Source organism: Carassius auratus, chromosome 42 (genome assembly GCF_003368295.1).
Source record: "Carassius auratus strain Wakin chromosome 42, ASM336829v1, whole genome shotgun sequence".
Taxonomy (NCBI): Eukaryota; Metazoa; Chordata; class Actinopteri; order Cypriniformes; family Cyprinidae; genus Carassius; species Carassius auratus.
This window is the reverse complement of record NC_039284.1, coordinates 7,388,811-7,532,989: the sequence shown is the minus strand read 5'-3', so window position 1 is coordinate 7,532,989 and position 144,179 is coordinate 7,388,811. Positions and strand designations below refer to the sequence as shown.

The 144,179-nt window shown below is 36.2% G+C and overlaps 1 protein-coding gene across 1 annotated transcript; it reads right to left on the bottom strand.

The window, feature by feature from the left end:
- Positions 1 to 36,873: 36,873 nt before the first annotated feature.
- LOC113060533 (leucine-rich repeat and fibronectin type-III domain-containing protein 2-like) lies at positions 36,874 to 139,468 on the bottom strand. Its single transcript, XM_026229519.1, has 4 exons — positions 138,733 to 139,468; positions 102,287 to 102,424; positions 41,632 to 43,027; positions 36,874 to 38,346 (listed from the first exon to the last, which is right to left on the bottom strand). The coding sequence occupies exons 3-4, from the start codon at positions 43,005 to 43,007 to the stop codon at positions 37,380 to 37,382; spliced, it is 2,343 nt and encodes a 780-aa protein (XP_026085304.1). The 5' UTR covers positions 43,008 to 43,027; positions 102,287 to 102,424; positions 138,733 to 139,468; the 3' UTR covers positions 36,874 to 37,379.
- Between the last annotated feature and the right edge of the window lie 4,711 nt (positions 139,469 to 144,179).

Here is a 144,179-nt window from a genome sequence, read left to right as displayed (position 1 = left end):
TAGCATTTGTTTCAAAGACAAGAATGTTTTCAGAATGTTTTTTTCTAGAATTGCATTTCTAGTTGCCCAACTAGTTAAAATATTGAGTCACAACAAGAATTAATGAAATCCAAAGATTTTCATATTAATTAAATGAAGCTTCAAGGGACGTAAGGCAAACATGCATCTGTAATGATGAATTTGATGTGGCTATGTAATTACTACAAAACATTAATTTTCATTTATAAAGGGCATGTGATTTCTTACTACAAACTACAACTTACAAGCTATTACTTCTATATCAAGAAACCCTTTCAGTCGGTCACTGATGTCATGTCTGTAATGACGGACAACATAGATCTCGTTTAGACCGACCAATCCACTTTGAGTGTAACTAAACAAACCAATGCACAATGGCATGCAATGATTACATCCAGCTGCCGCTGATAACAGTATAAGCATAACAATGCATGCAGGTGCAATGCTTCTTACTAATCTATAATCTAAGAAGACTGAACAAACTCAGCGTGCTCTTTGGAGCTCTTGGTGGTGGTTTTCCATGTCGAGCGTGCTGCACACTAGAGGTCTTCACCGGTACAAAAATTTGTGCCCGAACCGGAAAGAGACCCGTAATATACTACACCGAACCAACCTGGACCCGTCTATTATTTCAAAACCTGACCCAGACCCGTGTAGATCTGAGAAATGCCTACCCGGACCCGACCCGGACCGGACCCGGACACGTCTATTATTTGAAAGCTGGACACAGACCCAAAAAGACCCAATTGTCACATATTCCACCTTAAATTGCTATGCTAAGCCAATAAACCTGTTGCAAAAAATACTAATTTTTGTCTTACCTAATTTAATGAGCCGTAGTCACTCTTCCTTTTACATGACTGCCAGTGATGCATTACAATCCTCCGTCAAGAAAGTTATCCATGTTATTCCTCTCGTAATTCCAAGTCCAAGCTTAATCCACTCATTATTTCAGCTTCAAAAGTCCACTTGATGTCACAGTGACGGATGACAAATTAAACTGTGCACATGTACATTAACTTGCATTATAACTTTGACTGTTTGCCCTTTTGAACTATAATAATGATTGCTCGTTCAGTGCCATGACCGCTGACCTTATTTATTTGCTATCATCTCTGTGCTCTCTGCTCTGTGCCGAGTCTGAATCTGACCACTAAAACTTTAAGATTAAATAATTAATTTATATTATTATAAAAATGGGACAAAGTGTAAAATGCGGTTTGGCGGTTGAAGTCATTGTGTCCCTTAGTGGTTGCCACAGAAACATGACACGCGCTTGAGAGTGCACATGTGTGTTAGCTGGATCAACCTTAAATATGCTTTTTAACGCAATAAGAGTGTCATAGGAAACATTTATGTGACAGTACACCTTAGATTTTGTTGCTGATTTAAAATATGTTAAATATTATGTGTGAATACAGAGAATTATTGCTCCCACTCCTCAGCCGGTTGGGCCTTCGGGTCAACTGGAAAAGACAAAACTCTCCTTGATGCAAAGGATCTTTTTTCTCATTATGGAGTTCGATTCGGTAGAATAGACAGCACACCTCGTGCAGGGAAGTGCCCTGTTGGTGTTGAACTGCCTGAATAAGTTCAGGAGCAGGATGGCTGTCCCATTGAAACAGTTTCAGAGACTCCTGGGGCACATGACATCTGCAGTGGCAGTCACAATGCTGGGGCTGCTTCATATGAAACTGCTTCAACACTGACTCAGTCCTGAATGGGATGTGGCAATGCGGTACTCGCTGTGTCCAAGTCACACCAGCCTGAGCCAAACCTTCAATCAATGGTCAGACCTTCCACCCTGGCAGTAGTGCCCATAGAACAGGTCTCCAGGCCTGCTGTGGTTTACAAAAATGCCTCGACCACTTGCTGCAACAGTACAATGGGCATGCAGTGTCAGGGGTTTGGATGGGCCACCACCTGCACTGGCAACAATGCCGCCATTGCATACTTTAACCGACAAGGTGGTCTACTGTCCCATTATATGTCGCAACTCGCCAGCAACATCGTCCTCTAGAGTCAGAAACATCTGGGGTCGCTTTGTGCTATTCACATGCTGGGCATGCACACCAGTGCTGCTGATGAGTTGTCCCAAGATGCACTCCCTGGAGAGTGGAGACTCCATCCCCAGACAGTACAGCTGATTTGAAGACTCTTCGAAGCCACACAGGTAGACCTGTTTTCTTCTCCAGGGACCACCAACTGCCAGTTTTTTTTTGTTTTTTTTTTACTCTTTGACAGAAAGAACAATCAGCACATACAGACTGGCACACAACTGGCTGTGGAGCCTCTGCAAGTATGCATTTCCCAAAGTGAGCCTTCTTACACAGACGCTGTCTAAGGTCATGGAGGACGAGGAGCAGATCCTGTTTGTAGCGCCTTACTAGCCCACTCAGACCTGGTTCCCAGAACTAATGCTCCTCGTGACAGCCCCTCCTGGCAGATTCCTTTGAGGAAGGTTCTACTGACTCAGAGACAGAGCACCCTGTGGCACTTGCATCCAGACCTCCGGAAACTTCATGTCTGGTCACTGGATGGGACGCGGAGGTTCTAGGTGTACTACCCCAAGAGGCAGTTGACACCATCACTTCAGCGTGAGCACCATCTATGAGACACGCTTACGTCTTGAAGTGGAACCTGTTTGTTGAGTGGTGTTCTTCTAACTGAGAAGACTCCTGAAGATGCCTGATCAGAGTTGCTGCAATCGCTGCTTACCACAACCCTGTGGAGGGAAGTCGGTAGGGAAGCATGACCTGGTCATCAGGTTCCTTAGCAGAGTGAGAAGGTTTAATCCTCCCCAGCCCCCATCTATATCCTCTTGGGACCTGTCTCTATTTCTCAAAGCCTTACAGCAGGGCCCGTTTGATCCTGTGTAATCAGTTTAGTTGAAGATTTTATAAATTACAATTCTGTCTCTGCTTGCACTGGCTTCCATCAAGAGGGTAGGAGACATGCACAAATTTTCAGTCAACATTTTGTGCCTAGAGTTTGGCCTTGCTGACTCAACTCATTTTAATTCAATTAAATTCAAGTTTATTTGTATAGCACTTTTTACAATACAAATCACTGCAAATCAACTTTACAGAAAATTACGTTTCTGCAGTATTTAGTAGTAGTTTATCTGTGGTGACTGTCAGTTTATGTGCATATGACATACATTTTCAGAAAGATTAGTTCAAGACGTAGTCAGCCATACAATGAACACTATTAACAGCAATTATTATATAATGCAATCACACTTGTATCAATATTTGGTAGTTCTGTATGTTGTTTCAGGGTTAGCATCATCTGAGGTCCTCTGAGGCGGTGTCATGATTTCTTTTCAGGTGTTCTGGATCCAGACTGGAGCTTGTCTAAATCTTAGTTACCACAGGATGTAAATCCTATGACAAAACAGAGAATCAAACAGAGACAACTAGCATAGCTGCTGTTCCGACCAAGTAAAATTAATAAGTTTAACCCAAGATAAAGAATAATAATGTGCATTTGATCAGATACAACGAGTAACCCCAGAGTGCAGTCTGGACGATGGGGCGGGGCGACACTTCGAGGCGGAGCGACACGTGTCGCCCCGCCCATATTTGTTTTCCCCGCCTTTGACATTTTCCTCCGAGCCAGCAGGGGGCAGTTTGCGTTGAAACAAACAGAACGGTGGCAACTACAGCAACAGAGTAATAACGCTATTCCGTTGATTGCTTGAGGTGAGTAAAAGTGGTTGTGTAAATATCTTATAATATGAAATGCGATGTTCGATCATTTATTTATCCATGGTACGTTCAATTTGAATAATTATTGTTAATAATTGTTATAAATTGCTCATTTTATTGTTCTTTGTGGATTGTAACAGTACACTCTGTACATGGCTTTAGTTCATAGGTTCGATTTTACAGAGGTATGGCATCACATTTGTCAAGTTATTTGAACAGACATGCATGATTTTTGTGTGTATATTATTATTATTATTATTTTTCAGGATGACATGATCAGGAGGTGGTGGTGTTCTGTTCTCCTGGACAGCTTTACTCCGCAAATGTATGTAGCTGTTTGAATGTTGCTACATGAAACATTACTCTGTACTATATCTAGCAATATACCTACCTCTTGACATTTGTTCTTTTAGAGCTCAACCACTGAGGGGAGGAACTTCACCATTCACCATGTCTTCAGGCAGAGTCCAGCAAAGCAGGTTATTACATTCATTAAGAACTAATAATTACATATGTGTGTACATGCAGAGGTATTTTAGTTATTACAGCTACATAGTTGTTCAGATGTGAAATTGGTATTATGTACAAGTACTATATTGGTCAATACTGTGGATTATTTAATATATAACTATCAGTTAACATCAGCATTAAAGACATTTAAAAACATTTCAGCTTAATTCATTTTCAGACAGCAGCAAGTTTTTGAAATAACTTCTGTTTGCGATCTAATGTGGATTTTGTTCACCATATAAGATAGAAATATTTATATTCAATGTAAAAGATCTTCATGTGGATCATGCATACAAATATATACAAATATCTCACTGGATTATTACAATTAATGGCAAAATGAATGTGTGGAAATGTAAACTAATATATCCTACTGACACACAACAGCAAACAATATAAATAATTGGCTTAAAACAGTTTTTTTTTCAATGTGAAAATACTAACACTAATACTTCTGCACAGTACTGTATATATTAACATTTTATTAGTGTTATTATAAAAGAATGAGTATGCAGTTGTGACAACAATCTATAGAGATTTTAATGAGAGTTTGTTTAAAGCAAGGTTGTCTGTATTCAGTGTTTATATAATGTTTAATAACTTTTATATACATATATAAATAAACCTATGTATGTTTTTGATTCAACAGCTTCCCCTGGAAATCCTCAGGGAAGTTATTTTGTCGGCGGGTGACTCTGCATATTTGACACTTTCTCTGGTTTGCAGATGGTTTAGGGTTGTGCTCCGAAGTTTTTCGGAAAGCGGCACAGTTTGCCTGGCTAGAGAGTAAGATTTCCCCGTTTAATGCTCATTCTCCAATTGAATTTTGTAGTAGAAGGCTGTTAAACTTTTTTTGTATTATTATTATTATCTTTCATGTATTTTGTCTTTACACTATAAGTTGTGGCCAACTGGAAGAATTGTCCTCCTGTCTACCGGAACGAGTTCAGACGGATGTACAGCATCAGGGAATGCTTGCAGTGCAGAGCCCTTTTCAAGTTTAACCCACCAGGGTACAGGGAAGAGACCGGCGTGGTGATCTTCTGGGCTTTTGTTTACACAGGATTTTGTTCCAAGGACTGTTTTTTTTTTTTTTTTTTTTTTTTTTTGCAGCATGAAACACATTTGTGTCTTAAGTTCATTGAAGGGAAATAACTGGTTTTGATTATTAATTGATGTAATTTAAAGTTAAACTTTGCACTGTATAATGTTTTAATAAAAAAGCTATGGAAAACACGTGCATGACAACAGGTTTCAGTCATTTACATCAGTCTATCATTCTTTAAGGTTTCTCATATTTGATGATAACATGATTTGCTATGCATTGCTCATAATGGATTCTTAGTTTAGTTGTGACAGGATTGTGAGGATTAATGAGGTTTTCAGTAGTGCAGTTCAGAAAACAAATAACAGAAAGTAACAAGTGTTTTTGGGCAAGTTCTTTAGAACCTGTATAGTTCCTTCCTTGCAAAAAGTAACCATGGATTTATTGTAGTAAAAATATTTGTTGGCACATTAATTACTGTGAGCTGTAATTATAAAAACACCATAGTTTTACTATAGTTACTGTAGCAGAACCATAGTTTGTAGTTTTACCAACCATACTGTAGCAGTAAATTTTCGTAGGGGCCAAGGGAATGTTCAGAATATTATTGGTGACGTTCAGAGACTGGTGACAATTTGTTACACACACGACACACACACACACATATATATATGTATGTATATATTATTTGAATATATAAATCAAGGTACTCCATGACTATCTACATAACCGTACTTCGCATAATATTGCCGTGTCATTTTCAAACCAGTGAGTAATGCCGAGGTAGCGTCTACACTACAGCCATTGAGGGAGTAGAACATTTATTTTTATTCTGTTCGTCGTAATCTAAACTCTTTGTATTTATACGGTATGTTATGGAAATGCAACAATAAATGCAAAAACACAACATGTATATTCACTTTTTAATTTATATTAAAAGTTTATTCATCTTAGTGTCTACTTCCGCATTCCAATCCTGCTAATAGCGTCATAATTCTCTATACCAATAAGCTGTAAAATCGTCACTCATCTGTACACCAATAAGCTCATCTTAATCATAAACCAATAACCGCTGAGGTGGGCGGGGCGACACGTGTCGCTCCGCCCCAACGTGTCGCCCCGCCCTATCGTCCAGACTGCACTCTGGGATACTTGGATACAACTGCAGTCACAAATTATGAGATGCATTATTTGAATGCTTGCCGAAAAGAGATGTGTTTTTAATCTAGATTTAAACAGAGAAAGTGTGTCTGAACCCCTGATTTTTGCGAGCCCCAGCCTACGCCAAAAAGGGAGAACAAGACACCTGGTGTGTGTTGCACCTGCTGCGTTTTTATGTTCAAACTGTGATCAGTGGCAGCTGGATTCAATCATCACATATCAATGTCCAGTCACTCGTTTAGTTACACTCAAAGAGGAATGGTCTCTCTAAGCGAGATCCAAATTTGTCTGTAATTACCGATGTGACATCTCCATTCCCTTCTTCAAGAAGCGAGGGTTACATACATAACCAAGATGTTTTGCAAATAACAAAAGTAATAGCTGATGATATTCATAGCTTCTTGACAATATCCATTATTTCTATTGAAATGAAGAGTTGGCACATAATACATCAAAATGTTTTTCTTTGATTGATAGGATTTTAAAAAGGTGTTTAATTTATGTCACAACAAAAGGATTCAATAATAATTGATGACATGAAGATTTTACTGCATGTCATATTTCTCAAACACAATACAATTTTATTTCATATAAATAAATAAATAAATACATAAAACAATAAACAAATGAATGATGAACCAAAGGAACCAAATGTAAATAAGGGTGGCTCAGAAACAAACTGCCAAAAGAAAAGTTTTCAAATGTATTCTTGTGACTACAAGAATACTATCTTATTTACTTGATTATTTAATTTTAATTCAGATAACAATTGTGTGTACATGTGAGTTGTTATGTTGTTTTTTCATCAGTCAAATCAATAACCTAAACCAGCTAAGAAGGCAATATAGCAATGTTCTGACACACCTCTGAAACTGACCGTGTTATACACGCAGCATAGAGCAAAGAAGAGAAAATAATAATGATAAAATAAAATCAGCTATTCAGCTGTGTTTAGGTCACTGTACAAAGAAGGAAAAATAAAATTCAGCTCATTTGAGTGACAGTATTAAGCCCCTTTCTCTCACATTGACATACAGACAAAGGCAGGAGAAAATACTTTCAGCTGAATAACACCATTCTCACACACACACAATCTACGTGTGACAACGCCTTTGCGTTTTCATTTGGATGGCGAATATATTTTGGAGTATTTTTCCTGAAACAATGACGTCATTAGCCCATGTCTCGCCCCTAGTCAGACACCGCTAAGTCACGTAACAGCAAAAAAAAAAAAAAAACATTAACAATCACTGAACGATTGTCTTTTTATTAACTAACATTAACACAGATAATAAATGTATTGTTCCAGGTTTGTTTGTGTACCACGCACAAGGTTTATGAGCAAGTCCATGTCTTCTTCTCCATTTTAAATGTATCTCTGTGGCAGAATACAGCGCCACATGATGGTCTGGCATGTTACTACATCATTTTGTGGTTTCATGTGGACGCGGATATTCCTTGAGACGAGGAAAAAAAGATCAGATTGATACTCGAGTAAAGTACAGATCCCTCAAAATTTTACTTAGGTACTTTACTGTCCGGCTCTGGGTCCAAAGTTATATTCTCTGATGAAAGTGAATTTTGCATTTACTTTGGAAATCAGGGTCCCAGAGTCTGGAAGAAGAGAGGAGAGGCACACAATCCACGTTGGTTCAGTGTAAAGTTTCCACAGTCAGTGATGGTTTGGGGTGCCATGTCATCTGCTGGTGTTGTTGATCCACTGTGTTTTGTGAGGTCCAAGAAAATATATGGGGTAGTGTGAAGAGCAAAATGCGATATGCCAGACCCAACAATGCAGAAGAGCTGAAGGCCACTATCCGAGATACCTGGGCTCTCATAACACCTGAGCAGTGCCACAGACTGATGGACTCCATGCCACGCCGCATTGCTGCAGTAATTCACGCAAAAGGAGTCCCAACTAAGTATTGAGAGCTGTACATGCACATACTTTACATGTTCATACTTTTCAGTTGGCCAAGATTTCTTAAATCCTTTCGTTGTATTGGTCTTAAGTAATATTATAATTTTCTGAGATAATGAATTTGGGATTTTCCTTAATTTATTCATTTATTTATTTATTTATTTTTGCTGTGTGTCCCAATAATAGATATAATAAAATGATTGTCATTCCAGGTGGAATTTTGCACCAGAAATTAATCACACCAATATGCACACAAAATCTCCAATCCTGGTGTGTAACTCCTGGGATAAGTGATGGAATGCAGTGGGTGAGGGCTCATTTGAACATATATGGCTGTGATACCTCAGGAGGGAACTCAAAGTGACAGGAATTCCCAGGTGGCTCTTTATGTAGTCTTCCTGAAAACGAAGTCAATATGAACTGGGTTTCTGAGCCATAGTATTGACTTGCTGTCTTAGACCATGAGTTTCAGAATGCGAAGTGGGGGGGCAGATAGAAAAAATGCCTACCAGGCAGGTAGGGAAACAAACATTGCACTAGAATTATGCGGTGAACCTCTTAATCTCAGTCGATTCACTAGAAAGTGAAAGTAAAAACTGACAGCGCTTTCGGCATCTGACACTGCATTAAAAGCACACAGAGATGACGAAAGACAAATCTACGTTATAAGCTGACAATGGTTAATATAGTTGCTAAATTTACTTCCCTAATATTTCTCTTGTGGCCCAAACATATAGGCTAGTTGCAAAATAAATAAATGTACTTTGTAGATGCCACCCAAGAAGAAGAAAGGGGACATAATAAGCTTTTTCATAAAGCAGTCAGAGTGTAAGTAGGCAAAATAACTAGCTAGCCACAAAACAACTTGTTATGGGGGTGTCCCCACCAAAGCTGAGACCAAACCTACGCCCATGATCTAAAGTGATGCCTTGTTGCCCTCTTGTTACATGTAGTTACGTTGTAAGTGTAGGCTGTAATCTAAAGTGATTCCTTTTTACCCTCTTATTACATGTAGTTACTTTTTGAGTGTAACTTCCGCAGGCTGTAATCTAATGTGATGCCTTGTTACCCTCTTTTTATGTGTAGTTACTGTGTAAGTGTAACACCTGTGGGCTGTAATTTAAAGTGATGCCTTGTTGCCCTCTTGTTACATGTAGTTACTCTGTAAGTGTTACATCTTATATCGTGACGAGTCAGCTGCCGCCCTCCCTGATTGTCACCGGCACCCCGTCCTAAATCGCCGCACTTCACCAGGCTCCCGACTAGAGTGGGTGTGTGACAGGAGGAGCGCTGGACAAGTCAGGGCAGGCGGCGTGGGATGGGGCACACTGGAAGGAAATGGAGCCTAATCACTGCCGCTGTTTAAAAGCCAAATGCGCCTCTCCTCGAGAGACCGGTCTCTTCCCTGTGCATGCATGCTGGTGTCCTCATGGGTCCAGGAAGGGTGCGTTGAGGGACTGGAGACGTGAGCTGCCGGACCCGCGATCCGGATGGGAACCGCACCCGTTTACACGGCCGACGGGCCAGGATGCTGGGCCGTCCATCCCCTGCCAGCGCCGCGGCCAACGAGAGTGATGCGGCCACTAGAGGAAGCCGCCGCCCCTTGGGCCACCAGACTCCGCCCCTTACTTGGACCCTTCCTCCATGAACACTGCCCGACCCACACGAACCCAGCAGCATGACGAGGACACCAGATTCCCTGTTATTTTGGACACTCTTTCCCTTTGGCCACCTTTTATACCCTGTTTTATTTGATTTCTGTTAATAAAAGCCTCTTTTTTTTTACAAATGTTAACAGATCTTATCCAAGACCAGAATGAAGAAAAATAAACAAATAAATAAATACATAAATAAATAAATAAACAACAATAAACCTAATTTGCAACAACATAAAAAGAACTGTAAAACACACACACACACACACAAAATCATGTTCTAAATTTATTTTTAATAGGCATATTGTTAGTTTTTCCTTTCAGCTGGACAGGAATCTACACATTTCTGGAGATATTTTGCCTATCCTTGCAAAGTTGTCCCTGTGGTATATGAGGGAGCAGAAAAATCCCCCTCTGATGCAGTTTTTACCTGTGATCAAAATACATTGCAAAAAAAAAAAAAAAAAAAAAAACCTGTTGCCAACACTGTGATACGGTAAAGAAATAAATAATAAAATAACACATGACTACAAAAGTACACCAGTAACTGGAAAATAACAAACAAGAACTTAATATTGAACCAAAATAGAGAATATGCTACAGTAAGTAGGTGACAGTCAAGTTCACTATGATGGGAATTTAATTGATTATTTTTTTTTTTTTTAAATAACAGATCATTTCGCAAGATAAGACCCTTCTTCCTCAGCTGGGATCCTGTAGAGCCCTTTGAAGCTTCATTAAAACTGCATTTTTATTCTTCAATCCACTGGCCACCATAAAAGTCCACTGTAATTTCTTTGCGGCTGAAGAAAGACATGAACCTCACCTGTATCCCACCTCAGTACTAGAAAAATTAATTTTCAATACAATATTGCAAGCCTCTGACCTCTGGGGAAGTTGTGGCTTAGTGGTTAGAGAGTTTAATTTAGAACCCTAAGGTTGTGGGTTCAAGCCTGCAATACCTCAACTGAGGTGCCCTTGAGCAAAGCACAGAACCCCCTACTGCTCTCCGGGTGCCGCAGCATAAATGGCTGCCCACTGCTCTGGGTTTGTGTTCATGGTGTGTGTATGTGTGTGTGTGGGCACTTTGGATGGGTTAAATGCAGAGCACGAATTCTGAGTATGGCTCACCATACTTGGCTGTATGTCACTTTCATATAAACACAATAAGTACATGTACTTATTTTTTGATGCAAGTACATAGTAGTTATGGCCAGAATCTTTTTTTTTTTTTTTAAAGAATGTACTCTAATGTTTGTGGGTAGGGCACTTTTTTATTATTATTCAGGTATGCCTGTATAAATACTGTAAAAATGTAATTCTTTAAATCTTTACCCATGTGTCTCTAAAGAAGACAATGTCACACTGGTATAAAACACAAACTAAACAGGAACTCATCCTTCTTGTCCAAATCATGTGCAACTGATTGTTCATTCTTGCCTTAAGCAAATATAAAATAACTAGAATGTCAATATTCACCTTTTGCCAACTTTTTTGTCTTGTATATTTCTTGTCATATCTAGAGCAACAAAAATAATAACTCCCATATATTGGATATGTGAATATTTGAATTGCATTCAGATTGCATCTGAATTCAGTAGTGACTCATCTTGCATCACCCTCAATTCCAAGTCATTATCTTTTTCAGAATGCTAAAACAGAGCTGGAGTAGACTCAAAATTAATCCTGGATCAACAGCAGACACTTGCGCCCCAGCCAAAAGAGCTAACCTAACGAGTTGATGGTACAGTAGGAGCAAGTTCAAATGTAGAGGTGTCAGAGGATGGGAGCAAAGAGACACAATTACTCCGAGTCTTTTTATTCTCTCACACACATATACATATAGAGTGGCAGATATGTGACATTAGAGAAGTGAACGGAATTTTGGCAGATAGATCAATGTAGTAAAGATGACAGTAATGAGGGCGGGAAAGCCAATGATTTGATGAATCAATCTCTGGGAGACTTAACTAACTCAGTCATTATCTCACCCACTGCTCTGGGTGTGTATTCATGGTGTAACCCTCCTCCTCAATTTCACTTTTTAGGGATTTATCATGTGCATGGGGAAATGAATTGGTGAGGGATTACTAGAATTTAAAATCAGGATGTATACACAGAAACTAAAACCTTTGGGCATTTGACTCTGGCTAGAGTGTAGAGAGGCCTGGTTATCTTAAATATAGCTATAATGCATTTGCTTTTGTTTGTTTTTTTCCTTGTGAGCATAAAACTCCCATGCACATGTACTTAAACTCTATAACCCTTATTTGCCAAATAAATAAATAAAAATAAAAGAATCACACCAATCGAACACAATTAAATATCAGACCACAAAGATTGAATGTTCAACTCAAAATGTATTTATATAAATTTTCAGAAACATGTGAATTTCCCTTTCAACAGCTCCTTATTATCAAATAAAATAACTGAACATTACCCCGGGGTTTTTTTTTTTTTTTTTTCTACTTATAAGGCTCAGTTTTGTGGTACCACAACGATGGCGCACTTATTGGAGCTCGGGTTAAATATTTCCAAAGGATATCGTCTTTACTCACAGTTCCTTGGTAAAACAGGAAGATTATTGTGCCCATCTGTCCAAACCGTTCTGTTTGTGGTAAGATACGCAATGAAGCTGTCCTGAACCTCCGTCCCGTCCGTGTGCAAACACAAGACACCTCCGGAATCAGCGCAAATCATGAACACATCTCTTACAGCAACATGTATGGCCGCATCCGACGCACATGGCTATGCAGTAACAGTTCGCACATGGCTATGGCGTTAGCTCTTCAGTAGAGTCTCTGTGGCCGATTTGACCAGCTCCAAAACAAAGCTCACTCTCCCGTTTTTACAGGGTAACACAATGACAAAAAATAAATAAATAAATCCCCTGGCTCTTAACTTTGATTAACAGTAATCAATCGTGCAGAACTTGCAATTAGCTCATAGCTCTCCCAATTTTTTTTTGTCATCCCCTCTTTCCGTCTCTCCCGGTTTCTTTAGTCCCCCCCTCTCAAAAATCCGGTAGGTTGCCAAACTGCTCTCTGGATGGCACTGATTGGATAATAAACAAAACTGACACCTAGCCACTCAATGCAAAATAAAACGACAGAGGCTTCAAAGGTTAATCACAACAGAGGATATTTCAACCCCTTACAATTGTATAACTCAATAACAAATATGAATTAATATCAAATACTTGTAACAAACAAACAAATATAAAAGAACAATTGAACTGGCCCAGTTCTGTTAACAGAACACAATAAACAATATGTAAATTTTGCAGGGTGCTACATTGGTGTGTGTGTGTGTGTGTGTGTGTGTTAAATGTTAAATGCAGAGCACGGATTCCGAGTATGGGTCACCATACTTGGCTGTATGTCATGCTACTTTCACTTTCTCATTCCCCCTTACTTTAAACTGCTCTTTACAATTTGTATTTCCTTTCTTTACCTTCTGTGGTTAAAAACATCCTAATTTAACTTTACAAGTGGCAGTTAGTTCACCTTGTACACACTTTTCAGGCTTTTATTTGCATCTTTGCAAATTCAGGTTAGTACGGAGGAAAAGCTTACAGAAAAAGCCTCAGCCACATCCGCACCATGGCGTCCAGTCCAAGTGGAGCTGGATGCATGAGGGAGAACCAGAGAGGACAGTGTGTCGTTTCCTGCAACACAAATAGATCCACTTCCTCCTGGCTGAACTCCTTCCATAGGAACTCCACCACCTCTGGGGGGAACCTCTATTCCCTGGGTCTTACCCCTGTCTAGACAGGATGTCTGCTCCCTGATTGAGGTGCAGATATGAACACAGTGGGGTGTTCTTAATAGTAGAAATGAAGTTGTAATTCTAATTAAAAACAACACTGACATTGTTTATTCATGTTTAATAATTTAAAGCTGTTTGCATTTAAAATAATCTATTTTATAAAGAGCTTGACTGGAGAACTGAATTTCAGAGTTGTCCAACTTGCTATGATCAAATGCTTTATTGACTGCTGTTTTCTCACCACTCTAATTGTGGTTGTGTTACATTTTCCCCTGGCTTGTGTTTTATAGACTCATATTTTGAAATTTCAGGTGGGTCCAGTTGTTTTAAAAAATAATCCAGTTTGCTGTATTTAGCTTTAACTGGATCTTTCAACATTCTGAAAACACATCTTACACTTTAATATCCACCGAAAGCTCCATCATCACTTTCCGTAGTATGTAGTCTCCTTCCGTTTTCATCACTTCAAAGGTTCTGCATCCTCATTGCAGCATAATAGGAAACAAATACATTTTCACCGCACAGGGAAAGGTGAGTAAGCTCAAGGTCAGATTCAATTTACCCAGCATGGAAAAACAGCACATAAATATTACACAGCACATCAAAGTAGGTCCACGCCAACAGTTGCTTTAGCTCACTCTCATTCTGTCCAGTGAAGATCTATTCTTGAGTGTAGATGTATCCTCTGCCCTTGGAGAGATGGAGAACAGTGCATAACACTGTTCTCTCTAAGAAGGCAAATGATATGGGTGACTATGGATTCGGCAGAGTGTTGGTGGAGCATTCTGTCCATTATGGCACTGAGCCAGCAGACCCCCGACCAAAAGCTCATGTTTTAGTTATTAGTGCATGCAGCACAAGGTCATAGAAACAGTCACACTAGCTGGCAGCCAGTCAAAGCGGGATGTATATTCCACGTTCAGCATCTTAAGGCATGGACGCATGTAAGCATGTATAATGCTGCAGTGCATACAGAATTATTTCAGTAATATAATTAGGGATGCAACGAATCCAGGTTAGGCCGAATACCGAATCCACCATTTAAGATTTGGCCGAATCCGAAACCGAATACCGAATCCTACTCGCATCCTTATTCCATTAACACAGTAAAACACATTAATGAAGTAAACAACGTCCACAACAATGTATTTTTCATTTTATTTTATTTTAAATGTAAAAATAAAAATAAAAAAAATAATAGGCAACATTTATACAAGGGTGACAGATGAGAAAAACTTTTTTGACAATTACCAAGCTTATGCTTACCCAAGTAAACAACCAAAACCTTTCAATAAAAGTGCAGCAACGCAAAGAAAAGTGTTTTTTCTTTTATTTTTAAAAATCAGAATATGTTTGGTGACTTAACAGAAATTAATGTAACTGAACATTAACTCAGTAAACATGGATAGTAGGCTGTTTAGTTTTCATTTATAACAGTAGGATAGGCTACACTTAGAATAGTAGCCAAATATTACGAAAAATATTACGGAAGAACACACACATCTCCTGCATCATAATAAAATTAACGTAAAACCTCTAATCTTTCACATGAAATGAGAGTTTAATTAGAAAAAAACAAGACACTCTGCATTAACGGGTGACAGCCGGTTGCGAGTGTGGGAACGAATGTCCCCAGCAGTACTGAAAATTCTTTCACTGGGCACAGAGGTAGATTTTTGCCGTTTTTGCCAGCAGTGGAAATCGCTGCTGGTTTGTCTTCCACCACTGAAGAGGATCCTCTCTAAGAGGAATCAAAGGCTCACCGAAAAAAAAACGGTCATCTCCACGTCAGCACCCGATGTGACTGGCTGGCTCTGTATTGCTACGGTATAAATCGTCCCAGCCGCTCAAGATTCCTGAACAGTTTAGTTTAGAGCGAACTGTCGGGCCGTGTTCCTCCTCATATAAACACCTTCACACAATCAACGGCCGCGTGACGTCGACCAGCGTAACGCAAGCCTAGGGTTCTGTTCGGTGAAAAAAAAAAAAAACAAGGCTCGGCCGAAACCGAACCCTGTCAAAAAGCTCAGTATTCGGCCGAATCCGAATCTGTATCCTGGATTCGGTGCATCCCTAAATATAATGCAGAATTTATTTCTTTTTTGAGAAATATATGATATGATATGATATGATGACATTGCGGTATGGTGGAAAGCTCCCAGGGTAGGGAATGCTAGCTTTGGTATCTTCTCTGTTGTCAGACACTGGTACTGTAAATTGGTGCATTTCTTAAATTAGCCCAACATATTTGTACATTCATATTAAATGCAATATGAGACAGATCTGATTCATACAAAAACTAATATTGTATTGGCCCGAATATAAGATGACCCTGAATATAAGACAACCCCCCTTTTTCCAGATGTACCTTTTGAAAAAAAAACAAATTTTGTGTTTTATATATATACAGTACAGACCAAAAGTTTGGTCACACCTTCTCATTCACCTTCATTTTCTTTATTTTCATGACTATGAAAATATTAGAGGCACACTGAAGGCATCAAGGGCTATTTGAACAAGAAGGAGAGTGATGGGTTGCTGCGCCAGATGACCTGGCCTCCACAGTCACCGGTGGATCCAGATGGTTTAGGGGTGAGCTGGACCGCAGACAGAAGACAAAAGGGCCAACAAGTGCTAAGCATCTCTTGTGGGAACTCCTTCAAGACTGTTGGAAGACCATTTCAGGTGACTACCTCTTGAAGATCATCAAGAGAAAGCCAAGAGTGTGCAAAGCAGTAATCAAAGCAAAAGGTGGCTACTTTGAAGAACCTACAATATGACATATTTTCAGTTGTTTCACACTTTTTGTTATGTATATAATTCCATATATAATTCCAAATGTGTTAATTCATAGTTTTGATGCTGTGAATCTACAATTTTCATAGTCATGAAAATAAAGAAAACTCTTTGAACGAGGTGTGTCCAAACTTTTGGTCTGTACTGCATATATATATATATATATATATATATATATATATATATATATATATATATATATATATATATATATATATATATATATATATATATATATATATATATATATATATATATTTTTTTTTTTTTTTTTTTTTTTTTCTTAAAGTATTTTCATATTGAATATTTTTACTATTTACATTTTTGTTTTAAAAGTATGGTAAATAATGGTAAAATGTACCAACGATCACATTTAAAAATTAACACTTTTAGATATTCCATAAATATAAACAGCTAGCCCATCTAAATTATAGGCCTATATCCATATCATATTATTGAATATAATAATACTGAATGTAAGACGACCACCTTTTTCAGATGCATTTTCAAAAAACATAATATAAAACTTATATTCGGGTCAATACATTACATTAATTTTACAGTACTGTCCTGTAATGTATATCTATTAAGTATTTATTTATTCATTATTTATTTATTATTTTATCTGTTGTTGTGAACCTTATTTAATGGCATTTATCTTTCCAAAATAACATAATACATAATATTGTCCATTTAGTTGACTTACTGTGGACACAGTGAACTTTTGTAAAGTGCAAATAGCTGGTGTTAGCGTTATAAACTTCACATTGTGCTTAGGCTATATAAGATGTTGTGGCTGGGGAAATACCCATAAGCTCTTGCAAATGAATAATTTAGCTGTGCTTTTGAAGCATGGCAACATACAGTGGTGAGGAAATAATAGCTTTTTGGATTTAATAGATGGTTTAGGTCTAATCATTTTTTATTTTTATTTTTTTTATTACATTTTGTTGTAAATGGTTTTGTTTTGTGCAAAGTCACAGTAATTAACATTACCTGTTTGATGAAGTTGGACCTGGATTTCATTTATTTATTATTATTTATTTATTTATTTTTTATTTTTTTTTTATTTTTTTTTTTCTGGGGCCCCAGAAATAGAAACAAACACATCTTGAAATAATATGAGTGTACTTCAGACTTGACAGGTCTCGCACTTTACTAGGAATCCAGCATGGAAGCAATCACTCTTTCAGTTTGATTGCTCTGGTTGCGAGACGTGAGTTGTGTTGCACTTCAAAAGACCCTCCAAAGCTGCATACTATTCCCGTTCATCAAACTGATATGGATATGGAAATAAAGCTAAATTAATATTTAATATTTTGAATCTTACAATGGAACACAACTCTATGTTTTCCTGTAGTTGTTCTAGAAATATTTTCTCATAAATTGAAGAAAACCAATAGTCTAAATTCATTTCTATCAAAGGAAAATAGCAATATTTTTCCAAAATACACCACAGATCGCTCGCAATTTCAAAGGATTCTGTAAGGCCTCAGCGACCCCCCATTTGCTCCACAGGTAAGTGCATTTCTCAAAACAAGTTGTACAAACTGCACCACACAATGGATTACCTGCTAAATCTTTAGTTCATCTCCCAAAAGCAGTTGTTTCTGTCAATAAACAAATCAGTGCCATCAGAATGAAAATCATTGTGTCATTGTACACTATAGTCGTGTTGTCAATATAATAGTGCACTTTTTTAGTATTACCTTAAGTAAGCTATGGTAACACTGAATGACAGTTACTGTATTGGACATAATGTATGTTTATGTATGCCATGTATCCATTTCAAAAGTACAAATTCACACATTACTGTATGTGGAATATTGATTGAACAAGACTGGATATAATTCACAGTTACACTTTTGCACGAATGTAACACTAATTACATGAACACTTAAATTACACTAATGTAACAAAGACAGCAGTGTTTGTTTTAGCAATGGTGTCATGGTTCATCATTTATGATTTAAACACACAAATGTTAAGCATAGTATTATATCATGTTGATCTCTGATATTGAAGACAAAAGCTGTTTATAAAATAGTCAATATTCAACTTAGACAGACAGACAGACAGACGCATAGATAGATAGATAGATAGATAGATAGATAGATAGATAGATAGATAGATAGATAGATAGATGGATAGATAGATAGATAGATAGATAGATAGATCCTCTTCTTTTCCTCATATATGTGTATAATTGCTCTCTGGATTCTACTGATTGTGGGAGCAAGATACTTATTTTCACAAGGTACACAGTATAAAACTGTGGTTTATCTTTCTACATCACATGGAATCATGGGATTTTTCTGCAACAGCAGAGGAAAGGACATTGACCATCATTCTTAGGAATCAACAGAAAATGTTATATGTAAAATGTTTTATAAATATTTTTGCTCATATTACCCCTAAATATCTCAATGACAGTTTACAATCATTGGGCAGACCAAAGATCATCAGAGAGAATCAAAGTAGCAGAATACAGGTCGAACTAGCTTATCAATGTTCTCAATAATAATAATAATAATAATAATAATAATAATAATAATAATAATAATAATAATACAGTACTGTATATAGGTTGAGCTACAGCTGATCAGCCCTTTAGCTAGTTTAAAATGTTTTTGTTTTTAATTGCCCGGCCGGACAAATCAATGGATTAAAACATAAACACAAGTGAATAAATAAATAAATAAATAAATAAATAATAACAAGCAAGGCATAGAAAAGCGAGAATGATTCTTATAATTTTATTATTATTGTATTTTCTCCCTTTTATGTCCAAGATACTAGAAAAGGTGGTATTCTCACAATTATATTCCTCCTTAGAGAAAAATGGTATCTGTGAGGATTTCCAGTCAGGATTTAGACTTATCATAGTACTGAGACTGCTCTCCTTAGAGTTATAAATGATCTGCTCTTATCATCTGAACGTGGGTGTATCTCTCTATTAGTTTTATTGGATCTTAGTGCTGCGTTTGACACAATTGACTACAACATTCTTTTGCATAGACTTGAACACTTTGTTGGCATCAGTGGAAGTGCATTAGCATGGTTTAAATCGTACTTATATGACCGCCATCAGTTCATAGCAGTGAATGAAGATGTATCATATCGATCACAAGTGCAGTATGGAGTACCTTAAGGCTCAGTAGTAGGACCGCTACTCTTCACACTTTATATGTTACCCTTGGGAGATATCATCAGGAAACATGGTGTTAGCTTTCACTGTTATGCTGATGATACTCAGCCCTATATTTCTTAGCGGCCCAGTGAAACACACCAATTTCAAAAACTAATGGAATTCATAGTCGATATAAAAAACTGGATGACGAGTAATTTCTTACTGCTAAATTCTGAAAAAACAGAGGTGTTAATTATAGGACCTAAAAACTCTGCATGTAATAACCTAGAACACTGTCTAAGACTTGATGGTTGCTCTGTCAATTCTTCGTCATCAGTTAGGAACCTAGGTGTGCTATTTGATAGTAATCTTTTCTTAGAAAGCCACATTTCTAGAATTTGTAAAACTGCATTTTTCCATCTCAAAAATATATCTAAATTACTGCCTATGCTCTCAATGTCAAATGCAGAAATGTTAATCCATGCATTTATGACCTCAATGTTAGATTAGTGTAATGCTTTATTGGGTGGTTGTTCTGAACGCTTAGTAAACAAACTACAGCTAGTCCAAAATGCAGCAGCAAGAGTTCTTACTAGAACCAGGAAGTATGACCATATTAGCCCGGTCCTATCATCGCTGCACTGGCTCCCTATCAAACATTGTATAGATTTTAAAATATTGCTTATTACTTATAAAGCTCTGAATGATTTAGCACCTCGGTATTTGAATGAGCTCATTTTACATTATAATCCTCTACTTCCGCTACGTTCTCAAAACTCAGGCAATTTGATAATACCTAGAATATCAAAATCAACTGCGGGCGGCAGATCCTTTTCCTATTTGGCGCCTAAACTCTGGAATAACCTACCTAACATTGTTCGGGAGGCAGACACACTCTTGCAGTTTAAATCTAGATTAAAGACCCATCTCTGTAACCTGGCTTACACATAATATACTAATATACTTTTAATATCCAAATCCGTTAAATTATTTTTAGGCTGCATTAATTAGGTAAACCTGAACCGGGAACACTTCCCATAACACCTGATGTACTTGCTACATCATTAGAAGAATGGCATCTATGCTAATATTTGTCTGTTTCTCTCTTATTCCGAGGTCACGGTAGCCACCAGATCCAGTCTGTATCAAGATCAGAGGGTCTCTGCAGTCACCCGGATCCAGTACGTATCCAGACCAGATGGTGGATCAGCACCTAGAAAGCAGCTCTTCAGCCCTGAAAGACAGCGGAGACCAGGACAACTAAAGCCCCAGATACAGATCCCCTGTAAAGACCTTGTCTCAGAGGAGCACCAGGACAAGACCACAGGAAACAGATGATTCTTCTGCACAATCTGACTTTGCTGCAGCCTGGAATTGAACTACTGGTTTCGTCTGGTCAGAGGAGAACTGGCCCCCCAACTGAGCCTGGTTTCTCCCAAGGTTTTTTTCTCCATTCTGTCACCGATGGAGTTTTGGTTCCTTGCCGCTGTCGCCTCTGGCTTGCTTAGTTGGGGTCACTTCATCTACAGTAATATCGTTGACTTGATTGCAAATAAATGCACAGACACTATTTAACTGAACAGAGATGACATCACTGAATTCAATGATGAACTGCCTTTAATTATTATATTGCATTATTGACACTGTTTTCCTAATGAATGTTGTTCAGTTGCTTTGACGCAATGTATTTTGTTTAAAGCACTACATAAATAAAGGTGACTTGACTTGATGAGCCTACATTCAGTGTAAATAGCGACTGATAATGGATTGTGTATTTCTTGTGTCAAGGTTGCGCTGTTTAGGCTCACACTGTGTCTTTGTGTGAGACTTAAAAACAAATGAGCATAACAGCACATATAAAGAAACTTAGAAGAAGCACACACTACATGTTTAGTTTATTCCTAACATTATAAAGTTGCGCAATATGCCATGACAAATTAGCTATTTTGCTTAATATTCTTCTAATTAAGACACCCATATTGTTTTTGCCCAATTTCAACAACATTGATAATTCTAAACAAAGCCACAGTCACTGATCTATAAGAGATCAGTGGCCACAGGGCTTTTTTGCATCTCTGAGCAACATGACAGTGTTTGGTTCCTGAATGAATCAAACATTTAAATGATTCATTTCAAGCGCAATGACTCACTTATTAACAGTGACTTGCTGCCACCTACTGACGGTTTTAATTTCACATTTACAGTACCTTTTTATTATTTAAAGAAGTTACAGCAGTATTCAGTATTCAACATTTTATGTGTAATATATAAACATATTATTTATGCATTTGTAAAAAAAAAAAATTGTAAAAGCTGACAGAACACTGATGAAAATATTGCTTAATGTAAAAATGAAGTTTGTACTGTATCTTCAAGATTGTATTGAACAGTGTTGTATCATCTGCCAAAAAGATGAAGATTTATATTTTGTTAAAGGATAAAGCACTTTGCAATAAAAAAATATACAATTTATGTTCTACTATATGTTGTAACTTCTTTCGTATGTTTTATATATATATATATATATATATATATATATATATATATATATATATATATATATATATATATATATATATATATATATATATATATATATATATATATATATATGTATATATATATATATATGTATATATATATATAAATATATATATATGTATATATATATATATATGTATACCCTGCGGTTTGACATGATAACACTGCTGTGTAACATGATAATTTAATGTTAGATAAAAATCTAATATAAAGTTTAACACTTTCTTTACGAAAAAGTGTTGTTACACCCGTTACACATTAGTAATCAAAAAATGTTGTTACCAGTGCCCTGTTACACATTTGTACTTACACATAACATTCACTTTGTTGTTATTTATGAGTAGTTACACAAACATAAGATGTGTAGACGCTATGCACAAATATGTACTTATGCTGCGGTTACTATACTATGTACATAACTACTTACTATGTTAATTAACAGGTATTAGGGACACAATATAATGAGGGAACAAAATGGGTCGAAGTTTGATGTTGATTTGAATTTAAACAGTGCAGTCTGTTACTGCATTGTTGTATTTATTTTATTTATTTTTTTTTACTTTTTTTTTCTTAATACAAAATAATACATTAACAAATAGATTATACCAATAAAGAATATATGTGTATATATATATATATATATATATATATATATATATATATATATATATATATATATATATATATATATATATATATATATATATATATATATATATATATATACATACACACACACACACACACACACATACATATACACCACAAACCAGTCTTAAGTTGCTGGGGTATATTTGTAGCAATAGCCATCTAATAATAATAATAATAATAATAATAATAATAATAACAAAACATTATATGTGTCACAATTATTGATTTTTATTTTATGAAAAAAAAAATATTAGGATTATTAGATCATGTTCAGTGTAGATATTTTGTACATTTTTTACCATATCAAGATTCACACCCTCAGATTTAAGTATTTAAAATAGTTTTATCTCAGCCAAATATTGTCCTATCATAACAAACTGTACATCAATGGAAAGCTTATTTATTCAACTTTCAGATTTTGCTAAATTGACCTTATGGTTTTGTGGTTTGTGTCACATACATCATTTGCACAAAAATTCCAATATAATTCTATTAAGAACTGAATGTCACCCACATATTCCATGGTTAGGATTACATCAGTCAAGGGTAAAATTATCATACATTTCTTCTGCAGATGGACTGCTGTGAGTTTCTAGCTCCTGATCCAATCCAATCAAAGCCAATCAAAACTGCAATTTATCATTGAATAGTGTAGGGGGAAGTTGGTGCTTGATTTTCCTTTTCCACAAGCACACTGAAAAATGTATGCAATAAACTAGGAGAGACTGTATATATACATATACAGTATATATAAATCATGTTTGCATAAGTATTCAGTGTGTGTTTAGCCTTGCCAGTTTTCGTATCAGTGACAACTTTGAGAGAAGACATTTATTCCATATACATATACAAAAGAAAGTCACAAACAGACACAGCTGTGTTTCATTAATTTGTTTGGCTCACTAAAGCTGCTTATCCACAGCTGATATAGATGCATTTGGTGGCAGTCTTTTACTCTGCCTAGGGTTTTCTCTCCCTCATGAAGGCACTGGAAATAAATGATTCCAAAAGACAACCTCTCACCTGGCAGACAGAGCCGGGGAAATGTGATCCACCTCAACACAACTGTGAAATGAAACCAATTTCCTCACTCATTTGTGCATGGAAAATGTGCCATAAAATATTCTTGATTGCTATCAGTGGGGCAACATCACTCACCTTAGTTACAGAAGCAGCCTTTATTGCTTCGGATTTCACACTTAAGTTTGCCAGGGAATGCCACAATGGCTGATAGAATAATCCACAGCCAATTTGTCAGAAGAAACAACAAAGGTGATAGAAAATGCTACCAAGTGAGCCAAGAAAGAGCTACAATTATTCAAAACCAAACAAAAATGTTTCACTAATGCATGTTTGGCACCTCACAAGTAGTTCACTCTTCCAGTCTACTAAAGGATAGCTGCAGTGACATGCACTTTCCTACCTATTATTTGTCTTTGTGAGTGAGAATCCCTTTTGGGAATAACTCAAGAAATTGCAGGTTTATTAGAAGAGAATAAATTACAGCTGCCGGATTCGAGACTCTGAACACCATTACATGAAAGGATGAGGCAAATCAATAAAAATCGATATGATTGCACCATTAGGAATACAAAACATCCATCTAGTTACATTTGCAAAAGGGATACCGATATAAATTCCATGTCTAAGTTAGGATTTTCAGTCGAAATACAAATATATTAATATAAGTGGTGTCATATTCATTCAAAAATGAGATGGAATTTCAGCTAATGTTAATTAAGTTGCACAATTATTGTAGTTCTAAACTCTAAAACTCTAAATGTCATTATGGAAAAATTACTGCATTATTAATTATTAATTTCTTCAGGATTCGGATCCTCAATCGCCCCAGTACGAGGAGCTTTTGGAGGTGGTAACTCGTAGTGTAGGGGCCAAGTTTAACATCGATTTGCCCACTGAGAAACAATCTGAACAGCATGCAAGCTTGATGAACGCTTTCTGCAGGCGAGACCACCACCTCCACGCTGGAGCCTGCCTTTTTTTCCCCGATCTGCATAGTGAGATCACGAGATCGTGTAATCGGCCATTCTCTGCCAGCCTCTTCATCCCCTCATTTGATTACTACAGCAATGTGGCGGGGATGTTCAATGCAGCATTTCATTCCCTTGAGGAACGATGGTTATATGCGTAATCAAAGACTCCACTCACTTGATAATGTAATAAAATGTCATATCATTGTATAAGGAATATCATTTTTCTTAGGTCCTGGAGATCCACTGTCCTGAAAAAAAAAAAAAAATACAAATAATAATAATCACAGGTGTGTTGAAGCATGTTGGAATTAAGTTTTAATAAAACAAAATGCAGGACTGTAAGTCTCCAGAAACAGGGTTAAAAAATCTAGGCAATACATATTTCAGTATTTACATTTTCTAAACATGAACCCTTATACAGATGTACTGTACTTTAAAGCTTTGTAGATGCACAAATCTTTTTGGATTGTCTGTCATCATTCTGAAGATGGCACTGAAATTGCAGAAACCTTTGCACAAGTATAGCCACAGGTGACTGTGTTCAATTCCCTAATTTAGTTCCATAGATGTTTATCAGATTTTTCCCACATTGCCTTTTCGTATAATACATTTCTCATGACCCAAAATCTTGACATTGATAAACTGTCCTCATTGCGTAACTGTTCCATTCTGAGCCGATCCGACCCAGCCAGTACGGATATGGTTTGGGTTTTGTTTTCCACTGAGGGGCTGATGACAGTGCTTGTAATACAAATTCATTGGCTGTTGCCTAAGTAGCACAATTGTTTACAAAGTGTATGATATGTAAATATTGATTGTGATATGGAGGAAGATCAGTTATTTCTGTTTACTTTGCTCAAGTAATGCATTTGGCCATCTACAGACAGAAATAGCGGCCAACCAACAAGTGTCCAATTCTGAGTGGTGACATCACTATACGCATTAATTCTGCCAAAGAACAGGCCGAGAAACAAAACGGTTCAAGATGTATTATTTATTTATTTATTTTTCAGTAGAAAATAAATAAATAAATATATATATATATATATATATATATATATATATATATATATATATATATATATATATATATATATATATATATATATATATATATATTAGCAGCAACTATGGTTCTTGAAAGTAAAAAAAAAAAATCTTAAAGAGCAGGTCATATGTTTTTTTTTTTTGTTTTTTTTTTTTAAATATCTAATTTGCAGTTTATAACATAACTATCCTTAAAAAACAAATAATCTGCAAAGTTGTTAATCAAAACAGTGCGTGATAAATAAAGATATTGTCTCTCAAAAGATTTTTCCATAATGACATTTAGAGTTTTAGAGTTTAGAACTACAATAATTGTGCAACTTAATTAACATTAGCTGAAATTCCATCTCATTTTTGAATGAATCTGACACCACTTATATTAATATATTTGTATTTCGACTGAAAATCCTAACTTAGACATGGAATTTATATCGGTATCCCTTTTGCAAATGTAACTAGATGGATGCTCAGTGCTCCTAGGGTCTACATTGAAGACATAGAGCGCCCCCTGGCGGCTGTAGATGGTAATGTTTTCTCTTGGTTCTTGGTTCTAAATAAATGCGACTTATAGTCCAATGCGACTTATAAATGTTTTTTTCCTCGTCATGATGTATTTTTGGACTGATGCGACTTATACTCAGGTGCGACTTATAGTCCGAAAAATACGGTAGAACCTTTTGTTATGTACATGTCATTTTATCAAGGACTGCTTCTCTAATCTTGTCTTTTATCTTCCTTGACCTCAATTTTTTTTTTTTTTTTTTTTTTTTTTTTGGACTAGCAAGCTCTCCGAACCATAACGTGTAAGTACAAACCCGATTCCAAAAAAAACGGGGACACTGTACAAATTGTGAGTAAAAAAGGAATGGAATAATTTACAAATCTCATAAACTTATATTTTATTCACAATAGAATATAGATAACATATCATATGTTGAAAGTGAGGCATTTTGAAATGTCATGCCAAATATTGGCTTATTTTGGATTTCATGAGAGCTACTTATTCCAAAAAAGTTGGGACTGGTAGCAATAATAGGCCGGAAGAGTTAAATGTACATGTAAGGAACAGTTGGAGGAAAAATTTGCAACTTACTATGTCAACTGGCAACGTGATTGGGTATAAAAAGAGCCTCTCAGAGTGGCAGTGTCTCTCAGAAGTCAAGATGAGCAGAGGATCACCAATTCCCCCAATGCTGCAGCGAAAATAGTGGAGCAATATCAGAAAGGAGTTTCTCAGAGAAGAACTACAAATAGTTTGAAGTTACCATCATCTACAGTGCATAATATCATCCAAAGATTCAGAGAATCTGGAACAATCTCTGTGCATAAGGGTCAAGGCCGGAAAACCATACTGGATGCCGTGATCTTCGGGCCCTAAGACAGCACTGCATCACATACAGGAATGCTACTGTAATGAAAATCACAACATGGGCTCAGGAATATTGTCGGTGAAGACAATCCACCGTGCCATTCGCCGTTGCCGGCTAAAAGTCTATATGTCAAAAAAGAAGCCATATCTAAACATGATCCAGAAGCACAGGCGTTTTCTCTGGACCAAGGCTCATTTAACATGGACTGTGGCAAAATGGAAAACTGTTCTGTGGTCAGGCGAATCAAAATTTGAAGTTCTTTTTGAAAAACTGGGACGCCATGTCATCCGGACTAAAGAGGACAAGGACAACCCAAGGTGTTATCAGCGCTCAGTTCAGAAGCCTGCATCTCTGATGGTATGGGGCTGCATGAGTGCATGTGGCATGGGCAGCTTACACATCTGGAAAGCCACCATCAATGCTGAAATGTATATCCAAGTTCTAGAACAACATATGCTCCCATCCAAACCTTGTCTCTTTCAGGGAAGACCTTGCATTTTCAGCATGACTATGCTCTGAATCATGTATGTAATCAGACTAATGGATGGGTGAAACTTCACGGCGCGTCTGCCAAGGGAGGCTCGTAAACAAGTGACAACGTTTCTGTAGTTCTTGCCTCACCTCTTTCTGGCTCATGGGGTTGCTCCAGCTGTCATGACCCTGTCGCGGTCTGTGGAGCGGCTCCCATCTCACATGGAATATCAACTGCCTGGAATGCTGGCCATATTTAGAGCATTGAAACACTTTCTCCCAGACCTAAGAAATTGCAATGTGTTGGTGGCACCTACAACACATCGGTGGTCTCATACATCAACCACCAGGTAGTTCTGTGTTCACACTCCTTGTACAAGCTATGGTGTGTCAGATTTGGAAAATGTTTGGCCAGACTCAGGTGGACTTGTTTGAGATTCAAGAGACATTGCAATGTCCCTTCTGGTACACTCTGACTCATCCAGCTCCACTGGGCCTGGATGCCATGGTATAGATGTGGCCGAAGCTTCGTCTGTATGCCTTTCCCACAATTGTTCAGCTCCCGGGAATTCTGGAGAGAGTGCACTGTGACGGGGTCCATCTGCTGATAGTATCCCTGTTGTAGACAGGCCAAGTATGGTTCTCTGATCTGATTTCTCTTCTCTACGGCTATCCATGGGAGATTACCCTAAGGAGGGATCTCCTCTCACAGGAGGAGGGCACGATATTCCACACCTGCCCAGAGCTGTGGAAGTTATGAGTGTGGCCTCTGTGCGGGCACAACTCATAGCTTCCGGTCTCTCAACCGAGGTTGTTGAGACCATCCTCCAATCCAGAGTTCCCTGAAGGGGAACTTTTCAAGGTAATGTATGTAACCCTAGTCCCATGAGTTAACAAGATGCTGTATCTCCTGCCATACTTCCAGCATCACTGCGAGAGCTTCCCTCATTCTCCAGAAGCTAGAGTTGGGGTACTCGAACTTGGACTCGGACTCGAGTCCGGACTCGAGTCCAATTTTGAATGAACTCGGACTTGTCACGCACTCGGGTGAATTTGTACTCGGACTTGACACGGACTTGAACATTTTGGACTCGGAAAATATTCCGAGTACAGTCGAGTCCGCGTCATGTGTAACAATAAAACCAGCATAAAATTGAAATGATAAATTAATGAATGTCTCCCCTTCTGTCATTTTACTGCACCACACCGGCAGGCAGAAGTCTCATGCTTGCAGACGAAACACACGCACCACTCACTGGATATCAGTGTGGATTAGTGATGGGAAGTTCGATTCTTTTCCGCGAACCGGTTCTTTCGGACGGTTTGATTCAATAAACCGGTTGAAAAAAAAAAAACAGTTCACCGGATACATAATCCATTGCGATGTATTTGTTATTAAATGAACTTACGTCAGATTGCCCTTCATTCAAGCCCTCGGTTTATCCGCACTCATTACATTAGCACAGGATCAGTTCAGAATCAATCACCAAAAGAATCAGTTCGGTTCAGACGCGCTGTGAGTCAGTTGGCTTCATGCTGAATCACGAATGCGCAGTATCATCAGCTCCTCGGTTCTCGAATCGGACGCGTCCGAAAGAAACGGTTTTCGGTTCAGTGTACTGATGATCTGAAAACTGATACAACCGGTTCTTGACTCGAGAACGAGAATCGCTCAAAACCCGGGTAGGAAAATCTGACAGGGTAGGATAAAATGTCAGGACACCGGCACATGCTGCGCAGTATCATCAGCTGCTCTACTCGTGTTCATGTACTGTTTATTACAAACTCAGTTTGTGAATCTGTCATCATTAACTATAAATACAGTACAGATATTTCATAAATCATCCCTTATTCATATTAAACATGGAGCCTTTAGAGTCTTAATTATTGTCCAACTTCCCTGAAAACCCCTTTGGCCCATACATAATCTACAATATACAGATTAGAAACAAGTAGCCCCTATCTTAAAAAAAAAAGTATATATATATATATATATATATATATATATATATATATATATATATATATATATATACTGTATATATATTATAGTTTTATCACACTTTCCGATGTTTAACAAAATACTTGAAAAATTACACGCATGTGCAGTATCATCAGTTCATCGGTTCTCAAATCGGACGCCTCCGAAAGACACGGTTTTCGGTTCAGTGTACTGGTGATCCGAAAACCGATGCAACCGAGTACCAAAGACAGCAGCAGCAACCAACAGATGCTGCACAGCTCAGCATTGCAGGATTTGCAAGACCAGAACTGACCAAACAAGCAATGCAACTTTATGATGCAAGTTCTCCAAGACAACAAGAAATTCATAATGTCATCATTAAGGATCTCCTCATTGGCTGCACTTTACCTCTGTCAAATGTGGGGGAGAGGCATTAAATAACTGAAATGTCATTTTTAACTGGAGGACAATATAGTGTGATACAATAATAAAATAGGTTCATTTGTATTTTCATGCACTTGTAATACAATAAAACCTTTGAAAACTTTTTTGATAGGAAACTAGTTCTGTTGACATAAAATAAAAATGTTCAATGGCAATGACTAGATGTAACAGTGGTATTTTTTTTATTACATTTTTATATTGCCATTGGTTTAATGGGTTGAAAGGTTAAAATATAAATAGAATGTAAAAATGTACAATACCAATTTATAATCTTTTTAAATTTAATTACTTTCTGGACTCGGGCGGACTCGACTCGGACTCGGCCTTTAAGGACTCGGACTTGAGTCCAACTCGCCCCCTTTTGGACTCGGACTCGGACTTGGACTCGATGTTTGTGGACTTGGTCTTGACTCGTACTCGACAAAGGTGGACTCGGACCCAACTCTACCAGAAGCTGCCACTGTCTCCACCTCATGTGCCTTTATACCTTCCTGGTCACACATCACCCCATCCGTGACGTCGCACCCATCCATTGGTCTGATTACACACACAATTCAGAGCATAGTCACAATGAAAGGCATTTCAAAATCGGCCAATGCAGTGTCTCATTCCCTCAGGGAACTAGGGTTACATACGTAACCTTCAGAAATTTCTGTTCACTGAATACCTTTAGCATTTTTGTGTGTTTTAGTGGATTAAATGTAATGTTTGTGTTTAGTGGTCTACTGTAAAATAAGATAACCCAAACAGACAAATATATTACCCCATATGCATACCTGTTGTTGACCATAAGAGACCTACATAAGACGTATCTAAGTTCCATCACTAACCCATGTAGGCAGACTCCTGTAGGCACTAAATGACCTAGGTCCTATATAGAGCTCATCAAGGGCCAATCATCAACTCATCTGGGCAAAATTAGTCCCAGTTGGGTATCAAAAACCTTTAAAATCACAATGAAATCATCTAGGAACTTGTTAAACATAGCTTGTACCTACTCTTTTTCCTAATGATGAAATCATTTGAAATGATGCATAGCAGACACAGCATCAAAATCATATTTATCACCTACTGTACATTTTGCCCATATTTTTTTTTTTTTTGTTTAGTGTTTATGAATAATTGGATCTATTCTAAATTTCCCTTTTAATCTTACAGGTTATCATATGTTCATATTTTTATCTCATTGTAGGAACAAAACATTTTAGCTGCTTGGTAAAAAAAAAAAAAAAAAAAAAAACCTTAGTATGAAAGTTACAGTATGTTTCCTAATGAATTAAGCTATTTTATAAAATAAATAAATAAATAAAGGAAAAGTGATTCCCTTTTGATAATACACTCATACTGTGTCGCTAGACGCTATGGGGAAAAAACTCATTTTTCCTAGAGGACTGAAGACTTTGGTTCATGCAGTGATAAAAAATAAAAATAAAACAAAATGAACCAATGGCTCGGCAGTGGTGCAGCATGAGTCTATGGAGGTGAAGCCTGCCAGTGCCTGGCAGAATGGACTGGGTCGCCTGGCTATATAAACAGGTATTTCGCCATAGGATCTCAGATTAATTCTCTTTCAGTGACGTCAATCTTCTCTTCGATGACCCACGAAACCTGAAGTTGATACAGCGAGCTGCGCACCTCTGCTGTTCTTGCTTAGTGCTTTCAGCCCGATCCGCTTCAGCACCCAGCTCATCCCATCTGGTGAGTTCTAAAAGCAAATTTCCAGCCATGTTTTGCAATGTCGCAATGTGAGTGCAGATGGGCAGTGAGCACGTCTCCTGTCTGTGTAACGCCCACACAGATTACACGCTCACCGAGATGAAATGCTCTTGTTCAGAGTATGAATCTCACTATTTTCTGCTCACTGAGTGGATGATCCACCCACAGACAATTAAGAAAATCTGGAGGATCTTTGGCAAGGCAGAGGTCGACCTTTTTGCCTCAAAGGACAACTCTCACTGCCAAACCTATTTTTAAAAAATGAGGATGCATTGTCCCCCGAATTGTCGAAACTCTTCCTGTATGCTTTTTCCCCAATTGCTCTGATCCCCTAGATCAGGTGATTCAGGGAGCACAGGTCCAGGAGGCTCCATCTGCACCAGCCCCTCACATTCACATTATGAGATCTGTCCATGGTCCTGAGAGTTCTCAAAGGCTTCCCACCATCAGTTAAGCAAGTAGGTGACTTGCAGGCTCTCTTGATAAGCCTTGTCTGCCTAACAATGCCAAAGTTGTCCTAATTCGAAGTCATGGGCATGTCCCTAAGGTGCTCTACACTCCGTTTAGAGCCCAGGTTATTACTCTCTCTGTGCTTCTTCCTTCTGAGGAGGACCAGGATTTTAATCCTCTCTCCCCAGTCAGGGCATTGAGAATTGACATTGAGCATTCCGCCCCCTTAAGGCAGTCAAAACAACTATTCGTATGCTTTGGTGGCCGCACAAAGGGGTCCCCGGTCACAAAGCAGAGGATTTCTCGATGGTTAGTTGATGCTATTGTAACGGAGGCCAGCGAGTAGTGCTGTGCAGGTAAACCTCACTCCCCGATCTCAAGAGACACACTGGCGACTGATGCTAGTGGCTGTTAGTGCCTCTGCCTATCATGCCGGAGTCCCGGGTTTGAGCCCCGCTTGGAGGGAGTGTGAGGAGTGTCAGAGAGGACCCGGGATGGGAGTGAGGTTTAGGGGGGTGAGTGTAACGGAGGCCAGTGAGTAGTGCTGTGCAGGTAAACCTCACTCCCTGATCTCAAGAGATGCACTGGTGACTGAGGCTAGTGGCTGTGGCCATTTAGCCTCCTTGTTAGTGTGTCTGCCTCCCATGCCAGAGACCCGGGTTTGAGCCCTGCTCAGTGCGAGGAGCGTCGGAAAGGACCTCTGGCTACACTATCACACTAGCATAAACATCCCTGTGCCTTCAGAGCCCCATAGGAGTGAGAACCCATTCCACTTGAGGAGTGGTCTCTTCCTGGGTGTGGTCTAGTGGTGTGACCATAGCAGACATCTGTGCGGCTGGGCCTGGCCGTCAACCTTTGGCAGGTTCTATAACATGGATGTTCCAGTCTTGCAGGCCTGGATTTTATCTGCTTAATACGGCCTGTCTAAGGCAGTCTAAATCTCAGACACTGCCTGATTCTTTCAAGGAATGCTGTTACTACTGCTGAGGCTGTACATACAACCGTTGGAATGATTAACTGGGCTGAATCTCAGTGAGTTCAGCATTCTTGTCTACTGCAGGGCTCTCCCTACACATAATTGGTTCCTCTGAGCATTTATTGCTCAAGGTCAGTTCATATCAGTCATTCCTTTTTCATGGAACAGCTGGATTGCATTTGTTCCCATAGTGTCTAGCGACGCAGTTCGAATGAAGTATCGAAAGGGAACATACTAAGTTACTTACATAACCTTGGTTCCCTAACATATGGGAATGAGTACTGTGTTATTTGCTGTGCCATGATGCTGCACAACTCAGTGTCATCACTTTAAACAAATTTACTTAAGATTCTATGGTGAAATGCCTGCTTTTATAGCAAGATGGCCCCGCCCATTCTGGCGGATCTGGCGGGCTTCACCGCCATAGACTAATGAAACAATGCTGCCAAGCCAATGTTTTTTTTTTTTTTTTTTTTTTTTTTTATTTATCACTACACGAACCAATGGCCATGCAGTTACACTGTGTGATTGAAAAAATATATAAATTATTCAGTCCTCTGTGAAAAAGGAGTAGAACTTATTCCCATATCTCAGGGAACCAAGGTTATATAAGTAACCGAGTATGTTTGCTTCTCGCTAAATCCCTTTAAATAATCATGGATCATGGTAAATTAAATGTGCAAAGCATAAATAAAACTCTATGGGAGGTATCTAAGGCAGCAGGCATAATGGATGACAAGTATGTTTGATATGAGATTACACATCATGGAAAGTGTGTGCATCTCAGTAGGCTGCATGCCAGTTCAATGTTTTATGACTACTACAGACTACATTTGTGCACTGTATGAGTTCTATCATCTGATCTTTGAGGATATCTCCCTTATAGTAAATTCATTAAAAGTGGATATTTTTTTTTAATTGTCAGCACTTTTTGGTATGAATGAAATGCAATGACTTATATCAGAGAAGAATAAGACAAAGTATTAAGTTTGAGAACACCTTGAGGCAGAAAAGAGTCTGGATCCAGAACACCTGAGAAGAGATGATGCTGACCCTCAGAGGACCTCAGATTATGCTAACCCTAAATCAACAAACAGAACTAACAATTATTGCTACATGTGTGACTGCATCATTTAATAACTTAATTAATAATATTGATAGTTCATCGTCTAGCTGACTTCGTCTTGTATTATTATTATTATTTTTATTTTTTCTAAAATCCTGTCAAATGTGCACAAACTACTAGCTACTACTAAATATTGTAGAAACATAATTTTCTGTAAAGTTGCTTTGTAACGATTTGTATTGTAAAAAGCGCAATACAAATAAACTTTAATTGAATTGAAAAGAAGGGACAAAAGCCCACACTCTGAAAATAAATAAACAATTCACGGAGGCTGAGAAGCAAGCAGACAAAAAAACATACAGTTTTAAATATTATGAATTCTGTGTGTTTATCTTGTTGTAGCATTTTTTTTTTTTTTTTTTTTTTTTGGAACACAGAAATGGTTTAGAATGATTTAGTCTTTTTTCAACAACTCCAAGTGAAATATAATAAAATAAATAAAAAATAATTGACACTATGCAGCTTCACATCTACACATATGTCAGAACAGTGTTAATGCACCTTCTCATTTTTTGTTCTGACCAGGAAATTAAGAGGATCACAGTACAGAATACCACCATACATTCTTATATAATTGTATACAAAAAAGTCATAGAAAGAATTATATACCAAGAGCAGTAGCAAAATATAAATGATGGATGTTACAAATCTAGAATGTGGCCTAAATGTTTAGTTAAAATCATTATAATAATAATGCAAAAATAAATAAATAAATACAAATAAAATAACACATAAAAAGCTGTTTGTCATGTTTGTTTATCCAAGTATTTCTGTATATAATATAACTGTATCAGTAAAACATACTTCAAACCATATACAGTGACATTCTATCAGACAAACAAAAAGGCAATGGAACTTTAAGCTTTTCACAAAATAGAAAAATAAAGATTTATTCAAAATAATAAAAATAAACGTTGTATGTTATGATCCTTTGGGTAAAACGTCCTAGGGACACTACATCTATAGTACACACTTAACAAAATTTAATAGCCATTTTAATGACTTCAATGTGTTTATACACTGGATTGGCTGGAGATTTGTACAAATAATAAGTCTATATATATATATATATATATATATATTCATCATTACAACAAAATAATACCTTATATTCAGGGACAATATAAAGGTAAGGTCATAGAAACCTGAACCTACAAAATCCAATTAGCATCCTCACCCAAACTCAGCACCTGCCTCTTGTCCACCACTTTATATATGACGGCTATCACTATATACTACTTTAAAATTCCAGTAAATTGTATTAAATTGTACTATAGATGTGTCCAAAGGAAGTATCACCACATTTTTGAAATGGTAAAATCTGAGATCGTGAGTATACATGATTTATCATGTATGAGTATACATGATTTTCATCATTTACTAATCATGTAACCCACACTTTTCACCTGTATCACCTTGAACTGCACTAATAGCAAGAGAGTCCCCTTGGAGCAACCTGAGGTTAAGGGCCATCACTCAAGGACACAATGATGATAGAGGAGCTCAGTTTCTCCTCAGTTCATGATTCACCTCTGTGTGAAATCAAGCTTGACACAACCATTTGGCACGAATAAATGTGTCTGCACAAAACTGTGATCCAGATCATGTCCTAAATGTCTTTCACAACATACTGTCTAGCTTAACACTCTGACCTACATTTCAGGCTTAAGTCTTGAGGGGATTGTTGTGAATAGTACAAACGTAAATCACCAACACTAACAAAACTAATCTTACAGAGGGAATAGATCTATAATTATAAAGTTATCAATGCTTGGTCAAATCCTATTATGAAATATCAGAAAATCATAATAGTTTATTATACTAATGGGGAATGCTTGCAAAATATTGGGTACCACAGTACAGTGATTGGGTTAGATAGTAAATGTTAATACCATCTAATCAATGATTCCCATATTCATATGCCATGGTACTTTTCAGAATAACATGCTATTACTATGGTACCATAGTCAAACCATGTAGGTATATACCATTTTTAAACTTTTTTTATAGTAGACCAAGGGGACCTCGAACAGAGTCTCTTCATGGTTGGATATGCAGTGTATTGGTTGAGTATGTAATATGTAATAAATATACCTTTGCATAAATAATATGGACCTCAAACAGACTGACTGGTACTGTCCTGTACCAGTACTAAATAGCTAGCTTTAAAACTCAGAAACTAATAACAAATGTGATAGATGCACTGATAAACTGAAAAGAGGCACATAATGTATTCTTCCATAACTTGAGATTTGTATGTCTCTTCAGTGTAAAGTATTTGTGACAGACTGTACTGTATTCTCCAGTTGTTCAGGAAAAATGCTGTGGGGGGGGGGGGGGGGGGGCAACACTAGAATTAACTATAAAAAGTCAAAATGACAACAAAAGAAAATAACCTACAAAACATCATTACATTTGCATTTTCTTCTACTACTTTTTTGTAGTACCTGGTAGATTTTGTAGTCCTGTCTCAAACATTTGGTCCATTGTGATGCACATACACTTAGCTGAGGAAAATCCTCTTGGCATTCTGCAGTGCACAGTGATATATTTTTTTTTTTTTCTTTTATTCCCCCTGCCTCTCTGTGATACCCCCACTCCCCTTGTTCTAGGGTATTTATTCATATCTGCTTTAAAGTTTGAAGGCAACTGGAGATATCCTTTGTCCAGCTCTCAATAAACAGGACTAGCCCTGGCCTCGTCTGCTTGCCTAACTCATACACAAACCTTTGAACGTCTTTGTGATCAAATGAACAGAAGGACAATATTGACATGGAAAATCATGCACTGCAAAGTCACGGCCACTGCTGAGGTGTCTTTTCATTACGGCCATTTGAGTCCTTCTTGACATCACATGTTACAGTAAGTTCATATACTTTTTTGTTATTTTTTGGCAGACTTAATCTGATATCTCTGTCAGACTGTACTCTCCATGACCCACTCAGAGCTATCAAATGTTGCCTTATCACCATCCCCCTCGCTCTCATCGCACTGCAGGAGCATGCCATTGACTGAGAGACTCCTCTTAGTCCAAATGTTGCTGATGCATCGTGGGTAGCTAAGGCAATGTGAAGCACCAAAGTCACCCATGTCGAACGAGTGGCTGCGCTTGGGTTTGTTCGCTGTTGGCAGCATTACAAGCTTCCCCAGCTTGGAATCTACCCGGCCTAGCAGAGGCTCCTTATCAGTGGCCGGTCTCATGGCCATCACCATAGCCCCTGAGGAAGATGGTCCTCCCGGATCTCTTGTGGGAACCCTCAGGTCCATAGAGGCAAATACCCCAAGTAGATTATCCAGATTTGGTCGTGCCTTAGTTGATGACTGCTTCCACCTGTTGGGCAAGGTGTGAGAATCCACATGTCGGTTGTAAGATTCAACTTTCTCACTTCCAAGGTAGTCAGCCGAGGAAGATGAAGAGGATGACATGCTACTCTGCAAAGAGCCACACTTAAACTCCACCACTTCATCTCGCATCACCACTACAGTCTTTGGAGCCTGCAGTGTAGGAGCACCGTTGTTAAGTCTCTGCGCGGCCTGTGGCCTTCCGTTGGTCTGGGAGTGGGTGTTGCTCACTGTCACCAACTTTGCAACCTGCAACCCACTGTTCACTTTATAACGTACCATGAGGATGACGATAAATACCACCAAAGTGGCTACGATCACTCCCCCAATCACCAAGATCATGGTTCCTCCTAAAAACTGACTGTGCATCGATTGGCATCGGGGGTAGTCATCATGTGTCTCGAACTCCACACAACCCACTATGTTTGTTGCAGTGAGTGTGGTGGCGGTGTCTTCCCAGATGGCCAACACACATAGGTCATACTGCATCCCTGGCATCAGGTTGTTGACCAAGAATGAATTGCTGATCGCCGGAATCATCCTGTGAATAAGATACTGAGATTAAAACTGACTCTCAAAGTTCAACAGAAGACTAATCGTTAAATAGATGCAGTAGACAGAAACCACAAGTATATAACACGTTGTCATTAAAATATACATACTGACTGGTCACTGCCTTAATTTGTGGATGCACATGATGCTCTGTACGTTGGCGGAAAACAATCATTATTCATTTTATTGCGGTGAAAACTTAGGGGGGTACAAGGGTGTTTCATGTATTCAGATTTGTTCACAGTGTTAAAGAGATGGATTCTCATTCTCGTTTTACAAAATAATTTAGAAAAGTTTCGGCTGTTTTTTTTTTTTTTTTTTTTTTGATCGTGGATTTAATTACGTAGCAGGAGTGGAACCCCTTATATGAGCATTTTTTTGGAAAAGTGTGCCTGCGCACATGTCGACCAGAGGAGAGCGAAACCGCGCACATCAACACGCTTCATCGGGAAACCGTCGGCACTCGGCAGCGCTGCATCGGATTTGTTCAAGAATGTCTCCAAATAAGTGTGTTTTTGGGTGTGAGGGAAAGGTTACCATGTTCAGCTTCCCAAAGAACCCAGAGTTACACGAACAGTGTATGCAGTTAGTTTTACCGTGGCAGCAACGGAGTGTTATCAAGTGCCTTTGTGTGTTCTCGTCATTTAAGTGACTAATGTTTTATAAACAAGGTCCAGGTCGACACTGGATTTGCACATTGTTTACTATTAAAACATGGAGCGATCCCTGTGATAAAAGACCCCATTCATGTAAGTACAATTGCATCAGATTTCTGTCTTTTGTTGGAAATCAGCACATAAGTGAATATACAGTATGTTAATGGAAAACAACACAAAACGTCAGTATTATAGCTCCGCCCATGGCATGCCTCTAGGATCTCTGCTTTTTCTGTAGGGAATCGGAAAACTGTATTTTTCTTTTATAAATATGATAAAACAAATGACATTTTGCCTATATGAAGGATTCAGTACTACTCTATAGGTACTCAAGATTAACATGAGATTAGGTGAAACTGTGTATGTTGTGTACCCTTTAATTACTTGCAAAGCAATGATCATATCAACCTTGGAAGTTCATTTAGATTAAATGATTTTGAAATTAGGTCTATTGTTCAGTCAGTGGAGCCAGAGATAAAAAGCAGTTGTTTTGACTAACATGAAGCAAAGTGAGGATTACACAAATGGAACTATTTGAAAAAAATACTAGACAAACACGCAAAATTCTTGTCGACACTGAATCACACATTATTACAAACATACTGTACATTATTTTAGGTTCCTGAATTGGTAAGAATATAGATCTGGCTTTTGTTAATGTAAAAAATAAATTTCCTTAGGTATATTTTATGTAGCACTTAAAACGCACCTTGAGTACAGATGGCATGCAATCACAAATGTTCTTTTTTTTATAACTGTATTAGCTCATAATTACCTAGAACATTCTTTACAGATACCTTTCTGCGGATTTAGACTTAGAATACTAATTAGAGTCAAACATTGATCTAACTACCCTGTTCTGAGAAGGTTATGTATTTTAATAGAACCAATAGAAGTATTTTAGGCTATTTACAGAATCTGGGCAAATAGAAGACAAACTGTACAATTGTGTGCAATGGAGATATTGTATATATATATATAATTATTATTATTATTATTATTATTATTATTATTAATAATAATCATATTTATTGGTCTCTAGGGTTCTATGCAAAATTAGACAAAAAATAGGAGCTCAAAACTGGGCAGTGGGTAGAGAAAATAAACACCTCCCTTATAAAAAAATAAATACATAAAACTAAATGTATTTATGCAGCACTTGCCCACTGGAAAGGTAATTTCAACATGGATTGTGTTATGGACAAATTTCATGGTTCTTTTGCATTCCCAGTCATTGTAAGTTTATGGAGAAGAATGACCAACATAGTCTTAAGATTTATGATTACAGTCTTAACAGATTTAAGTCTTAAGATACACTTTTTCATTTTTGGAAAGTAAATGATGACGAAATGTTAAATTTTGGGGTGAAAAAAAAAAAATCATAGGATCTTGTGCTTTGTAAGAGACATCATTTAACACAGTGCAGCCTAACACACTGTCTACAGTAAGCCTCCATGCCAGCTAGTCCATTACTCATTAATAATTGCTTTCCCATCACGGGAGAAGACGCTACATTTAATGTTGACAGATTCACAAGAGAGCCCAACCTTTTTCCACTCAAGCCTTAGTGATTGATTTTTTTTTTTCTTTGTTGTTGCCAGTATCCAAGTTAACACGCTCTTCCAAGACACGGGGAAGAAAACAGATCTATAATGTCACATCCAGTTCACTAGCATTAAGTCATTAACTAATAGAGAGGCACCAGTAAATGAACAGTCATACTCATTCTTTGTAGATCATATGCTTTACATAAGTTGGGGAAACTAGATAGCCTAATGCTTATGTATAACCTTTCACATTTAGGAAGTTTGATGTGGGCTCCTATCACTTTGATTATAAATTGTAGTAGATCATGTAGATATAAAGAAACGATGTAGTGATTTGAAATGAATATCAAAAGGATAAAGCATATTCTAAAAGCTCCTGTTGCCTCAGGCTTGTAATGGTGATGATCATAATGGTTGTATTATGCAAAAAAAAAAAAAAAAAAAAAAAAAGTCTAGATGGAATATGATTTTCTACACATTATTTCACACAGAGAAAATGTTGCATTGGATTAAAAGTTGGTGAGATCAGTCTTTTAACAGCTAATATAAGCCCATTTAAATAAAAATGACTGTGGCACATTCGTGCTTGTGATTTTACCATAAACTTTTATAGTCATTTGATCAATATAAATGTATTTGCTAACATTGCTAAATTTTATATTTATTTCATTGTTTGCAATGTAAATGTTTTTGGTGGATGGATAAAGTGCTGTTGGTGGGTTTAGACATAAGTTTACACATTAAAGGATAAGTGAGTCATTATTGTCATAGCTATAACAACCACAGAACACCATTAACATATTTAAGATAGGTCCGTATATACATATATGCATACATATACAAAAGCTATGTCTAAGATGAATCTTTACATATGTGAGTCAACCTTTAAGTGTAATTATATTAACCATATTCCCTTGGAAGACTGAATTGAGTTACAAAATACATAATTTATCTCGAATTCTAATCTAATGATAATTTACAAAAATATTTAGAAAGAATCTAAAGTGCAGGAGGAAGTACATTCCTGATTAGTGTGTAGTTTGGTGGTTTAAATGAAATTGTTATATTTACCTATAAATCAGGACATCATCCTCTGAACAGTTATATTGGAGCTGGTACATTTTGACTTTAGGTGCCACTTTGCTTACTGTCCACTTGATCAGAGCAGAGACTGCAGTGACCTCTGTCACTGACACTACCTGTTCTGGTTGGGCTTTTGTCTCCCCTTTATTCGTTTTAGTGGAGCTGGTGATGTCAGATAGCCTGGACTTGGGCTGAGCTGTGCGGTTAGTTCCATTGCTTAGATGGGGGAGCTGGATGATGGAGAGCTCAATTGAGGCTGTAGATTCTCCAGCAGCATTTGCAGCAATGCAAGTAAATGTTCCATAATCCTTAGAGGTGGTGACCATAATGTCTAAAGTACCATTTTCATACACAGTAGCCCTGGATGAGTTACCAATTAGTCTGTCATCTGGAGCAACCCAGTGTATGAGAGGCATAGGGTCACCCACGGCCTTGCAGCGTAAACTGGCCGTCTGTCCCTCCAGGACCAAAAGCTTATGGGTATGTTGGGTAATTAATGGTGGTTCACACACAAACTCTTCCTCTCGCACATACCAGAAGTAGCGACCTTTCAGACTAGGAGGGGAGGCACATGTTTCCATATCGTCCTCCCGTTCTAAACGGCGCAACCAAAGAATCTCACAGTTACAGTGAAGAGGATTCCCGCCAAAGCTGAGAGACAAGACCGGGGCAAATGGTGTACTAAAAATGCTGCTGCTTTGTGACCGAGCAAAGATAGGATCTGGCGGAAGCTTCTGGAGGCGGTTTGATGTAAGATCCAGCCTTGCCAGCTTTTCAAGATCAGTAAAAGTGCCTTCAGCGATGTGGCTGATGAGATTGTGGTCCAGACTCAGCTGATGTAGGTTGAGCATTTTGCGAATGGCCTCCCAGGGTATGCCTCGTAGGTTGTTGTAGGAGAGGTCTAGGTCCTCCAAGGTAAGCAGCAGGTCATCGAAAGCTTCTTTGGAGATATGAGTCAGTTGGTTGTTGTTTAGGATGAGGTGCTGCAAGTTCACTAAGCCTCGCAAGGCATCTGGGCCCAACTCTGTCAACCGGTTACTGTCCAGATGCAGCGATCGCAGCGTTTCAAGATCCACGAAGGAGAAGGGCTGAATGAAACTGATGGTGTTTCGTGACAGTGTGAGGTCCACCAGGCCTGTCATGTTGGTGAAGTCTTGCTGGGTAATTTTGATAATGTAGTTTCCCCCCAGGCGTAACTCCACAGTTCTTCTGTCAATGTTAGGGGGAACGAACAGCAGACCTTTGGATGGGCACAGTGTGCCCAAGGATTCTGACAGGTTCTGACAGACACAATATTTAGGGCAGGCGGTGGTGATCATCACTGTGCTTCCCAGCAGAAGGAGGCTGCAGAGCACTTTGGCCATGGTAAATCACAAGCAGGGACCTGGAAAGACAACAGGAAAAACAGAGATCAGTCCAATCCGGCCATACAAGCAACAATTGATGTATTGCCTCTGCAAGGGCTATCTGATAAAAATAAAAAAGTCCTCCTATTGAGCAAATTTTAGCCTTAGTTATGAATGGAAGGAAAGGACATGGCATGTGACCAAGTATGGAGTCCCACACTTGGAATTGGTGCTCCGCATTTAACCCATCCAAGTGCACAAACACAGCAGTGAGTTGTGAAATGCACACACACACAATGAACACACACCTGGAGCAGTGTGCAGCCAATGCTGACACACCTGGCGAGTAGCTAGGGGTTTGGTGCCTTGCTCAAGGGTCTCACACCAGTCATGGTATTGAGGGTGGAGAGAGCACTGGATATCTACTCCCCCGACCTACAATCCCTGCCAGACCTGAGACTCGAACCCACAACCTTCAGGTTACAAGTTCATCTCTCTATCCATTAGGTTACGACTGCCCGTGAGTTCACTTTGCAATCCTCATACCCCTGTCAAAGCATTGAGAAGACACTGAGGAATAAAATATGTTTAAAGCAAGAGTTTTTAATGCTATGTTCGTCTGTGAATTCTGAAGTACACAGAGAGAATGGATGACTGTGCTTGCCCTCAGATGACAGCCAATAATTCCTGTAGACATTTGTACCATCATTTCCAAATATACTCAAAACTTAAATCAATTTTAATCAGCGCTCTGCCAGACTGATTCTCTAATGGTAGGGCAGGGATGGTGGAACTGTTTCAGGTGCCTATGAGAAGGAAAAGGGGTGATTTTAATTTCCAGGTGAGAATTGAAGGATAATAATTCTCCCAGCTAGCAGCACTCATACAATGAATCATCGTTATCTCATCAATATTTTCAAATTATATATTCTAAGATTCCTATAAACTCCAGTACACAGGGATTAGGGTAGCAACATCTTATGATATTTCAAACATATCTTGTTTGCTAACCTTAAGTTTATTGCATATATCAATATAAGCGGAAGCATACAGATATGAGTATTTGTAGAAAACAGGGAGTTTTCTGACTGACACTGAAAACTAGACTGCAACTCATCTTAGAAAATCAGCTAGATTTTATGGAGCATAACATTGTGATTAATCTAACCATGTAATCAAAACTGTCTGCTACAAAATAAATAAATTGTTGCACACAGGGGATGGATATTTCATTGGCATTTTGACTGACATGCAATCAGCTTTTGGTAATGCCAGATATTTCTGCCAGGGCTGCATTTTGCTAAAAAGCAAACAGCAGAATTACCATAACATGTCAAGCAATTTCCCCTCTAGGCTACTACAAAAACCCAGAAGACTACTAGCACATTAACAAATTATGACTTGTCTTAAAGTCTGGAGAAATGCAATATTTAAAACTAAAACGATTGATATGTGGAAAGAACTTAGGAGTACATTTTCACGTAAACTGAACATTTTCTAGTCTAAAATAATTTCACGCTGAAGCAAACAATGAACATTGTGATGTTTTCTGAGCAATAACATATTTTCTTTACTTCCCTTCTGAGCATACTTCATGATTATAACTAATTCTCATTATTTTATTCTCAGGAAATCAGATTATTTACAATTTTATGAAAGAGCAACAATGTGACAGAGCTGTGTGTTGATAGCAACACATACGACCTGCCATTCTCAAGTCCTGAACCCATTTACACCTTTTGCTCTATCTCCATTTCCCTGTACAATAAATTCAAAAGGCCACAAACAAACAAGAGAATAAATATGCATAAGAATGCAAAGTACAAAAATCAAAACATGCATATTGGTCTAAACATCACAGAACAAAAAACACTTAATCTTAATAAAGAGAAAAGGAAGAATGTTGAACCATAGGCATTTTAAACATTTCATTAGTGCTACAGTACACTGGTTGGAATCTATGACCATCACATATTTGATCAACTGAAATATACACTTTGCAGAATAAAACTCAATTTTCATTCCGGACTCACACTGCATCGCATTGTGTAAAGTTATAAGAAGTGTGCTTGGGACAAGGGGATATTTGTCATTTTTGACAGCTAAAACCTGTTTAGGCTGAATAAAGCAGAAGCTTGCCCTTTAACGGGCTTGTATTTCTGAGGTAAGTTTTCTGCATTGCCAATTCTCTCATAACTCCTCATAACTTTATTAATTCCTTTTATAATCTGCAAATGGTGCAGGCCATCAAACACATATAGAAAAATTGCTGAGGAACTCAACCCTCATCATCATTGCACACATCTGTATTTCATCCAAATCAGATGGAAAAAGATGGACTGGCAAAGTGGGAAGGAATTTACTTTATTTATTTTTTTTTCAAATGAGCCAAACATCTCAGCTCATTTGTCGGAGGGAATGTTTAAATGAGCTTATCCTGGTCTTTGCTAAATTAAATAAAATCAACAAAAAAGATTTCTAAGCGTTTTGCAAAATCATATAAATTATTTCCTGTCAGATCAGCAGACATTAAGACCAAAGAATCATAGCTTTAGTACATGAAAGAGTGTAAGAGCACATCAAAAAGTATTTTATCAAGGGAAGGAGAAGGTGCCCATGAAACAGCAGGATGTGAAAGACTACAGAGACGGCTAACATCCAAAAGCGAGGTAAAAGCTTAGGCTTCGCAATCATAAAGTGCTGAAGTGCAAGATGAAGGTAGAGCTGCCATGGTATGGAGGGCCATTTACTTGAGATCCAGGGGAGAACTCCCCAGTGCAGATGCCTGATTGGACATGGGCTAACCATTATGACAGTTGGAAGTCAGTTTGACAGCGCTGCTCTGAAATCCTCATGACGTCTAACTGCATGATGGATTCTGTACCTGGCATAATATTTGTGCAATGGACTAAGATTTTCTCTTTTTTCTTAACAGCACACAGCTGTCTTCTACTTTATCATACCTTTTAAATATAAAAACAATGTTCAAATGAAGATTATTATTCTTGTTATTATTATCATTATTATTGTTTAATTATTATTTTTTTTAAATTGACAGTAATTCTAAAGTTTTTTTGTATTTTTTATTATCAAAAAAAAAAAAAAAAAAAAAGCTTTACAGCTAAAATCATAGAGTTCCACCATCTTAAAATTTGGTTTGCTCTGATTGCCTGTTTTATTTGTTTCTTTGACACTTTAAGCTTTCAAATTACACAGATGCGATAACACTAGAAAATTGTGCAGAATGAAATCCCAAGTGAAGATCAACATCAACATCTATAAGCACACCAAGGTTATGATGTAATCATTCTTTTCACATGCTGTCTTTGACTACTTAAAGTTCAGAAAATGCTCTTCATGTACTTCTGCACAGGTTTATGGAATTAATTTAATTATACAATATGATATCATGCTACCTTTACATTCTGCAATCATATTCTTAAATCAACACTTCTGTGCTCTTTTTAAAAGTACTACTTTTTTATTAACACATTTCCAAAGATGACAAATGGTACAATAAATGAATATATGGTATTGGAAAGAGGGTTATTATAAAATGGCGTCCTTTAGTAGATTAAAGAAGAAAACTTTCTTTTGAGTCAGTGAATGGATTGTGAGTTGTGCTATGTTGGTAATATCACAGTTTCTTGATGGCATACTTTTCCAGGAAAAATTATTTATTTATATTATATATTACACATTTTATTATAACACAAAAACCAGTAAGTTACAATCTCTACATTTTGCAAAGACTAAAGTCTCAAACCCAAAGATATATACTTTATAAAAGCTAAGTCCAAGCCATCCTAAAACGCCTCGTTTAAACAATCCCCCACATGTCATGTGTTGGGAAGATTTGTATAACACCACCCAAATGTGTACGGGAAGAAAGAAAGCATACTTTTTTATTCTTGCTGTAGCATTTTTGCTGCCACCGGCGCCATGTCATGGAGATGCTGTGTGTTTCGTTGTGAAAGCGAAACTACTTTGTCTGGCCTTCCAAAAGAGTACACAACTAGAAATCAGCGGTTTAGTTGTATTTACAACACTGTTCCATAACAGTTTAATGCAAATATTCAAATGTGTGAAACGCATTTTATGGAGGATGAGAACTGTTTCCTGGGAGAGTAGCCTACAATGACATTGTTCTGAAAAAAAAATGCTCACTCACAGCCTGTATTTTTTTTTTTTTTTTTTTTTTTTTTGTAAGTATGAATTTGCCACTGATGATTCAAACGCGAGTTTTGAGCAGTGTAGAGTAGCGCTTGTTTTTTTGTCGTTCCTCCAATCACAAATGAAGACATGGATTTATGTTAGGGTATTAAGACAGTATAAGTCATTATAATCAGTAATTATGTCCCCACTTGATTCTACAAATGACTAGTTTGTAATGGGTTTTATTGGTTTTGTCTCGTCGCACTCTCGTAACATTAACTGGCCAATCAGTGCACACTTCCCTTTTCAGAAAGATATGTACAGTAAGGGGGAATGTTTTTTTTTTCTTTTCTTTTTTTTTTTTGTTACCTAAACTGCATAAACACACTGCATTACAACAAATACACAAATTAATGTTATTTTTTTTGTTTATTTTTTTTAGCAACGTCATACAGTATGAACCCTTTAATTTTTTTTTTTTTTGTGAAAACATAAATAATCATTTATTTTAATGCGGTGCTGTCGACCTTTGTACATGAAATCAGTCAAATCATGTAATGTGAATGTCGTACAGTCTTCCCTGAAACAAAAAAAAAAAAAAAAAAAAAAAAAAAAAAATTGAAAGTTTACCAAGCTGTGGAAGAGACACTGATTCTCAAGCGCTTTCTGCAAGCGCGATTCGAGACAAATGTGTTTCAATAATTCGTTCATAATCACTCACTGTATACCTCACTCCACCGCCCCTAGATTCGGCACTGGCTTTTATGTTAGACTTAAAAAAAATACATATTAACAAATCCCACCAATATTAAAGTTTGGATGTGTTATGATCAGAAAAGCTCTAGGATTGGCAAAAGGGCTAATGGACTGCTTTTGCTATACATGTCCTAGCCTCCATTTCACCTGAGATTATTGTCAGAAAAATTAAATGCAATGATTCCACCAGAGACATGAGAGCTGGATGAAGTGTTGTGTTACCTGAGGTAATCTATTCTCAGAAGCTCTGATGATAATGGGTAATTTTTGTGAAGTATGAGCAAACTACTGTAAGTAGCTTTGGGGTAAAAGTCTTAGTGCAGTGAATTCCTTTTCATTCTCTGCAGCTCAAAAGTCTTTGGCAGAATTTCACAGTTAGAAATAAGTTTCACATAATTGCATGAATCCATGCGCTCTGTGAAGACAGCTTTGAAGTACTTGGATTTGCTTGTAAGCTTTTCTGCAGTACTTTTATATCTCATTTATTAAAAACCCAGAAAAATAACCTATAAATGTTACAGCAATATTTCATGCAGAAATGAAAATGTGTAGAGAAGATATTTTGAAGAATGTTTATTCTATTTTTGTCCATGATACATGAGGGTAAGTAGTAAACGATGTAACCATATATGCTGTAATATATTGCAATTAAGATGGCTCAGGTGTTTTTTTTTTTTTTTTTTTTTTTTTTTCTTAAGTGGAAATTTTACTTTCATACTATAGCTATTACAGCTTATGTTTATGGTGAAATTGTATAAATAAATAAATAAATAGTCAATGGCATTAAGCAACATTTTGGCTTATATAAAGAGATGTTTTGATTAAGTATGATATTGTCTTTACAATTTTACATTGTACATTTGAGACATAATTTGAGTGTAATGAATTACATTTTATAAATCAGCCAAAATCAAGACAGAGAGAAAGGTAAAGAAAAAATGCTCTCTCTCTCTTCAACACCATTCAGTTCTCTCCAGTAATTTAATTAAGCCACAATTCACTCACATCCCTTTATATAAATAAATAAGTTGAGCCATCATGTTTAATTCTCAACCAGCATTCACTCAAATAGCAAACTGTCATCCCCTCAGACATCTCTTCTTGAGCACACTGGCATTCTATCTCGGCGTTGCCATTTAAATGGTCTCCTTGCCCCTTGCTTTCATTTATTTCCTGTGCCAGCATCTTTCATAACAAGTGCACAACAGAAAGGTCATATTTATTAAAACCTCCCTCTCTCTCTCTCTCTCTCTCTCTCTCTCTCTCTCTCTCTCTCTCTCTCTCTCTCTCTCTCTATATATATATATATATATATATATATTCACCCTCCCTTTCTTCCTTTATCAACGTAGTCACATCCTTGGCTGCTTACCATTTTCGCCGTTACACACAAATATCCTGTATCTAGCATTCCTCTGATTAATGTGTAGATGACACAGCGCCGTTTTTGTGAAAAGTGATGAAAACCCTCAAAGGGAAAGCATAGTCAGCCAAAAGGGAGGTTGACAATGGGTTTATTTCATACTGTAGCCAAATTAGTTTTCACACCAAGATGAGGAGGTTAAATAATCAGATTGCTTCTCTGACACACGACTGGCTAATTAACCTAAGCAGCTTATGCTGTGTCTGCGCTACACTAATCTTCTTTTTTTTTTCTAAAATGTGCGACTCATTCAAAAAGAATAAAAAAAGCACACACCGCAAGTGTGCCTTCGCTCTATAATTTGTTTGTTGATAATGAGATAATGTAACATGGTAGACATTCAGAGTTGATAAAGACTGTGTTTTTCTATTAGCATTAACATTGTGTGAATTAATTTTACACTGCCAGCACCAAAATGTTACTGTGTAATAATCATTAAACATGGCATGTTTGGCATCTCTTACTAAATATAGATCTATTAATGGGTGAATTTTGCCTCAACGCAAGAAAATTTTTTTTTACCTACAATAATCATGAATCTGAATTAGTAAAATTACATATAATATTTCATCAAATATCTTGGGGAAAATGTAGTGCAAAAAACAAAAACACATCATAGGGCTATGCGCCGAAACTGTCAAGTCCCTGAAAAAGAAGAGCTAAACACCATACTTTGTAATTTCCCAGGGTATGTTTATTTTTGCAAGTCAATTTCTCTACGCGCATGCCTTAAAGACATGCCACCATACCCCTGGTCGAGTGTGCTCTGACTCCCATGGGCGACAATGACGCCAGTGTGATGGCCTCGACCACCTACCGACAGTGCATGCACTGGACACAGCAGATTGAGTATCTCCTGGCCTGCTTCCTGGAAGGGAGGAGGACAAAAGGCCTGTAGTACAATGGGACCTGGCAATGAGGCAGGCACTTTAGGGACATACCCTGGTCTTGGGTAAAGGAATGCCCTAACCATGCCCAGGGCAAACTCCAGGCCTGACACAGCAAGAGCCTGGAGGTCCCCTATCCACTTCAGGAAGGATATACTGTATCGACCAAGAAGCATTAGGAGCTTATCTTCAATGGGTATAAAAGGAACTTTGCACAGAGCCTCCAGATCGAACCACTGGCAGATCCCATGAAGGGCACCTTAAGTGCACTGTACTGGCCTAAGCTTCTGTGTGGGTGCCACAGAGGAAACGTGTAACTAACGGGTGTCTTCCCACTGACTGACTACCCTGAAGGGTGTCGTAAGTAGCTCCAGAACTGAATCAACTGGGCAGTTCACTGGGCCTTGTAATCGCTGTCCGTATCAAGAGGTGAAAATTTTCCACTTCAAGGCGTACAGTTTCCTCATGATAGGAGCTCTGGATTGGAGTATGGTCTCAACAACTTCAGTTGAGAGACCATATACTATGAGCTGTGCCACCCCAGGAGCTAAGCCCACATCTTCCATAACTCTGGGAAGGGGTAAATAATAGTGCCCCCTGCCTGAGAGAGGAGGTCTCTCCTGTGGAGAGCTGTCGAGGAGGGACATCGGGTCCGAGAACCATACTCGGGTTGGCCAGAACAGGGCTACTAGTAAAAGATGGACCCTGTCAAGCAACCCCCAGCTAAGGGCCTTGAGACAGGAAACACGTTTCTTACACATGTCTATCGCTAGTGGCCAGTGAAGCTGGTTGCCCCTTGGGAAATATCCTTTGGTCCAGTTTAGGTTCAGTTTAGCTACAGCACCATTATAAAAATTCCACAAGCTGTGGTGACGAGTCCACAATCTCCTCGGTGTCAACGGAGGAGAAAGATAGATGAAGCTTGCTGGATGCAGATTTATGCTTACTGGTTGCTTACGTCACACCGCTCGTGATGTCTCGCTTCACTATTGGATGTATTTCACATATGCTTCAGTACGGTCTCGCCGGGAGCCTTCCCAATGCGTTTGACGCAGCTCGAGTTCCTGAAGGGGAACTGTTTTCAGCATTGATAATAAAAAAAGTTCCTCACTTATAGCACATGTGACAAGTTCCCTGTGAGATATCTAGACCCGAGTCTCCCCCTATTAAGATTCATATTTATTACAAATTCTCCATGCATTCCACAGCACCATATCCACCACATCATTGAGTTTTCCTCTATGAACTTCAGATCCCCTGAAGCATAACAGAGTGACGATCAAAGGGCAACAGGCCTCTTAAGCACAGCAGACACATGTGCATGCATCTATGAATACTTTTGACAGCATTCTAACTGTGCATATATGGTACAGAATAAAAACTGAAACGAACACAGCATGCCTACTTTTACTGCATGGCTCTCTTTCCATTGCTTTTCAAGCAGACAGTCAAGCAAAGAGGGCTGTTAGCTGCATTATCAATGGATCCATGCTCTCGTGTGCTGACAGCTGAAAAAAATGGATTCCAAATTTAAATTGGAGGAGCTGACAACTGTCTTCATTTTCTCCTGTCCTCTTACCATCCAATCCGTAGGCTGATCTGCAAGTAAGACATCTGCCATGACAGACATAACTCTTTGGGCACAAATAATCCGTCTCCTTATTGCATTTTGGACAATGACTCAATTTGGTTGCTAATGTGAAGTATAAAAAAGCCACTAAACATGAATGAAGAAGTTCTACTATGGGAGGTGAACGACAGGTCGCATAAATTTACAGAGCTACCCAACTGACAGCAGGCATTACCACCGAACAATCAGTGCCCTTCCCCTGTTTCTGTCCTTAAAACCAATAATCATATAACAATTTGTCAGCTCAGATGTAACTCAGAACAATTTGTTTCTCAGATGTAAGGCTGGACCATGACGAGGGGCTATGTAGCTATGTTTCCATCCATCTAGTTTTATGGGCTACTGCATAAAAAAAAAAAAAAAAAAAAAAAAAAAAAGAAAACATCTGGCTGGAAGTACCAACATGCAAATAAATTCTAAAATATGATTAAAAATATGTGTTTCCTCAACTGAGACACATGCATATATATATATATATATATATATATATATATATATATATATATATATATATATATATATATATATATATATATATATATATATATATATATATATATATATATGGTGAGAAAACATGCGCATAACTAAAAAATAAAAATAAAAAAAAATCCTTAATGCACATCAAAAAGTAAAGCATAAGTTTGATGGCATAACTGGACTGATCTCATTGCATATCTTCTCAAATGTTAATATAACATGACTGTGTATACTACATTTTGTTTGCACACACTGAAGCGCAAGCAATTTATTATATATGAAAAAAAAACCAACAGTGGCTTCTTATACTACATCAGATTACCTTTATTTGGCACCGGTTTATCAGGAAGTTATGCTTTTGTTTTCTACATCTCGCTAGATGGGAATGGGGCTTTAGTGGCAAATATTTAATGTGAAATTCAAAATTTTCAGCTTTAGATGGAAATATATTTTAGTAGCCAATATTTTGAATGGCAGTGTTAAAAATAATTAAGACAAAGGTAGTTTACTGATCTTAGCAGGTTTTAATTTGACCAAAGCGGTGAACCGCTGACTACATATAAATAAATACATAACTGCTCTAAAACCAGCAAACAGACCAGCCTGAAAGATCAGAAAATTCAGACCTTGAATAGGGGTTATGTTTTGAATTCTTATTTTAATCTATTGCTTCAACACTGTTAGGCAATTACAGAGGAATTTCTTCACCTATATAGTTAAGACTAATTACTCGTATCAATAACTTTATATTTAGTTTAGACTAGATCTATTAGGTCAGCAGTTAATTTGTAACTTTTATTTATGTATGGAAAACACATACATACAAATAATAATATAAACAGTGGATAATAACTAAAATAAACCATTTGGTGATTTGTTTGGACAGATGTCAACGGCTAATGTCATCCTCCTGTACTAAGAAAGATTAACATCAGCATGAACTGAAAACTTGGTAAGTACTGACCTGCAGAGCTATCTATTTGACCCTGCTTTAGCTAACCTGCATCAAATGTAATAATATCAGAGACTTCTATGCATCATAAATATGGAACTGAAGGCAAGAGTTCAATGAAGGACCACTTCTACAAACAGAAGAGAAATGGACAGGTTCATCTGAGGGAATTATTAGTGAAATGGATGCTACTGCTGTAAGCTATTTTTGAAACAACCCTTTACTTCAGGACACAACTGGAAGTAAATAAAAAAAAATGAAGATTTATATTCAATCATCAATGACTTGTCACTTACAGTAGCACTTATATATATATATATATACGCTTAGTTGCAATTTACACTTTGTTGCAATCCACACAAATGTGTAAAACTGCTCTTTGGATTGTGAGATCAGGCTGTCTTTTCCTTTAAATACAACTCTGCATAGGGCACCACCTTGACCAGTGACAGACTGAAAGAATCAACGAGAGTTACATTCAAGTAAAATTCACAGGAGAAGTCGAATGTAGGTCTGGTCTCATTCAGATGAGATCATTTTAATTTACCAAGGACAGATTGAGAGCAAACTATTAAACCGTGTGGAAAGGTGTCATAATTTTAAAATCACAGTTCATCGTAAATTCAGCAAACTCCATCTTTGCTTATACTCTCAGTTTAACATGTATTAAAGGTTAGCTTCACATTAGCACGTTTGCATAATTCCCAACATTTTTGTGGTTAGACATTTATAGCATTTTACCATTATTCCAAAATTAAAACTTGAAGACATCAAATGTTAAGTGACTGAACGTGAAATTAAGACATACTTATCATTATTGTAACTTACAGTGTAAAATAAAATTGTTCTAGTTCTAAAAAAAATATTATATATATTATATTATATGTATATATATACACACACACACACACACATATATTATGCTTTTGTGTGGGCTCTAGTATATAACTGCCTAGTGGTGGCCCTCCCTAACCGGGTGTGCAGCACATGTACATTGTACAATGTACAAGACCATATCCCAGGGGATTTCCTGTCACAGCCGTGCCGCACAAGCACCAGTCTCTACCGCCCACATCCTCAATAGATTTTAGTACAGCACCATTGATGCAGTCCATAACTCTTCCCCCCTCCAGGTCCTGTGGGTGGGAAAACCAGGTCCTGCTCTTATCTGAAGCTGCCAGACATCAACCTACCATGAACATCCCACGCACAGCCTCCAGACATGCCTCAGCATGAAGGGATGGCACCCATATCACAACCGCTGAGAGAGAGACTGAAAGCCTGTTGCCTGAGAGGGATTGAAAATGAAAAAAAAAAAAAAAAAAAAAACTACTTTTCCCATCAATGCAAGAACCCACTTTTGTAGGAGGAGGAGGAGAGGTTGGTCCACCCCCTACCTTTTGGCTAATCTAATGTGGTGAAATTGCAGAAAGCCCCCTCAAGCTTTCAGACAGCATGGCACAGTACATTCTTAAGTGCTGTGATTTATAGCTGTCACTCCAACTCTACAGTTCCTGTTTATCGACAGTAAAGATGCAGATTTAGGCAGACATAAGTGCTCCATTCATCATTTGTTATACCTTACCAATATATAACACCTCTGGCAACACACAACTCACAAGAGGGTCTGACTCAAAAGTGAAGGTAAAAGAGCCATTGGGAACCTGTAAACTGACATATATTCTATATATATCCCATATGATATATTCTCACTGATATGATATGTTGTTCCGAAATGTGTCAAAATGCAATACATAATCCAAGAAAAATAGACATTGCTTTATCAGCATTAAAAAGAAAAGAAAAGAAAGTGAGTCCAAACATGACAGTAAACAGTTGACCTATCATCTGTTCATTCCATAATAGGTTAATAGGCCTGCTCCCATGAAGTGTTGTATTAAAAGCCATTAACCTAAACTATATTTTTTTCTGAGGATGAAGTGAATGTGTTGTAGTTATAGTCATGTGTTGCAACCAACATGCAGAAAAAAAAAAAAAAAATGAAGAAATAACCAATACATAAAACAGGAAATCATGTGTGTCAAGATCAATACATTTCTTAAAATATCAGATAATTAGTCAGATGATTTTAGATGCTTTAGATGCTTTTTATGCTTTTGACGTTTTAATGGTGCATACATTAAAGTAAAATGTATTGTCCTATTAAGTACTAAGATTTGTGTCCCAACAGCACTGCAAGACCAAATTATTGTATGTATGACTGGACCGTGTGCTTGCAATGTGTTGGTCAATCATTTTTGTCAGTTTGTTTCTAACCATATTGTGAGATGCACTGAAAAGAAAGAGTTGGATCATGTTTAATGCATTGTTCAATATTCATTGCCTGAACAAAATGAATGAAACCTCATTTGGATGGACTCCTCTTTGCAAGTGCTGATGCTCAGAGAGCTGAATTTTTCAAACCGTTTATTTTCCAATCTGCCAAGCCATTCCAAAATCCCTTTCTCCACAGCCAGCCTGCAGTGCTTTCCTCCTATTTCCACTATCACACTGCTAGAAAAGCTAATTAACAACTGACAGAACACCTTTTCAAACATATGAAGTTCAGACATCCAGGTAAGTCAAGCAATTGCAGTTCCCTCTATATAGAAGGTTCCATAGCACCTCATTGCAATGATAACGAAAGAGATGCTTTCAACCAAGGGTCTCAGCCCCCTGCTCCTTAACTGAGACTTTGTAGTACAAACAAAACACGTCTGCCATCTACTGCAGCTGTGCTTGTTATTCATTTGTGAGCCCAATGTATTTTATCTGTGTCAAAAAATGTGTCTGTTTATGCAAAGATAGGCAGATCCAAGGGAAGAATGTTATATAATTAACACTGCAGATGCTTGAAGACACAGAATCCAGTAATAAGGGACAAACAATCCATAGATTTGCATGTTGTGCTGTGCGTGGTTTTAATAATCAACAAGCTTGTGAGAAAGATCGTCAACACTGTACAGTATGTAAACAACACAGGCTCATTCTAGATGAAAGGACTAGTTCCTTGCATGCTACTGTAGCAAATACTCAAAATTTCAGATGGTCTGAGGATAATTACTGGGCACATCAGGGCTAAAGGCTTCCCAAAGCTTTTGTTATTTTATTTCCCTCACACTAAATAAGAACAAACCCACCAGCACAAACATCTGTCCCTATGCACATCAAAGTTATCCTGATCCATGAGGTCATTGCTCATTGTCGGGTACTAGTAAAATGTGTTCTTTAATACAAAGAAGCATTTTTATTGTAAACATACATTCAGATGCAGGTAATCACACTTACTCAGTTTATCTTTCTCATAATAGTCTACATAATACAATGAGCTTTTAATGAAGCAAGACAACTCTCTTTGGTACTTATTATATACTTGTACATTTTCAAATTAGTAACGGAGGCTTGGGATCATTTGTTAAACTGTCAACTCGTTATTTGAATCCGTGGCAGAAGGAAATTGTTCCACACACAAAAGTTTATAAAAAAATTTTGCTGCCGTTATTAGTATTTTTTATTTTTTTTAAGACACCCCATTGTCATTTCTTATGTATTTATATACGTGTGAAATTTTTTATTTACACACTTGTGCCATTGAACAATTGTAGCCGCGTGCCATCTCTCTTTATCAGCATGACACTGTGGCCTCGTGCCTACGGCCAAATCACAGCCATGATGATATTTAACAATTTTAGGAGGTCATTTGTCTAGTTAAATATGAATAGAAACTAATAAAAAAATTATATAACAATTATATATTTATATAGAAAATTTTCATAAACAAAAGTTAAAATGGCATAGGTTATTGGAACTTAATATTGCATTATAACCACATTATATATGTCATATTACCTATGCCCCTATGTAATGTCATTGGTACAAAGCCCTTATGCTCTGTAACAAAAATAGTAGGCTTAAGTAAGCCTATGTTCTGAAAAGATGTTACATGCATATATTCATAGAGAGATTTGTGCTCAGAAGAAGCCTATAAAAGGCTGACACACCAAGTGCACACTCAGAAAGCTGGCGTGCCCTGTTTTTAGTGAAAAGGAAAACTTTAGTCTCTAACTCTTGCATGTAGCCAAGAGTAACCCCTGTTTTACTGGAGTTCAGTGTCAGCAAAACACTGGGTGGCAACCGTGGCATTTCTGGTGCATTAGTTTCACACTGATGCTTTTATCACACTGATTCCCCAGGATAGAAAATTATGCAGCTTTCAGTAGATCAGTGATTCTCTTCCTTGGGAATTTTTGCATTGTGTGCAGTGCTTAAAAAATAAATAAATAAATAAATAAAATTATATATATATATATATATATATATATATATATAAACCCTTGGTGTTGGCCTACTTTTGTGATTGTTCGTTCCTGAGTTGTTTAACTGATGAGTGCTCAATTGGAGAAGAATTAAAATGGAGGGAATTGTTATCTGTGCATGATTAATTACCACGGAAATAATTATCCCACAAAAACAAAGCAATCTCTAAGTAATAAGAGACAATACCCTGTTGAGGTATGACTAAGGACTTTTGGTTGGATTATTCATTCTGCAGAGTTTTGTCCTAGGCAGAAGCTGAAAGATAGACATTATAAAGACAAACACAACTCAGTGTATATTTACTTAGCACTTTAAATATAGAATCATATTTTTATATAATCATTACATTTTCAGATCTTTAGATAAGTCTTGTTATGTGTTTTTATTTTTTTTTTTTAAACGGAGGAGCATCAGACTCATGCATGTTTGCATATATTGTATGTAAAATATATTATTACATGTAAATTCAAACATTGCATCACTGCCATCAAAAAATAAAATAAAAAATAAAAATACTTGGAAGTCTTTGGTGAGTGCAAGCTGCAAAAGCATTCCTGCATAAGTACACATGTTTATGTATGTATAGTATACACAGTACAGAACATGATATGAAATTTAAAACTTTGAATGCCCATAATTACAACAGTATCTCCTTTGTAATGGTAGATAAAGTCTACTGTTCTTCTATCTTCAAATTTTCTTGGTTGTTATGGGAGTAAAGAATCTTGCTATACATTTAAGCACAATGTTCACTTGATGTAATTGCGTATGATAAGTAGCAGAGCAGAGAACACTTATTAATAAATGGATATGCTGGTACTGGACACTATGTCCGAGTCTTGAGTGCGGGCACAGTGAGTTGTAGTTCTGCTCTCTGCTTGTTTTATTTACGAGGATGACTTTTCTACATCCTTCCACGTTCTTCTAGTGTACAAGGATGAGCCTTCTATATGAAATATGAATGCAAATGTTGAAATGGTCACCACAGGAGCAATAACACAGCAAAATTAGTAAAGCAAACTCCACAACAGTGTTAACAGAGTGCTTCTGCACTGTTAAATTAATGTATAAGTACTTTATGTCTTGCTGTGCAGCTGATGGAATTCATAGCCACAACTATAATATGACATCGCTTTGGAAAAGAACAATTAACTCTCTACAGGGACAGCCTTGCCTTGAACAACCTAGGGTTAAGAGCCTTGTTCTAGGCTACATTTGTGATGACTCCAACCCGATCTCACAGCAATTCGTACATTTTTCACAAGGTGGCTTATTCGTACGAATTCGTACGACCACACTCGTACAAATTCATACGAATGTTGCCAAATCGTACGTATTTTACGAGTTGCACAATTCGTATGAATTTGTACGAAAGACCTACACCTAACCCCGCCCCTAAACCTAACCATCACTGGGGTCGTATAAAATCGTACGAGTGAGGTCGTACAAATTCGTACAAATAAGCCACCTTGTAAAATACGTACGAATTGGTCGTGAGATAGCGTTGGATGACTCCTGACCCACTTCCACAGGGATTTGTGAGGGATCGGTTTGTTAAGACAAAATCTAGATTCCTGAAAGTGATTTGCTCTTTTAGTAATATGACTAAAGAGAGAAGTATAGATCGCAAGTCAGGGTAAGTTTCCAGTGGCTCAGGGTGAGTTAAAAAAAAGAAGAAAAAAAAGAATCTGAACTGGATAAATGGATGGAACATCTGGTCTTCCTGAGAAGTGAAGCACACTGCACAACAACTGCCAAGTGATGTGTGTTGGTATTTATATAGATTGTTCTTTGTGTTTACTCACAGACACCTGTCAAGTCACTCACGTTGACTGGGTCTGGAGTCTTGCATCAGTCTACTACAAGCTGATGCTTTGAGCCACTGGAATTTTTGCTCATTCTATTCAAAGCTTTTCAGATGTACAGTATTTGCATATGCATTCATTATTCACCATGTTTGATAGGAGTTTTCATATTACTGAATAGTTGTTATTTTCTCTGGATACACCAGTGGTGCATTTCACAAAAGCATTGCAAGCCAGCTAATGGTCTCACAAGATCCGTAGTTACCTACAAAGTTCAATTATTTTGTTGATTTGGTCAGACTTTATGTAAATTAACTTTAATAATCTTATTGCAATCTCAGCTCAATTAATTAGTCATTATTCCGCCATCTGTGTGACGTCATATTGTTGAATCAAAGGTAAAACCATTTTACGACAGTTTCTGGAAACTAGTTATTTCTCCAATGGTGTTTATGTGGTCGAACACCGGAGCAACCCAGCATCAAAAACACATTTTGGTGACTAATAATATTAGGCTAGAGCTGAAGAACTTTGCCCAAAGCCGCCGGGCCCCGGGTTTTACATGAGCTTCGGCTGGCCTCGGGCTTGCGCTCCGGTTTCCATGGTAAATGAGCGGTCATGTGATATGTTTCGATTAGCCCGAGAAAATGCAAAAATGTATGCTGAATAGGTGAAACGGAGGCTTGCCTCTGGCGGTTACGTTTTGGTTTCACCAGCAACTAAAGAAAAGTCTGAGGTGTGGAAAAGTTATGACCATGTTTATAATGAGAATAATGAGCCAGTGGGTTATGTTGCTGGATGCACCATCAGAGAGTGCAGGAGCGCGCTGAAGACATCTACAGTGGATTCAATAATTTCCCTCCACAAAAACATGTAGGCTTAGCCTAATCTTGGTGAGTAAAGGTTTTTCAAATTATAACTAAATATTAATTGAGTCTTAAATGCATAATGTAAACAGAGTATATAAGACAATGTCGGCATTATTATTTTATTAAATTTCAGCTGCTAGTGGCAAAGCAAATCTGGCAGAGCCTTTATCTTAATTTCGTTATTGCCAAATACCCATCTTAATTTATGATTTATCTTAATTTAATTTAAGTAAGACTCATTTTTATTGATGTGTTGGCCTATTTATAGGCTAAATGAGCTTATGCCTAGGCCTGTTTAGAGTGCTGAGATGTTTCTATGTTACAGATGACATATTTTATTTATTTGTTCCAACTTCCAAGTGGCCTATAACATACACTAGTCATAAATGATTTGTTAAAACATGTATAAATGACTAATTCTTGACAACTTACTAAACCTAACTTTTAAGGCCCGCTTACAGCTCTATTAGGGACTAGTTATGTTTTCCGGATAATAAAAGTGGACTTTTCCCAGTCCTTTAGCAACTTTACTAAAGGTTAATGCTAGAGTTTGTAGTTGTGAATGTATTTGTCAAGTATTGTTTTGCTTAAACTGTTTTTGGGTCTGAAGGTTTCCCATGATACTCCAGTCAAAATTCTGAATTGTTCTTTAGAGAGAAAAAAAATAAAAATAATATATATATATATATATATATATATATATATATATATATATATATATATATATATATATATATATATATATATATATATATATATATATATTATTTTAGCCTCTGATTCTTTAGCACATTTCTAAATCCACAGTGCAGTTTTAGTTTAGAAAGTATGAGCTATTAATATGACATTGAGTTTTTTAGAAGCCAGGTGCTATCTGTCGGCAATAACCTTATGTTTCCCAGTAGCTCCCACACGTACCCCAGACTTTTTTTTTTGTGAATTTTCTGAACTGATTAAAATGTTTGCGGTCAGTTGCTCTGGATAAAAAAAGTATCTGTCAAGTATAAAACTGTATTCACAGTCAGTGTTAGAGCCTTTTCAGTAGTTTTTCTGAATTTAGCATTGAAGGTCAGATAGGTGCAAAACCCATATATATTAAAACTGAAACTTGCAATTTGCTGACTCTTTGCTTAAATACTGCCAGGTGAGAAACAAGTGATATGTGAATCCTTATGGGGAATATAAGTGGCGGCCTATGTTGAGTGACAGGTGTCAGACAACAGCGACTTCTCAGCCTCCTAAAATCTTCTTCAACCTGCATAGAACAATGCTGACCCACAAAAAGGACAGGTTTTAGTGACAGGCCAGTGTATTTAACTAACAAGTACATTATGCTATGTCAAATAACAAAATGGTTGTCAAACAGATTTGTTGGCACAAAAATCATATCCAACAACATATCAAAGTATGCCATGGAGGTCATTAAGAAGTTGTCTAAATTCTAATTTAATATCCACAGATCGTTTCACCTTCTGGAGAATAAGAATTGGTTGAATTGTTGTCATCTGCTTTACACTTCTAATTGGTTGACCATTATACAGTAATAAAATTGACTAGCTTTTTACTGGGTGAAGAGTAATGTGGCACAGACCTCAACTCGATGTCATCGAAAGAGGTGCTCAGTTTAAATTTAGAGAGGAAAAATTATAGTATCTTCTTAAAACCAGCATTTCCATTCTTCACTCTTTAAATTAAATTAGTGTTTGAGGTTTGTAGTTGAAGCCTGTTAGCTCTTAAGCAATCAGTATACTAGTCTACCCCAAAATAAGGTGATCACCTTAACTTTTAGAACGCATATGGAGTTCTAACAGACAGATTTATATAGCTATTATATACTTGTAGATGTCCAGACATTTTGAATTTACAAAACTCCACTTAACTTTTTGTTTCTTTCCTGCTTATGAACTCAAAGCAACACATCTGTTCTGACACTGTTTGTGCCTACACAAGCTAATTTACAACAGGGAAGTAGAAGAATGTATTCTTGGCAGAATAAACATGAAAAGTTTAGCTGTTAAGGGCTGCTGATGAAACTATTTTTTGTCTAGATCAAAAGGCCTCTTTGTAGGTATGTTCATACTTTTGAGAAAGTGTGTGTTATTTTCCCTGAAGGTGCATCTGTTGTCGTCATGACAGATCAGTCATAGCACAGAGCTTTGTTGCTTCTGGTAGTTTAGAGTGGTGACGCAAGCTGAGAACAGCAAACAATTCCCAATTTATTTTTGATAGGTATATACAACTTGATGCTCTAGGGGTAAAAGTATATGTGGCATTGAATATCCCAAAGTAAAAATGCTAGAATCTTGTCATTAAAACAAATTGTAAAAGAGCTGAAATCATACAAAAACACTGACAACATCTCTGATTATGCAATAAACAGCCCCTGAACTGAAAGAACAGAGTGAAATATTCAACACAGTTATTTCAGTCTCAATGAATATTCAACAGATCTTTTTGTTTCTGACAGTTGACATGCGAAAAAGAAGTGAAGAAGCCACTGTTTCACATTTTCTCACGAAATGTGCATTTCAATAATGTGTTGTGTTACATTATTACAAAAAACAAAAAAACAAAAACAAAACTAAAAAAAAACAACAAAAAAAAAAAAACATGGAAGAATGCGGACACTGATTGATAATACAAACGTGTCCTTGCTTTTTTTTTTTTTTTTTTTTGGAATATGTCTTGTTTTCTTGATAGTTAATTTATCTGCCAAGACTTCCAACAACTTTTGTCCTTTTATTAGTTTTCTGTCGGGACCAGTGCTAAATTGACATGCGGCTTGATATTTTACTGTATACATCGATTCTTCTTGCTTATTATTTTGTTTAAATGTGTTATATATATATATATATATATATATTTGTTTTGTTTCAAGATTTTTTTTTTTTTTTTTTTTTTTTTTTGCTGAATGAAAAGTGAAGTGATAATAACATTGTATCATTAGTACGTATCCAGACCAGATGGTGGATCATCACCTAGAAAGGACCTCTACTGCCCTGAAAGACAGCGGAGACCAGGACAACTAAAGCACCAGATACAGATCCCCTGTAAAGACCTTGTCTCAGAGGAGCACCAGGACAAGACCACAGCAAACAGATGATTCTTCTGCACAATCTGACACTGCTGCAGCCTGGAATTAAACTGATGGTTTCGTCTGGTCAGAGGAGAACTGGCCCCCCAACTGAGCCTGGTTTCTCCCAAGGTTTTATTTCTCCATTCTGTCACCGATGGAGTTCCGGTTCCTTGCCGCTGTCGCCTCTGGCTTGCTTAGTTGAGGTCACTTCATCTACAGTAATATCGTTGACTTGATTGCAAATAAATGCACAGAAACTATTTAACTGAACAGAGATGACATCACTGAATTCAATGATGAACTGCCTTTAACTATCATTTTGCATTATTGAGACACTGTTTTCCAAATGAATGTTGTTCAGTGCTTTGACGCAATGTATTTTGTTTAAAGCGCTAAATAAATAAAGGTGACTTGACTTGACTCATTCTTACAAGATCCTGGAATCCTGGAAATGCATCAAAGGTTAAAAAATAAAATAAAATAAAATAAAATAAATAGTTTATTTGTCTTAATTTTTTTAAAGATACCACTAACCCTATACCATGACCACCATTTCTTGTTACAGTCAACTAATTATGGGCACCAACAACGAGCCAAGCTCCGTGCACATTGGTACTATATCTAAAGAGCAATAATATAATCTTTAAAATTATCCAACTCATTTTCAAGATCTCTCTCTCCTGAATAAATGTACTGAACAATTTATGTGTTTAGCTTAATATTCATTGAGACTGATATAACTGCGTTGAATATTACACTCAGTTCTTTCAGTCCAGGGGCTGTTCTTTACATAATCATAGATGTAGTCGTCACTTCACCTTTCTTCATCAGTCCAAAAACAAAAAACAACAAAAAAAAAAAAAAAAAAAAAAAAACGTCATTTGGCTGATTACATGAACACATCCACATCAACAAGTAGCTCATTCTTATTGTGTTTTGTGACATAATGGTTCCTTCTCACAGCCTTGATTTCAACTGCTTTCAGACAGAAGGCTTACACCTTAGTACTGTATATATCACAATATTTCACAGGAAGAGTTTTGCAACAAGACAGCATCTCGTCACGACAGGATTTATTCCAATTCCATAAACAGTATATAGCGTTTTCCACATTCAGATGACCTGTCTATCAAAACACAATGTGCTTCTATTATAATGGAGCATGATATGTTGGCAGTGAGTACGTGTTTGAAGGCTTTTTTTTTTTTTTTTTTTTTTTTGGTTGTATGGCTGTGTGGTCGCAGTGTAATGTGCCATAATCTTTGTCCCTCACTGGAGAGAGTCTATTCACTTGCCATGGCTGGACAAACACAAAACACCCTCATTTCCAAGAAATGTTTATTTGAAACAGGGAGGATGTCATTCCAGATGATGAGACCAATAATATGAGAGAGCACCAGTAATATCCTGTTTCTGTTTATGAATTCTTATCTTTCTATATCTCTCTCTACTTACTTTCATCAAATAATGCTCAGTCCCTAAATTTTATTTTTTCTTTCTTTCTTTCTTTCTTTCTTTCTTTCTTTCTTTCTTTCTTTCTTTCTTTCTTTCTTTCTTTCTTTCTTTCTTTCTTTCTTTCTTTCTTTCTTTCTTTCATCAGCAAAGACACAAAATCGGTTTAAAAAAGTAGCCCAAATGTACATTTAAATATACTGCTCTTAATGTTGTGGGCCTTGTATATATATACATCTTTTTTTAGTAGATCGAATCATGTATTCTATCAAATGCCTACAGAAAAAAAATAAAACACTGTCCTAGAAATCGTATAATGGGCCATGATTGTATCTTCCAACAGGACAATGATCTAAGAATAAGCATCAATATATAAAAAAAAAAAATTGGTCACTGAGCACAAAACAAAGTTTCTGACACTATAGAAGATGAGTGGGATGAACTGAAGAAGAGACGCACCAACATGGAGCTGGGAATGTGAAGGGTCTTAACTTAGTCACTATGAAGATATGGTTTCTGATCTCTTGTCAAACTCCCAAGGCATTATAGGTAAAGACCCAGAGCTGTTATCTTGGTAAAACGAAGTTGCAACACATTTTGAATTAAAGGCTATGATTAAATGCGGGAAGCGTGTATTGGAGAAAAAAAAAAAAAAAAAAAAAAAAATATATATATATATATATATATATATATATATATATATATATATATATATATATATATATATATATATATATATATTTGTATATATATATATATATATATTTGTATATATATATATATATATATTGTATATATATATATATATATATTTGTATATATATATATATATATATATATATATATATATATATATATATATATATGTATATATATATATATATATATATATATATATAATTTCTTTATAAGATTATCCATTTTTTTATTTTTATTCTCCTATGGAAGGTTAGATTTTGGTCATTTTTTAAAATGTTCATTTACATTTATTCATTTTGCAGACGCCTAAATCTAAAGTGACTAACAATTTTCGGAATACATAGTAATTCTTCTTAAAGAGGCAAACAGACACAGGAAGTGCTTGTAAAACATAAATAAGTAGAAGCTAAAAAGGAAGGAATTAATAATGAGAAAGAGCTTTTTAAACTTCTTAACAGTTAAAGCTTTAAAGTTCTAAACTAGTTTGAACGATTTATGCACAAAATTAACTGTGCGAGGACTTAGAAAATAGCATGAATTCAACATCTATGATAATGTTATGTTTTTTTATTTATTATTGTTTACATATATACACACACACACACACACACACATATATATATATATATATATATATATATATATATATATATATATATATATATATATGAAAAAGACTTGTCTCGATTTTGTGTATTAATGTATTGTGTGCCAAAGAAGAAAGAAAGTCATGCAAAAACAACATGAGGGATGAGTAAATAATATTTATATAATATATATATGTATATTCAAATATGAGAGATCAAATGTTTGTTTGTGATCCTAGTCAAATAAGTCCAGTGAGGATGCAGATAAGAGCAAAACAATAATTTGGAAAGCAATTTTCACACTAATCCATTTGTATTTCTTTCTGCGCTAAGGCCCCAACAATTTCCATATGTTCAGAGTGGAATTAGCAGCATGCTTGCTCAAGTCTAGCTAATGCTATTTTTTATTTCCTTCTCACCGGTTTACCGCATCACATGTGAAGTGTATTCCCTATTCAGCTTCAAGTCAGTGCAGTCATGCAGGCAACATCAGATGGGCTGGGTATTGACAGCTTTTGAAATAGAAATGATCTGGGTGTATTTGCACATTGTTTTATGATGCAATTTTCTTTTAGGGGGAATGTACATGTAGAACAAAAAAAAAATAATAATAAATATCCATTGGGCTTTGCCAGAAACATATGTCTAAATCTTGCTATGATCCTAATATAGAACATGATATGTGAAGTGACATACAAGGGTTGACATGCATTGAAATGCTTTATGGAACATCAAAATAAATAATTAAAAATGACTGCAAAAAACAAAACAAAATTTAAGGTAGATGAATATCCACAATTAAATAAAACAGTCCAAATTGCTGCCGAGATCTAAAAGCACCAGCATCTAATGGAGAGAGTTGACCTTTTTAAATAGATGATGGAGACAAATGAGGAAAGACTCTGTGAAACACTAAGTGACAGACTCTGACATTTGCATTCAGAGTAAACAAACACCTCTGTTTGGCTAAAAGAGGTTGAGAGGAGTACTCTGCTGCTGAGTCTCAAGAGAACAACTGCTAAAATATCATCAATTAAGATTAGTTTAAACTAAAATGAAAAAAAATATATATAATAATAATGATACACGCACACACACACACACACACACACACACACAAATCCCAGGCCGATAACACTTTAAGACAGCATTTCTCTGACAGTGTGGTCCATATCATCACACACTGTATACGTGCATGTCTTTTTTTTTTTTTTTTTTTTGTGTTTAAAGGGACAATAAGTAACTTTTTAGGTATTTTATTATCTAAAATCAATATTTTTATTCATAAATATTCCCTCAATGGTGTACAAATACCTATGCCAATGTTTAAACTAATCCTCGTAAATGAAGAATTTATTATCTTTATATACATGGGACGGTAGGTCGACGGAGGCTTCCATGTAGTTCCGCCATCTTGCAAAACTATAATAGCAGAGAGGGACAAAAAGTACTAAGCCAACGCGTTTCCACAACGTGTTTTCGGTCAGAACCAGAAACGCAGGTACAGAGCAGTGAGAGGCGCTTGAAACTGCACCGGCAAGTTTAAAAGTCTGGATTGCATTCTTATTATGGACCATACATATGCCGCGCCACAGGAGAAGAAAACATCGTCGCCAAAACAGTCAAAAATAGAACGTAAAAGGAAACGTGACCGTAGATTAAAGAAAACAAGAGTTAATGTTGGGGAAGCTTTTTCTAGGTGGAAAGAGCTAATGCTTGATAAAGATTTCAAATGAGACGCTGAAGTGGCCAGTTTTCTTCTCGACAGGTAAGTCAGTGTTACAGTCTATATTATAATATTTTTTTTATATCTAACAATGCATATAATTCAGAAAATATAATGAATAAATTAGACATAACTACTAATTACAATATTTCATGTTTTCCACAGTCAGTAATTCATACTGTAACATTCGTTTGTTAGTTGTCATGTTGCAGTTTGTTTGAAATAACACACCTGTTCACCTGAAGGAAAACTCGACGAAGTGCTATTAGAATACATCCTGTCAAAGCTTTTTGGTACATATCGCCTACCGTAGATGCAGTGCGCATTTGAAAAAGCGAGGCGCTGGAGAGCAAAATTAGTTTGAATGCAAAATACAATTTCACCACTAGATGGGAGTAATTCCTACTCAGTGTCCCTTTAAAGTCACAGTAAATATATATATATATATATATATATATATATATATATATATATATATATATATATATATATATATATATATATATATATATATATATATATATATATATATATATGCAGAGCTTTCAGCTCATTGTGCTTTACAAAGCATGCTCTAAACATAAAACTGCACCTTAACAGAACAAACAAACCATGTAGAAAGATAATATACTATGAAACAGCCTTGTCTCAGCTTCAGATGTCACACGCATGGACCACTGGCTACACATCTGATAAATATGGCACACAAAATAGGACAACACTTTTCAATGTCATCTTTAGATTTTCATGAAATGGGTCCATCTAGAAACAGAGCTTTTGTGAAAGCTTATTGGAAGAAGAAAGCTGTTGCGTTTACAACTGTGACAATAAGTGCTCATCAGGATCGGTTAAGCGTTGGGTTTTCAAAAGTATGTGAAGTTCACAGCATCATTGTTGCAGTAAACTCTCAAAACATTCTTGAATGAACTGTAGGCTGGTCTGTTATTGCTATTGGCTTTACATTTTCACACCCCCAAATATGATGCTGAACAAAACAAACTGTGATTGGTCTATTTACATGTCCAGACATCCTCTTTGGCAGCTCTTGGCCAATGAAAGCCACCATGGAGTACAGACCATTTCATGTCAGTCTGAAGGTTTTGCTATATGAGACCAAAAACAACCTAACAGTGGAGTCAACGTCAAAGTTCAGAGTAATGGTATAGAACAACAGGTTATCCCAAAGAGACTCCAAAAAGAATGAGTGTGCCATAATAAACTGAACGAAATAAGACCAGCATTTTGTAAAATATGTTGAAAAATAATTGAAGCGATAGTTTCTTAAAAAACATTACCAAAAATACAAACATATTTGCCTGCGTCAATACAGAGGGTCAACACTTTCAGAGCAGGCTGTGAACACATATACAAACACAAAATGGGAGTTGCTCAGCCCCCTGACAATAAAAAATAAAAATAAAAATAATAATAACAATAACAATAACAAGCCCACTCTTATTATAGAAGTAACCTGGGCTAACCTTCATGCTTCTGTTCAATAAGTTATGCTGACTGAGCTAAGAAACTCTGATGTTACTTTCTTCAACTCTGGAGGCATAAAAAGTTCCACAGCATGAAGATTGTATGAAGCTATTGTGTGGCATACTGTGAGTAACACTAATCTCACACCAAAATTACATAAAACAGAATCAAATGCAAAACAAATTTCGGACCCACTTTATTTTAAGTGGCCTTAACTACTATGTACTTACATTTCAATTAATAATTTAGTACAATGTAATTATTGTGTACATACATGTTTTTACATTGTACTTATATTTAAAAAAAACTTTAAATGTAATTACATCTGTATTTAATTTCTGTAATTACATTTATAATTACACAGTTGACCCATACTTTACACCTTAACCCACCCTTAAACTTACCCATACCTCCAAACCTCTCCCTAACCTTACCCCATCCCACCTCAATAGCAGCAAAAGTGTTTTACAATACAATATGAACAAATTAAGTACATTGTATTTATTTTTTATGTAAGTACATAATAGTTAAGGCCACCTAATATAAAGTGGGACCCAAATTTCATGCACATTAATGGAGTTGTGAGTGATAGTTTTAGCGTCGTTAGAATAACATTCATTATAATCAACACAATTTCAGAACTCACAACTTTCCAAACTGTTTTATGGATTTTTTTTTTTTTTTTTAGTAAAGGTAAAGTAAAGTTTAGTCGGACTGCTTTCCTATTAATGTACAATCCACACCTCATTGATTCTTTTGATTAACCTTGCATAATTCTTGACTAGCTTCAAAATATATTTAACACACAAAATATCTATGCCTTCGAAGCCGTAATGCATCCATTCAAACCAAAGGGGGCACATGACACATCAGATGCAACTTTTAAAAGACAAAATTATGTACAAAATTAATAACACCACAAAGTTGTTGGCTTTTGGTAAATTTCGCCAACATTTAGATTTTTAAGCTGGACTATGTCATTTGGAAAATGGGAAACATGCAGAACCAAGGAGTTTTTTTTTTTTTTTTTTTTTTTTTTTTTTTTTTTTTGTGAAATAAATAAACAATAAATAAACAAATATTGTTTATTTTTGTTCAACCAAGTCTAGCAGACCAGTGCAATTTTTGCCATTAAGTGTAGCAATAGCATATTTAGAAACAATTTAGAAATAGTACATTTCAGAAATTCAGGAAGCTTATAGGTGCTGGAACCTTCTGTAAAGTGTTTTTTAAGTAAAACCCAATACTGTCAATTACATTCAGAACATTGGAAACACTGACTATTAGAAAACATCTCTCTGTTGCTTCAGAGGCCATAACATACTAAGTCCAACTCTCAATAACCTTGGCCAAAACAATAAAGAGTTCAACATAAACTGTTGCACCAACAAAATAATACATAGTTCAACATAAAGTGTAAAGTCCACGCTAGCTGCTATATGTTTTGCGTTGAGGTGATCCTTGAGGCTCGATGTGCTGCTGCGGTGATATGCGAACGCTAGTTGGTGCTTCAGTATAATCGGTCCGCTGAAACGCATCCAGTGAGAAACGTTCCGCGGTGCAAAAATAAGTTATTAAAAATGCGGGAAATTTTTTTCTGTAATTAATTAATTTTAGTTAACGCGTTATTTTTTTGTGTAATTAATTAATCTCTAATTTCTCCTTTTATAATCTGCTGCAATTTATTATTATTACTTGTATTATTATTTGTGTTTGTGTCATTTTTATTAGCTTCTGTATGCCATTCTTTTTCATTGCTCTCTCTCTCTCTCTCTCTCTCTCAATCTGTGTGTTGCTGTATTTGTAAGTGAACTAGCCACAAAATATATATATATATATATATATATATATATATATATATATAGATGTCCAAAGCACATATACTGTTGTGACCTGGATTCTGTGAATTAGTTTTTATTGTATTTTGTATATTTGATACTATAAAGGCAGACAGTAAATACACTTTTTTTCTTGTCCTAACATCATAAAAGATACATTTGAGCAGAATCAATCTCATGAAGTGTATATAAATATTATAATATTTTATATTATATCATATATTATAACATATGTATAGTATATTATGTATATTATAATATTTTATGAATTTTCATTATGCTCATGACCTTGTGTTTGGTCTCAAGAATATTGACGTAAAGATAGTACCACAGCATGACAGCTTATATAGGGGAAAATCCTCAGCGAATTAGATACAGAGCATAAATACATGCTAGCTCCCATGCACATGCATGTACAATATATTTATTTATTAACCACATCATTTTTGTTTTATTTATTTTATGTATGCTGTGTAGTTACTATGTAATAACATAATACATAGATAATACTTAGCATTACAGATAACTTGTACACTGACACTGTCACACATTTCAAGACACATTTTAACTGCTGTCTTGGCCATTTTAATCCTCTTAATAATTCGATGTGTGTATTTCTTTAAAATGTTCATGGGTCACATGACAGGAATAAGGAAGTAAACCAGTACAAAGCAAGCAAAATTTATTGTGAATTTGGTAAATACACAGATTATTAATTCTACTTTTGATGTTGTCTCATTTTTTTAAATGTTTTTAAGATTACAGTTTAATCTGACACCATTTTAAATTCATGTAATTTGGGAAATAAGGCCGATCGTTACAGTGTAAGAACAAGACATAGCCTTAGTCTGGAAGGTCTGTGTTCAGAAAGCATTTTTTAAAAGACTTTTTTAAGGATGACTTTACTGTCACGTTCTGGTGTGCAAAACAAAGCACACGATGATGGAGTATAATCAAAAGAGTTATTTTAATAATCCACAGGAAAAAATAAGCACACTAAACACAAATCCAAATGAATAAACATACATAGCAGACAAAGGAACATAGGGGAACACAGACTTCAGTAACAGAAACTTAATTGGGAGAACTGACACATGTGTGGAGCTAATTAATCAAAAAATCATGGAAATAAACAAGGTAGGAGAAAGGAAACTCAGAAAACTAAACCAAAACATGTGGCACTTACACTATTGGTTCTCCTGTGGAGAGGTGTAATCACATTTTCCACTAGGTTTGGGACAAGTACCCCTCAGATAAGAGCTTATCATATTCCTCATGTTATCATTATGTACCTCTTGCTTGAGGCCCATGGGCATGTCCACTTATCTGGGCTCTGCAATTTGAGAGGTACTGATGGTTCAATGTGCTGTCTCTTTCCTTGCTAAGAGCTGCATTTTGGAAGAGATGTAACTTGGCATCAGTAAAGCTGAGAACATAAAAAAAGTAAAAAAATAATCGTATTGCTGTTAAAAGAAGGCCAGCACTTAAGTAATAAAAACAGGTTCACATATTGCATTTTCTAATGCAGCAGTTTTTTTTTTTTTCAGATTACCATGCTGGAATGTATTATAATCATTCACTGTATTATGTGAATGCATATATTATGTCAAACAATAAATATCGGACAGCTTAATGTAGTCAGTACATTTGATTTTAATGAGGAATTGCTTTACAGAACCAGACATATACCGTCTACCAGAATACAATAAAGAGGATACATTTTTATTTGTAGCTCCATACCGGTGACCCCTACCTGAAATGACTAAAATGAATCTCAGCATAACATGAAACGTTCTGTTATAAAACAATAAATCTTTAGCATGACAAAATGAAACCAAACTGAATTCTCATTTAACTTGACACATAGCTTCTTTCTGGGTTATTTGTATCGATCGGATTGCAGTAATACTTTGGATGCAATAATTATATTGTGTGTTTTTTCATTGCAGTAATACTTTGGATGTAATAATTATATTGTGTGTTTTTTAAATAGGCTGCAAGAGATTAATTAACCAAGTTTACATCTCTTGAGGAAAATACTAGAACTTGTCTGGCAAGTATAGGTGTGAGGTTATTTGTAAAGACATGTTGCTTGTCATAACACTATGTATCTTGTTTTCGGTTTGTTGCCTTGCAAGAATTGTAATGTAACCAGCAGCCTCTATGTGCATGATGAGGTAATGAATACAATCACAGGAGATCTGGCTAGTTAGCATCGACAGTCAGCCCCCACTGGTTTCCAATTATGTGAAGGAAACATCAGTCTATCCAGACCACAATGATGAAATCTGGGGCATCTTACAAAGACAACAGCTGTTATAAATTCAGCAATAACCCAAAATAAATTACACCAAGCTGGGGCTGAACCAAGAGTGTAAATCATAACTATACCCTGACCCTAGAGATGATCCTGACAGTTGCCTTGTCCTTCATCTCCTGTTTCTGTTAGCAGATCTCAAAGTGATGCTGGTGTTGCAGTATTAGGCCTGTTTTGCATATCATCTAAATAGGGCATGGATGGTCCATATTCAGTTCAGTGCCCACATTAACAGATTACAGCCTTTACACTGAAGGTGACCTGAAAAGGTGCAGCGTCAAAGACACTGCAGTGAACGATTAGTTTCAACACAAAACATGTAAAACATCTGCCCATTAAAGAAAATGTATACCATTAAAACACAATCTATTGACAGTGGAGACTGTATTTGTCATTTAAAGTATGCAGGTATAGTTTTGTTTGAGGACTTGACAATGGGGTAAACTTGTGTTGAAGCATATGCAATTATATTGTATGCTTGTTTACTTAAATAAACCAACTAGCTTATTGTGAATTCGGTGTGTGCCCCCTGGCAGCCAATACAAAAACACCTATTAAAGAAAAGCCAGTAAGGTGGGCTTTTGCTTTCACAGCATGCAACATTAAGTTGACATTTAAGAAGGGAGCTTTTTTTGCAGAATATCTCCACAATAGCTTTCAGTTTATTCCCACTCACAACCCATCCCCCTTTCACTCCCTCAGTTCTGTGTAAACTATTTAAAGCCTGAAAAATGACATGCAGTGTGAATAAGCTCAACCCACTATGTTGACGGGAAGGTTTTTTTCTTTTCTTTTTTTCTTTTTTTTAAGATGCTGATATTCAACACTGCCTTTTCCCTCAGTCTTCTGCTGCACCCCAACTTACCCAAACTTCAGACTGGAATGCATTACTCATGGAATTTGCAGCCCAACACTTCATCCCTTTTTCCTGTGGAGGTTTGAGAAAAGCTCCTCTCTGAGACTTACAAGTAGCTCATCTCATCACTCTAAGCATATTTGTAATACATCGTATAATCTCACTTAACATTCTGATAGCTCGTCTCAGTGGATTACAAGCAGCCAGCTGCCTTCTTCTTGCCTGATGCTGTCTTCTCATTACAGTGCTGTGTAACTGTAATTTTTTTTATTTTTTTTTGGACTCCATGCAAAGCATACTGAAAACTTTGAAACACAAATACGGGGATGAGTCTTTGTGGTTGCTTCTTGCTCTTTGAAGTTCCCCAGAGCAAGTCACATGAATGATGGTTTCAAGATGCATACTGTATGCATTTTTAATGATGATGCTTTCATTCCAGACCTGTGGTGGTCACTTACTTCTCATGCATTTACAGTGTACTAAGACATGGCTGAGAAATATAAGGTGACTTATAGTGTTGTTCAGTAGAGCCAATATCTGTAGCAATCTCTACTAAGTGGTAAATAACAGCTCTGATTTCTGAAACAGCAATGCTGCTATTTGATTTGTGATCGAATGTGTTGTGCCCATTTCATTCACAGTTTACACTCATTAGTATATATGTAAATGTATAGTATATATGTAAAGGGTGATGATGAACGTGACAAACAGGTTAATAAAAATGTGTGATAAGAAATACAACAACAACAACAATAATAAAAATAATAATATTAATAATAATTTAATGAGAGACAGAGAGAGAGAGAGACCACATTTATCACTTGTGCTTTGTGGTGTTAATTAAGCTGTGACTAGGTTTAAGCAGAAAGCTTAATGTGATTATTGAATGGCAGGCATGCTAAGAATTAGGGATGTACCCACTGGTCTACATAATGACTGGAATGCTCATTGCGTTCTAAACTGCAATTCAGCGGTGAAGCCACCAGAAGTGTTCGAGCTGACATCTTACTCTTCCCTACCAGCAGAGAATGGCACTGAATGACAGGTAAAAACACTTACCTAAAATCACCATAAATATATATATATTTATTTATTTATTTATTATTTTTTGCAATGTTTATGGTATTTTTGGGCAGGGTAAACAATATATTGAAATCATTTAGGTGGGAGTGTTTGCAGCACATTCCCGACACAGATAACTGATACAACATAAAATATATTTCTATATGTATGTAATTATGCAGGAAATATTAAACATGAACATACATCTAGTATTAGTATCAGAATTCAGTTTGGATGTACATCAAATAATATAATACAAGCCTCTGATACTTTACTGTATATCTATGTTGTTTTATCTTGGAAAGTCCATACTGTATGTAGTCAGCATTATTTCCCTGAATAAGTTACGATCGGTATGTTTTTAATGTCCTGATTGACCTACTTCTTCAGACTCTTAAAGCTTGTGCTTTAATAATTAAACTTTTTTTCATTTAACCAGCATTTAAATCATTATTTCAACATTTGCAGTACACATTTACTGTACACATAGAAAAACTATAAGGAAATTGCATAAACAGTGAATAACAATAAAAGGATGAATTAAGGTGTATGTGTTTACAAAGCATAGATCTTTATTCAGATTTCAGAATGAGCATTTTGTCATTCGTAATGTATACATTGAGAATCTGATGTTCACCATGTCTGAATCAAATGTTTCTCAACAGGCATTTTTAATATGTATTTTAATGCTCGGGTAGCTGCTCAATCAGTAAAAACATTGACCAAGTGTAAATACCCTAAAAAATGTCTAAGATTTGTATATACAGTATGTTCAACCAATTTCTGCAAACCTAGAAGCCTAAAGAAATTCTGCTAGTATTCCAGTATAAAATCATCTTGTTTTATACAAAAACTTGATGTTTTCATCTATGCCCTGCAAATAAATGAATCCTGCTCTCCAAGTGACACATGAAAATGCTGGTGTCCTGAAGATATGAAATGTAGCAGACTGAGTATGTTTGTGTGCCAGTGTGCTTGCCTTTTTGTGCGTATATATATGAGAGAGAATGGGTCAAAGATTGATGTGGAGAAAGAGTGAGAGAGACTTAGTGTGATGTCTTAACAGTGGCATGTTTGTAATTCTTTCAGTATGTGTGATGCCTTGAGACATGAGTAAGCTCACAGCTGCAATGCTTTGGACACCAGTGAATGAAATGTCAGACACCCAGGGACAAGACACAGATCTCAGACTTAGCGTATCGGAATATCAACACAGCCCTCCAGCTAGATAAAGAAATGAACTGCTAAGAAATGCATGTTTTCCCAAGATTCTAGTGAGATGGTCTCCCTTCTCATGCATAGCAATGTCCTCTGTGTTGAGAGAGATGGATGGCTTTAGTTCATAGTCACTCTCTTGGTTCCAGTCCCATTGTGTGGCTCTCATCATCCTTGTCCAGCTCAATTTCATACTGGTTGTCTCAGATCACATATCACATGTACTATTTGTGTGTCTCTCTCTCTCAGTTTGGTATACAATTCAAACACATGGATTGCTCAGTATGTCCACACATGAATCTACAATGGACTCAGCACCCAACCCAAGTGAGCTCTTTGAATATAGTCAAAAACAATGACAATAAATACTTATAGAAGAATCAATGTTTGATTAATCAGACCAAATGGACTCTGAAATCCATATGGAACTGTTCAAACTTTTGAAAAGAATAACAAAGACTCACTTATATGTCGTTACGCTCAGTGACTATGTTAGACAATGGATTATTTCCCGAGGGTTAAGATGGCAAAAGGAACCGATGCTGGGAAAGCTGAAGAGTTTTGTGAACGTTGGTGTGCAATTGTGAACAAATGTTCTTTGTATTTGATTAGTCTTTTGGTTGACCAACTTCAGAAGGATTTAAAGGAGATGGAGATTTTTTTTTTCTTTTTTATTTATCTGTTAATCGATAAAGATGTGGCCAGAAAAGACAACAAAAATAAGACAAACCTCACAAATTAGACAGGGAAAGAAGATTCGCAAATCGAGGACCGTGGACCCAAAGTGGACCTGCTTAAATTATTTAGAAACATTAAGGGCCCTATTTTGCACCCAGCGCAATTGACTTTGTACACCGACGCATGTGTCATTCCTATTTTGCACCCGCGCAAAGCGCGCTTTTCCCTCCACAGAAGCACGTCGCTAAACTAGTGAATGAACTTGCGCTCCCTGGGCGGTTCAGCGCAAAAAAGGAGGTGTGTTCCGGCGCAAACAATCCCTGGTGCTATTTTGCTGTTCCATTAAACAATTGCGCCACTGACCAGAAAAAACCTAGTCTAAAGTCAGTGGCGCGTTGCGCGTTGTTCATTATGCTATTTTAAGGGCGCATGCTTGACCATAATGTATAGCGTGCACAACGCGCATACACTTTGCTCATGTAATCTACACAGATGCAACAGTTATTTTTGCAAATCATAAATTGTTACACTAAAAAAATATTAACACATGAGATGACGGAAATCATTGTGGTGTGCCACGAAGATGTGAACAAAATAGGCATAAATCTAGCTTACAAATTATTCAGGCTAATTATTCTCCCATCCTCATACAACACAACTTCTCTGTCTTTCACTGCTCTTACAAGAACATCAGTCTCCTCGGCTGTGAACCGCTCCTGGCGTGCGCCTGGTAAATACGCCATAATAATAGCAATCCATAATGGAACTTGCGCACCTGCTTTTAAAGGGAATGTTGGATGACGCTCTGATTGGTTTATTTCACGTTACGCCCAAACCACACCTATGAATAATGAAGCTGCTTCAGACCAACCCACTTTAGATTTGCGCCGGGCGCAAGAGCCATTTATCCCGCCGGGAAAATAGCAACAGCGCCGAGACCCGCCCACAAAGTTACTTGCGGTTCGCGCTTTGACACTTGCATTTCAGATCGTTAAAATAGGGCCCTAAGATTAAACAATTTTCTTTTTTTTTCTTTTTTTTTTTTTGAGGGGGGAACAAACATACCAGCAGGATGGTTCAAATTCAAACCAATATAACCCCCATTAAAGCAAACAGTACTTTTAATTCACCTGTGAACAGAAATGGATCTACTGAAACTTACTGTAGATTGGTCGAACAGGATGTAGAAGTCTTACTAAGTAACAACAAAATGGGTAGACAATAAAAAACTTATCTAGAGAGGAGAGTGATGCTCTACATGATTTACAGGTTGATGAAATAATATTAGAGAAAACAGTAGATTAAGGAGGGGCAATTGTAATTCAGAAAAAGTTGATTATGAGAGAATGTGCAAGACAATTATCAGACTTATATGAGAAACTTCCCAGAGATCCGACTCAGGCATTTCGAAAATAGATTTATGCTGTTCTTGATCTAATGCTACAAACCGGTGAGATTACCACAAGGGAATTCGATTTTTTTTTAAAGTAAAAAATCCCATTACGCCTACATTTTATACCTTACCTAAAATACATACATTTCTTGAAACTTCTCCTGCCCAATAGTAGCTTCAATTAAAAAAAAGCCATATTGTGAAAAAAAGAACATAAGGATACTACTCATATGTTGTTTACTACTGATTCAATACACCCAGTAACTGAGGATATATTTTTGGTTTCTTTTGATGTTCAATCTTTAGAAACATGTATACCACACATAGAAGGTATTGAATCTATGATTCTTTTTTTTTTTATCAGAGCATGATGGTTTAATTCCCTCTAATGATTGAACTTGCACACAACTATTTTATCTTTTATCTTTTATTATTATTATTATTATTATTATTATTATTATTATTATTATTATTATTATTATTATTCAGAGAAGAGGTGCTGCAGCCATGGGTAGTGCATTTACACCCTCCTTTGCAAATCTGTTTTTGTTTCTCTTTGAAGAGATTTTTATTTATTTATTTATTTTTAATCAACATATTGATTTGGAAGAGACATTTGGATGATTTTGTCTCTTTAGGGATGATGTTGAACAACTTAACTTTTTTTATCAATATTAAAATGCTTATTCTGAGTTTCTGACATTTACGATGGATTTTGATTCTAATAAAGTTAGTTTCTTGGATTTGTGCATAATTAGAGAGGGAAATCATCTTTATATGGACTTGTTCAGAAAACCAACAGCTCATGACACACTTTTGAAAGCTGAACCGTATCACTCATTTTACTCATGAATTATAAGTTGTAAAACAAAAGGAGTTGTTTACCTTATTGCATGTCCTTGCGGCAAATCTTATATGAAAAAAAAAAAATAATAATAATAGTTGCGAACTTAAAACATGTATCCCCAAACATTGTAGTAAAATAAGATAGAAATATGAATTATCCAATAGCTGAACATTTAATTGAATCTAATCATCCAATTAACTCTTTACGTTATATAGGAATTTACATGTAGGAAATTTATATAACCTAGACATTTTGTTGTAGTTTTTCTGAGATTTTCAGGAATGTTCTATTGAAGACCCAAAGCTTTCTATCTCTTTCAATAGTATAGCAAACCAGTTCAGGGAAACCATTGCAGAGAGCACCTCTACTTAAAGGCATCTGTGACCGGAATACCAGATTTAACCATTTAATTAATAAATTCAATGCGCCAAATCAAATTTTGCCAAAGCGCTGCTGCCTGCCACTGAGTAACCTATTCACGTCTCAGTCTATGTGACTGTCCTAATACTATTAACATATGCTGTGGAGGATATTTAATTATCAATGTGAATTTTTATGAGAAAGACTATTTTCATTGCTTGAAAAAATGAAAGCGAGTCATGCTTGAGAAGCAGAATAAGAGCTTGTCTAGTCTCCAAACAACTCTGGCCTCGAATCAGAAAATCTCTTTTCCAAACAAGTTATAACCATTATTTACACCAGCCTTTGCTTCTGTAAATGGAGGGTGCCTCTTTCTTGTATTGTCCAAATAAAAGCTGCAATTTAGAGGAAGCTTGAGAATTTTGTGAGGAGAAACTATACATTTCAAACACTGGTTTAACAAAACCTATATGCCTTTTAAACAGGTGGTGTTTTATAGATGAAGCCTGGGGCTATATTTGCAATCAAGCAGCATAGCAAATAATCTTTTGAGTCCTACTCATTACACCTCACATCTTTATCTAAGATGACTAAGACATCAGAGCCCTGATAGGAAATTAATGTGATAGTATGCATTTGTATATTCATAGGAACAACTCAATATCTGGGGTATGAAGGAGAATTAGACAAAGACATATTTGTAAAACTGAGGCAGCTCTTATGCCTAAAGCTGATGGGAAGTTAAGCAATTCACAGCAGACATCTTATTGCTCACTGGAGGCCATGAAAAGAGGCATGGGCATAAAACTGATGGATGACCCTGCCCACGCTGGGGTGTTCAGAAAATTGATAGAAGAACAGAGGAAAGACACTCAAGATTTCTATCATGAGCTACTTTGCAGTAATAAACTATGGTATGAATGAAGTATTAGCATATGATGCGAGTCAGACTGCCAGATTTCAACACTTAATGTTCTCCAGTGTCACTATATCTGCATATATGGAACGTAGCATATCTGGAACATGGTAGCACAGTTTTGTGAGCTATACTGAGCTAACAACACTTTAACATAAACACTTACCAAAAGTAATCAAAAACTTCAAAAGTATAAGTTGGATGATTTTTGTCTTTTATGACTAGTCCCACATTGTTCTGTAATGTTCCAGAAAGCACTAGAATATTACAGAATATTGCAGAATGTTACATAAACTTCTAGAATGGTCTCATAATTGCAAAAGCAAAAGGTGAAGAAAAAAGCAAATAAGTACATAAATAAATAGTACAGTATTCTGCAGTAAATAACCAAATATTCAATTTCTTAACATGGTTCATATATTTAACCTATATGCATGATTGAAAACCTTTTAGCTCTACCTTAAAATGTCCTGTCCATTCCCTTTAGCAGCATCAGTCAACATGACTTTGACTAATATCAATGAGACTGCTCAGCCATTAGGAGTTTAAGGCCCGCTACTACGTGCCAACAAACTCTGAGCATAAGCCTATCAGTTCCCCTGCCAGCACCATTTAGTCTGACATCTCAATCTAGTCGATATGCCATGACTCAATTTCTGCTGTTATCTTTGCTCAGAACATCCCGCAATCACAGCATCCCACGATCAATTTCCTCAGGTGTGCTATGGTCTTCTCTATCCACAGGGCTCCAGACTGCGACCAAATGGTCGCATTTTGCGACCAAATTTTGAGAGTGTGCGACTGAATTTTACATCCAGTCGCACATGTGCGACCAGTAGATTTGCACACGCACGCACGCAAACACACACACACACTTGCACACACTCGCGTCTCATTGAGTGATGCCTGTCTGTGAGGCGGCAAATGCGTGTGAGAAGAATAGGGAATGGCCACTGTAAGTGGCTAAAATGTGTGGAGGGGGAGGGGCCTAGAGATAATTGAGCGGGCGTAAACATCTGTGGGAAGGAAACCGAGACAAATATCATCACAACCTGATATGTGCGTGCGTCTGAGCTATGAGCAAGCGAACTATTGATTCGTTCTTCCGACCTTCGGCTAGTGTACCAGTGCCAGAGCCTAGTGTCACCGTCAGATGATGATTCAGAGTCAGAGGTTGGTGTGGCTAAAAAAGTCCGCACCAGGGCCGGCCCGTGGTATAGGCAAATGCTAAGGGCGCCACTCATCCATAGGGGCGCCAGAATGAGTGAACGAGTGATTTTTTTATAATAGGCTACTATTTAAAAACCATTAATTCAAAACACTTCCAAATAAAGCAAAAAAAAAAAAAAAAAAAAAAAAAAATCCGTGAAATAGCAATTTATTGCATAGGAGTAAGATACTATAATTTCATGGCAGTTATTTTTTACCTTAAACTTAATGTTAGCAGTTGTTCTGAGATCTGAGTCCCCAGACTGTGATTTTGTACAATCAGTTTTAAGACGCATTTTTTATTATCACTTTTTGTTTTGTTTTTTGTTTTGTTTTTTACTCTACAGTTGTGCAGTTTTGGGGGGATACAGTACAGGCCAAAAGTTTGGAAACATTACTATTTTTAATGTTTTTGAAAGAAGTTTCTTCTGCTCATCAAGCCTGCATTTATTTGATCAAAAATACAGAAAAAATGTAATATTGTGTTATATTATTACAACTTAAAATAATTTGTTTTCAATTTATTATACTTTAAATTATCATTTATTTCTGTGATGCAAAGCTGAATTTTCAGCATCATTACTCCATTCTTCAGTGTCACATGTGACATCCAGTCTATCACATTATCCTTTAGAAATCATTCTAATATGATGATTTATTATGAGTGTTGGAAACAGTTCTGCTGTAATGTGTGTGTGTGTGTGTGTGTGTGTGTGTATATATATATATATATATATATATATATATATATATATATATGCATGAGGCGCCAGGTAAAATCTTGCAAATTGGTCAGGGCCGGCCCTGGTCCACACTCACCATTTTCGAGAAGACTGGCTGTAAGAATTCAGATGGCTGAGGTACTATAATTATTAGAACTACTTTTCACCAAATACAAAAGCCAGCTCGACCTTCAAAGGAAGAATGGCTTAAAACTTAACGAAACATACAACAACGATAAAGCATGCACACAAACTTTTTTACTATGCACATTTTTTATTCTGAGTGTATGGAATTTTGTTTACTATTTGTACTGTCATGACAGCGATGGTGCTGTCAGTTTACCTTGTTGCATCTTCAAAAGTGCAGAATAAAATGTGACACTGAATTTGAAATGGCACATTGTAATTTCTGCATCTATTATTAAAGTATTTATTAGTAATACAGTGGAAATTAGTAGATTTGGTTAGCATGTTGATTTACTGTGTGCGCCCCTAAATTTTCTGGTTGTGCCCCTAAAATTATTTAGTTGGGGGCCACTGTGCTCCTAGTGTAAAAAGTTAGTCTGGAGCCCTGATCCATCACCTGCAATACCTAATCACTAATACAGGCAAAGTAAAGCTAACATAGACTAACTCAGTGCCATGCTAGTTTTGATTCCTACACCTTGGGAAACAACATACCTCCTCGTTGAGTTATTTAAAGGTAAATGAGCCAGGTTTTCAAACGAGAGGAGTTTGTTGGACAAGGCCTATGCCATGTACCAAATTTAATAAGAAAGAACCTGGTTAGATCTGCTGACATGAGCCATTATACTCATTTAAAATAATGCATATTGTCCATTGATAGCATAGCCAGTGGTGTAATTTCCAGCAACAATCCAATCAGTGAAGGGCTCTTTTAAAGAGGATGAAAAACTGCTAGACTGCCTTAGTTGGAATGTTCTCAAAAAAATAAAAAATAAATAAGACTTTGGCAGAATCCTTTTTTTTTTTTTTTTTTTTTCTGTGGAAAGCTTTTTTCAGAGTCCAGGGACTGTATTATGTTGGGCAGGCTTTTGATGGAACCAGTCTCTGATACTGTATTATCTTCCCAATAATTGCATTCATAACTACATTCAGGACAGTTATTATCTTGAAAGAACTCATCCTGAGCTGATGGCCTATAGCAGGTGTGAGGATTCAGTGTGTGAAGTTTTAGTGAAAAAAAAAAACAAAAAAAAAAATATATATATATATTAATACTGTGTGTATATATGTGTATATATATACTGTGTGTATATATGTATATGTATATATATATATATATATATATATATATATATATATATATATATATATATATATATATACACTGTGTGTATATATAAGTAAACTGCAAATCAGCAGAGGTCGCCACTCACTGACACTGGCAAACTATAGCGCTTTCATATAGAAGGTTAGTAAACTCAACCATATATAGATATAAATAAACTCAGTATAAGGAATTTCTGCCCTTTTGGATAGAGAAGTTCTATGTTTTTAAGTTCCGTCAGAAAGGAACACACACTGTCTCAGACTTTGAAAACCCCATGGGTGAATATAGTAATGAATGCTAAGACAAACTAAAGGGCTTTTACACTCTCTATATTGTCAGAGGAATCGGCGATACTAGCAATAATTAGGGTTCAAAACTGTTTTAGAACTGTTGTTCTGTGTTTTTCCTTTGAAGTGTAGATGTGGGTTGTTAATGCAAGATCAGGTGTGCTGACCTGCTACAGAGTCCAGGGCATCTGCTTTCACACTTGCCATACAATATTATCATTTTCCTTTTTCAAGTGGTGACCACTAAGTAGGCAAGAAAGCAGCTAGCATTGAAAGGAAGAAGGAACACTATTCACTAACACCTACTTTGAATTAAAAAATAAAATAGAAGTATTGTATCATTCTGTAAAGTTACTTACTTTTATTCAGTTTGTGCTGCAAATGTATGTGCCTTAAGCCCTCTCTATGTCGAAAAGCATTGATTAAAGAGGTTTTAAGTAAGGATAAACTAATAAACATCTGTTACCTTAATTTTAAAAGGAAAAACAAGAACCACAGTGAATCTGTATAATGAAGCTTGTTGTACATGAAGAATGACATCCTAACTGACTAATGTTTGATTGGTTGATGCCTCCACATGAATGTGCACAGCCCATCACTACTGACTATTCTGAAATGTTATGTCAAAGACAGCAGATAGGGAAGTCTATTTCACAGTTTTAAAAGACCTCCCGGAAAATCTGTCTATAATATAATGAAGTAGAGATGATTTTTATAGTGCTCACAAAAATGTAGATAGTGAGCGGCAATGAATGGAGAAAAAATCAGAACATCGGAAATCTGCCTGCTGCCATACAAGTCTATTTAGATTAGTTTTATTACAGTTTAACAGATCATTAAACCTAGTTACTGAACACAAACTTAAAAATAACAGCTCTGTTCCAAGTGAACTGCTTATAGAAGCTGCCTGTTAAAGCATAATAGGAAGCTTCTGACATGAAGTCACTTACAAAACATTGGCAACTTAATTATGCTGCCTCCAAAGATACCTCAGTTTCATTAGGCCAACTTCTAAGACAGAATTGCTCTTATCTTTCATGGTGAAAACAATTCTAGAATGTTACAGCTTCAGTAAAAAAAAAAAAAAGAAAAAAAAGAGAGATCCGAAAGGAGTGAAGACAAATGTATCACACTACACATTGTTTCAGAGCAGCTTCATAAAAAAAAAAAAAAAATCTAAAAAGTCTAATTAATAAACCCCAGTTATCATTCTTTGGGTAGGAGATATTTTTCTCAAGCTACGCAGTGATCTACGACTCTTTTTATTAAATGCCGCTCCATTTGAAAGCAGGTGATGGCGATTTAGCGGTAATCACTGAACCAGATTTACTGACTAGATGCGCTTGATCAAATCGTTAGATTTATTGCCCAGCCCTACTGTAAATAAAATGTTACATTTGTGTTTGCTATGTATTATGTATTTTGCATGTTAGGGTTTCACTACTTTTACAGAAAGCTGTCCATTTTGTGTATGACAAGTAGATGATTAGCTTAGCGTTGCTTCCTATCTAGAGTGTTTCATCACACACATATTTTTATGAAGGCACCTAGAAGGCAGTGTACAGTAACAAGTTGTTATTGTTGTTTTATAACCATGGAGTTTGGCACAACCATTTTTACCCAATGCTGTATGATGCTATAAACATACCTATTTTTCACCTCTACAAAAGACCATGGTTCTATGAGCACACAAGAACTACAACAAACGTTAATCTAAACTACATACTTTTGATTCCTTAATGCTTGTGTCTGATACAAAGACATTGCTGAGTTCAATAACCAAGGCTAGAGTGACAGATCTCTGCTCTGCCAAAGGCTTTTAACTTTCATTATTCTAAACAAATCTTGACAGATCCATCTGTCTGTGCAGCTTACTAGCAATGCCAGTGTAGAGTGTCTCACCACACCAGTCACGAGTGAGTGACTGCAATGCAAATCAAACTGAAGTTCTGATGGCATTCAAAGTTACAGCACAATTGCAAGTGTAATTTTATTTCTATACAGCAGTTCTTTGAAAACTTCATAATGGCCCTCTTAGAAAGCAACAGCGTGGTTAATTAAGCATAGGCATTTTTATCTCACTTTTGCTTCGGTTGACACTATTGGTTAGGTTTAGGGTAAGATTTAATGTAGATACATATATGTGTGTGGGTGGGGGGGGATTGTCCCCTTAAAAATATTATTAAAAACCGCATTGTATATTGTAAATAACAATGTTTTATACTTCAAATAACTTTTGTAAGTAAGACAAGCAAATTGTCAACAGAAGAGACGGACAGCTGCACATGAGTGTTTTGTGTAATAATTGTTTATAGATCTGCTGTTCAATTTATTACTTGCTGATAGGAAGGAATATTTTGTTTTCTGCCTATTTCTACTTTGTATTTTCTTTTGCTTTTGTATTTTTCTTTGCACTTACTGGTGATTATAATAATGTCCCTCTGCTAAAAAGAAGCCTGTGTAATTTGCATTGCTCTCTTCCTGCATATAAGTGCAAAGTGTAGTTTCAATTTGAAGGAATTGCCCTGCTATAGGCTATTGGCTGTGCTAATTAGAAGGTGGCCACAGCTGTTTTCACTTTAGTGACATAGGGCCCTATTTTAACGATCTAAACGCAAAGTGTAAAGCGCACGGTGCAGGTGCACTCAGGGCGTGTCCAAATCCACTTTTGCTATTTTAACAAGGGGTAGTCCCTATTCTCTTTATGAGTAATGGGTGTTTTTTGGGCGTAACGTGCAGCAAACCAATCAGAGTCTCATCTTCCATTCCCTTTAAGAGCCAGTTGCGTTCGTGCCATGACGGATTTGCTATTTACACGGCGGAATTTGGCAAGCGCAAAGACAGAACATGTCTCCGAGATGAAACAGAGCTGCTCGTGTGCGAGCAAATAGATAGCCTAATTCTGATACATTCGATGAAAATCCATTATGGCATGTAGGCATTTATATATATATTGCTAATTAAACGACGTTGCGCTGGACGGGAGAATGCGAATGGCGCCGGACTGAAACTAGCTAACACACTTGCGCTGCGCCTTGCGTAGCATTGTGCCGGGTGTGTTATAGGGCCTTTAGACTGTATTTATCTGATGTCAGTGCACTGACTTGGAAGCATCAATGGAAGCATTCAGCCTGAAGACTAACTAGTGTTAAGACTTGCGACTTCACCGAGCAATGAAACAGGCATTGAACTTAAGTACTATTTTTATCTTCCCTTTAAACTACTTCCATTTCTGTCCTCTCTTTTCCACCTCTATCATGTGTTTCCAAAACATTCCTGTTGTCTCTAGACAGTGCTCTAATGTCACACGCAGACAACAATGCAATCTTGCTAACCTGCATCCTATACCTACATCCTCTACTGCACCTATTTCTTTTTCTGTGGGTCTCTGGGATTGTCAGTCAGCTGTCAACAAAGCAGACTCATTTCTTGCTCCTTTTTCTTTAAACTCCACACTCAGCATCTTAGACTTGAATGAGACCTGGATTTGTGCGGAAGACTCAGCAACCCCAGTTGCTTTCTCTAACAATTGCTCTTTCTCCCACAACCCCGTCAGGTTGGCTGGGGTGGGGGCACAGTCTGCTCATTTCTAACAATTGGAAATACTCAACCCACTCTCCCCTATGCAATTATAACTCATTTGAATCTCATGTGATCACTGTAACAGCTCCTATAAAACTCCAGGTTGTGGTATTTTACTGTCCTTCTGGGCAAATTCTATCCATCTTCCTAGAAGAACTGGACTGGCTGTTTTCCTCATTCCCGGAGGAAGGCAGTCCACTTTTAGTCTTTGGCGACTTCAACATCTGGACAAGCCTTATGCTACAGACTTCCATTCACTCATTTGATCTCAAATGACTTGCCACTACAATCACGCTCAAATCAGGCAACCAACTTGACTTAATTTGCACACGTAATTGTATTGCAATTGTCTTCCTCCATCCTCCTCTCTTCCCTCACCAACCCATTTCTCATCTCTGGATGTGAATGCAGCAACTGACACTTTATGCTCTACTTTAACCTCTCTTGTCTAGACAACATTTGTCCTCTCTCCTCCAGGCCAGCGAGGGCTGCCCCTTCTAAACCCTGGTTATCCGATGTTCTTTGTGAGCATCGGACCAAACTCAGGGCAGCATAGAAAAAATTGTGCAAATCAAAAGATTTGTCAGACCTGAAGATGTATCAGTCTTTAGTTTCATCTTTCTCTGCTGAAGTCCATACTGCAAAGTCTTCATACTTCCACAACAAGATCAACAGTGCCCCAGGCACACGTAATCTCTTCAAAACATTACATTTTCTCCACTCTCCCCCTATAACTTTTTTGTATCTTAAATGTACTTAATTATTGAAAGTAAAAGTAAATGCAAAATTGAAAAGAAGCTAAATAATAATAATAATAATAATAAAGAAATAAAATTATCTTTAAAAAATCCTTATATGGATGCATTTAACCTGTTAGCCAGCACCCCCCATTATGGGACTCACATCTGAAAGTGCTCTACCTAACTTATAATTGTATTAGTTTCCTACTGCAGATACATATGTATGAATAAGCGTACTGTTTTGCTTTTAACATAAAACGTTGAATACTGATATTTGAAATAATTTAAAACATGAAAAGAAAAGTTGAAATGTGAAACTAAATCAGCCAGTAGGTGACAGCAAGTGAATGTAAATGAGTGAGTCACTCATTCATCCGAATCATTCGCATGGGTGATTCATTCAGAAACAAAGCATTTGACTGTGTTAATGAGTGAATCACTTAATCATTTATTAAACCGATTCGTTCAAAAAGATGATTCACCAAATAAATGAACACCGTCCATTGCTAAGAGATGCAAAACTATTTCCATTATCGAAACTGAGCAAAAACAGGCGATATTATGTGTAAAAGTCATTTATTGCTTTATTGAACTTGTATAAAATTTATATTTAGTGTGTTCATGCATCTGCAGAAAAACTGTCCTATTTATGTGATATGGATTAAGTTAACTATGCCTACATTCAATTATATAAATAAAAAAGCATACAAAAGCATTTTTGCTGTACAATTTAGAATGCCTGTAATTTTCTGTTTTAATAGAGTAATAAATAAATGTGTGTGCACTCTGTGTATAATTTAGTGATATAGCCTACTCGATAAAGTCTGATTGCACATGATTACAACAATTTACCATTCAGGAACAACAGGCATACACTTTTTTTTTTTTTCTTTTTTTTTTTTTTTTTTTTTTTTCATTACCACAACAATTTAAAAGAACTAAAAAATAAAACATCCATGTTTTTAAGTGTTTCATTATAGTAAAATAGGTTATAAAAACAATGCCCATTTAACTTGATACTGAAATGAACACAGTTTAGAAATAAGTTGTAAACTATTGTAATTTGTAATAGATTAATATCCAGATATTATAAAAAAGTTTGAAATACAAAATAAATAAATAAATAAATAAAACAAGGTTTTTGTCAATGGCATTATAAAAATGAATGATCAATAATAATCTTGTGATTAAACATGTTTATATATATATATATATATATATATATATATATATATATATATATATATATATATATATATATATATATATATAATTTATTTATTTTATTTTTTTTTATTTATTTATTTTTTTTTATTGAACCCTCATTAAAACAATCAGTGACCAAAAAACGGAGTAAAAATACAGAACCACAATTTCAATATCTGATACACCCCTCCACAAACACAAAGCAGCAAAGAGGAAATCCTCCTGTATGGCATTAATGGGTCATGCATGTGATATTTTGGGTGCAAAATGACTGAAAGAGGATGCAGCACACATCTAGCCAGTATGTGACCGGGAATGTTTTGATGAAGAGCATTCAGGGTGAGGCACAATGAAACCCTTTGAACTAAAATAGCTTAAGTCTTCAAAGAAGTTGTTTCCCGGCAGTCACCTTATGGTGTAGTATCTGATCTCAAAGACGATGCTTGATTGCTGTGTGTCTTTAAGAGATATCAAAGTACAGACTTTATAGAAGGTATACATTTATGTCTATTCTCCATATTAATATTAATGTGCTGAGAGAGGGGGCAACAAGAGGAATTACTGAGAATGTCAACTTCAGGTTAATGGAGAAGCACTGTCCAGCTGGCAACCTAAGATGCATGGAAATTATGAAAGTATGCAGAACAGCAACCAGTATGGGGTTCTGAGTTGAATACAGCCCTGGACCTGCATAACACGCTTCCATCCTCCATTAGCAACTATGCTGACATCAGTAAGCTGTGACGTCCAAACCAACGGAACGGACAGGACAGGATGGATGGATGAATGAATACCTTATTTATTCATTATAATAAAATCATGGTTTCTGAGAAACTATTTGGTTTAAATAGTATTTTCAGTTGACACCAGACTGCTTATGTGCAGAAGACATAGTGACTTGACTGCAAATTATTGTATGTAAGCATATACTGTATGTATGTATTTCTTTATGTATTGTTGTCCTGGAGGCAATGTAGAGAATCTCAATAAACATTCGCCACAGGAATCTACAACATACATACAAAGATTGAAGGCTGTTTATATGTACACATAGTGATGACTGTTATCTCCAGCAGAAAGCTCAGCCTGTTCCTCACTGCTGTTGCAGTCTGATTTAATGAGTGTAGGGTGTGTTGGGGCATACATGCCTCCCACTATGTTTGGAATTACACTGAACATCGTTTCATTCGTTGAGTGATGTCTGATGCATTATTCATTTGCCAATAATGGAAACACATAGCCTTGAATTATAAGTCTCAAACTCCAAACACTTTCCATTTAATAATGATAATGGTGTTTTTTGAGATTGGGACTGTAACTGTAAACAGCAATGACGGTCTCCTGATATTAAAACACTCTCAAGTGCAGAAAGATAGAGATGAAATTTGAAATTGAAGAGTGAGGTTTGTACAGATATACTACTGTTGCTCATTTATTGTTTTACACAGTGTTAATACTGCAATACATACTTACGTGAATATGCCATTGTTTAGAATGTGTTTAATCTTTTCAGGAAGGTCAGAGAGCAAACTGGTTAAAGGTTGATATTATTAAAGGCCAGCTCATTTGGTTTTGCTGTGGCTTATGTCACCTTTAGTTCCTTTTGGTTTTCAAAAGAAAAAAGATAAATAAACAATACCTGCAAAGACTAAAGTTTAATGACCTTCTGTGTAACTAAATGTATAAAACTATATAAGGGTCAGGGTAAAGAGATTATGAAGTCTGGGATATAAAGGTTTTTATATTATTTTTATTTATTTTTTCAATCGTGTACTATTTTAAAGTGTTTTAAGTCATAACATGACTGAGTCTTAATAATCAGCCCCTGTAATCATCATTTGTGTGAAAAGGAATAAAAGTTGTTGGTGTTTTAGTTCCACATAATTAATCTGAGCAGTTTTGCAAAAATGTTAGTAGATGTGCTTTTTACATTCGGTATAGTGTTTTTTTTTTTTTTTTTTTTTTTTAAACACATTAAATTATACTATATGCATGTTATCATAGGCCAAGTACTGCCTTTCTATGTATCAATGACTTTGGTGAGAGTTTACTAATGGTCATAGAGACGGATTTGTAACCCAAAGGTTGTGGGTTTGAGTCTCGTACTGGCAGAGATTGTAGGTAGGGGAGTGAATGTACAGTGCTCTCTCCCACCATCAACACCACGACTGAGGTGCTCTTGAGCAAGGCACTGGACCAACCTATCCTCCAACCAATATGCTTGTATAGGTCGTTTGTCCAAATCCCTGAAATATGACCCATCAGAGCGCCCCTATCGGCAAAAGGTCGTTTTCATATTAATGTTTTGTACTCTTTTATTTGCACTCTGGTTTGCGTTTCGTGTAGCTCAAATAGTAGATTTTTGTGTTTTACCTTGATATGTAATCATGCTATTGTGGGTTCGATCCCAGGAATGGACGTGCACGAAAATGTATATGCTCAGTTATTCATAATTTAGCATGATTTCTGTGAGGGTTAGGTTTAGGGGTGCGGTTAGGTGTGGTCATTCGAACGAATAAGCCACCTAGTAAAATATGTAGGAAATATTGTGAGATCGGTGTAAAACGTCCACACATTGCATTTAAATAAATGTGCGTTTTGATTGGTAATGACGTTATATGTCAATTTATGACTTCAGACGCAACGCGATACTGTCATTATTTTAATAAGCAAATAAGCAAGTTCCAAACAAATTACATTAATTACTTATCCAATCTGTAATATATCTGCCAAATTATGCAATACATTTTGCATTGTAAGCTTAACAATTTAATATATTTTGCTTTTAGAATCCTTATAATGCCACATTGGCCTTGAATGCATTTAAACATATTCAAAAATTACCAACCCCAAAGGACAAAATCGTTCAATGTAAGCATTCCAAATCTGCAGTTAGATGCATGTGAAATTTTAGTAGTGCGGGTATTCGCCTTGTTTGTTTGATGACTAGCTAATAGAGGATACATCCTTAAGGGACACCTGGCCTCCAACCAAACTGGCACAATTACAACCACAGCACTTCTGAGGGTGATAACACAGTGGAAAACCTGTTTCCATCGCCTTTGGCCTGGCTAGAGCTAAAAAAAAAAAAAGTGCTAAGTAGTTTTCAAGTGTCCTAGTGGTTGCTATAACAAGGTAAACATTCTAGTGTTTACAGTAGCTATGATTGTTGAGGTAACAAATTTGGAAGAATATTACCTGCAGAAATGTCACCTCAAGTGCAGGGGTGTTTGTCATTTCAAAGGTAAACACTGACCATTAACCAAGTATCTTCCTTTTCATGAATTATATCTTTAGCATACATTTGTTGTATTTGGCCAGGGTGTCTGTTTAATATTTTGTTGAGGGATGAATTTAACACAAAATCACCAAAGGGATGCAAAACTTCTGATTTGTTAAACCTTAGAGAACATGGAACTGTATTTACCAGAAGCAAGTTTAGAGGTATACAGTATATTGTTATGACGTTATTATACAAGTCTCAAGATAGAATGGCTGAATATCTTACAAGCATAAGACAATAAAGTATGAATATCTGACATCTGATTTTAAATGGAATACAGCAAAGGTCCTGGGCCAAATTTTCCCACCCAACATTCTGCTAGTCATCCCGGTTTATTTTCACCTTACAGTTAAGACATGTATATAGTTCAAAAATGTATTTGGCTAAAACACTGAATTATGAGTCATATTTTGTTTAACAAAATCATTTCGAGTGGATGGTGTGCTGCACTGATAGGTGATGAGAAGTGGAAGATCCAACAGTGAACCATTTCTTGTTATGACTGTGACCTCCTACTACACCATAGCTGGCAAGAAACTAAAGAACATCTTGAATTTGCAGATGCAATGACTTCTGTGGGCTGAGATAAAGGCCACCAGTGTGCAAATGTCTTTTCAGACATTTAGACAACACATAGGCATGCAAACGCTCCTCTGATATTCTTTTGTAGATGTTGGAGCCAGCAGTTTGACACCAGGGAACCTAATCGAAATGAAAGGAACAGTGCTCTGAGGCAGCAGACTCAACTGCCTACCACCCTTGTTTCTAATTATACCCCCTTTTTAGATCAGGCAAAGGCCTTGACATAAAAATGAGAACATTCTGCCACATAATGTTTAACGCAACCAGTCTATTTCCTCCACCTTTGGCTCACTCATTTTTATGTATCTTTTTTTTTTTTTTTTTTACCGAATGATTCATCAACCCACTTTTTCTCTTATGTTTGCGTGACAAGGAGATTTGATTTTGTTTTAATTTGTTTGCTCATACCATCTTTTTGAGCAGCTGTTCTGCTTGAATTCCATGATTTAAGCTGTTGCTAAGTTTGATTGTGATCCGTTTCTTTACTGTAGCTCGCTTTCTCATTTGCACTTTCTCTGCTTATTCAGATGAGCATGCTTTCAGATTTTATCCTGACTGCTATCCACACCAGGAAGAGCACTAATATCCAAGATGAACGTGTTTGAAATGGCAAAACTAACAGCCTGGGGTTAGATAACCTTCGACCTATACTGACGGACAGGAACAACAACATGCATGGCCTCAGCGGAGCATTTTATATGAAACATTCCAGTGGGGTGTGTTGATCCATTGTAACAAGCATAAATACAATTCACAGTGGTCATCTAACATGGTACGGAAACAACAATTATAGTAAGACAAATTGGATCATTGTGGCTTAGTGAGGAGTGCCTTTGCGTCATAGCAAGAAGGCCCATGGCTCAAGTCCCGGTTGAGCCAGGAGGCCTTTCTTTGTGGCGTTTGCTCTCTCTGTGTTGGTGTAGGTTTATATGTGCTCTAGTTTCCCCCTACTTCCCCCATCCAGGATGTTTCTCTGCCTGTGGCACAAGATGCTGGTATAGTCTTCATCCCATTTGGATGAGTGGATGGATGAAAATTAGAATATTAATACATAATTAATCAGGGTCATCCAATCTATCAACCCAATTTTGACCCACATTTAATGTGGGAGAAACAGACTGATTTTGTTGTAAGTGATTAATATGCTTCATGCCACTCTGAATACACTGGTAACATTTAGAGTTAGTGTTCATGAACAGTGTGAATATGACTTATTCATGTTTACTACCATTTACTTCACCCAAAACAAAATGTGCTGTTCAAAATCAGTTTTTATTTGCCTCAAATGAAATATGCAGTCCTCAGACTAATACAATACATATTCAGTAGGACCAGAGATGATCAACTAATTGCAATGATGGCAGCGGTCATAATATACAAGTGTGGTAAGATTGCAGCCTCTGGTAGAGGTTTTTCTTTTCTTTTTTCTTTCTTTTTTCTTTTTTTTCTTTTGTGTGGCCTCAAAATAGGCAGCTGTTACAACCTTCCTTTATACACAGACATGTTTCTGTAGGGTACACAACTAAAATGTATTTATTGATGTGTTTCCGAATATTAGTAAAGCATTTGACATCTAAAAATTAAGTCTTTTTTAGGCTTCATCTGTTCAGCCCTGTTTTTAAACCTTTATCATTCATCTGTGGCAGCAAAACATGCAGACATCTTTTGTTTGTTTGTTTAGAGAGGATGCAATAAAATTGAAGTGTAAATAGAAAAGCAATTTAGTGCATTATAATATTTTCTTATTTGGTGTTATAGCTTTTATGAGTATGATGATTTATAACACACAACGAACACAATGCATCCACTTAATTTACAATGGATTATATTTCCCATCATTATATTGTATCAGAAGTGCCATGTATTGCCATTGTTAACTTGTTACTTCGCTTAAAGCAGACAAAGACTGTTATAAATGACAACAACAACAATAGTATTAACAAAAAATAAAAGCATTTTTTTTAAACAGCCATAAGCTCAAATATTTGAACCGATGAATGTGTAAAATGGCAATTTTGCTTTTAACCATATTTAATGTAATATCAGAACTGTACTGTGCAGATCATAAATTAATAATGTCAAGATATGAGACTCATAATCCATTATAAATTAAGTGGATTTGAAATGCTGTGCATTGCATGTTATAAATAATCACTCATAAAAGTTATAACCACAAATAAGTTAGTTTTATAATGCATTATAATCGTTGCTATGATTATTTATGAGATGAAACAACATATTTTGTTTTTTATTTATTTATTTATTTATTATAATGCATTATGCATTCATTACAATGCCTTAATAAATCCCTTATAATGTGTTATAAATACAAGCTTCGTAGAAAGTGTTACCGGAGTGCTTTTCTCATTTCAAATGGGCATAATGTAGTTTATTGTATTCATCCATCTATTCTCCAATACGCTTGTAACATCATGGGGATGCTGGAGTCTATCCAGTATCTTTGGCCGAAGGCAAGGAAACACTCTGGATGGATGGCAAATCCATCACAGTGTTAACATACACAGAGACAAACACACATTCATACTCTCATTCATAACACTTAAATGCAATTTAGTGGTTTGGAAAGCAGTGTACATATCAGGAACTTCAATGTTTAATGATACATCTAAGGTACTATGACATAATAGTATCTCAGATTCATCTTTAAACAGTTAAGTTAAGGTGGCTCTGTGTATACGTACATATACCAGTTTTAGCTGTACTAAAATAATAAACTTGTACTGAAGTGACTGTAACAAACTGTTGGTTATGCATAAATGAAATACCACATCAGATGTCACCTTTTTTAAAATTACTGATTTGGAACATTATACACCTACAACACTTCTTTCATTCACTTCAATACTCTAATAAGCTTTGTGTGCTTTTTATATTATTTTTTAATAATTTATTTATGTTTGCTGTCTGACAACATAATCCAGTGTGTTATATGTTATTTCCTGTGATTTTGATTCAGGTAAACACATTTATGACACCTCTGTGTCAAGTTAAACATGTATGGTATTCATGATACGCCTTTGTAAAAATGGCTTTGGACTTAGTTACTGGAATACCACATAGATTGTCCTTGTACTGTGTCTGTGGAGCTTTATATATTCTGCAGTTTTGTCATATCTGTGTGTATATCCTTGTCAGTGTGATTCAAAGATCCTTTAAAAATATGAAAATTATGCCATTATACTGTATTAGCATTTACAGTCACTTACTGTACATTCTTGTCTCAGAAATTTTACAGATAAAAATGTGAGAAATATTGTTCTTTCTTTCTTTCTTTCTTTCTTTCTTTCTTTCTTTCTTTCTTTCTTTCTTTCTTTCTTTCTTTCTTCCCAGCATTGATTGTCAGTTGCAAGTCAGCATAACCTATTAACCAAATATAATTCATCATGGGGAAGTCGTGGCTTAGTGGTTAGAGAGATTTACTCCTAACCCTGAGGATGTGGGTTCGAGCCTTGGGCTGGCAATACCATGACTGAGGTGCCCTTGAGCAAGGCACTGAAACCCCAACTGCTCCGCGGGCGCCGCAGCATAAATGGCTGCCCACTGCTCTGGGTGTGTGCTCACAGTGTGTGTGTGTGTGTGTTCACTACTGTGGATGGGTTAAATGCAGAGCACAAATTCTGAGTATGGTCACCATACTTGGCTGTATGCCATGTCACTTTCATTCAGTTAATTTCTTTTTTTTTTACTGTGGTAATAATAATTTAATGTGATGTCATTTCGGATATGATTCAGCTATTGCAGTTTTTACTTATTTTCAAGGAAAAAACATTTTAGAATTAAAAAGACTAAAAAATATATATATATAATCTTATCTTTTGATTTGGCATTCTTTTCAAGCTCTAAGAGAAAACACACACACACAATAAATAAATACAGTTATGCACACTTTCAAGGTAATCTTTTCAAGTTTAAAATCAAAGAAAGCATTCTAAGAAAAAAATATGAAGACTAATGACTGTAAGCACACTGTTCCAGTTCATGAATTCCCAGATAAGAGACTTATTTTGCCTTGGCGTTTTATTTTTTATTTTATTTTTTATCTAGAGAATTCTTGTTATTACACTATGATTTTACACAAAACAGAGAGGAAAATTTATGCTATCCAAATGAGAGATTGGCTTTTATTACTATGTGATAGTACACATTTGGTTTAATGTATTATTATTTCAAGTTAAAATTAAACTAATGAAGAACATCTTGGAAGAGGCTTTCAACTCAAAAGATGAAACTAAACCTGGAATACCGAATAGCTAGAATGAAATTTATCATCCTTAATCTGCATAATCTGATCGGTTACATTATCATTCATATTTAATTATGTATGAGAAGAAAAAACATTAAAAATATATTTTTCATAATTTAAGGATTATGAATTGCATCTTTTCACAGAGAGGATTAAAAAAAAATGAATTAATGTCAATTATAGCTTGCAATTTTATTGATAGAAATGACAAAGCAATCTTACAATCTTAATCATCTTCGTTGGTAAGCATATTTGAATTCAAGAAGTGTTGAGTTGTTTATTTTTTAACCAGCATTACATTTATTTTACTGTTGTTCTATATTTTGCCAAATTGTAAGCCAATATTTAGAAAAGACAATAGAAATAGAAAAAAAAAATAATAATAATTTTACATACAATATAACAAATGTATTTATTTATTTGTTTGTTTGTTTTAATTGCTATTAGTTTCAGGGAATTGCATCATCAATTTATCCACACATTTACAATAAGGTGTAATACAATCTGTGTTACTAAAAAAAAATATATGAATACGAATAGTTAACTTACTAAAACATGCTAATACAAACACAACGTGCAAAACTCACATGAAGCAAAGGATAGAAACGGCAAAACCAATGACACTCAAGGGAGTTTGGTACTGAAAAGAACTGTATGTAGAAAAACACACTCTCTCTCTCACACACACACACACACACACACACACACATCACTCTTAGCACACTAACTGAGCAGTATCTTACGCTAATTTCTTGGAGTTTGCAGTGGAACTGTTGTCATTTGTGTGGCAGGCGAGTGCACTTAATCCTGTCTCAAGAGGGAGAGCAGTGCCAGATGGCTGAGTACAGCAGCAGAGACAGTGGTCAGGTGGTGGACAGATATTCACCCTCTGAGTACACTGACATACTGGCTGACTGTCAGCAAACAGCATGTGGCATGTAGGCAGTTTACTGGCAGGTCACCAGCTAATGGTTTACCTGAAGTGCTAAACATTTGTACAGTCTGGAAACAGCCACTCTCCTGAGGGGCTTTGGCTAAGCTGACGGCTGACAATCAGCCATCATTGCGGTGTGCTTTACAGTAATATTTTAACATGTCAGAGACAACTGAAAAAGTACTTGGCAAGGTACTTTACATTTTACTACAATGTTAATAATATTACATGATCAAAATGGTTGGTAAGTGTTGCAAAAAACTGCCACCACAACATTAATTGTGGCTATTGTGCTAAGAGTATTTTTAGTATGTTGTTAAGCAGTCATTAGAGTGTTCTTGTTAGCTGCAGAATAACATGAACAAAACAGAAAATAATCAAAATTAGCACAAAAAAAAAAAAAAAAAAAAATTACATCAGACATTTTTAAACTGTTAGATTTTTCTGTGGTTTTGGCATTTTGATGGAAAAAATGACCAAAATCTAAGTGTTTCAATCGGGTTAAACATCCATTATTTTTATATGACAAGTTTACATGTTTTTATTATTTTATATGGTGTTGGGTTATGAAATAAATTTGGTGCGTAATAGTGCATGTAAACCTCTATCCAACAAGTCACAGAATCTGAGATGTCTGTACCAGTATAATAAAGGTTTGTAACTGTAACCTTATGTATCTCTTTATGTATGGATAATCATAATTTGATAATTTTAATAATTAATTTATTTCCAGCTAAAATGATGGTTAAAAGGCAGCAAAACAACACAGTGTGTTCATACAAATTATGATTACGGCAGAAGGCTATTGATTTTGCGTGGATCCTTGCACAATACTGTGCAATGACCTCAAAATGGTTTTAGCATAGCACTTGTTTTTCCCCCAACGATTCGATTTTTACGTTTACAACACATCACATCACAACCAGCTCCATATGTATTTATTTTCTTATGTTGTAAACTTTCTTGGTAGCTCACCATATCATGCACTTGCAATGCAGGTCACTCAGGAGCAAGTCACATTAAAAGAGCCAAAAGTATGGTTGCTTCATCAATTAGGTCTAAGCTAGGATTTACTGTAGGTATCCTATTTTATTTATTTATTTATTTATTTATTATTTTGTATATTTCAGCGTCACTCACTGGTCAATTTATTTAAAAACTGCTGCTGCTCATTGATAAAGGTAATAAGATGTTGCCAGATTCGCATTCATCCATTTTGGTTACAACTGATCCTGCTTTAAGCACCATTACATGCCCTGGACACTTTACTTTGAAAGTGTTGTGAAACAAGCAAGTAATGTAATATCATTTTGCCCAAATGAAGCTACAAGCCTGCATTTCAATAAGCCAGGGTTGTTTTTAAATGTCCTCTCTGACACTGCAGAATGTATATTAATGGCATTTTTATTTTAGAAGCTAGCCAACTAATTTCATGCGCAATAGGAGACAAACCTGTAAACATTAAAGCTTCAGAAATGTTGTGTTTGGTAATGCTTGATAAAGGTCATGAAATGGCTTTCCCAGCCCACACAATTAACCCGCTTTCTCTGTGAGGCAGCGATCTGTCGGGAGGCAATTAAAGCCCACTGCTTCCTGTTGCGAGTCATCTTCATACCACAAGAACCTAGTTGCAATAACCACTGCAACTGTAAAATGTTTTATTAACCCTTCGCTGGAGTTTCCAGGAAAGCAATACGTAATAAAATCAAAATAAGTATCTGGAATTTGCAAGGTATTACTGTTGAACAACAAATACTATAATCTGAACCATACTGTGGTGTATTAAATGGGAATGTATGTTTCAATTTTGGTTTTAAAGAACTTATCTGTGGCCAGCCATATCGAAATATGAAATGTGGAATGTGGATTTTATAAGAAAAATACCACATTCAAAAGGGTGTGCAAAAATTACAAAATCGCAAGCAATGTGGTTTGTCTCCAAATTGCATCATGTTTTGGCCAAAAGAAGGAGCTACTCATCAAGGGTGAAGGGACAAAATCCAAATCTCTTTCAGTTGACCCCCAAACTATCAAAAAGTGGACTCAGGATTTGTAGACAGAGTAAACTTGAAAATATTTAATTTATGCAATGCCCAGTAATATGGTTTAGAATAATTAATAAAATGAGTGTACATAGGACACATTTTTTCAATGGATGCAAATATCAAAACTGCACCACATGAACTGAACCGAACTCAAAGCAATGCCAGATGGAGTTATAATCAAGCAAGCACCTATAAATGCTTTGAGTCTGCAATAAGCACTATATCATGCTGGCAGAACAGACTGCTGCCTCTTCATTCGCAAGCAGTAAATATTATGTTAAAGAATTACTGAATACAACTGTTAATTAGCCTTTTGTGGTTTAATAATTGCATTATTCAATATCTCGATTTATATGTTGTTAAAGGATTAGTTCACTTCCAGAATAAAAATGTTCTGATAATTTACTTACCCCCATGTCATCCAGTATGTTCATGTCTTTTTTTAGTCACAAAGAAATGTAAGTTTTTTTTAGGAAAACATTCCATGATTTTTCTCCATATACTGGACCTCAGTGGTGGCCAATTGGCTGAAGTTCCAAATTGCAGTTTCAATGCAGCCTTGAAGGGCTCTACACGATCCTAGCCAAGGAATAGGGGTCTTATCTAGCAAAACAATGCGTTATTTTCTTAAAAACATAAACGTGTATATACTTTTTTAAACACAAATGCTCGTCTTGCACTAGCTCGATTTCAAGCATCATGTTATCACGTTGGAAAGGTCATGTGTGATGTAGGCGGAAGAACCGACCCAGTGTTTACAAAGTGAACGTGCAAATGCCCTTTACAAAAAAAAAAAAAAGGGTAAACAACAATGTCGGAAGATTTTGAAGTTGGAGAAGAAAATGAGATCACCATACCCTACCTTTCTAAACCGAAGTACACAGATGAAGACCTAACCGCATGTGAACTTTCCAATGTGATTACATAATGCATAAATTTGCGGACGCACATAGTGGAGCTATTGCAAGACCTGCAAACCTTTATTTCTTTGCAACTGAAGACAGAAAGACATTTTGGATGATATGGGGGTGAATAAATGATCAGAAATGTTTTATTTTGGAAGTGAACTAATCATTTAATTGCAGCCTATTATTCAGGCAACAAAAATAAAATAAAATAAAATAAATCTAGTCAAATCATATTTTTTCAGCAAGTAAAACTAATTTCCAGATCTGCTCAAAGAAGCTGAAATCCAAATCTTCTGAATTCATTGACATGCCATGCCTAGCATTCAGAATGGCAGTGTTTACACTGACAGCAGTCGCTTGCTGATATCAAGCAGGGATCCAAACATCTTTTCTTGTGCTGACATGAGTTGAACATGAATGACACACTGCAGCAGAAGAAATTCAGTCTAGTTTGTTTACTGACCTTTCGGTCTCCCTACTGGCAACAAACAATCAGAGATGTCTGTCTCTCTCCCTGTGCTCTCGGAGAACTGGGGCAAGGTGACTTCTCTTCCAGCACTCCGCTATAGTAGTATTCCACCTCATTGGGTCACTCGTTCACCTGCAAGACAGAGAAAATACATTTATCTGAACGTGTGCTTTGGAGCTCGAAGTATGTCATATGAATAAATAAATAAATACATAAAACATTGATTTTTACATTTTCATAACAAAATGTGAGTTTGCAAGTGCAAAACCACTACATTAAGGTATTCTGGGGTGGCTGCTCTGATCCAAGTCAACAGACTTTATGCTATTTTGGTCATTTGCACTAATGCCAGAAAACAATTGATAATATATCACACTGTTGATAATATAAGCTTTATGGCAACCACTATCAAGTAAGATCCACTTAATTTAATTCAGCGATGTTGTATTTGGTGAAATCACGCTCACCTCACTGTACCAATCTACCACCTCATTTTTTGTAAGCACAAGGTCATGATTTAGTCAATTTTAGCTTGATATAGATAGATTTAATGCTCAATATGGAGTAAAATTGAACATTTATCACACTACTGTTATTTTTCCAATGTCAGAAAAAAAAATACCTTCAGTATTCTGCCACACTCTTTGTCTTCAGAGATTCAACACTATGATCCATCTAGAGATTCACACTTTTATGTAAATGCTGCTGCTATCAGTCACCTTTTCTGTCACTTAGGCCTATTTGAAGCTGTAGTCTCTTCGATGTTGTCATGTCTTTCACTGACATACTGTAACTCACCACATTCTATTTTGGTATTATCCGTGACGGGTTGATGTACTGATGAAATGCTGCAGCCATGATAAGCCAATACATTTATAAGATTTACTCCTCTTCTCTTTAAACACTGCTCATAATTGCACTTGGGTACAATCAAATAAAATGTTGCTGAGACAGATTATAATGCATTAAACTAAAGGAAGTTTTCATATTGATGTGATCATTTTATCACATCATTTTATAAAACATCACAAGACAACACTAAAATGCATCATCAAAATATGATACAGCAGCGGTCCCCAACCTTTTTAGCGCCAAGGACCGGTTTGATGTCAAAACAATATTTTCACTGACCGAGCTTTAAGGTGTGACGGATAAATACAACAAATTAAAATGATACTACTGTCATAAAAACGTTGGTATATTGTAAATATAGTAATAAACATGGATCCACGATGTATTCTTAAGCAACTTTATTAGCAGCGTCCTTATAACATAACGCCAACAACATAACATGAATAACATCCTTTCTGCCCCTGACGCTCACTGACTCTGTGACGTTTAAACATGCCTTAAAAATATAAGATACCGCAAAAATCCAGGGGGGCAGGGTTTCATATTTTTTTGAAGCACCCCTGGGCGCTGCAATTGGCTAGCGGACCCCCACCTGCTGTTAGCACTCCATTGACTCCCATTCATTTTGGCGTCAGCGACCCCTTTGAATTCAACGTAGACAAATGAAGTCAATTAGAAGCACTTACTTCCTGGGGGTCAAGCGTACTGTGCAGACTCAAACTGAGCTTGATGAAGTAGATGTCACGTGAGCAACCTGTAAGTCTTCCATTCACTGTGCCTAGAGAAATCTGAATCACCCACCGAATCTTCCAGAGAAGACGAGCGTGAATGGGAGCAAATATTAGTATTCTGATTAATTATCTCCTTTGACTTCATGTCTCCACGTCCCCCCGATTGCCTCATAGACAGTAAAACATTGTTTGTGAGCTTCTCCTCCTTTCCATACGGTAATTTCTCTACTGTGTGACAGAGAGTCGCTGGTTATGATGCAATCGTTAGCCTATTTTTTACAAAAACTGCTTCTACGGGACCATAATGTAAGATACAAGGTAATGGAGCCTTTTATACATTTTCGTGTTTCTTTATTAATGGACAAATGGAGTCTTTAAACGCCTAGGATCTAAAGTTATCCGCTGTCAAAGTGACGCCAAAGTGAATGGGAGTCAATGGAATGCTAACACCGGGTTGAGATCCACTAGCCAATGGCGGCGCCCAGGGATACATCAAAAAAATATGAAACCCTGCCCCCCTGCTTCTAATTGACTTCATTTTTCTCTGTTAAATCCAATGGGGTCTCTGTGTCCATTTATTTTATTGTCTATGCAAAAATCCACTGGCCCCGGCTCCTACTGGTCCAATCAGCGCAGGGTTGTGCCAGTGTTGTTTTGTGTCGAAAATGTAAAAAAATATATATAATGAACGAGTACATCATGAATCTATTTTCCCAAACCGTATTTTTGTCTTTTCCTGAATCACTACGGTACCCTTTTAATGGGTGTTTATATTCAGACTATTTTAATCTGGTTGGGGTCGGAAACGCTGCAGAGTAGCACTGTACCTGCGTGACTTGCCATAGATGTAAACAGAGTGAAGTAGCTCTGGCTACAATGTTCTTCCGCCAGACGTGAGCGCCAAAATTTACCGACTGCAGCTTTAATGTAAGTTATTTATTCTTTCTTGTGCTGCCCGGTACCAAATGACGCACGGACCGGTACCGGTCCGCAGCCCGGGGGTACTGTGTACTGTGATACAGTATCAAGGACACACCTGCAGGCCAGTATGATTTATGCTATATGCTATAAGATGCTGCACAATCTATCACTGTGATGAAAGTCAACCACAATAACAGTGTGCTGCTGTGAGGAGAAGATTCACCTCACACTTTGCAATCAATTTTAGCTATTCTAATCAAAATATTATCTTATGAAAATATGAGTGGTGCTTGCAAACGTAAAATGTAAAAACAAATATATATATATATAATTTAAATAAACGACATTAGCAACGTGGTGGCAAGTTTTATATTTGCAAGCACCACTAATATTTTCTTAAGATAATATTTTATGTAATATATATATATATATATATATATATATATATATATATATATATATATATATATATATATATATATATATATATATTAGTGGTGGGCCATTATCGGCGTTAACGTGCTGCATTAACATGCTGCGTTAACGGGAGACTCTTCTCGGGCGATAAAAAAATATTGCTGTTAATCTATTCTCAAAGTTGGGTTGGGAGCTGGGTCTATACTACGCGAGCTATGATGACTTTCACCTTGATATTTTAGTGCGGATGTATACCTAGCCAAATCTGTAGGGGAGAGGCGAGAACTAATCTTTAAACCTGTGTGTTTGCCTACTGTGAAATTACCACATCAAACGTGACGTGCTAACATGGATGCAGCTGAAGCCGACCGGTTCAGGGATTTTGATTTTTTTTTTTTTTTTTATTAAATAAGCTTCCCAATGGAAACCTCGACAAGACGCACGTCTGTTTCACACATAATCCGTCTGCAGTGCGTATGCTGTCCGTGTGCGTTACGTTTGTGGTGCTGAAGCAGCAATATATATATTGATGATTTTAGCTTGTCTTCCAGCCTGGTCATAGCTGGTTTTAGAGGTTTTTTTTACCACTTGTTTACCCGATCAGCCTGGGAGGACAAACTGAACTGCAGCAGTCTGAGGAACCAGCTAAGTGCAGCCAACCAAGTTTTCTCAGTTATGTTAGTTTTAGGTAATGTCATATGTTAACAAATGATACCTTATTGAACAGTGTTAACGCATAATTCTGAAATAAACTAATAGTACACCTCTACTCAGCAAACGGCTAAATTAGGTTTTATTTATTATAATAAATGAGGTTGGTCAACAAATATGTTTTAATGGCCTGGTGGCAATAGAATGGTGTCAGTCAGAACCCCAAAGGTTTACATAGATGTACTTTAGTTTATGTTGTAGAACAAAACATCAAAATATAAAGGTCGAAAATGTCAAGTTATGTTCAACATAGGCTTTATTTTACTCATAAATTGAAAAACCCCACAAGAAAAACTCAAAGAAATCATCTGAGAATGAGTTTTCTGGGTTCTGACGTCTTATCTGCACCACTATATATTTAGAGAGCAGATCAACTGATGCAAATAGAAATCCACTTTGTCAATCTTAAAGTTTACATTTACAATATATTTGTATGTATGACTTTGTAATCCAATCCAAATATTAGTTTATCAGCTACACTGGAAACAAAGTACACCACATTGACAATGTCACCAGAACTAACTCTGAGCATAATTGCCTTGTTTTGCCAGCATCATTTTGCCTTGATGGTACATCTAAAATCTGAAATTATATTTCTAATAAATATCCAACTAAAATTCATTGGTTAAACGTGTAAGTGTGAAAACTTATATTTAGCCCAACATTTTGTCCACAAAAAAAGAAAGAAAAGAAAAAGAAAAACCTCCAGTAACCATGGACGTATGCATTAGACAAGAAAAAGGTTGGATAAAACCAATTCTACATACAGTGCAGATTAAATATGACATTATTAATAGCCAATTAAACATTATGCAGTGAATTTCAACCTCAACTCCCACTCTCTCGTGCAGATCCAACAATTATAGTTTTACTTCATAAAAACAGTGTCTTCCCTTCATTGTTTCTCCATCTTTTTTTTAAGTCAAAAAGAAGCGAAGAGTGAAGGAATGAAACACTCATCACAGCATTGACAGGCCAAGAAGTTATCAATGTAACACAGAACATTTCATCAGTCACACCAAAGTAGATTCTCAAAAAAAAAAAAAAAAATACATTATGTTATCACCTTCACAACTTTCAGATGAAAGCTGGATACTGTGGTAAAAAAGAACCAATCTTGAAGTCTTTGAAAATATAAAAAACAAGTTGTTGTTGTTGTCTTTCAAGGTTGAGAGGGTCAAAAGAGCCGTATTACAAAGCTAATTTACTCTTTTTTACACATCGCAAACCATTGAAATATGAGTGAATAGAACCACATTTGCTAATTAGGTGACACACACTGATGCCAAACATAGATAATTAATTATAGTAATTAGTAATGCTGCTGGCAAAGCTTTGTGCAGAGATGTGATACTACACAGCATCTACACCCGGGAATCATTTTACATAACTGAGGCAGGGAAATGGCATAAATATTTATGATTTCTAAGGCATATCTTTAAGTAGTTGTGAAATAGAATTTTCAAACAACCAACTTATGTTGGGGGTCTGACATATTCATGAGTCATGGTGGAGTAGTTTCTGGTCTGAGATCTAATTTTATGATATGATGCTTCACACAGTGATGACCTTCATAACTCCTGTACATATTTTATCCTAGTGACGTACTAACTCATTCACATCAATAAAATGCATTATTTTTTTTTTAAGAAAAGCTAATATTTGAGATTATAAATGATTTCCTTTGATCTTGTTTTTCTTTGTTTTTGTTTTTTGAAAACCATATTGCACATGCTGCGAGGCAAAGAGTAATCTGATTAGTTATATTGTTGGATTAGTTCTAACAGATTTCATTTCTTAAATCTTGTCTGCATAATCTGTAATCTGATTGAAATTGTTCCTCAACTGTGACATTTTATCTCAGAGCCAGATCAAACTACAAAAGCATAGGTACGACTTAAAAACTAAGCCCTTGTGTGTTGTTTTGGAAAATGACTAATCTCAATAATTAATTAATTCAGAAACCTAATCACTCCAATAAAAAGGCAGTTGTGAGATGCACTGAGGGAAATTCTGCTTACATTACATGCTTCAGCAACATACCTTGTACATCTGCCACAATGTGCACACTTCAGGGAATGTTTAAAAAGCACCATTTAAATCTCACAGGATAAGGCCCAATTTGAAAAATGTCTTCAGGATGAGGAATTCGGCTAAACTAAAAAGTTACCCTGCTGACATTACACTCTGATGTGTACAACTTTAAGAACAAATGACTGTGAATACAAATAAAATGACATTGCTTCACAGTCGGGCGGGCAGATTTTTTGACATACTGGATTCATTTGAAAAAATGGACTGGATTATTTTTAGCCTGGAGTAAATTAAAGAAGTAAAAAAAAAAAAAAAAAAAAAAAATGTTGACTTCATTTTTGTAAGTTCTACTATCTAGACTATATGGATAAAATTGGGACACCTAACCATTACACCAAAATGGACATCAATGACATCACATTATAAATACAGTGACCTTAATATGGAGTTGGACTCCCTTTTGCAATTATAACAGCTTCCGCTCCTCTTTGAAGAATTTCCATAAGATTTTGGAGTGCTGCTGTGAGAATGTTCGCCAGTCATCCAGTAGAGGCATTTGTGAGGTCAGGCACTGATATTGGACAAGGAGTACTGGTTCTCAATCTCATTTCCAGCTCATTCCAAAAGTGTTCGATGAGTTTGAGGTCAGGGCTATGTGTGGGTCAGTTATTTCACACCAAACTAATCCAACCATGTCTTTATGGACCTTGCTTTGTGCACTGGGGCACAGTCAAGCTTGAATAGTAAAGGGCATTCCTCAAATTGTTCCCAAACTTTACAGTTGGTACAATGCAGTCAGGCAGGTAATGTTCTCCTGGCATCCTTCAAACCCAGACTCAATCAGACTGCCAGACAAAGAAGTGTGATTAGTCAATCTACAGAACACACTTCCACTGCTCAAGAGTCCAGTGGCTGCATGCTTTACACAACTTCATCCGACACTTGGTATTTTACTTGGTGATGTGAGGCTTGCCTGCTGCTTCTCGGTCATTCCATGAAGCTCCCTACGCAGTTTTTGTGATAAGATTAATGCCCATGCAAGTTTGGAACTCTACAGCTATGAAACACCAGCACCAGAGGGTTGGTGACTTTACTCACCATGTACTCACTTATTGATGCTCTGCATTTAACCCATCCAAGTACACACACACAGTAGTGAGTACGGAACACACACACAATGAAAACACACACAATGAACACACACCCAGAGCTGTAGGCAGCTATTTTTTCCAGCACTCAGGGAGCAATTGGGGGTTCAGTGCCTTGCTCAAGGGGACTTCAGCCATGGGTATTGAGGGTGGAAGAGAGCACTGTTCATCCATCCCCCTCCACCTACAACTCCTGCTGGCACTGAGACTCAGACCTGCAACCTTCAGGTTACAAGTCCAACTCTCTAACCATTAGGCCACAGATTATCATGAATTTTAAATAATGAAATTGGCACTACAAGAAACGTATAATTCACGTGAGTTTAACAAGATGTTTCAGGATTTTTGAATTAGCTGAACAGAACGGCAAATGCAGTTTATTTAAAACACTCTCATGTGAAATTTCTCATCTAATGTTACTAGCAAATCACAGGGATGAGTGGAAGTTACATGATAATTACTTTTGGGATGTTCTTAAGTATGACTTGAAGACAGAAACCCTTTAACCATGATAAAATCATTTATAATACGCATTATGAACAGCTACATGAATACTTATGATAGGGAAGTTGTGACCTAGTGGTTAGAGAGTTTCACCTCTAACCCTAGGGTTGTGGGTTCGAGTCTCGGGCAGGCAATACCACAACCTGGGTGCTCTTGAGCAAGGCACTGAACCCCCAACTGCTCCCTGGGTGCCGCAACATAAATGGTTGCCCACTGCTCCAGGTGTGTGTTCACAGTGTGTGTGTGCACTTTGGATGGGTCAAATTCAGAGCACGAATTCTGAGTATGGGTCACCATACTTGGCTGTATGTCACGTCACTTTCATAATAAACAATTTATGCAACATTCAGTAGTTCGACTGCAAGTTGTGTATAGTTGACAAGCAACTCTTTATTAATACAGAATTTGACTGATATACAGGTATATTATATGTGTCCAATAATATTAATTAAATAAAATAAAAGGAAGTGTCATTAAAACTCTAATTTTCTCCATTGTCTTTATGAACAGATTGTATGTTGGAGTTGCTTCAAATATTTTTTGCAGCCCTAGATAAGATCATGAAATGGGCCCCAGCTGTATAAATATTGTTATAAGAAGATCTTTGTGTTGGAAATAATGATCTGCTCATTTATTATGGACCATCATGTGGCCATGTCAGGGCCCTAGGTGACTGTCTGTATGATAGGCCAGTCTTGTCTCTGCAATTCATATTATTAAAAAAACAACAACACTGGAGCATTGGTAAGCGTGGAGAGACAGATCTAAGCCCTGCTTGAACATAGTCTGGTTTAAGCTTTGATGTTCACTTCATCCCTCACTGGCAGCAAGTCAAGACGAGCTTTACTTATAATCAGACTGCTTCTAGTCATCCAGACAGCCGTGGAGCAGATGGCAGACTTTGCACACAGGTGAAAACACACCAACACACTGATACGTCACCTGTGGACACTAAAATTAGACCCTGTTAGCCTCACATTAGCACTCTCTCACAAGGAAACAGCAATCTGTGTCCACCAAAATATTGCCCTGGAAATATTTTCACTTTGATTTTGAGAATGCTGTTAAATACCATTAGCTGTTTATCTTGGACATTATTGGCACTATTTGAATGGGATACGTTTTATATGTGTAATATTAGGGTAGTGTAGTTTAATAGGGAAGAGTAATGTTTACCAATGCTTCTCTGTGTTTTTTTAGTCTTTATATATATATATATAAATATATATATATATAATGGTCACTAGTCCTATCCTTTCAGCACCTTCCTGTCCTGTGGTCTCATCACGTCATGGCTGCCACTTCAGAGCCTTGAACCTGGATGTCATAACAGTTTCCAGCCTTCATGGACATTATGTCAGAGCCTTCAGCCATCATGGGCGCCACCCCAGTGTTTCCGGCCAAAACACAAGACGTGGAAAAGCTCAACTGAGTAGCTGGTTACTTGCGCGCTTTGTTCGGTGCGCACACAGAAAGCGGCATCTCACAGACAGCAAAATTGAACCGAACTCTCCTTTGCAAAGTTCCACTCAAATTTCCTCCCGCACCTGAACGAACAAATACAAATCGCAGTTTAAACAAACAGAAAAGGATGTGGAAGAGCCCAATTCAGCACCCGTGGTGTTCTGGTGTTCAAGACTCACGCAGAGAGAGGCGTCTCCAAATGTTTGAACACTGAATTAGCCTCTTTCTACTCTTGTACATACACAATATGTAAAAATACCTGTCTTGGAAAGTATGTTCTTAAGTGAAAGTAAACAGTTGATAACAGTTGACCCCACCTAATTTAGCTACTAGCTGCTGTAATGTTAATCACTCACTGCTCTTGACTGAATTACTAAAGAATTCATGCACAGTCAAAACTAAAATTATTTAGACACCAGATATATATATATATATATATATATTTTTTTTTTTTACTTTTTTTTGCTAGTAGATGCAGGTCACTATAATTCATTTATGTAATTGAGAATAGCAAAATAAAGCAAACTGTGACATATTATTCCCAAAAATTCTTCATACAGTGGACTACTAGTGAAATGAATAATAAAAACAAAAATGGTAATAATTGGGACCAAAATTTATTCAGAAACATTGAACTGTCCATGTTTTTCTAATGTGTTTTATTTTATTTGTTTATTTTTTTCCTCAATTGCTAATGCAACCTTTTCACACCACAGACTGAACAAAATTAAGCATTGCTTGGTAATTGGTCAACAAAGTATTGATAGCTGTGTAAATATTGTTATACTAACAGTTGTCTGAATTTTTGGTTGATTGTAATTCATTACATACATCTCTATCAAAGTTATCTGACATTATCAAGATGAATTTGTTTTGTCAGTTTAACTCTGAGTTCTTGTCATATTTTATTCCTATCTTCTAAACTATAGCAAATAAACTGTGAAAATGTTGAAGGTGTCTGAATGAATATTGGTTTGAATGTATATTTAATTTTTACAGTGAAGACTATGCAGTGCTTTTTTACATATGATTATTCAGTTTCAGTTTCTGAAACATTGTGTAAATAGCACACATAAATAAATAGAACAAACATACAAATTAAACAATTTCAAACATGGCCCACTGGTACAACCTGCACCGGGGCCCCGCAAACCCCTGCTACAGCCTTGCTCATTACTTACATGTTTTTTTTTTTTCTCATATTTTTTTGTGTTGTAGCCCAGAGCAGATTTAATTTTTTAAAAGAGTACCTAAACTAGGTAAAAGATTTCAAATTCTAGGCTTTCATTACTGCATGACAATTGTTAACTCTGTAAAAGAGAGAAAGACAGGACTTTGCTTTCCTACAGTCAATTTATGTGATTATGTAAAAATATGACAATGTGGTCCGTCTTTATATTGTGGAAAGAAGAATTTTAAACTTGCTGAAATCAACAGGACTGGTGTGTTTTACCTGAAATCAATTTATCCTAGTAATTAATTATTCTCATGTTTGATTTGAAATATATTACTGCCATCAACACCGTTAAAGACATGATAAGTAACTTTATTTGAATAGGGCTTTTCAAATGATTTTCATTTTTATGTTTCTTAATGTTACAGTAGCTTAATACAGAGCCTGGTACTGATCTTAATTAATTTATTTATTCTTATTCTTACATATATATACATAAAACATATTTTGCTGTTGCTGTGGTTTTCCTTCCAAAATGGCAAGGTATAAAAATATTTTCAGAACTGTTGCTCACCCATGAATACAATGATTTGTTATGTGCAGTGTTTCTCTCATTATCACAGCGATCTGCAATGCCTCACTGCACTCTCCTTACAAATGCAGGTAATGTAGAGGAACCTTCTATACAGAGTTAACAATAAGGCCTCATTATGTTTGGTTTAGCATACTTCCCTCACCAGTGCAGGGCATAAAAATTCACACTGCACATCCATTTGCAATGCCTTTCATTAAGGAACAAACATGAATCCATGTAGAATCAACGAATCGTGGAGAACAAGCTCTGGCATGAAGAATGCTTTGAACATTCTTCTTAATGCTTCATATTGTCCGTACTAGTTGTGCAGACAGTATAATATAATGAGTTAAGATGAAGATTCAGTATATGGGTCTCTGAAACAAACACAATAAAGCAAGCAAGCAAGCAAAATCATCTATTTATCAATCTATCTATCTATCTATCTATCTATCTATCTATCTATCTATCTATCTATCTATCTATCTATCTATCTATGCAATGATAGCACAGTGGTAAAACAACTGGCATTAGAGGCTGCTGTCATAGATATATATATAGGTAGATTGTTGATGCCCTATTATTGGCAGTTTTCGGTGTATGTCGTCCGCCATATTGGAATGGACAAAGCAGATCTGTGAACACTCGAGAGAAAATTGCTAGGGTCTTTCTTTACCCCTAGAAATATGCAAGTATGAATATCAATATCAATATCTGCAGTAGAATTCACCAGATAATTTTGCTAAAAAAAAAAACAAAAAAAAAAAACACCTTAGTTCACATGACATTTAAAAAGGTACTATAATTTCAAACCTGTAATATTAATAAAAACCAACATATTCTTACTTGTGAAAGTGTATCCAAATTTTACTGTGAGTGACAATACATAGACCGTTTCAAGATGACGGACAAATCAATCGATAAAATTGTACTCATCTAGTTAATAAACATTATTTGTTCCTTAGTTTAAGGAGTTGAACAAAACCCTAACCCCAATCTAACTTTGGCACACAATTTGTCCTGCAAAATTTGCTTTACTGATATGAATGAATTGTGAGGCTTATTGGAGAGAGGATTGACTGGACTTAAGATTTATAATAATAATAATAATAATAATAATAATAATAATAATAATAATAATAAAATCACCTTTTTTCTAATAAAAAAAAAAATAAAAAAAACAAATAATGGGCCTGTGCCAGATACAGGTTCCAAACCGGCCCCAAAATCTTGCTGATCTTGAACAAGAGAGCCTATGATCAGTAGGCTGAGCTTCCACTACAGACTACAATTTATATATATATATATATATATATATATATATATATATATATATATATATATATATATATATATATATATATATATATATATATATATATATATAAAATGTTAACCACTCTTGGCTGAGCACCAGCTCCAGCTCTGGCACCAGCCTCAGCAATTACCGTAACCAATAACAGAGACTTGAAGATGATCTTGTTTGACTTGTGCCAGTATCAGCCTCTCCAAACATACTACCAACTACCCAGAACACCTTAGCACCAGAAACAAAAACACTAATAACCATTCAGTACCAGCCATGTTTTCCATGGGAAGGCATACATAACTTTTTCTAATGGCTCCTTAAAAATGATCATAGATGAGCAAACAACCACAAATCTAACCCAATGAATTCACATACAGCATTTTTGTACGTGTAAGAAAGCGAAATTGAGTTTTGCAACATCACAACAGCTTTCTGTCATCCTAACATGTGAGCAGCTAGTCATGTGTCTCAGTCTAATTAATCTGATTCTGAGCTTTGCCCTACTTTTCGCAGCACAGTTGGGGTTATTATCAAATGACTCCAGTACATTTAATGAATCTACATCACATAACTCTCCAATTTAACCTGACCTCCAAGTTCAAACAAAACCATATCTGTAGTGGTAATATGCAGTGATGCCTCAGTGCTAAGGGAATCATCAGTGTACCACTGACATGGCCGCTAACACCGGTGTGGCAGGAAATCTTTAATCCAGTCCTTCATCCCCACAGGTCGGACGGCCCCTCCTTACACCAGATAAAGTCTTCTCTCTTAATGTCCAAACATTCTATTCCCTCCGTGGAATTCTCTCTTTTTTATGATAGAAAGCCTTCCAGTTTTATCCAAATTGAGAGCTGCACTGTCACTGCAGGGGAGGAGGCAATCTTTTTATGGAGTATGGAGTGGGCTCATAATGTTTCATTGAATTATCCCCTTTTGCCAATAGAAGTCAGTCAGTAAAGCCTCTTACAATGACTATGGGACTCGCAATGAAGCCTGATACAATCTGATATCTCCTCGCACCAATTTCAAAGCAGAAAGCAGTATGAGAAGAGGATTTCCAGCCTGTGCAATTTTTGCCACTGACTCAGTCCTGTAAATTTGTAAATTGCACATTCTCTGCATGGTTTGGTCTTGCATGGGCACACAAACATTTTCGACAAGCATTTAAGCCTTTTTGGTAAATAATTATTTTTATTTACAAAAAATTGTATTAACCATAGTGAAAACAAAAGACTTATTTGTTATAATGATCTAATTTAGCATAGAATTGAGCCAAAGTTCAATATATATTGAACAGATTAAAAATTGACTGCAATGTTCACCCCAAGTTTGCCACAGGGTCTTGTCGGAACACTATATTTGAAAAGGATTCTGCATTCTTCCCACGGCTTGTGTTAGTCTTGAATGTGGTCACGATAATGATGCATTTGCAAGGAACTCAAACTTTTAAGAGAAGCTTTAGCATTAGTCTGTAAAATTGGAATAAAATACATATAAGCTCACTGCTTACTGCCATAGACCTAAATGTCAACGACAAAATGCTGTTTGTTTTCAACCACCAGAACATATTTTGGTACACTAATCTCATATCATTTTTCAAATCTTTCCTAGTGACGTTTTATGAAGTTAAGAATAGGGCTAGGGCTGAATGTTACAGTGTGCTTCAGTGCCTCAAGGAAAACTTCAAGACATTGCAGTTACATTTCCGATTTAAACAACAGCAATGGCTGCATTTATCATCCAGCGAAAGAAAACACCTCCTTCCCCTTTAAAGAGCGATGTCTTTGCTGTTTGAGTAGTACATTTATCTCCACCAAATACTCCAATTCCCTTTTCATTGCATGCTTTTTAAATGTCGTGGACATCATTGAGTGAGAAAATGATATTTTTTTTTTTTTTTTTTTGGACTATTGTATTTATTTATGATTTTCTTGTGAATTGGCCCTTTAGAAGCAGAGTGTGTGGAGGTTGTTAGATATGGAAAAGCAAAGAAAAAAAAATAATGGAAATGCGCTTCGGTTCCATTATATTTGAGTTTTATTTTTCTTTATTTTTTCCTGAATGTTTGTGATATTTTTTTCTTACACAAGTATGAAAGACATGGCTCAGTAAACAGAGTTTATTACAGTTTATATAATGATGACTGCTCTGTTCATTTCAGACATTGTTTGATTATTTCTAAGAAGAAAAAAGTTATCTCTTTTCAATGCCGTTCATGGGTGACTGTTCCATTACTTTTCTTTGTAGATTCAGAAATTCTGTAAAAACACAATCATATTTTCTTTAGATTATTTGTCTACTAGCAATGACAAACAGTGGATCTATGAGCATCACGTGGAATTCTGTATTTTTATTTATTTATTTTGACAGCATTCATAAAATGTACCACTTTTTTTTTTTTTTTTTTTTCTAAAGCAAATTCCCCAGTTAGCATTTTAAAAACTCTAAATACACACAATTAAATCATATGTCCACAATTTGACTGGACTTTACTGGAAATGACATACAATCAAATTATTCTGGTCACATCTCAAATGTTTGTTCACATAACATGCATGCACAAGGATGCAGTTTGATGACACGGGTGACATGTGACATGTCACAATGACATGTGTCCTTTGTAAACATTTTTAAGTAAATTACATTAATTATATACAGTAGGGGTGGAACGATACATGTATTCGTACTGAATGTCATGGTATGAACATATTGGTTCAGTTCATGAGGCCTAGCAATGGATATTCACCCCCAGTCAGGAAGGGGGCACTCGCAGCAGTGCAAAGCTGTTTGATAACTCTCAGCCAGCAGAAGAACAGCGAGTGCTGTGAGTGGTAGTGACCATGGATCTGTCCCAAATGGCACCCTAAACCCTTCATTCCCCCTCATTAACACAGTCCACACTTTAATGACGTAATGCTGCTTTGACTGTTGGGTAGAAGTCTGTCGGAGCTTGCCCCAGTACGGGATTAGCAGAAATGCATATCGAGGGTGCATAGCGGCCCAAAGGGGGCGCTTGCAAGCACCTTTTATTAGATTATTTAGATAGGGGCTGGTTCTGTAGTAGATATTTCATGGCAGCGCAAGTTTGATTTTGCCTAAAAAATAAAAGTACAACAACGTTTCTGCAGCAATGTTTATTTTTATTTTTGATGAATTAACAGCTTTTATTTTGAAAATTTCAAAAGATTCTATTCTATTATTTGCAAACAGTGGTATCTTCATTGTAAAATTAAAATTAAAAGAAGACGACAACTTCATTGCAGATAAGACACACTAGGTAGGATGAACCTTTCCATTCTTCGTTGAATGCCCTATTTTCACTGTCAACATCCCTCTTTAGACTCTTTGATAGTGCTATTTTCTCTCACCATCTAGCTTAAATGTTAACATCACTCTGCACACGATTGTAATAGCCTACCTTTTAGCACGATTTTTTTTTTTTTAATGCTGTTTAGTTCGTGAAGATGCCAAGGAATAATTATGTGTAAAAGTAGGCTACATCAAATAATTATTACAATAAATTAGGCTTTAAAATGATACACATTTATTATTCACAATATGAAAATTTTGAAATAAAACATAGTTTGTTAGACATACTCAAACGTGTCATTAATGAGCTTATTCGAGTCCTCTTTAATTTTTTTAGTTATTTTTATCCATTCTGCATCTCACACAAATGTGTAGCAATGCAGCCTGTGTTGCAAATTGGTGAATGAAGATACTTGCCAGGTTACGTGTCACTACTCGGCTTTATTAATTTATCCACTGTAAAACCTTGACACCGCAACACAAATGTGGCTTTTTGTTAATGACCGTCCTATTACAGGATTTAACACAGGGTAACAGCTCACCACCAGTTACAAAAGTACAGTAAACACTTAACACAGGCTGTCACAGGCAATTGGAGGAACACAAGCAGGAACCATTGTAATTCTGCAAGACCGAAAGTGCTAATGAAGTCAACTCAAGTGCAAGTGAGATTCCTTTGTGCGAACAAATTAAGCCTGCAACAAAATTAAATGAAAATTAAATGAAACTTAGAATAGTTTCAACAAGTGTTGACATTTCTCAACATCACAGAAGTAATGACTTTATGAACTACTTTACTTTTAAGATCAATATTATTACAGATATATGTGTAACCATGCAGCCGTCAGCTACAGTATTGCATCAGACAGTGCACTATAGACCCCCTGAGGAACAGTTCCACTCATTCTCTACTATAGGAAAGGAAGACTTGTATGTACTTGTTAAATTATCTAAACCAACAACATGTATGTTAGACCATATTCCATCTAAGCTCCTAAAAGAGGTGCTTCTAGAAGTCATAGGTCCTCTGCTGACTACTATTAATTCCTCATTGTCATTAGGATATGTCCCCAAAACCTTCAAACTGGCTGTTATTAAGCCTCTCATCAAAAAAAAATAAAAAATAAATAAAAAAATAAAACACAACTTGACTCCAAAGAACTAGTTAATAAAAGAACGATCTCGAATCTCCCTTTTCTGTCCAAGATACTAGAAAAGGTAGTATCCTCACAATTAAATTCCTTCTTAGAGAAAATGGTATATGTGAGGTTTTCCAGTCAGGATTTAGACTGTATCACAGTACTGAGACTGCTCTCCTTAGAGTTATAAATGACGTGCTGTTATCATCTTATAACCGTTCTTGATTTAACTAAATCCAAAACAGTAATTATTATTATTATTTTTTTATTTTTTTATATATATATATATAAAGGAAACCTACTGCAATTACATAGTCCATTTAACAAAGCATAAACACAAACCAAAGACTTTCATTGAATTCAAAATCTCAGTAGTTTAAATTTAGTAGCAAAAAAAAAAAAAAAAAACACATTCAGGCCAATCAATTCAGTTCAATCTTCCATCGCAATTGTTCACCCCAAACCACAACACCAAACAAACTGCATGCAAGTTCAAGGCCAATCAATGTCCATGGATGATGCAAGTAAGGATAATAAAGAGAATAAAGTCTTATCTGAATTCCTCAAACTCCCATAATGTCCAGTATATCCTCCAGAAAACAATCAGTCTTAATCCATATGCTTGCTGTCTCAATATCAGAGTCTATGGACAATAAAGGTGACTGTCCTGTCTCGTGTATCAAGGAACTTATACAACTTCCTCACATTTTCGTCTTCTCATGGACCATAAACCTCCTGAAAACAAACAAGTCCTTTTTAAAGTTGAGCATAAAACAAATGTTTCTCAACCTGGACTCAGCAATAACATGGCAAGGCCATGCGTCAGCCTTTGCATGCTACACCTCCTCCTTCTACCATGTTATGAGTTATACCCATACATGTTGCCCTCTAGTACCGCTAGTGGTGAGGAAGAAAACTTAACCCTGTAACAGGCTTGTGACTGTTATAATCTGATCTTGGTTGTATCTCTCTATTAGTGCTATTGGAACTTAGTGCTCCATTCGACATTATTGACCACAACATTCTTTTGCATAGACTAGAAAACTTTGTTAGCATTAATGGAAGTGCATTAGCATGGTTTAAATCATATTTATCTGACCGCCATCAATTCATTACAGTGAATGAAGAGGTATCATATCGATCACAAGTGCAGTATGGAGTACCTCAAGGCTCAATACTAGGGCTGTTAATCTTCACAATTTACATGTTATCCTTGGGAGAAATCATCAGGAAACACATGTTAGCTTTCTCTTTTATCCTGATGATACTCAGCTCTATATTTCTCTGTGGCCTGGCAAGACATAACAATTTGGAAAACTTACATAATGCATATCTGAAATAAAAAAAAAACTGGATGACGAAATAATGTGTTATTGCTAAATTCTGAAAAAAAAAAAACAGAAGTCTTTATTATAGGACCTTTAAACTCTGCATGTAATAACCTAGAACACTGTCTAAGACTTGATGGCTGCTTTGTCAATTCTTCTTCATCAGTTAGGAACCTAGGTTTGCTATTTGATAACAATCTTTCCTTAAAAAAGCCATCTTTCTAATATTTGTAAAACTGTATTTTTCCATCACAAAAATATATCTAAATTACGACCTATGCTCTCAATGTCAAGTGCAGAAATGTTACACCATGCATTTATGACCTCAAGGTTAGATTATTGTAATGCTTTATTGGGTGGTTGTTCTGCACGCTTAATAAACAAACTACAGCTAGTCCAAAATGCAGCAGCTAGAGTTCTTACTTGAACCAGGAAGAATGGCCATGTCCCGTCAACATTGCACTGGCTCCCTATCAAACATTGTATAGATTTAAAAATATTGCTTATTACTTATAAAGCCCTGAATGGTTTAGCACCTCAGTATTTGTATGAGCTCTTGCTACATTATAGTCATCGACGTCCACTGCTTTCTCAAAACTCTGGCAATTTGATAATACCTTGAATATCAAAATCAACTGTGGGCGGCAGATCCTTTTCCTATTTGGTGCCTAAACTCTGGAATAACCTTCCTAACATTGTTCAGGAGGCAGACACAATCTTTCGGTTTAAATCTAGAGTAACGACCTTTTTCTTTAACCTGACTTACACATAACAAACTAATATGCTTCTGATATCCACATCCATTAAAGGTTCTGATTATTCATGTGATAAATCGGAACCGGGAACACTTCCCATACCACCTGATGTACTTGCTACATCATTAGAAGAATGGCATCTACGCTGATATTAGTCTGTTTCTCTTTTATTCCGAGGTCACCGTAGCCACCAGATCCAGTCTGTATCCAGATCAGAGGGTCACTGCAGTCACCCGGATCCAGTACGTATACATACCAGATGGTGGATCAGCACCTAAAAAGGACCTCTACTGCTCTGAAAGACAGCTGAGACCAGGGCAACTAGAGCCCCAGATACAGATCCCCTGTAAAGACCTTGTCTCAGATGACCACCAGGACAAGACCACAGGAAACAGATGATTATTCTGCATAATCTGACTTTGCTTCAGCCTGGAATTGAACTGCTGGTTTTGTCTGGCCAGAGCACCCTCCCCCCACACCACCCCAACTGAGCCTGTTTTCTCACATGGTTTTTTTTTCACATTGGAGTTGACATTGTTCTTTGCCGCTGTCGCCTCTGGCTTGCTTAGTTGGGGACACTTCATTTACAGCAATATCGTTGACTTGATTGCAAATGATTGCACAAATACAATTTAAACTGAACTGAGCTGAATGATGACATCACTGAATTCAGTGATGAACTGCCTTTCATTTTGCATTATTGACACTGTTTTCCTAATTAATGTTGTTCAGTTGCTTTGACACAATCTTTTTTTTTTTTTTTTTTTTTTTTTTTTGCTTAAAGTGCTATATAAATAAAGGTGACTATTTATTTATTTATTTTTGTCAGCCAAATACAGCTGGGATGCAGGTGTTCAGATTTCATATGGATGTTTTATCGACATTATATCAGACTAATTTTGCTATCCCCATATACTATCATCCTGACCTATCCTGCTATATTTACATAACACTTCCTCTGAGGAAAAAAAGAAGAAGAAAAAATTACAAATGGTGCCTTCTCCCTGTAGATAGGCTATACTATTTAATAATTAACTGAACCTCCATTAAACATTTTCTTACAATGTGGAAGCTCTTAAATGCTCCTCAACTGATATGTAAGTTTAATTTATTATTTATTTTTAAAAAAGTAAGTCAATATATTATTATAGTCCTTACAATGCTCAATTCAAAGTAGATTCATTTGCAGCATTAAATATGAACTTTATAAAAGCCTAAACACCAGACATGGCTAGAGAGAAGCAAATGCCCAATTTAAAGTTGTCATCTTCAACATACTGACTGTAGTAAGTACAGAACTTTAAAGAGCCACACAGATGGGAAATCAAAAATGACCTGTATTACAGTGTATGATGTAGCTGTCCATCAGTGTAAACAATGTGCAAAGTAATTAAACCAAAAAGTACACGATTTATAAAGTTATTGGCTTCTAAAGTAAGGAGTCTACTCTGAATCACTGAAACGAGTCGTTATAGATTTCAAATCTTTTGCCCATCTCTATGTACGTCACTAGGAACACTTTGCATAATAATCTCCGCCTACCGTCATGAGAGAAACGGAACTCTGACCTGCCCCACCCCCCCACACAGACGCTCTGGTTGGTGTGATAGCATCATGTCGAGGAGACAGTGTGTTTTTAATTGTAAAGGCAAGTTTGTTTTATTTTCACTGCCAAAGAATGAAGATCAGAAGAACCAATGGCTAAAATTCATTTTTACCACAATACCAGAGCAGTACAACAAATCCCTTTTGTTGTGTTCACAACATTTCACTGATGACTGCTTTTCTAATCTCAGTGAGTACAAGGCGGGATTTTCAAAGCGTTTGGCCATAAAAGAGGGTTCATTACCAACTTTATTTAGAACAACGAGCATCTCCGAATCACAACGCGAAGTATGATTATGAAGTTATGTGTTTGTTTTCTCCCGAGCATCTTATCAGTATGTGTGCTGTCTGCAGCCTGTCTGCGCTGATCGTCATGTACAAACACGTCATTAAAATGAAGTGTAACTCCGTGAATTCTCAACGAAGAGACATGAGAGAGATATCTATAGAAAGCTTGACATGTCTTCTTTAAAACTAAACAAGTGCTACAGAAAATATTCTGTGATAAAGTAATCCATATGAAAACAACGTGATGTCTGTTTTTCACGTCTCCCTTCATTCTAATGTGACCACGCCCCCGTACTGAACGCGCTATTCAGATTCAAACTGAAGCGCGCGGCTTGAATACACACACACAGAAGAAAAAACAGCGAGACTGTTCAAGTTTTTTATTTTACTGTTTGCTTCGCGGTGAGAGGAATAAGACATAATTCACCTCAAACAGATGCTAATGCATAGTTTACCGTGGAGGTGTGTGCGGAACAACCAATCAAACCTGACTATGTTAGTTGACCAATCAGAACACAGTATGCTACCGAAAGGTGGGGTTTAAAGAAACTGAATCTTTTGAACAGCTTCGCGCAAATCGTTTGGGGATCTCTGAGAATTGAGGTAATTTTAAAATGATATTTTGACAAAATGACAATGTTTTTTAACCTTGGATGGATTTAAACCTAATGTATAGGACTTATAAACAGTGATAGGAAGCTTAGAATTTTCATCTTACTGGCCCTTTAAGTCCAAAAATCTGTTTTTGCTTCAGGACCCAGCTATTACTGCAAATGTGATTTCACTGGCTGACAAACAGACTAAATAACATATACGTTTTTTTTTTTTTTTTTTTTTTTTTTTTTCAATCTGTCAAGTGTTAAATAGAGTCTGAAAATTACTCTTTAAAAAAAAATTCTAAGCAGCACCTTACAATGAGACATATTAATTAGAACTAGGACTCATTTAGGCCTCTCTATAATGTTACAGCATAGTTACCACTGCCATCAATATAATTCCTCCTGAATTAATAGGCTACAAGAATAAAGCTTTATATGAAAATTCACAGGTTCTGAGCATCTGTCTCATTAATATATACTGATCTGATCCTGGCAAAGAGCAGTGTGGGCACTCTTATTGTTTCAGATACATGTATTCCCAGAGCCACGGGTTGCTTTATTATTTATAGCTATGATATCAAAGGTGGAGACAGCAGTCGGGCAGTTCACTGCAAGCCCAGCCAATGAAAGAGATGCATGTCAAAATCCAGCTGGGTCTTTGTAAATTCCTGCAGTGCATTAACAAAGATATAATTCCAAAAAGAATCACACGTCACACAAAACTTGCAAAAAAACTATTTATAATGCCATCTAGTCAATTATTCATAACTTGTGTAGTCATTTATCATCACACATGTACAGGCTTCATTTATAAATGTAACTTGCAAATGCAGTAGAAGTTGCATGAACGTTTACTATAGTCTTTCTTTCTTTCTTGCTTGCTTGTGATTGATTTGTCTAAAGCTCCACAAAGTCAGATCAAGCAGAAATGCATTATAAGTTCAAGTAGGCACATTTACATTATCAAAGCCTATTTCTAGATCAAATGATAAAGATGCCAAGTTTTGCACGATGCAATTGTGCTTATGAATAATTGACACGTCACATGAATAATCAGAACCATTCGGTTTGATACATTTATATACAGTAGACTTTCACAGACAAGAGTCATCCCTTCTGTCTCTTTCCACATCACCCTTCCCCCAGAACACTGATCTAAACACACATACAGGGCATTCGAGTTCTTTTAAAAGATAAATGGCTTTAAAGATCACAGTGGCGGCTCCAGGATTTTTCTCCATGTGCTAAGTGGGGGCTTAACAGTTCAGAGGGGGTTCTAAAAAAAAAAAAAAACAATTAAATTGAGTGAAAGTAATGAACGCCTATAAGCTTCAGCTATCTAAACAGCATGCAAATTCAGCCACCATGTGTTTTTTTATGTAGCCGCCTAGCAGCTTCGAAAAAGGTGCATTTTATTTTTATTTCATTTATTTATTCTGTAGCCACTGTTATTAGTAATATAACGTATAATGCCAAATGCCAAATATGACACTTACAAATTAATACAATTTATGAACTCAAATAGATAAGGGAAAAAGCAGTAGTTTTTTTTTTTTTTTTTTTTTTCATTATTTTATTTTCAATTATATACAAGCTTATTTGTAAATTAAATAAAAATGCATTTAGCAGATGCTTTTATCCAAAGCGACTTACAGTGCATTAATTTTTACCCATCATGTGTTCCTGGGGAATTGAACCCCAAACATTGCGCTTGCACTGCAAAGCAAATTTACAGAAAATTAAGTTCTACAATATTGAGTAGGCTACTAGCTTATCAGTGGCTACTGTCAGTTTTTGTAGGCTACATATGGCAGAAATGTACAGAAAAAAATAAATTAAAGACGTAATCAAACAGACAATAGATGACGAACAATTTTATTATTATTATTATTATTATTATTATTATTATTATTATTATTATTATTATTATTTACACATATATATAGTTAAGTCTTTCTGAAAGTCAGTCACTGTCAATGACAATTGGAAGGAAAACATGGCATAATTTATATAATATAAATTATAAATTTACAGTACACACACATACATAATAAATATACACAGTACACACTGTATACACTTTTATTTTGGATGTGCTTAATTGTGGTTAATCATTTGACAGCATTGAGGATATGATCAAATGTTTCCAACAAACTTGCTAAAGCAGATACTGTTAAAATATGTTTTAAAAAATGAATGAAAAAATATGTTCATTCTTTTGATATTTGCACAGTATTGCCCTTGTGCCAACAGTCGGCTGAGTTGTACTGCTTAAACACCAAATACAATCTATGAACCTCTCAAAACAGCTGCAGCTTGAAAGGTGTCAAGGAGCTGTGGTGCAGGCCCCATATGTTCCTGGAAGTCTTCTGGCAAACTGTCTGCTGCCTACCTATGTCCCCTCTGTTGTGTCCCTGAGAAGTAGACTGCACCCACGCATATTTCTCAGATACACATGAAATCACTTACAACTGCACATATTCTACAGCAGCAAGAATTGCTACTTACATCATTCAAATTCAGGTTGATGGCAGCTGGTACAGCCTGAACCTCACCATTGTCTCTTAGCACCACAAGGTTTAGCTGTTATATATATATAAAGACAGTATGCTTTGTGATTGCAATTCACAACTACATAATATTCAAAAAGCAGTTTGTCAAATAAGTACGATGTCCAAATCAGTTTTCAAAACCTAATCAGTTTTATTTAGATTTGTATCAATATTATTTAGTTTAATTTAATTTATTTTTTTTTTTTTTAATTTTTTTTTTATTTACTTCAGTGTTGTAGTCTTTGCAAAGTGATTTTACGAACAATATACTGTTAAATTAATTGAAGAATTAAAATAAACATGAAATATCCTGTATATTACAAATAAAGTGTCACAAGGTCATACAAAGAGAAAACACCAACATGACTCTAAAATAATGCAATAGACACTGAATATGTTTACTCAAAACTTCAAACTGAATATGCTTAATAAGCTGACAATGCATGTGGAAATTACCTTTATCCGTGTACGGGAATACGGTTTAGGAATAAACTGAAACCAAGCTAGATTTTTGCCAATTAGCATTATTTTACCTGCCATGTCACCATTCCAGTTTGCCACATACAATTGTAACGATAAAAAAAAGAAAAAAAAAAACCTGGCATCATTTTCCATTTTCAAGCCCTGGTTAATAGTGAGAACTTGAACTTAAAAAAGTGTGATTAAACAAGTTATTAATAATCATATTTTTTGTAGCTATCAGTGTGTTAGTGTGCAATTTGATCAACCAAATAATAGAAGTTTCAACACAAAACACTCTAATGTACAATACTAATAACAAAATTGAGAAGAAACACTGTGTGCTGTGCTAGGTGCTCCCAAACTCTTTTATTCTTATAAAAACTTTTAATAGGCTATTGTACCTTATCACTATTTTTTTTTTTTTAGATAGCAATTATAACAATTAGCTACTGTCATGGAATACAAACTGAGGAAGATATTTGATGAGAAAGTTGGATATTTTTATTGTAGACTTTAGTGAAAACTGCAAGCTGGTCACGATGGTTTATTAGTTAGCGTTGTAGCAGGAAGTTCTTTTGAATTGTTTTTGCAACTAATTGGTTTTGCCGTAGGGGTGTGGCACCAAGACAAATGAATCACACTGCTGAATATGGAGCTTTTTGAAAGAGACGCTAATGAGAAATAAATCACTTGACATCACACGAGAAGAGAACGTATCTCGCTAAGAGGGGAGCATGAAAATCGGCACTCTATATTTTCATCCCTTTGAAACTGATAACACAATTATTTCATAATTGATAATGCCAGTTGTAGGAGATGTTAAAAGATGCATTAGCTTGAATTAACATCTCTTTGAATGTCAAAGATGATGATGACAACTGCACAACTTCATTTCATTTCACAACACCTCTGCTGTTGTGACAAAGTTAGACAACAAGGCATACTATTGGGACAAGTAACATTCTCATAAAAGCCTGCAAGGAGAAGGCTGTAAATTTGGGTGAAGGCAGCTTGAGTCCTTTACTGTTTCACAGAGACGGCAACTTAACAACTCAACAAACCTCAAAACTCCAGATCAAACCTCAGTGAATATCATACATGAAAACATCTTTCTAGGATATGCATCTGTAGTTGTGGGAAAGCCATGTAACAGCATAGTCCAGCTGAATCGATCAGTCGCACAGGGTCTGCTGTGGCAGCAGTGATGGACTGCCAGCCATCAGTGATCACTGGAGTGGCACTCGAATCCTTGAGATTGTTTGCCATCACGGTTGCATGACTGACATCTCAACAGGGCACATGCTACGTTCAGATGGGCGGCTATGGAGTATGCAGGCGAAAAATTGCAATTTTGAGATGAGACACATGCCAGATGGCAGCAGAATACAGAGGAGCCGACTTCTCTGCCGTATGCACGTTTATGTGTGACACTGTTCAAGCCTTTGTTGCTACATGACTGCCATGTTTGTGACTGACAGTGTCAATACTCGTTGTGAGAGCTTGTTGGTGTTGTGTGTACATTTATGTTTACAGACGCCAGAAGCACTTCGTTACTGTTCTTTGCTCTAAATCATTTTTTTTTTTTTTTTTTTTTTTTTTTTTTGTGGGAATCAGCATGGCCATGTGATCATGAAAAAATAATTAATAAATAAATAAATATGATACTAATTTATTTGCTTGACTGCTGCATACAGCTCTAATGAATAAGATACTACTAATCATACTTTGACAAGTAATCCTTTTCTAAGCTTTTATTTAAGTCTCTAACTCCTTATTAATCAATGCTGTCTACTTAAAGTGTACTATTTAACCACAATGGTAAAGCTGCTTTTGGAAAGCAATTAAAGTCCCATTGAAGAATACTGTCTCTCAGTGGTGTGGCATATAAGATTTTATTTCTCAAGATAAGTCTTTTGTACTTTGTTTGAATGCCTTCATCTCAGTGGCAGGGCTAACAAATGTGTGTAATTTTAAATCTGCCTTCTATGAAAAACAGTGATTGGCTAGTGGATTGCAGAATGCTCAGTGTCCAATCCTGTTGTCAAATTCAATAAACATAGAATGCTACTGTACTTTTTATTTATTTATTATTATTTATTTATTTTAGTTTACTTACCTTACCTTATTATGATCTTCATTGTGGTTTTCAAATGCTAGGTTGATATGCATTATTTAAAACTGTTTGATATGTGCAATTATTGGTAGATAAATATTATTAAATCAATGATAAGATTTTACACATGCATCTCAATAAATTGTCAAAAAAGTTCATTGATTTCAGTAATATAACTCAAATTGTGAAACTTGTGTATTAAATAAATTAAATGCACACAGACTGAAGTAGTTTAAGTCTTTGGTTCTTTTAATTGGGATTAATTTGACTCAAATGTGCTCACTGGATTGTTTTGTTCACTGGATTGTGAAAACTGTGATTTGTATATTTAATATTTAACTGTGATTTGTACATTTAAGAGAGAGAAGATCTGAAAGTAATAAGCTAATGTGACCTTCCATTTGTTAGCAGGATTACAAGGTCAAAAAAAAAAAAAAAAAACAGTTTTATAATCATGGGTAAACTGTTCACAATAAGATCAATAGCATGCATTAGAAAAATAACTTACATTTTGATTTTATGCCAACTTTAACTCATCCCACACTGTTTGTGCTACAGACATGAGGAGAGTGTACTATTTTAATAAGCAACTGGATTAATTTTCACCTGGCAGATGAGAGAAAAGGCAATTTTTTGAAAGCACCATTTTTCAGGAAATCAACCCACACATTGTTAACTTATAAACTTTGGCTTTAAGGCCATGACAACAACAAGAAACTGAAATTGACTCTACTTCCTGCTTATCGCATGGACTATTAAACAACTAGAAGCAACACTGTAATAGTAGCCCAATTCCTCAGGAAAACCACTTACTTAGCAACACTGTTTACAGACACAACCAAGATTGCACAGGAAAAAATATATATATATATATATACTATTTAATATATTACAGCCTAACATGTTTCACCAGCTTAAGATCCAATCAAATTCCAGATAATGTCAACTAAATTATTTCCACATGAGTAGTCTTTCAATCTAAAATGAATCACATTACGCCAGTTAAATCTGTTTTTTGTTGTCTTTAATAGCCCTTCACAAGTAGCCAAGTGGACTCAACAGAAGCAATAACAACTGAATTTTTTCACTGTTGGCAGTTCAATAAATTCAGTATGACTGTGACTGGACTCGTTTTAGAGTTGCTCTCTTTTTCTTTCTTGATTAACAGTGCTGCTATCCAATGCACAAGGCACACCCTGTGACTGAAATGTAGGTCACTATGATAGCAACCCAAAAACCTCAGCAAAGCTTCTTAGAGATATTGATCTTCTGGATTGTCCGTTCAGCTTCAGACAGAGAAGATCGATAATCCCTTTCAGCCTCTCAATATAGAAATAGTATTAAATTACTGTAGAGACTCAATAATATTATACTGCACTCTCAAACTACAACAGAATCCTGAAAAAAAAAAAAAAAAAAAACTATTCATGGTGTTGGCTCATTGCGAAAATAGTTATATGCAGTTTTTTTGCAGTAACACATTACTTAGTAACACGTTACTGTAATTTGATTACTTTTTTTATTAACAGAGTAATCTAACGCATTATAAATTTATAAAATAACATCAAATTGTTATTTGTCTATTGCACAAAAGCAACATGAGCTAATATAAAATGTAAACAATTTGCAGGCGGAAGTGAATGCAGCATTTCTATTTAGGCTAAAGTTACACGTGTTTGCGGCGTTGAGCAATGCAGTGCTGAAATTTGCGTGCTCTCGAATCCTTTCATTATGACACACAAATTGTAAACATTATGCAATATTCATTATGCTTATATTTATTGTGTTATGAAAGAGATGTGTGAGATGGCGAAGAACTGAGATGTCTTTTAGAGATTATAAATGCAGTGCTCTTTGCTGGTGCTCTGCCAAGCCATGCAGGCAGCAGCCGCTTGCTTAAGATAAAAATAGCAGTGTTCTGTGAATGTTGATGCTTTAATAACAAACATTTATACGGCAGCGTGTATGCTAGAAATGTATTAATTGAATTACTCATTACTTTTGAAATAAAGTAATCAGAACAGTAACGTGATTACTTTTAAAAGGAGTAATCAGTCATTATTAATTTGATTACATTTTCAGCGTAACTTGCCCAGCACTGGTTATATGCCATATGGGTGTTTTAACACTTTGTTTAAAAGAGTCAAGTTACTAGTTCTGGTCCCAGACAGGGTGCCTGGAGATTTATGTCGCTGTGCATGGCAGTATTTCTGCCCTCTTTGGCCTGCCAGTAGTGTATTCTGAAAGGCACATAACCCAAATTGTTCTACCAAAATACATTCAAAACTGGTTGTTCTTAAGGAGCTCTGCATGGGCCCACTCTGGAGATTTTCAGACAGCTGTTTTATCAGCGGTGTACCGGATTCCTCAAAAGCAACGCCCACCAGATCATATGATATAAAGAGTTAATTAGTGCGCCCAACTCATCTCTCCTCAAACTTGGAGGATGATGACAAACCCAGCTCTCCAGAGAGCCAGTTTTCTTTGCAGAGGCTCTGCATGCAGAATACAGCATCTCTGTGTATTTCAGAACAGACAACACCCAGAGGCTCTTGACATGAAAATAAATGGAGATGTTCCTGTCTGTGTCCTTGAGCAGAGAATCATCTTACTACTCCCTATATGCAACCCTTAAACCACTCCAGTGACCTTTCACCACATCCACACCAGCAGGATGTTAACCCTACAGCTAAAATTTTATCTATTTTCTAAAATAAGTAAATAAATAAAACTGAGACATCAACTAATAAATCGCTTACTTATTCAAGTCATACTAGGGGTGTGTCGATTCTGCAATTTTACGAATAGTATAGTGATTCTCTATGGAATCGATTCTGAGCTTAGTTTTTAACAGCAGATGGTACTGTGTGCTTTAGAAACAGCCATACTTCACTTGCTTCCAGTTCCTTACACACAAACCACTTGAACCTAAAATAATCATTCATAAAAATTTACATTTAACCTACATCATAAAAACCAAGGTCCAAGTACATTTATCCACTTACATTTCTCAGCCGAATTCACAAGTGCCCTTCATCGTGAGTATTTAAGTGTGTGGTTAAAAACTAGCCTAGAGCACTGTCTGTTGTTAAAAACTAAGCTCAGAATCGAATCCAGAGAGACTTCACCATTAAATTCAAATGTTAACATGAATGTAAGATTATCTCTTCTTCTTGTCCTTATAAATGCTCCCAGTAACTAGAGAGTTCTCTATTCCAAAATCCACTGAGGTTCCTTATACTTCTAAGATACCTTGTATTCACAGTGTTGTAATGTGTATCTTTCATGGTTAAGACAATTGCCATGGAAAACCATAGAAAAATAACATTCATTGAAGACAAAACACAGAAACTGAGGGCTTATAAGGAAGGCAAACTTAGCAGCAAACGAGATAAATACAACACAGGTAATCAGAACAAACGATAACTAAATGAGAATAGTAACAGAACCAAATAAAGGCAGACAGGAACTAAACACAAACAGACATGTTACACACACACACACAAATATACACACACACATTGGTTTCACAAACCTTTAAGGGGTGCGGTTATCCCTATTGCTTGTACACTTCTTTCACAGAGCTCTGTGAACAGCCAGTCTCTTTTGCAATGCTCTTTTGTGTCTTGCCCTTCTTGTGCAAGATGTCAATGGTCGTCTTTTGGACAACTGTCAAGTCAGCAGCCTTCCCCATGTTTGTGCAGCCTAGAGAACTAGACTGAGGCCATTTAAAGGCCTTTGCAGTTGTTTTGAGTTGATTAGCTGATTAGAGTGTGGCACCAGGTGTCTTCAATATTGAACCTTTTCACAATATTCTAATTTTCTGAGATACTGAATTTGGAATTTTCCTTAGTTGTCAGTCATAAACATCAAAGTTAAAATAAATAAACATCTGAAATATATCAGTCTGTGTGTAATTAATTAATATAATATACAAGTTTTACTTTTTGAATGGAATTAGTTAAATAAATAAACTTTTTGATGATATTATAATTATATGACCAGCACCTGTAAGTTCAGTTTCCCATGCACTTCTCTTGAGCCTGTAGCGAGTGTTGCAATTCAATCGCCAAATGAGCTTCCACTCCAGTTATAATGCTGCTTTAGAATGACAGTAATGCAGCTCACTAGGTTTTGGAACAGAGCATATGCGTGTGTGTGTGTGTGTGTGTGTGTGTGTGTGGGTGGGTGGGTGGTTGAGTGTTTTAAGCTATGTTTCCCTCTCGGAGTGACACATCCATGGAGTTTTTCCTTTTTTTGGATGCCAACAGATAAGCCTTGGATCCTTTCTAAATTACAGCCTCACAGAGTCAAAGTCCGCAGCTGAGCCTGAATGTTATCGCCCTGCCACTCTACAAGTACCTATCCATTTTTGTTCTGTCGAGCGAAACTGTTTTAACAATTTCCTAAGAGTCTACAGCTCCCCTTCCTATAATTATTTAGAAGGTGATAATGGAGAAAGGCAGTGTCCAAAAACATCTGATGTCTTTACTACACATAGATATGTGGTGTATCATGCTCTGATACCAATCTGAATATCAATATTAAATGCAGGCGGATTGAACTACCCAAGGCTTGATGATAAATCCACATATGATATACTGGCCTCTTGTCTAAACATTCAGTTTCTTTTTAGTGTGATTGTCTATGTGCTGTAAAATATTGTAGTCTATTGGTTGCTCTGGACAATATGAACTCAAGCATGAGTACACAAGGATCCCTCAGGGAATATAACAAAGGAATAAGACTTCCCATTACCACATGCAGAGGTTTGCAGCTATACAGACTGTAAGTATGTAAAAGCTGTTTTTTTTTATATATATATTTACTTAGTCCAGAACACAGATGCATTTATCTGGACCAACCTGAAAAATAGTTTTAGCATAAGTTATATATATAATGCTTTCAGACGATATTCCTGATTTTGACATTTTAAATGTAACTGAAATATGATGTCGATAAACAGTTTTTGTTAGAGTTTGAGAGTTTTCAGTCTTAGCTGTGGTGCTATGTACCAAAATTGCCACCTATTGAACTGAATTAACTTAGTCACCATGAAATAATTTTTATGGAATATTGCAGTATTTATTAAAAAGGTATGGCTTATAAATGTATGAACATCAGGTGTTTTTTGTTTCTTTCATGGATCTATCCTTGTAATAAAATAATAAAATAATAAAATAACTTAACTTTACACTTGCAAAGACATCTCTTCTCAGATGGTATTTCCATGTAACTGGAGAACAGCAGTAGCGAAAGACATCAATCAAAAAATGCAATAAATTACTGATGAAAAAAAAAAAAACTCAGAATAGGGAAGAAAAAGAACATTTCGACATTCCGACTTTAAAAGCACTTGGATATACACATTACAGATTTTTAAAAACCTCAAACCCAAAGCGGGGTGTTAAGCAGTAAATAAAATAAAATAAAATAAAAACCTGAAAAAAATAAACAACTTAATTGTATTCTATATTATTTTATTCTCACTATTAACTGGAGTGTATATTACTATCATATACACACTTTACGTCCTCTACGTTCCACAAAGTACTAAAAAGCAGAATATGTTAGCAGCCTCATATTCCCTGACATCCTCTCAGATTTTTACTGCCACATTTTCTTTTTTGTTTTCTTGTTTTTCTTTTTTTTTCTTTTTTTTTGAAATGCAAAAATCCAGTGCATGCATATTATTTGCATACAGTTCACATTAAATGCCCAACACCAATTGTAATGATGGAACACTATTAATACTATTTAAACTAAACAACTCAGTATAGTACAATCTAATTTTAGCATTATTTATGCAAATAGCACATGCCTGAAGGCCCTTTTATATGGTGGGGAAATGGACAAATGAAGTTATAAATTTGACTCCATTCCATTCTTGAATGTGAGCAAAAAGTCCTCATCTCTTTAGGAGCCTCTGACCGTGGGTGGGAGTAATGATGTTCTTATATTTCACGGTGAGATGAGAACTGCTCCCCCGAGTCCCCGGGGGTGGGGGTCGTTAATTCAGTGTGTGGCTGCAGGGCATGGCCTAGCTCCTTTCCATTCACTGTCCCTGAGTTGCCATTGCTCCAATTACATTCTGCCGTTGTCAGAAATCATCTCTTAAAAGCCGCTTCTTCATCATCACCTTTATCATCAAATCTGACACTAGATCAGTTAATTTCCCCAAAAAGTAAAGTGATCACAATCTTTTAAATGGACGGTGAAAACCAGTAAATGGTTTATGCTGAGGGCAACCTCACTGGATCTAATTTAGCATCAGGAACTAGATCAGAGGTTTAAGTTCATCTGATATCCTGAAGACACTTATTTCTGTGGCATAACCAACAGACAATGACCCTATGCTTGTTTCCCGACGCATATGACATACTTACATATATCATATACTTACATATACCATAAGATTTCAAATTCTCATAGTCAGCCAGCACATGTTCGGCATGATTTATAAATAAACTTAAATAAGTTTTGGTTGGGCATAAGAATAATAGGCTCAGGTTCTGCTAGCATTTGTCATTCAGTGAATTCAGCCTTAATGGGTGTTTTTGTTCTGTGTAATTAAGGAATGTCTGGGAGCATTTTCAAACACCAATCAATGAGTCTATTAAATTATTTGGTCTTCAAGAAAACAATTACACTCGCTCTTGCATATGCTTGCTAAAATGCACATACTGTATAAATCTAAATATGGTGTTATCTACTTTAAATTTTTTCCCACCCCAATTTCTCACAGTCCAATAAAGTTGGACATACTATTTAAATATTTCCATATTGATTGCTTTTATCATTAATAAATATTAACTATACAATTGTCCAGCTCTAATCTTCTAAATGTGACTATAAAGACAGAAGGTAATAACATATTTACATCACCATCATAATTTTCTGTAAAGATGATTTGAAAAAATTAAAAAAATATTTTAAAAAAAATTGTTTCTTCCTCACTATCTGTCCCTGTGCACTGTAGAACCCAGCAAATACTATCAGCTCTGATGTTACAATCGTTTGCCACCAAAATCAGTATTATTGGTCGTGACACATTAGTTTCATAATAAGATGATAGATGGTTACACATGTTTGACAGAATTTGACAAATCTGTTTCAGATTGGCCCCTAAACAGCAGGTTTGTTCTCTTTCCGAATTCAGTTGAGAAATTGCAGTGTATGTTTATGTATTTATGTTTTTACCTTATTTGACAATCTTTTGGACATTATGGGGCTTTTTAGCTAAATTTAAAATCAGTATTCATTTTAATGCTTAATTTATTATTATTATTATTATTCCTTTTCAGTTGTGATTTTTTTTTACTATTCTGTATATTTTATTCTGAATACATAAGCATAATTAGTGAATAATGGTGCAAATAAAAATTTAAAATGTATCAGTTTTGTGTGTGTGTGTGTGTGTGTGTGCAGCCTGTCCTCCAACAAAAAACGACCATATAGGTTGTTTGTGCAAGAATTTATTATGACCTATATTTACGTTTTAAAGTTAAGCGCCCTCTAGCGGGTGTAAAAATAATGACAGTATTGCGTTGCGTCTGTCGTGATGAATTGACGTATAACGTCATTACCAATCAAAACATACGTTTATTTAAATGCAATGTGTGGGCGTTTTACATCTCACAGTATTTCCTACATATTTTACTAGGTGGCTTATTCGTTCAAATGACAACACCTAACCCCACCCCTAAACCTAACCCTCACAGAAATCATGCTAAATTATGATTTATTGAGCATATAAATTTTCGTGCACGTCCATTCCTGGGATCGAACCCACGATAGCATGATTACATATCAAGGTATAACACAATAATCTACTAACTGAGCTACACGAAACGCAAATCAGAGTGCAAATAAAAGAGTACAAAACATTAATATGCACAATTAATATGCTCAATAAGGCACAATTGTAGCTCTGATGGGTGGAATTTCAGGGATTTGGACAAACGACCTATACAAGCGTATTGGTTGGAGGACAGGCTTGTGTGTGTGTGTGTGTGTGTGTGTGTGTGTGTGTGTGTGTGTGTGTGTGTTTGTGTGTGTGTGTGTGTGTGTTTGTGTGTGTGTGTGTGTGTGTGTGCGTGTGTGTGTGTGAGTGGTTCAGCTTCAACAATTTGTCAGGTAGTGTCCAAATTCTTAATTTTGCTCAACTTACTTTTTTTTTTTTTATTTATTTATAATAATACTAATAATAATAATAATTATTATTATTATTATTGTTATTAGTATTATTATTATTATTATTGCATTTAATGCCAAAACAATTGGTAAAAAACCTATGATTGTATATAACCTGCATGTAGGTGCTTCCCAACTTAAAAACAACAAACAAATAACATATAAGCATCCTGCAAATATATCATCGAGAACTGGTGTAATGCTCATTACCAGACTGATGTATGTATATGCAGGGTCCAGGATTCTTCAAAGAGGGCTCTGTCAAATTGGGTCCAGTGGGTGAGAGGCTTTAACTGTAAGTTCATTAGGGAAATATATCTAATCCCTTGTGGGCTAAGGCAGTTTAAGTATTTTCTGCCAGTCACAGAGATTAGGCTGGTAGCACTTCTAGCCTGCCGTTCCTCTGATTGAGTGGACGTCAGTTAAACCCAGAGGTCTCTGCAGCATTTTTATTGTAGACTTTTATTCTGGAGGGCCCTTTCAGAGTTTGCATAATCTCTGTCTTTTGAGAATTCAAATTATAATTGCCAGACAGACAGAGATTACACAGTCTAAGGCTAGATAATGTCAGCTCCTTAAAATGAGCAGTACAGCAAGGAGCAGATGAGCTGAAAACTTTAAACAGACATAATGAACTCATACGCATGTCCTCACATATCACAGAACTGTGGAATTAACTACTGAAATGGTAACCACCATTCGATACACCATTTACTTTTCTTTCTATAGAATAACTGTTTAACTGCATACATTAGAAATAGGGAAGACAAATGAGGCAGAGCAGTTCAGAGCACACTGGCATACAAATGATGGTGGCATCATGGGAAATTTGCGTCAACAGACTTACACTGACACCAGCAGAAGTGTGTGTGTTTGCAAGTGCACAAGCCCTGCTATGCTTGGGTAGCCCATGAAAAGATGGTAAACCATCTGTACAGCCCACTGCAATGCTATGAGAGCCTTTTAAGTGGTCTAAGCTAAGAAGGTGGATGTAAGGTTAATCAGGGGCCAATTGGAATTAATTGTCTGAGAGGTGGAGTCACTTTAAAAGTTGACCATTGGTTTGATCTCTGACTGTATGGTTTCCATTTGATGGTATAATCTTGAGGCATTTCTTCTGATTTGTGTGTATTAAAATTATTTACATCAGAGGCAAACACCTATTTAAACATTATATTATATTTTGTAATCATAGACAGTACACTAATTAAAGACTTCAATGGCTTGATTTGCTGTTATAATTCACTACTGCTCACAACTGCAGCCTTTGTTTTCAGTTATATTCAGAAAGGTTGGGAGCATGTACACAAAGGGAGGGGACTTATTAGAGCTGCAGTGCACGTGAGTCCTAATCAAATTGGCTTTGTGCTAGAAGCTTGTTCATCTAATGAATCTGTTCCTCAGACACACTGAATGAGATGGCCCTCAAGGTGAATGCTCTTTTTGCCTTCCCAATCATCAATGACATCTGCCAGAGAGTCTCATTAAGGTCCCATGAAACAGTTTTCTCATTCAAGTGGCATCTTTGTGATCTATTGGTAGATAATGACAAGCAAGTAAAACTGCACAAAAGGTGCTGTCCGTGGTGCTGAAATTCCCAGCCCTCTGTTCCCCTGCGCACTTGTGTGGTAGGTTTTCTTGCAAAGACTATAATTATCTGAGCCAGTGTGAACTCGGGTGGTATTGTGCCACTTGATGGCCACCCTGTGCATGCGAATTATATGTTTTACTAGGTTGTAATAGCATTGTAGCAAGTGCAATAGAATAATTAGGCAGCCATGATTAGAAACTCAACTGCCACTCCCATAAACACAGGTGAGTACAAATGATATCAGTTTGCATAAGCTTACTATATATAGCCTACAACACTATGTGAATTGTGTATTGCCTGTTTGTGCATTGGAAATAACACAATGAAAACAAGCAATTATCAATAACCCGTTGGAATAAGGCAAATTGTACCTGAATTATCAACTAATGATTAAAAAAAAAAAAAAAAAAAAAGAAAAGAAAAAACGCCAATGATGGACATGTTGTATATTTTTAATCTACCCAACTCTCCTTATCCCAAGTAACTAAACAATTCTGGGAGTGCAAGGACCCCTTCTTCAGGATCGAGGATTATGTGTAGTTAAAGAAGGCACGTTAAATGCAGAGTTGTTGTACAACTGTAATCGGATGTGTTAGTAATGGTTTTTAAATTATTTTACAAATATCAGGTGCTCAATAATCAACGTGACAAGCCCTTCACCTACCTTAAACATTGGAAACGGATCCATTCGCCTTGATTCCACTTAATTCTAAACGGAGACGCTTTAAAGCCTTTGCGGTTTCAACACATCTTCTTTTCTTGTTTCGTGTAAAGAAAAGCAAAGAAACATAGCAAATGACATTTTTTTGCACACCGACCTGCGCTGAAATCCGAGTCCTAACACATCATTCTTGAGTAGTTTCCACCAAGTTGAATTGAAAACCGCCTCACGGACTTCTAAATAAAGATCAAGACAAGTATCCCGGATCTCTCGTTAAAATGTGTATTCCTCTCCGAACGCCATCCGTTTATTCCCGCATTTCAGTTGTTGTCTGTTTCCCCATTGTCTGGCAGTGAATCCATTAACGCACCAGCAATTCCTTTCACAATCTAAAGCGATATCCAGATAGAGCCCGAGGAAAGCGATTGAACCTAGTTTTAGAAAGAATGGGTTGCGCGGAGCCCAGGTCAGTTTTGAGCATGCACCGATCGCGTTTAGACCTTGATCGAAAGCTCTACAGAGCTGTGCAAATCTGTAGATGGCACAAACGAGTCACAACGGACATGGTGCGTTGCAGGGACAACTCCGAGAAGCTTATCATGATCATAATAATGTACAGACGGACGTATGTATGGCGCATGCCAAGGCGTCCGGATTTACGCATTATCTGTACGTTCAATGAAGCTACATAGTCTTTGCACGAATGGTCGATCTGGGCTGACTGCGCTTAGACGCAGGATGTCCGTTTGTGTCGGATCAACGTGAATTGAGAGTATACGGATTATCTCTGCCTTTACTTAACCTAGATAATTAGTATTTAATAGATTGATCAGATTTATCCCAATTAACTTACTTGCAATACATAGAAAGCATGTAATGTCTTCTATACCAATAGATAAATAAAAACAAATAAATAAAATCATTGTTAGTAGCTATTCATTAAACTGCATCAAATAGCACAATTATATCATTTTCTTGTGTAAAAGTATTTTTCTACTATTGTTTCTAAGTGCTTCATAATTGTCAATATTACAATTCTGATATACAACAGTAAGTTTCATCCCTTGAATTTGATTGGTCAATCGTTGTTCTAAAGAAAGAATATATTTCCAAGAACCAAACAGTTGAAGGTATTCATTGGCTCCATAGTATTTATTTATTTATTTGTTTGTTTTCCCATACTATGTAAGTCAATGTCTAGTGTCTACTATTTTTTTCCAAACAGTCTTCAGAATATTATATTGTGTGTTCAGAAGAAGAAATACTCAAGGAAGAGACATGAGATATATATCTATAAAACATGTCACATGTTTACTTTTAAACTAAACAATTGCTACCAAAAACAAATATTCTGTTATAAAGTAATCCATATGAACACAACACGATGTCCAGTCTTTCACGTCTATGTGTAATATACAATTATATTTATTTTATCAACGTTTAGCAGAGCACCAACATACGTATTTACCTCAAAGCTAAAATAAATAAATCAATCAATCAATCAATCAATAAATTGCATTTGAGATGTGCCATGTTCATTATTTTTTTTATACACACACACACACAATCAATTTACAATGATAGTCTGTGGGGAAAGGAATTAAAATTATCTTGGGAACTGTTAATGGGTTAATAGTTTTGCTTTCAGCTGTATATCTTTGCCACCTAATCGCCATAGGAGTGGCATGGATGTTTCTTCCATATCAGTGGCAGAAAAGTGATAAATGGGTAAATCTTATATGGTGTCACTCAGCATCAGGATGGACATATAAAACTTGTAACTCCTTGTCAAGAGAATACACCATAATCACCTTTTTTTTGTTTGTTTGTTTGTTTGTTTGTTTGTTTTAAATTCAAGAATGGTCATTTTCAAGTTGTGAAAAGTGACAAGTAAAAAGAAAGAAAGGCACTGCTCACAAATCAAAAAATGATGATGAGTTTATTTTTAGACATAGAAACAGGTGCCATGAAGATATTACTGAAAGCAGAATAGATTTGCAGTATGTTTTGCATTGGCTGAGACTCAAACAAACGGAGTTCATTTGAGACTGAAATCAAAAAGGTACTGGAACAAATAGGAAATGTGAATGACTGCAGTACAGTCTTGACAGCGCATTACTCTTTAAGATAGGGCTCTTCAAAAGGAGGTCCACAGTTGTACTTCTGCTGCAGACATCCACCATTCCCACTTCCTCAAGAATCTCAAACTATTTCTGTGGGGCAATTGTATTGTTTTTATAAAAACAATTATAAAAACAATTACGCACATTAATATTGTATTTATTTGTTATTTACTTATTTATTTATTTATTTTATCAAAAAACTTTGTTTAAAATGTCTTTGCTGCTTAGATAACTTTGAGCAATGAAGAATTGTAAGTTTCAGTTTCTGCCTGCTGAAGGTTAGCTCAGGCATGAATGTGTTTTTTTTTTTGTTTTTTTTGGCAGACAATCTCGATGAACACCCCCTTTGATTGGGTTCACAGAGAGGGATCCCACAGCCTCCCCTTGGAGAGTGATCAATGTAGACCACAGGAGACAGAATGAGGAGCCCCTCTCTCCTCTCTTCTCAGCTGCACTGACAGCTGTGTCCGACATCCATAAAATAACAGAGCAACAGCTCACAAGAACAGCTTTAGGAAAATATCCTTTCAAGATCTCATTACTAAAGTTAGAGTTGAAGTTAAAGATTTGAAGTATAATAGTGAGGAGACTGAGGGTATTTTAAGGTGTTTGTTGTAGCCGAGTGTTTCTTTAAAGCAGGGGTGTCAAACTCAATTCCTGGAGGGCCGGAGCTCTGCAGAGTTTCGTTCCAACCCTGCTCAAACACTCATACCACATCGTTTTCAAATAAGCCTGAAGGACTTGATTAATTGTATCAGCTGTGTTTAAGTAGGGTTTAATCTAAACTTTACAGGGCTCCGGCCCTCCAGGAATTGAATTTGACACCCTTACTTTAAAGGGATAGTTCACCCAAAAAATGAAAATGCTGTAATTATGTACCCTCCCTTGGGTTGGTAGCCATTGACTTACATAGTATTCCATTGCCCTAAATAACGGAAAAAAAAAAAAAAAAAAAAAAAAAAAAAAAAATTAAGAGCAAGATATGTTAAATCAAGGGAGAAATAAAATAAATGAGAAAACTAATTAAAAGCACAACATCATACCCACATCTTATTTTGTTGAATCTTATATTTCTGTACTCATATTTTCATAAAATGTAAAGGAGCAGGTTGAACATTCTGAACATTTTAATGCTTTGAAACAATTTAAACATGTCTAATAGTGAATTAAATCTTAGGAGTAGTACTGTTATTTCTATTTTATTTCCTTTATTTGGAATCAAACTTTATCACTATGACCTGAGACACTGACAGAAAAAAAAAAAAAGTTTCACAGTTGAATAATACTCTTATTGCTAACTTAGACACCTTTGCTTCTACAAGGACACGCAAGGTTACATTTGCTCATTCTGCCCCATGGTAAAGTGACAATCTGTGCACTAAGAAGGCTGCCTGTCAGAACATTTAGCGTAAATGGAGTCTCACTGACTTGAATGTATACTACTGTATATAGTTTGGAAGGATTTCTTCTAGGAGATTACAGAGCACTAATTAAGACTGCAAGATCTGCTTATTTCTTTCAGACTATTGAAAACAACCATGGAAACCCAAGACACTTGTTACTTGCTACAAGTTAATGCTGTTTCCACCATGCCTGTTTCTCATGAACGCGATATTGCGTAGCTTGTCTGTGTTAGTGTTTTTATCAATGCCATTTACAAGTGCTTTATTTCAATAATTCAACTTAAACTCTGAAACTCGTATATTAAATAAATTCAATGCACACAGACTGAAGTAGTCTAAGTCTTTGGTTCTTTTACTTGTGATAATCTCCTATTCTGGAAGACAAATGTCAAAACAGGTGACATTGTATAAATGCACAATTGCTGATTATATGTAGGCATTCAGATATTTCCATTTAGTGGATACAAAACATTCTCCAAGGCCACCAGCAATAAGCTTCAATCCTGTCTTAAATAGACTCTTTTACACTACAATTGACAGAGTAGTAAACATCTTGTTCATGGACTCCATTTCGCTGTGCCACCAAGTGTTACAAGGGTAGGTAGCTAGCCTATGTTTAAAACTGCTCACAGCATTTTTAGTCTTGGATAAGTGCTTCATAGCTCTGAATGATTTATTAAAAATAACTGCATCTGCCTGAAAGGCTGTGAAATATGCTGAAAAGAGGATGACTGAAAGAGGATAAAGAATAAAAACCTCTGCAGAATTGAGAACTGAGAACCATGCACAAACAGATTTATATATATTTCAGCTTTTTCTTTTTTTAATATAGTTACATCCACAATCTTTTTTTTTTATACATTAACACTTTACAAGTTTAACTACACTAGTTAACATGGATTAACAATTAACAATATTTCTACAGCATCTATTAATCTTAGTGTTCTTTTGAATACAGTACTGTATATACAAACCCATTGCAAGAAAATTTGGGACACTGTACAAATGGTGAATAAAAAAATTATGTGGAAGTTTAAAATTTCAATATTTTATTCATAATACAACATAGATGACACATCAAATGTTTAAACTGAGAAAATGTATCATTTTAAGGGAAAATGGCATCATGGCATCAACACATCTAAAAAAAAATTGGGATAAGACCATGTTTACCACTGTGTGGCATCGCCTCTTCTTTTTATAACAGTCTGCAAATGTCTGGGGACTGAGGAGACAAGTTGCTCATGTTTAGGAATAGGAAGGTTGTCCCATTCTTGTCTAATACAGGCTTCTAGTTGCTCAACTGTCTTAGGTTTTCGATGTCACATCTTCCTCTTTATGATATGCCAAATGTTTTCTATTGGTGAAAGATCTGGACTGTAGGCTGGCCATTTCAGTACCCGGATCCTTCTTCTACCCAGCCATGATGTTGTAATTGCTGCAGTATGTGGTCTGGCATTGTCTTTGGAAAATGCAAGGTTTTCCCTGAAAGAGACAACGTCTGGATGAGAGCATATGTTGTTCTAGAAATTGGATATACAGTACCTTTCAGCATTGATGGTGCCTTTCCAGATGTGTAAGCTGCCCATGCCACATGCACTCATACAACCTCATACCATCAGAGATGCAGGCTTCTGAACTGAGCGCTGATAACAACTTGGGTTGTCCTTGTCCTCTTTAATCCGGATGACATGGCGTCCCAATTTCCAAAAATAAATTAAAATTTTGATTAATCTGACCACAGAACAAGAGACAACGCCACTCTGAGAGTCTCTTTTTATACCCAATCATGTTGCCAATTGACCTAATAAGTTGCAAATTGGTCCTCCACCTGTTCATTATATGTGCATTTAACTTTGCTGGCCTCTTATTGCTACCTTTCCCAACTTTTTTGGAATGTGTAGCTCTCACGAAATCCATAAAA

What these genes read in the sequence shown, in the direction of transcription:
- LOC113060533 (XM_026229519.1), bottom strand. Translation starts at nt 43,007, where the DNA reads ATGGCCAAAGTGCTCTGCAGCCTCCTTCTGCTGGGAAGCACAGTGATG. An exon ending in GATGATGTCCTGATTTATAG is followed by an intron (nt 38,347 to 41,631) that starts GTAAATATAACA and finishes TCTTATTCACAG; the next exon opens with GATGATTCCGGCGATCAGCA.